The sequence below is a fragment of the Monodelphis domestica genome, chromosome 1, assembly GCF_027887165.1.
Source record: "Monodelphis domestica isolate mMonDom1 chromosome 1, mMonDom1.pri, whole genome shotgun sequence".
In the NCBI taxonomy this organism is placed as follows: domain Eukaryota; kingdom Metazoa; phylum Chordata; class Mammalia; order Didelphimorphia; family Didelphidae; genus Monodelphis; species Monodelphis domestica.
Genome location: NC_077227.1, coordinates 430610453 through 430732348, shown reverse-complemented (window position 1 = coordinate 430732348; position 121896 = coordinate 430610453). Strand labels below are relative to the sequence as shown.

Sequence of the window (121896 nt, the reverse complement as noted above, 5' to 3'; positions counted from 1 at the left end):
TAGAATTTTAGCAACCAGGAATGTATACACCCCTACTTATGGATTAAGTATGGGGGAGTATAGTCTGTGACCTGCATGTGCTAGCAAGTGACAAATCAGAAACAACTGACTGACCCCCTGTTGGGTTGCCCTAAGCCAAGTTTAAGCCACCATTGGTACATGTGAGACACAGGAAGTGATGTAAAGAACTGCCTTTATATTTTGCATACTTCCTGTGAGAGAACCTTTTATGGACTTTGATGGTAGAACTTGAGTTGGAGGAGCTGGAAACGTGGGTTCTGAGACTGCTTCCCTTAGGTGACCACATGGTGAGTGATAAGGTGGACTCCTCTTTCCCCTGACCCTTCTGAAGGCACCAGCCTCCAAGGAGGCCCTTGAAGCTGAACTAGATTTAATCTTCTGGGAAGGCCCCTGGGCTGAGAGGTCTCTGAACTCCCCCTGGCTCAGACCAGGCCGGAGTAGATCTTCTACCTCTTTCCCTCTTTCTCCCTCATTCTTAATTTCTTTCTTCTATTGTAAATAAACCACCATAAAATTTTATTCTGACTTGAGTATTTCTTTGGGATTTAGAACTAAATTCCTGGTGACTACTAAAATTATATTCAGTCTCAATCCTAAAATTTACCTTTAACAGTATTTAATAATTCTGCAACAATATTTGTAAATAAAAATCTCATAGTCAATCTCATAATCTCATTTAAGAAATAAAATTAGGAAAACAATTATTAGAGATTTTTTAATATCCCCTTATTTTTATGTGATAAATTCATCAGAAAGGAAAGGAAGGAATAAGATAAAATAGAATATTAAGCAAAAAAAAAAGCTATATGAAGAAATAAAGAATACAATTCCTTTTTCAGACTGTGGAACTTATATAAAAATTGTTTGTGTGCTTGGCCATAAAGGAGACATAATAAGTATAGAAAAGGAGGAATTCTAAATCCTGTATTTGTAGATCATAACACAATAAAATTAAAAATTATATGAATAAAAATATAGGCTTCTGTAGAAATTTTAAATTATATACATAAACAATGATAATTAAATGAAAGAGGAAAGTGTGAAAAATCAGACCCCATCAAAAGTTATGCCAAAATGACTACATATCAAAATTTATGAGTTGCAGCCAAAGTAGTGCTAAAAGGCATATTTATAATCCTGAGTATTTCCTGAGTTATGTAAAGATTAAAATTTAGGGGAGACAGGGAGACTGAGGCAGGTAGAAATTAGTTTCTCTCTGCAAGGAGTATTATATTTTTTTAGAGGTTTATTAAAGGTTAAAGATTAAAGAATATACAAGTAAGAAACATGTGCCTAGGCCAGAGGCCTAGACAAAATAATCTCACATCACGCAAGAAACCGCCTGCTCCAAAACGGAAGTCCAAAAAGAGCCAAGAGAGAGCCTCAAAAGCCTTTAAATCAGCTTAAATACCTTCTTGATCTCGGCCCTGGTGAGATTACAAGGCATTCTGGGGAAGTGGAGCAAAGGCTCGTCCCCACGAGTCCTGTATGTATATATGTATATGTGTATATATATATATATATATGTATATATGTATATATGTATATGTATGTATGTAGTCCTGTATTCGAGTCTATTTTTTACATTTCCCCGTATGATCATTTTTGGAAAAATTAATTTTTCCCCAAAAGGATCATAAAAACATAATAAACTTAAAAGACTACAATAGTGTGAGGATAAGAGAAAAAAGAATAAAACCAATAATTGCTGAACACATTGACAAAAAGCCGTTAGGGGGCAGTCCCCTTTGGCATAAAAGTATACATACAAATAAATGTTCAATCAACCACACCCAAAGTTCAATTTTGTGCAACTTGTGGTCTGGAGGCTTCTTCATGGTGGCTTCTCCAGCAGTTCAGTTCTGGATTCAGAGAGGTAGCATCTTCTTTACCTAAAATTCTTCTCAAAAGGGATTTAAACTTTGCAATTTAAATAATGATTTTTTTTTACATTCCCCCGTGTTGTGGGTGATTGAAAGATTCAGAATCAGTTAGGGATGCATGGCTGAGGTATGAGGTATATGAATCAATTGGCAAGAGATATTAAAAAGACATCAGAAAATCCAAAAGAAAAGAAAAATTTCTGGATGAACATATAGACTATCAAAGTCTTATGTGTAAAAATTCCAAGTAGAAGAAAAATAAATCTATAACAGGTCCTTCAATCAGGGCCCAATCAAAATGATCTAAGCAATGATGCATTTACCCAATCAGTGCCAGGACTACAGAAAGGTACCACACTATGAGAGGCAGACATAAAATGTGTTTTATGCATATGTGTATGTTACACAAGAAACGTATATTTACACATATATCAGAGTTTTGTCTGAGCTAGATGTTGTAAATATTTCTTTGCAGTTTCTCTTCTTATTCCAGCTACATTAATATTGCCATGAAAAAGCTTTTAAGTTTTATGTAACTAAAATTGTCTTCATCTTTTGTGATCATCTCTTTCATTAGGTTAAGGATTTCCACTCTAGTTATAAATGCAAAAGGTACATTCCTACTTTTTCTTTTGTGATATAATTTTGTTTGTACATCATATATCCATTTGAAGTTTATTATATTTGATGTAAGGTGCAGGTCTAGACCAAATTTCTTCCCAACTGCAAACCAGTCTTTCCAACATTCCTTATTATCTTTTCCCCAGTAGTTTGTGTCCTAGGGTTTATCAAACACTGGCTTAGTGTTTTGCTACAATCTGATACACACACATGCTCGATAATGTAAAACATGTTTCCATAGTAGTCATTTTGTGGAGACCTCAAATAGAAAAAAGGTAGAAAGTGAAATATAGTGTGTTTTAGCTTTCAGACTCCATCAGTTCTTCCTCAGAGGGCAGATTGCATTTTTAATTGTGAGTCTCTGGGACTGTCTTGGATCACTGCATTGCTGAGAAAAACTAGGTCATTCACAGTTCATCAAAAAATATTACTGTCACTGTGTACAATGTTCTTCTGATTCTGCTTATTTCACTTTGCATCAGTTCAAGTAAGTTTTTCCGGATTTTTTTCCAAAATCATCCTGCTTGTCATTTCTTATAGCACCATTCCATCACCATCATTTGCCACAATTTAACCATTCCCTAATTGATGGATATCCCCTCAATTTCCAATTCCAAAAGTGACAATATAAATGACATTGATGGGTATTTGTAAACTATATTAATTTCCCAGATTAATAGGAAATGTAACACTCAACTAGGGGGCAGGTGGGTGGCTCAGTGGTTTGAGAGCTAGGTCTAGAGATGGGAGGTCCTGGGTTCAAATGTGGCCTCAGACACTTCCTAGCTGTGTGACCCTGGACAAGTCCCTTAATTTTGCCTAGCCCTTACTGTCCTTCTGTCTTGGAATCAATATGGAAGGTAAGGGTTTAATAAATAAACAACACTCAACCAGAAAAAAGTTGAACAAGTTATAACTTAATTATCAATGATTTCCTCAATTAATTGCCTATTTCTATAAAGTGCTTTATAGTTGTATTTATGTAATTCTTATATGTGGATAGACTCCCAAGTATCTATCTATTCTGTGTGGTTATTTCAAATGGAATTTCTCTATCTCTTCTTGCTTTTTTTTGGTTGGAAATATACAGAAATGTTGATAATTTATTAATTTATTTTGTGCCATTTTGATAAAGTTAATTATTTCCACTAGTTTTTTTTTAGCTGGCTCTCTTGGGTTCTCTCTATAGGTTTAATTATCTCTAAATAGCAAGTGTTTACTTTTCTTTTTTTCCTATTATGTATTCTCTCAATTTTTTTCTTCTCATATTGATATAACTAGAATTTCTCATGGACAAATTTGTTTTTACCAATGATTTTATTGAAAAGGTCTCTTCACTTTCTTCATTACATATGTTAACTCTAGGTTTTAAATAAATACCAATTTCCTAGTGATTTTTTAAAAGTGATTTGTTGGGTTTTGCAAAGGTTTTCCATAATTTTTTATATAATTGTGTTATTAACATGGTTTATTATACATGTGATTTTCCACATATTGAACCAATTCTTCATTTCTGTTATAAATCCAATTTGGTAATAGTATATTAACTTAATATGTTGTTGAAGCCTCTGTTAATATATATTTTTTAAACCCTTACCTTCCGTCTTGGAGTCAATACTGTATATTGGCTCCAAGGCAGAAGAGTGGTAAGGGCTAGGCAATGGGGGTTAAGTGACTTGTCCAGGGTCACACAGCTGGGAAGTGTCTGAGGTCAAATTTGAACCTAGGACCTCCCATCTCTAGGCCTGGCTCTCAATCCACTGAGCCATCCAGCTGTCCCCTCTGTTAATATTTTCTTTACTATTTTGGGACACTTTTCATTAGATATATTGATCTATGATTTCTTTGCTTTTATTTTCCTTGGTTTAATTATCAAGACTATATTTGTCATAAAAAGTTTGGAAGAATCCTTTCTTTTCCTATTTTTACACTTTATGCAATATTAAAAATAATCACTTTTAGAATTTGATAGAATTCACTTGTAAATTCCTCAGGTCTGGTTTTTTCCCCTTAGGTTCATTTATGACTTCAATTATTTTTTCAATGGGTTATTTGAATAATCTATCAATCTGATTATTTCAACATTTCATGTTCATTTTTTTAAGTAGTTTTATTGGCATATGATTGGGCAAAATTATGCCTGATTATTTCTTTTACTTCATTTTCAACTGTCATGAGTTAATCTTTTTCATTTTTGTGTAATTTTCCTTTCTTCTTAAAAGTTCTTTTAATCTGATTTATTAGGTCATCCAAGTATTCCTACACTTTTAGGTATCTCATATTTATCATTAGAGAAATTGAATTTGTTCAGCCATTTCCCAACTGATGGGTACTTGTTGCTAGTTTCTTGCTACCACAAATATACCTATTTAAGTGCAGTCTATTAGTCACCTCCAACAGGCCAAGATCCTTTCGGATCTTCATCATCTTTCCTTCTCACCCTTTATCTGAAGATAAACACACTACAATTTCAAGAACATTCATTCAGTCTCTCATTCTACCAGTCAGATTGGTTCCTTTTATTATGTGTCTAGGTTCTCATGTTCCTCACAATACGGAGTTGGCTTCTAGTCTTTACTATTTCTTTTCTTGACACAACAGGTCTTTATGCTTCTGTCTTAGCTTCCCATTCACTGGAAGTACTGAGCTGATAAGAGAGTCAAATGTCCTTGGAAACTTTTTCTTATAAGAAATAAATACTTGAGTATTGCAACTATATCAATATATTATAAATGTAACAAGATAAACATAAGATAGTGAGGGACATAGAATAAACTTTTCAGTGCCAGCAAAAGCTGTTTCATGTATTTTTAAGGTAGGTTTGCTCCACAAAATATCAGGGAAGGTAGAACTGTTAGAGCTTAAATGAAAGTTCCAAAAGAATAAAATAATTATCAAATATAAGAAATACTAATAAACTGATATAAATTCCTATGGTTGATATTGTTGCAAGAAAATTTGTAATGAGGCAAAAGCAGCAAAACATGAAAGGTAACAAGGAGCACTTTCCAATTTCACAATCCTGAAAAAGATTTTCCTTTATTTTTACTTTTCCTATAGTACAAAATAAGGCAGTAATTATGAAAACAACAATGTTACATCATGATTTTTTTATTTGTTAATGTTTTCCTGCTAAATCAACTTCCATCTATACTTTAGAAGGTTTGAAATCACACAGATAAACCATTTAGAGTTAGTTTTTTAAAATTGTTTGCTGATATTTTTAAGAAAATTAGGCATTAGGCCCCAGATAAGGAATGTGACTCCTCTTACAAAATTGTTTCCATGTGAAAATCAGATGGGTATTATATTACTTCATTTTAAATTATATTTTTCAGTAATATAAACTTCATTAGCTTGGAAAGCTACCTGTATTTGTTCATTTCTTCTGTTCTGAAACTTTTCTTAAGTTTATTTTTTATTGCAAAGATTAAGAAAAATACTTCAAGGAAGTGAATAGTCATAAAAGAATATGGTATGTGTATTCCCTTCCCTAATGCTCCTTAAAACTCCTCCAATATTTCAATAGATGTTTTCATGAACTATTATGACAAAAAAAAAGGATTTCTATTTTAAAAATAAAGTTATTGGTAAGCTAGGTTGCTCAGTGGATAGAGCATCAGGCCTAGAGATCGGAGGTCCTGGGTTCAAATCTACCCTCAGATACTTCCAAGCTGTGTGGCTCTGGGCAAGTTAATTAACCCAAGTTGCCTTGCCCTTAACACTCTTCTGATTTGGAACGGATATTCCATATAGATTCTAAGACAGAAGGGTTTTTAAAAAAAGTTATTTCTCTTCTTTTGAAGACACTAGAATTTAGTAGTTATTGCCTGATAATCCACATAGGAAAACTTTCCAATTACATTTTCCCACAATTATATTGTAAAGGAAAGCTAGCCAATTCACTTAAGAACAATGGTCAACCTTCCTAACCCTATTAGGTTTATTGATGAATCACTTTTATTTCATTAATAAAAACAATTAATACAAATTTTAAAAACAATTAATACAAACTTTAAAATTTCCTTACAAAACAGGTAATTTTAAAAGAAAACATTAAAATGTTTATTCCTCTTGTAAAATTGGTATTGAGTGAATTAATCATTAGACAAATTACTCAAATGAATTGCTTTGGGGTGAACTGACCCCACTCCTTTGTAGGTGCTAGCCTTTATTATTGAGAAGGAAAAAATACAGCTGAAGAGAAAAGAAGCATATTTTTTCATTTCAAATATTCCAAGTAAAGTAATAATAACTGGCAACTTATGTGATATTGTGACTATACAGTATTTGAATAAGGGTAAGCCTAAAAAAAAAATAATAATCTTAAGATTATTCTCCACTATGAAGTCTCAGGTGTCTGGCCAGGGCTGAACTATGCCTAAAGGCATTCCCACATTGATTACATTTATAGGGTTTCTCTCCAGTATGGATTCTCTGATGTCGAGTAAGGTGTACATGTAGGCTGAAAGCTTTCCCACATGCATTACATTCATATGGTTTCTCCCCAGTGTGAGTTCTATGATGTTGAATAAGGTCTGAACTTCTAATAAAGGCTTTCCCACATTCAGTACATTCATAGGGTTTCTCTCCAGTGTGAATCCTTTGATGTTTAGTAAAAGATGACCTATCACAAAATGCTTTTCCACATTCACTACATTCATAGGGTTTTTCTCCAGTATGGATTCTCTGATGCTGAGTCAAGTGTGTACTCTGAATGAAGGTTTTCCCACATTCAATACATTTATAAGGTTTCTCTCCAGTATGAATTCTCTCATGTTGAGTACGATCTGTACTTTGACTGAAAGTTTTCCCACACTCACTACATTTATATGGTTTTTCTCCAGTATGAATTCTTTGATGCTGAGTAAGGTGTCCACGTAATCTAAAAGTCTTTCCACATTCATTACATTCATAGGGCTTTTCTCCAGTGTGAATCCTCTTATGGCGAGTAAGGCATATGCTCTGACTAAAGGCTTTCCCACATTCATTGCACATATAGGGTTTTTCTCCAGTATGAACTCTTTGATGTTGCATAAGGAGTGCAGCCTTACTGAAAGCTTTTTCACAGTCATTACATTTATAAGGTTTCTCTCCAGTATGGACTCTCTGATGCTGAATAAGGAGTGCACCTTTACTGAAAGCCTTCTCACATTCATTACATTTATAAGGTTTCTCTCCAGTATGTATTACTTGATGCTGCCGGAGGAGTGCATTTTTAGTGAAAGTTTTGCCACATTCATTACATTCAAAAGGTTTCTTTGCTGCAGAGATTTTCTGATGTTTAATTAAATATGAATTACATTTGAAGGTTTTTTCATATATATCACATTCAGGATATCTCTCTTTTCTAGAAACACTCTCTTCTTTAACAAGGACTGAACTCAGACTATACACATTATACTGAGGGTCCCTCATCACAGAGAGCATTTTCTTCTGGGGAATCATCATTTGTCTCAAATGTCTCTCTGGAATTCTTTGCTGTTTCCCATTTTGATCGTAAGATTCCCAGGCTTGTTCTTGATTAGAGTAACAGAAAAAATTCCTTGCAAATCTCTCCATTGTCACCTCCTGGGATGATTGCTGTTCAGAAAGAGTTTGCTTTGGAGTTGATGTGTTGATTTCAGGCATTGTCTCCCAATCTGAAAGAAACGATTGCAGTTATGCCCTTGTGCTTATGCTATAAGAATGAAAAATATGAAGAACATAATAGTGAAAATGATAAGTGCATAGGTAGTTGGCAAAATTTTGACAATTTTCAAATATTGTCTTGTACTCTAGAGAGTAGAAGGGGAAAGCAAAGTATAGTGAGAAGAGGACACAGATGGTTGGAAAGAGTTGATTCAGTGTGTATGATGAGCATAAAAATGGATACAAGACCACTGAGGAAGATTAAAAGGTAAAAAAGATAAGACTAGGCTAAATAGAAGGTATTTTAGAGTTAAATATCAGTATTATGAGAGGCAGGCTAGGGTATTGTAATGGAGCCCTAACTGGTTTCCTAGATCTCAATGCCACAAGCATTAAAGGAAAGTCACAAACAATATTTCCACGTCTGTGAGTAAAGACTCTTTTGCATTCTCAGCTTCCCTTCAATCTCCTTAACCATAATTAGAGTCTATTTGTAGCCAATGTTCTGCTCTTCATCTAAGTACAATAATTTTCCACATAGAGGTTTAGGATTGCCTACATTCATAAGAACTTATAACGGAGTCAGAAGCTAAACTGCTAGTGCCTTCCTATATCTAATCTTCATTCCTTATCTACTGGCTCCTTTCCTACCATCTACATATACACCCAAATCCTCATAAATCCTAATAGCTATCATTCTATAGATATCATTCTCTTCTCATTTAAACTCCTAGAATATGCTATGTTCACAGCCTCCATTTCTTCTCTGACTCTCTTCTACATCTTACTTACTGACTTATATCTCATCCAACTTTAACTGCTTTTAAAAAAAGTTATTAATCATTTAATTGCCAAATATAATGGTCCTTTTTCAGATTACATCCATTTAGATCTCTCTGTAGTACTTGACACTTTACTATTTTTTCCTCCTGGACACTTTTTCTTCTTTTGACTCTTATGACATTGCTCTCAATTTTCTTCCTACCTATGTGACCTCTTCTTAAGTCTCCTTTGCTGGTTCTCTGCCCATGTCACACCCACTAACTGGTGGTGTTAACTAAGGCTCTGCCCTGGAGCTTCTTCTCTTTTTCTGTCTACACTCTCTAAACTCAGTGAACATATCTTAACTACGTAAATGATCCCCAGATATATGTATCCATCCCCAGTTTCTCTCCTCAACTCTAGTCCATCATTGCCAACAACTACCTACTGCACATTTCAACCTAGGTGTTTTGTAGGCATCTCAAATTCATTATGTTCAAAACAAAATTCAGTATCTTCCTCCCAACCCTTAACTCATATTTATTTCAAACTTTTAATAACTGAAGATGCCACCATTATTCTAGTCATTTGGGTTCAACTTTGGTGTCTACTTCACCTTTTCATTCACCCCACACATCCATTCAGTTCTTAAATCTTGCTTCTATCTTTACATCTCTTGATTCCATTCCCTACTCTGCATACTCAGCTACCATCCTTATCAGTTTTTGCCTAGACTATTTGCAATAGTCTTCTATTCAGTATTTCTACCTCAAGCCTCTTCCCAACTTCAGTCTATCCTTAACATAACTGTCAAAGTGATTTTAATAAGGCATGCATCTGTCTGTGCCATATCCGATTCAATAAACCCCAGGGGTTACCTATTGCCTCTAAGATAAAATATAAGTTCCTTTGTCTTGGCATTTAAGGCTCTTTATAATCTGGCCCCTTACTATCTTTCCAGGATTCTTACATATTATTCCCTGAAAAGTAAAAGCAAATGTTGTTGATTCATTGGTTGATTCATATGTTCAAAATATTTAAGGGAGCTTATGCTAAGTAGCTCTAGACTTCTCCATCATTTGGAGGAATTTAAGGAGAATTTTGACTTTGTTACAATGACTCTATTCTGTGCCTAATTCTCTTTTTTTCCTTACCTGGGAAGGTATCCCTTGGAATTTCTCCCTTTACTAGCCAAGGCTCTTCTCCTTGCTCCAACTGGGAGATCACATCAGGTTTGGAAATTTGATGTCCTACTCATAAAGACAAAAGACTTAGGTGTTTGCTCAGAAAAAAAAAAAGTCATCCCAGAAAAATTCCAATCCCCACCTTCCTCAGAACCTCTGAAGGATAAAAATAATTGTACCATCAAAGAAAGCAGAGAGAAAGTGTCTATTTCATCCTCTACAAAGTATTACCTTTCACTTAGAAAGATAGAGTAGGAACATTTTGTTTCTGTGACTAAGATTAGAAATCTCTAATCATTGAACCAGAAGTCCCTATCTACAGAAATACATCAGAGCCCCTCACCCTCATCTTTTAATAACTAAGGATATATTACACACAACTACATATGATACAATAATGACTTTTGAATCATACAGGAAAACTACACTTACCCAAAGAGACCAGATTGCTATAGTTCTCCAGCATTACATCCCTGTACAAGTACCTCTGACCAGGGTCCAGTTGCCTCCACTCTTCCTGAGTAAAGTCCACAGCCACATCCTTGAATGTTAAAGATTCCTGAAAAGCCAAACAAATGCTGGGTCAAGTTTAGGGTCATTGTCTTCCCTTAAAGGCCAGCAGAGGCAATAAACAAGCATATTTGTTCTGGTGAAAATCAGGGATTCTTCTAACTTAAATCATTTAATTTACTTCCTACCATATAGGTAACACTTTCTAACTATATAAAAGGACATTTCAAGAAAGAGTAAGATAGTATCCTTCAAGAATATAGCTTTAACTAGGAGAAAAACATACATAATATAACTAGAGAATACTAGTAAAGAATATCTAGTAAAGTGCTAAGCTACATAGTACAGATAATAAGCAAATAATAGTTCAGAAAAAGAGATACTCCTGGAATTTGGTTGCAAGGGAAGACCTTCACAGAAAAATTACAGAACCTTAAAGTTGGAAGAGATCTTTCTTATAGGTTACCTAATGAATGGGTAATTATTAAATTTTTTAGGGTAAAGGAGCCATTAATTAGTATAATTGAAAGCAGAATAATTGCTAATGTGACTTCGTATGAAATTGTTTGAGCTACGGCTCGTAAGGCTCCAATGAGTGCATATTTAGAATTTGATGCTCATCCTGATCATAGAATTGAGTAAACTGATAGTCCTGATAAGGATAAAATAAATAAAAGTCCTAGGTTTAAGTCAATTAGGGTGTGGGGTATAGGTAGAGGGGTTCAGATTGTTAGAGCTAAGGTTAGGGCTAAAATAGGTGCAATAATAAATATTGAGATTGATGAAGTTAGAGGTCGGAGGGGTTCTTTTGTGAATAATTTTACAGCGTCTGCGAATGGCTGTAGGATGCCGTATGGTCCAATAACGTTTGGGCCTTTTCGGAGTTGTATATAACCTAGGACTTTTCGTTCGATTAATGTTAAAAAAGCTACTGCTAGTAGAATAGGAATAATATAAATTAGTAGATTAATTAGGAACATATATTAAGGAGAGGGGTTGAACCTCTGATAGTAAAGGCTTAAGTTAAGTGGATAAAATGCTTAAGGTTATTAGTACTTGTATATTAAGTGAGGGTGAAATTTGGTATATGATTGAGATGGGAGCAATTTTTTGTCATGTTAGGAGTATTATACCAGATAATAGTGGGATTCCTTGTGTAACTTCTGGTACTCAAAAGTGAAAGGGGGCTAGTCCTAGTTTTATTGCTAGGGCTAGGGTTATTAGTAAGGAGGCTCATTGGTTGGGTGAGTGGTTAATGGTCCATTGGTTAGTGAAGGATGCATTATAAATAATAGAGAATATGAGGAGTATTGAAGCTGTAGCTTGAGTTATGAAATATTTGATGGCTGATTCTGTGTTTCGTGTGTGGTGGGGGTAGGTTATTAGTGGAATAATGGCCAGTGTATTAATTTCTAGGCCTATTCAGGCAGTTAACCAATGGTTGCTAATTAGAGTTACTGAAGTTCCTGTTAATAAGCTGAGCGAAACAATGGTTAATACATAGGGGGACATTAGTATGGGAAGGGTGCAAACCAACATTTTCGGGGTATGGGCCCGATAGCTTATTTAGCTGACCTTACTAGAATGTGGTGTAAAGGAAACACGTGGAATTTTGAGTTCTTAAATGTGGGTTCAACTCCTACTGTTCTAGAAATAAGGGGGTTTGAACCCCTATTATTTATCCTATCAAGATAATTCTTTTGTCAGACATATTTCTTATATTTGTGGTGGGATACTTGATAGTGCAATTGGAATAGAGATAAATATTAGACATAGTGCTAGGGTAATTGGGAGGAAGCTTTTTCATAATAAGTACATTAATTGATCATATCGAAAGCGAGGGTATGATGCTCGTACTCATAGGAAGGCTGATGTTAGTAATATTGTTTTGAATATGAAGCTAATGGTGCAGGTATAAGTGTGGTTGTGGTTTAGGGGGGGGCCCAGGAAGAGAATTGTTGTTATGGCATTTATTGCTATAATGTTGGCGTACTCTGCTAAAAAGAATATAGCGAAGGGTCCAGCGGCATATTCCACATTAAAACCTGAGACTAATTCCGACTCTCCTTCTGTCAGGTCAAAAGGAGCTCGGTTTGTCTCGGCTAATGTAGAAATATATCATATTATAGTTAGAGGTCATGCGGTTATAATTAATCATATATTTTCTTGGGTAATTATTAAATTTTTTAGGGTAAAGGAGCCATTAATTAGTATAATTGAAAGCAGAATAATTGCTAATGTGACTTCGTATGAAATTGTTTGAGCTACGGCTCGTAAGGCTCCAATGAGTGCATATTTAGAATTTGATGCTCATCCTGATCATAGAATTGAGTAAACTGATAGTCCTGATAAGGATAAAATAAATAAAAGTCCTAGGTTTAAGTCAATTAGGGTGTGGGGTATAGGTAGAGGGGTTCAGATTGTTAGAGCTAAGGTTAGGGCTAAAATAGGTGCAATAATAAATATTGAGATTGATGAAGTTAGAGGTCGGAGGGGTTCTTTTGTGAATAATTTTACAGCGTCTGCGAATGGCTGTAGGATGCCGTATGGTCCAATAACGTTTGGGCCTTTTCGGAGTTGTATATAACCTAGGACTTTTCGTTCGATTAATGTTAAAAAAGCTACTGCTAGTAGAATAGGAATAATATAAATTAGTAGATTAATTAGGAACATATATTAAGGAGAGGGGTTGAACCTCTGATAGTAAAGGCTTAAGTTTTATGCAATTACCTGCTCTGCCACCTTAATAACTCTTCTCTAGAGTAATAAAATCTTGCATTAACTAATTGAGATAAGATCATTAGTTAGTTGTAAGGCTTGTTTGTAATGTTGGCCTTAATTCTCTTGTCCTTTCGTACTAGGAGAAATTATTATATAGATAGAAACCGACCTGGATTTCTCCGGTCTGAACTCAGATCACGTAGGACTTTAATCGTTGAACAAACGAACCTTTAATAGCGGCTGCACCATTGGGGTGTCCTGATCCAACATCGAGGTCGTAAACCCTAATTGTCGATATGGGCTCTTAAATAGGATTGCGCTGTTATCCCTGGGGTAACTTGTTCCGTTGATCAAGTTTTGGGTCAATTACTGGCTTAGGTTGCACTTAGATGTGTTAGTCTTAGTTATGTCATTCGGAGGGTTGCTTGTGCTCCGAGGTCACCCCAACCAAAAATTCAGCTTAAAAAGTTTTGTAAGATTAATCCCTTAGGGTATAGTATAAATTAATTTAAGTTGTAATTTTAAGCTCCACAGGGTCTTCTCGTCTTATAAAGTTATACCCGCCTCTGCACGGGTAGGTCAATTTCATTGATTGAGAAAAAGAGACAGTTAAACCCTCGTTTTGCCATTCATACAAGTCTCTATTTAGGAGACAAGTGATTATGCTACCTTTGCACGGTCAGGATACCGCGGCCGTTAAAATTAATTCACTGGGCAGGCAGTGCCTCTAATACTTGAAATGCTAGAGGTGATGTTTTTGGTAAACAGGCGGGGTTTTGGTTTGCCGAGTTCCTTTTATTCTTTTTAATCTGTCCTTTAGTAGTGCATGCCTGTGTTGGGTTAACAATTATTGGGGTAATTCACTGGTTGTTAATTAAAGATATTGTATTTGTTAGGTGTTAGTGGGTAATCCGTTGGCTAACTTAGGCTTATGCAAGGAGAATGAGTTCTTATTACTGATTTTAGCATTATGTCTTCTATAGTTTAATAGAATCATCCAATATTGTTATAGGGGTTTTGATAGTTTTACGGTATTAAATAAAATTCTATGTTTGAGCTTTAACGCTTTCTTAATTGGTGGCTGCTCTTAGGCCTACGATGGAGTTAAAATAAGTCATTACCCTCTTATGAAGTTTGTCCACTTTATCAAATGAGATGTCCCTCATTTGATTAACTATTAAGTCTAAGATATGCTTTGATATCGTATGCTTTGTGTTAAACTTAAGGTTGAACTAAAATTCGTATTTTGGATAACCAGCTATCATTAAGTTCGATAGGTTTTTCACTTCTACTATAAAATCTTCTCACTATTTTGCCACATAGAGGAGTAAGTTCATAAATAACTGTTCTATAGTAGCTCACTTAATTTCGGGGTTCTAGGCTTAAATTCTTTTTGCCTATGTTGACTGGCTAAATCATTATGCAAAAGGTACAAGGTTTAATCTTTGCTTTTTTATGCTATCAATCTATCTTTCATTTTTCCCTTACGGTACTATTGTTATTGCTTCATTATGTTTCTGTTCTATCTCCTATACTAGGGGAATTAAAATGTTTTAAATATAAGTGTATAAATAGTTTATTTGAAGATTGTTAGAGCTATAATTGGCTCAAAATGGTCAGAATTAACTGAAATCTTTTAGGTGTAAGCTAAATGCTTTAGTAGTTAAGCTACATTTTGATATTCCAAGTGCACTTTCCAGTACACTTACCGTGTTACGACTTTTCTCCTCTTTACTTAGATATATTATTAAGTATTTTTGTAGGTTGAGTTGAGGAGGGTGACGGGCGGTGTGTGCGCGCCCTATTGCCTAATTCAATTAAGCACTCTATTCTTAATTTACTACTAAATCCTCCTTCAGGCACATTAGATTTCATAATGTGATTCGTGTAATCTAAGCTAGATAATGTAGCCCATTTCTTTCCCTATCATATGCTACACCTTGACCTAACGTTTTTATGAAAAAATAATTTTGCTTACTTTGTATCTTTTTTAAGGTGGGCTGACGATGGCGGTATATAGGCTGTATTGGCAAGATGGGGTTGGGTATATCGGGGTTTATCGATTATAGAACAGGCTCCTCTAGGTGGGTTTAGGGCACCGCCAAGTCCTTTGAGTTTTAAGCAGTAGCTAGTAGTTCTCTGGCGAGTAGTTTTGTTATCTAACTACTTTGGTTTATGACTAAGCATAGTGGGGTATCTAATCCCAGTTTGTACCTTAGTTTTCGTGTATCAGCTTTATTAAAGTTATTTTAATAGTTTATCTTAGTATTAACTGGAGTGTGTTACAACTTAGTTAAGTATTAACTTTATTATTAGTCTTTTGTTTGGACACGCTTTACGCCGGAGGCTTGTTAATTTGGGTTAATCGTATGACCGCGGTGGCTGGCACGAAATTTACCAACCCTTAGATAACTATGATTTAGTCAAACTTTCGTTTATAGCTTAATTTTAATCACTGCTGTTTCCCGTGGGGGTGTGGTTGAGCAAGGTGTAGTTGGCTACTAGTAGTGTGTGCCTGATACCAGCTCCTCTTATCTTGGAGAATTGAGTAGTTTTGAGGGCATTCTCACAGGGCAGCGGAAACTTGCATGTGTAGGTCTAATTAAAATTAACAAGAAGGCTAGGACATTGACCATGTTTAGTTATCCAACCTCTGCTTTAATCCTACAGAAGTCATTCTCTTAAATTCTGCTTAATCCATTTTTTTCCTCTCTAAAGATTAGAAATTTTTCCTTCACTGAACTACTACTACTACTTGCCTCCCAGGCAATCAACATTTATCTTATTTTTATTAAACCCTTATCTCTGGTCTTAGAATCAATACTATGTATTGGCTCCAAGACAGAAGAGTGGTAAAGGCTAGGCAATAGGGTGTTGAGTGATTTGCCCAGGGTCACACAGAAGTGTCTTGAGGCCAGGACCTCTTCTCTCCAGGCTCTTCTCTCAATTCACTAAGCCACTTTGCTGCCCCCAATCAACAAGTATTTTTTAAAGCTATGTGGTAAGCACAGTGATAAGCAATGGGACTATTGTTCATCCAGGTGAGGTCTTGATCTGTGTATGAATTGGATTTAAGTTCGGTAAAACAGAATGAATTCATTAACCTCACTTTTCCCCAGTATCATTAAGGTTCAGTGGCAAGGCAATCAGAAGATAATGATGGCTAGAATACAGTGGATGACTTTTGTGTCTTTGATGATATCTAATCAAGCTCTAAGGGTTCCACAGCACCTGCATCAGCCACCTTCATGGCTATTGGAACAAACTGTTCTCATCTTCCCATTCCATTGGGAGAAATCTTCCCATGCTTGGGATAGATACCTCTCTAACTTACTGAATTTGAGACCTGTTGCTTACTTCAACCTGGTTTAGTCCATTTGCCAAGGTGGTTTTATAGGGTATGATCAATGAACATGCCACAGCTTATTGGAACTACAGGTGAATTGGGTGAAAGGTGGACACCAAAGTTGGATAAACAGCCCTGAAAAGATCTTGGCAAGCCCTCACTAGTCCCCTCTGAATATCCCATATAGCCCCAGTAAAACTCCTAAGAAAGTTCTTGGGAGAGAAGCCTCATTTTCAACCTTGGACATGTCTTCTTCCCTACCTTGCTTAGCCCTAAACCTCTTTACCAGTAGAGGACTTTGTCTGCTTCATTGAATCTGTAAGATTTTTAACTTCACATCATCCTAGCAGTATTCTAACAGCATCCCATATCAACTGATGGAAGTCTCTTTTGGGAAAGCCAGCCTATGTCCACATAGATTCACAACTCTATTAGGAGTATAGAAAAAGATTTCTAGCAATTAATAGAATGGGGGAACAGGGTTCCCTGGATACCCCAAGTCTCTACATGAATCTCAGGTCAAAAAGGGTACATAAGGAATTCCTTGATCCTGGACTTTAGGAATGCTGGTGGCAGAAGAAAGCTGGATGGTCCTCGTGCAACCAAAGAGTCAACTGAATAAACAAAGGAGTCTATGAGAAATATATTTGCTTCTATTTTGGATGCATTTTCCCTATTTTTATGATAAGGGTTTTAGCATGGATGTGTAACTTCTGTTTGCATATCTCATATGTCACTAGATTCTCTGGGATATGCAACTTATCCTCCTTTATGATCAGAGTCTAATATGTCAAACAATTTTTACCTGAGCTTCTACTCCAGTTACCAAGGCACCTTACACAGGAATGCTACCTAATCCTCCTTGATTGTCACCCTCCCCACCTTCCTTTGAGGTCATCTAATTTCTAATCCTGGACCTCTTCTTCCTGGGGAGGCAGACTTCACCTGCATCTGCCTCCTGGCCATTCACTCAATACATTCCTCTGTTTTTAAAGATTCCTTGGAGCCCGGTAATTCTTTAAGTGGGCACCCTCCGGAACTAAATAACATCAAGTTCTCCCACTAACCCTGAATTAAAAATAATTTGAGGGGACTTCCTGGTTATATGACCAATAAGACAAAAGACTGGACATTTCCTCTGATCCTCACTAATCTCTCAAAACTTTCAAGAATAAGAATTATATACAAGAGGTAAAACAACTGAAACTAAGAAACCCAGAAATTACAATTTGTTGAATAAACATCTCAAATAGGAATGTATTTAAGAGCAGGAGGTCAGCCTAGACAATTACCCCATCCCACTTCAAGTGCTAAATAGGCGAGGGGAAGACAGACTAACTAATGCAAACCCTTACCTTTTTAGTACCAGGTTTTTTTTAAACCCTTACTTCTGTCTTAGAATTGATACTAAATACTGATTCTAAGGCAGGAGACAGGCCAGGGCTAGGCAATCAGGTTTAAGTGACTTGCCCAGTCACATAGTTAGGAAGTATCTGAGGCTAGATTTGAAACCAGGTTCTCTAAGACAATGTTGAAATGTTTGTCTGTGTGGAGAAGGGTGTCTGTGTATTTGTAAAAAAAAAAAACAAACAAACCCAGAGTATATGTCTATGTACATATATGTGGGTGAAGAATCTGAAGTGTATGCCTGTATGGGAAGAAACCCCCCCACAGGGTGTCCCTGATGGGAAAAAGAAGAGATACTGTGGAATGTTACCAGGGGAACTATTCCCAGGTTCCTGTGTTGAAACACTGGGGAATCAGGTTCCTTGATAAAAAACTCTGTTGGGTAGAGAAGCTCCAAGATAGGAAAAGGCCCTACTTTCACCCTCTTACTAGAAAATGTAAGGGTAAAAAGTTGGTTTGACAAAATATTTTGAGAGTTAAAAAAGGATTGTAGTTGCCAATTATAAAACATTAGCCCTTAAGTCCAAATGACTGTTAGCAGCTTTATTTACAATAAGGTAGAGATATTAAAGTGAATGTAGGAAGAAGGTAGAGAATTGTCTAGCCTATCCCCTAAGTGCTGCTCCAGTGAAGTCCAGCTCAGTACCAGCAAGAGATCCCTCAAGTCCCAATCTCCACGTGGAAGTCCTGGTAGTCTTCAGTCAGAAGTCTACCAACACAAGCCTCCTCCTTCAGCTCCAGTCACTCATTCAGCAAGCCATTTCCAGTGCAGAATGCTCCAGTCAAGGACGAGTCTAGGATAACATGATTGATTCCAAGAGTTTTCCTCTAGGTCATCTCACCAACACAGAATGAATGAATCAGTTCTTGGGCTTGGCCTTTTATATCCCTTTTTCCACATTACTTCCTGTCTCTCCCCCTCTTCACAGGAACCAACTGTAGCCTTTTAATTTTGCCTAGCATTGTCCAGGGGCAGTGGCCTTTGGAGGTGTGAGTTTTCTCTAGTAAGTTACTTGTGAACTCTCTTACTTAATGGCTAGTTAAGTGCTAAGTAGGGGAACTTTAAATTCTTGGCTGATTAACTTAAAATAGACAAAGGGAGAGTTAAGTCTATTTTCACCCCCCCACCCCCATGATTCTACTGGGAGATGAGCATGTTGAAATCTCCCAGATTTATATGCCTAGTCTCCCCAGTGAATCATTTCAAATATCCAGCTTATTTATACCTCTAAAGATCTAGCTAGAGGTACATACAATATTGTACTATCTAAGAGGAAGTTACAATAGTTGGAGATAAGAGGGGAGTAGAAGAGAGAGAGCAAAACCAATGATTGGTATGTGCATTGACAAAAAGCCAATTGGGGGACAATTCCCTTTAGTATATGAGTTTACATTCAGAATAAATGTGTTCAACCCCCTTTAGTTCAATTAATTATATCCAAAGTTCATTCTAGATCTTCGATGTAGTGGTGGTTTCTGCAGGCTTCTTTATGGCACTTTCTCCAAACAGTTCACTTTCTTGATGTGAGGAGTTAAACAAGCTTCTTTTCTTGAAATTTCTCTCAAAAATTTAAATCTTGGATTTTTTGAAAATTATACAATCCCCCTGAGGAGGGTGTCAACCAACATCCAGATCAACTCAGGATACATGGTTGAGTTATGGGGTATATGAATCAATTGTCCAAATAAAAGCCAAAAATTAAAAAAAAAATAAAAAGAGAAAAATTAAATTTTGGGGAAAAATCTATGTATATAAAATTTTTGAGTAAGCAAAGATAAACCCATAATAGATTCTTAAATCAGGACCCAATTAAAGTGATTTATGTCCTATAAGTATGCAGGAAAATTGCAACAATATAGCACTTCCAATCAGCAGCCAGGACTACAGAAAATTGCCATTCTATAAAAAGAGAAAAGGGGCTAGATTTTGAAGTAAATGGGAAAATATGCTATTTCCTGGTCTGTTTTTATCTTCAATCTCAGGGATAGGGGAGCAAAAATGGCAGCCAAACTTAGGTACTTGTCTGAATCTGGTATGGGGGAGTCCAGCGTCTGACGTTGTCAAACAACCGCTTCCTTGAACCTCAAAACAATTCTTCTGTTTTGGCACAGATCTCATCAATCCCACAAGGACTGTTGGCCTCCTTGACCCTGTGTTTTTGTTTTGGCACTGTACAATGGCTCTTTTGTGATCCCTTCTTTTGGAATCAGACACAATTATTTAATCAATGTCCCATGATTTTTAACAATCAATGGCAGGTTTCTATAGTCTAAAGCTTTTGGATATGCATTGATATTAGAACTAATAGATATTGTAAACTTATCCTTCATAATAACAAATATTAATACTAATTATATGTACAAGTAAAAAATAAAGAAAAATTCAAATATCCTATTGAAAAAAGAAAAGCACTAATTAAAAAAAATTCAGGAATTCAATGTGTCTTCCAAAACAGTGTCCACTTGTCTATGGATTTTTATAATGGTATTATCTCTGATTCAGTCATGGAATGGGCAAAAATAAAAAACAATTTTAATTATAGAGACTTCTTCACTATAGGGAGGGGAACAGACTGAAATAGTTAACATCAATAAGGAAATGGAGCCTGAAAAGGTTTAAAATTCACCTCCAGATTCTTTGAGGTTCCTTCCCCTCCCAAGTACCATCATTCATTTAGATTTCTTTGGTCATGCCTCTGGGGTCCCTACATTGAGGGGGATTTCCACCCTAAGTATAGTGTGGATGAGCCCCATTTTGAGTATATGGTGTATTAGGGTATTTTGGTGTGGAACAGGATTTATCTCATTCGGATTATTATTTCTATATGAATTTCTATTATTTCTAAAGTTGTTATTATTGTTATAGTTGTTATTATTCCTAAAATTTACATTATTGTATACCTGATTCCACTTCCTAAAGTTCCTCATCATGTGACCTCTTTTTCCACAGAATTGAGACAATGGTGTTTGGTTTCTGGATTCCTGAAAAATTCCTGTGGATTCTTATGGATACTCGTTGATTTGCTTTTTCTTTTCGAATTTCCTCCTTTAAAATTTTATTTTTTTCCTTAATGTCTCCACTAAATCACTGTTATCTTCATCTTTCTTTCGTGACCATAAATTACTACTCTCCTCAATTCTTTGAGATCCTTATTAGCCCAGTTTGGGCAATTGGTCTTAAAATAATCTTTGACTACTTTACATCAGTTTTCTACAAACTGCCTTCTTATCTGCCTGACATCCCTTTCTCTGGAAAGATCTAGATCTATATATATATCTACCTCCCAGCTCAATAAGACTATCCATAAACTGGGAGGAATTTTCATCCTGCTTTTGTTTAAGATTTTTTGAATTTTGTCCAAGTACTAGGCCTATCAGAACAAACTTTATTGTTGCTAGTAATGCATCTCTAGCCTAGCATAGTTTTAAGTAGACTTGTTCATTGTTGAGGCTCAATTTTGGGTCTTCCTGGGGCCAATGAACTGCTCTCCTTCCCTGGGCCTAATTAACAAGAGAAACAATTTTATTTTTTTCTCTTTCTGTTAAAAAAGCTTAGACTAAATTTTCCACTTCAATCCACATGAGATCAAAAATACAGTAAATGCTTTCTAGCTTTTTTATAACTACAATAGGATCATAATCAAAGGAAGGGGTATTTTGCTTGAATCTCTCAATGTCTTGTGGAGAAAGATGTATGATGTCTAATGTTTACCAAGTCCTCCAGTTTATTATATGTGGGAATTTCCCTTAGGCCTTTAATTGAATTGTCTTAGATTACTTTTGTTTGGCTTAATGTTTGGGCTGCAATGGAGTAAGTGAGGGGGTGAAGAGGAGTTATAGGGGCAGAGGGAGAAATGGGTTGGGGAGGGGGAGGGGGAGAGGTAGGTTGGGTAGGGACACTTTGGGTGGAGCTAGAGATGAGGATGGGTTGAATAGGGAAAGGGATAGGTTGAGTGGGGGGAGGGATGGGCTGAGTAGGGGGAGGGATGCGTTGAACTGGACAGGAAATGTGCCAGACCAGACAGGAAATGCACTGGACCAGACAGGAAATGCGCTGGACCAGACAATAAATGCACTGAACTGGATGAGGCAGAGACTGAGTAGGCTTAGATGGTAAGGGAGTATAAGGAGATGAATCTCCTGAATTTTGAGGTCACTCAAGCTATTGACCAGTTTAGGAACAGTACTAAATAAAGCCAATATGAAATGTTCTCTGGAACCAGGAGCCATTTTAGATAAGAAGCAGCATTTTCACAATTTGGGTTATGCTGTTCAGTATCATACTAAGTCACCTATTTATTTTTCAATCTAATTATTAAATTGCTTACAATTCTACTTTGTTAGTAGGTAGTGCTACCCTACTATGTATTGGCAAGAAGTTAGAGCCTCAAAAGGCTAGCTGGCAGGGTCTTCTAAAGACTCTAGAGAAAAATAAATTGGTGTAAGTATAAGCATGCCCTAATTAACTAGCCTTATCTAAGAGGGTGTTAAGAGTTTTCTACTCTCTCCTTCCCCCAGGGGTAAAAATGCCAGCTTCTACCATGTGTTTCCACCATGTAGGAAGGAAGCTGCTTCTCTGAGCTGGCCTGGGGGAGGGGGCAAAAAAGGTTTTGATGGATTTCTGGGATTTTGCCCTTAGTGAGCTCTGAAAACCTTTCAGGATCAAATGAGCAGTTTAAGTTATTTTGCTGCTGCTTCCTCTGCCTGCTCTCCCTAATATTCCACCTCCCACTTAAGCTAATGTTAAGAGACATGTGGGGGTTCAGGAAAACTCTTAAAGAGCAGACTTTCAGGAGCAAGGTAAAGCTAAACTTTGTTAATTTTGTCCAATAATTAGCAACTTCTAATAACAAAACAGGCTACTCTGGAATTCTGGGCTGTGAGATGGTAGCTTGTGGGGGCAGGGTTGCTTCCCCTGGAGGCAAAGAATCAGAAGGGTGAAAATCTCTCCCTAGGTGGAAGCCCTAAAGAGGCTAGTTGTTGTTAACAAAAACATGGCTATTTAGCTGTTTTAACTTAAAAGAAAAGGGAAGAAGAGATGAAAATAAAATATTTAGAATTTACCCATGGAGCAGGAAACAGATAAACAGCTGTAGGTTATAGCTAACCTTGCTCTTGTCTATTTCAAAACTGCTCTTACCAACTTAGAGTGGAGTAAAATCTCTGAACTCCAGAATTTGCTACTAACTGACTGACTTAAGGATAGTTTAATTAGGAATATAAGGGTACTTTTCCAACTTCATGGTTAGCCAATTGTAAGGGCAAAAAGTTGGTTTGACAAAATATTTGAGAGTTAAAAAAGGATTGTGGTTGCCAATTATAAAATATTAACCCGTAAGTTCAAATAACTGTTAGCAGCTTTATTTACAATAAAGTAGAGATATTAAAATGAATGTAGGAAGAAGGTGGAGTAATTGTCTAGCTTACCACCCTAAGTGCTGCTCCAGTGAAGTCTAGCTTAGCACTGACAAGGACTAGCTAAGTACTAAGTAGGGGCACTTCAAATTCTTGTTTTATTAACTTAAAATAGACAAAGGGAGAGTTATTTCTATCTTCACAAAAAGGAATTTCAGGGTAACGAAAGGAAACCTCTGACTCACCTGGGATCTGGCTGCCAGAAGCACAGAAGTCATTTCTAGTTCATCAAGGCCCAGCAATTGGGCAACAGCAGATTTTTTAAAAGGAAGAACTGTGGAAGAGAAAGGAGCTCTCTGAGGGAGAGAAGCATGCTTTGTGTTTTTCAAGATTCTCCACTCTATGAATGCCTAAGTGGCAGGTAGACATTAACACCTCTCCCCCCTTTAGCCTTACAGAAGAATTAGGGGAAGTCAGAGGGATCCCATAAATGGCACCTTTCAAATCACAGATCAGAGCAAGGAAAATGATACTTTCTAGAACCAATACTCTAGCCCTATGGTTCAAGCTGGTTTTAGCAAGGTGTTTAGCTAATGCCTACAACCTCAACTAAAAACCATCTCTTCAACAATCAGACCCCAAAAGGTACAGTGCTGATAGTTTTTATTAAGGTGATCCTCACTCATTTTTAGAGCACCTATTAATGCCAAAATATTTTGCTTTGTTAAGATGGGATTAACTCTCCTCTGCCCATTTTTAGATTTAATCACCAGAAGCATATACATCCCACTTACACCTGAGTGGGGAAGGTCTGTGACCTACATGTGCAATAGTGGGTGATGAATCAGAATCGACTGACTGCCCCCTGGGCAATTCTAAGCAAAGTGTTAGCTGTAATTGGTACATATAAAATTGAAGTCACAGGAAGTGACGAAAAGGAATGGCCTTTAAAAATGCCAAGAACTTCCTGTGAAGGGGTCTTTGGCTTTGAACTTCATTTTGAAGGAGCTCCAGCATGGGACCTCAAACTGCTCTTGGATTTTTCCTTTGGAACTACCCCGTGGGTGAATGAAAAAAGGCTGACTCCTTTCCTGGATTTTCTGAAGGGACTAGCCTCAGAAGAGGCTTTGTGACTAAAGCCCTTGCTTTATTTATCCCCTGGTCCTCAGCTCAAGGCTGAGGCCCCTCCAGCTGAGGACTAATTAGCCTTGCCTGGGTTGAGCCAGGGGCCAGAGCAAAATACTTAGTGTGTTAGGTTAGATATCTTATCCTATCCTCTCTCTGATTTTCTTACTTTCACTCTTTCTATATTTTATAAATTGCTAAAAAACCACTTTGGAGAATTAATTAAATTCCTGGTGATCACACTCTGTTAAATTCAGCCCAACCATAATTTTATCCCTTACATTCTGGCCCTTACAGCTTCATGGTTCTTGCATAAGATTCAAAATCTTATAACCCTCCATTTCTCTCCATCCCACATTCTGAGGAGAGGATCACTATAATATATTGAAATACTCTACCTTTGACTCCTTCCCAAAACCATTCCTGGATGAATAAAGAATGGGAGTGTAAACATTAATGGCAATGTTTTGCATGATCATACATCAATAACCTATATCAAATTTCTTACTGCCTCAAGGAGAGGGGGAAGGGAGGGAAGGAAAGTGATTATTTGGAATTTATAAGTTTTTAAAAATTAATGTTAAAAATTATTTTTACATATGACTGGGGGGAGGGGGAAGAATGGGCATCTAGTGAAAGGTATTCTTTAGTACCCACCCCCTCCAGGAGCAAAATAACCTCTTAATTAAGCAATCATTCTAAAGGAAAGGCCAAATATTGGAAAAGTACTTTTCTGAAATATCGTAATTTACTCTGGCAACTCGTAGAAAATGCAATCTTCTCTCTAGTTAATCCACTCTTCCTTCCCCTCTCCTTTCTCACCTCTCTCCCCAGGCATTTGGGTCAAATCTGCCGAGGTCACTCACTCCTAGGGGATATCTGGATATCTAGTATCACTCTGATCCCATTTACTCAAGCAGAATGATCAGGAAATGTTCAAGCATCAGCTTCTCCAGGATCTTCTCCTTTCTGAATGTCTGGCTAGAGGTCTCCCATTTGCGTCTGCTTCAGGAATGCTTCTGGACTGAACAGATCCTATAAGCCAGGACCCTCAGAAGGAAAGTTACTTTATCTGGAAACTTCACTCTGGAGCTGAGATCTCCTAGCTCCTCTGTAGAGAATCCTCCTGCTGGTATTCCAGGCCAGACACCAGCAGTTATTTTGTGAGGCTGCTATGGGGGAAAAGATACAATCAAGAGACAGAATTCAATAGCCTCAGTCACAGTCTGAAGTCTGAAGAGCACTGGAAAGATAGCCAGAGGACCAGATATACAAATGAGCATATGATAAATTGCATTCATTAAACAAAGATCTAATTCAGTTCAACTCAGTAAACATTTAAGAACAGGATACAAAGACAAAGCAAAAAAAAAAAAAAGACCTTGCCCTCAAGGAACCTCTCCTGGACTCTACTGAGGTGATATAATATGTATAGCAATAAATAAATAAAAGGTAATTTGGGGAGGGAAAGATATTAACCATATTAGAGGATCTAATGAACACCCACTATATTCAAAGGAACACAAGGCAGCCACTGTGGAGGATACAGGGATGAAAAAAAATCAGGCATCTGACCTTGAGAAATAAAATGTCAGACAGCACTTAACTCTATGGTCACACAGCCCAAAAAGTCCTTCAGGGGACCCTGACAGTTGTACACATGCCACAGCCAGACATATACTATGGATTCTTCACATACATACACAAAGGAGAGCTCTCTCCACACAAACACATGCTTGCAAGCTTCTTTTCACACACAGACACAGACATATTTCAGGGTCTTCAAATGCTCAAATATGGGCTCTTCATTCACATAAAAACCCAGAGACACAGATGCTCTATGGATTCATATCACAGACACATATACTATGGGTTCTTCATACACATACACACACTTCATGTGGCATGGGTTCATTTCACAGATACACACTTTGAGTTCTTTGGATACTGTGGGTTTTTCACATAAACGGTACTTATTGTGGGTCCCTCACACATTATGTGTTCATTTCACAGACATGCACTTTGAGTCCTTCAGATATTGTGGGTTCTTCGCATATATACACACATACACAACTTTTGGGGCTCTTCCCACACAATAGGCATACAAACTGCAGGTTCTTCATGCACACCAAATACACACAAGGATAAGCTTTAGGTTTGTCAACTGGGTTTTTTGGGAGCCTCTAATTTGCCAGTCCCATGAGAACTCACTTCAAGGAAAATCCCAGACTCATTTCAGACTGAACTATAGACCTTAAAGTACTCGATTATCCCAGCTTAGGTGGAATTAGTAGGCCTAATCAAATGTTAAGTACCCTTTTAGTCTTAGAAGTTTCCCCCACTGTACAGAAGACTGGTTTCTAAGAAGACCAACACCTGTGCAGGAACCATCCTTTTAGTATCCATTGTAGTAGGCCACTCCCTGATACCCTAGCCCCTGGCTACAGCCTCTTTCCCAAGCCTGCTTACAACCTGTCAGTATAGGTTAGATGTCCTGAGTTCTCCAAAGGGTATATAAGATCTCTGTGTTCTATTATTCTTTGAAGAATCTTCTAGTGCCCTTGATCCTCCCAGAGATACAGTCCCCAGATACCTAGGGTTCTGACTCTAGTATTTGGCTCTTGGCTCTGTGTAGTAGCCAATTATTATGGACCTATCTCTCTTTTGATTAAAGACTTGGTTTTTCAGACTACTTTAGTAGATCTTTGTTTTTCCAAGTTCACAGGCTCCTCCAACAGACTACATAGAGATATACTACATAGAGAGGTTTTTCACATATACAGGTACACAAACACTGTGAATTATTCATACCAACCACACACATTTTTCCTAGACATGCAGAGATGCAGTGACCACACATAGAGACACATTCAGATTTTTTCACACATTGTAGGTTCTCATATATAAAAACCCACCTCAGGCTTTTCACAGAGACACACCATGAGTGCTTCCTTCAGAGACAGAAATTTAATGTGAATACTTCCCATACATACATATACATACATACAAATAACTATATACACATACACACACACATATATATAAATAACACCTTTGAATCTTCACATGCAGACACAATGAATCCTTTGCACATGTGGAGATACACTTTACCCAAACAGGCAACTGTGAACATGGGATGGGGTTGAGGAGAAAGGGGAACAGAATATTCCATTCAGACACAGGCCCATTACAGTTTCCTCATGCTAAAGGGTCTCAGCACATACACACACATGTACTGACACATGGTTTCAGCTCATATACACAACACACAAAACTTCAAGTTCAACCCATACACATACTGACTTATGGTTGCTACTCCACACTGTGCCTATATGTATCTGACACATACATGCATTACATACATATTTCAGGTCCCTTACACATAGATTCTTATATTCATATATATATAACATACTGATACATTGCAGGTTACACACATACACACACCACACACAGAAAGTAGGTTCTTCCCGTAGTCAGAGGCATACATAGACATACTTGGCATCTGTTTTACAGAGGCCCATGCATAGATACATTGAGAATTCTTCTTCCCCACACATACACACTTCCTACAAGTCCTTCAAACATAGGTACACAGGCGCACACATACACTGTGGATTTGTCTCACATACAAATATACACACAGATACACGGTAGTTTTTGCACACAGATACATGGAGGGCACTTATCTTACAAAGTACATGAAGACACACCATGAATTCTTGACATAAAGACAAACACCCCGACAAATGAGAGGGTTCTTCACACAGATACACATGCACAGATAACTATAGGTTTTTCATACACAGATATACTATAAGATCTTCACACACAGGTCCAAAGGAAGAAGAGTATCTTCCCACATGGATACATACACGCAAACTGTGGTTCTTCCAACAAACGTGTATACATGCTAATATACACCCACAAACTCTTGAGTCCTTCTACACACACACTTTGAATTTTTTCCCTACTCACAAAGATACAGACACTTGGGGTTCTTCCCATAGACAACATGAGGGTGGGTGTCTCTCACACACAGATAGATTCTAGGGATACCCCACATACACCGACAAAATGTAGGTTCTTAAACACACAGCTCATTCTTCACACACACACACACACACACACACACACACACACACACACACACACACACACAGACAAGTTCTTCTCACATAGTCACAATGCGAATTCTTCTTGCCTACATAGTATGGATTTTTTGCAGATTTTTTGCAGATACACAGTGCAAGTTCCCATACCCAGTTTACATTTTTTGCATACACCCAGATTAAGTTCCTCTGTTTGGCTTTTAAAGTCCTTCATAAGGAAAACATGTAACTTGGGAAAATTTTTTACAGTAAGTTTCTCTGACAAAGGTTTCAATTCTCAACTATGTAGGGAGTCAAGTCCAATTTCATGCACATAACCTTCTCCTGTCTTTATGCCTTAATGCCTTAGCAGTCCCCTTGGACCAGAATGCACTCCGTCCTCACCTCTTATCTCTCAGGATAAGAGATTTTACTTTATTTTACTTTGCTTTACTTTACTTCCTTCAAGACCTAGCCCAGCGATTCTCAACCTGTGGGTCGCAACCCCGACAACCAAAACACAGGGATCACCTAAAGCCATCAGAAAATACATATTTCCGATGGCTTTAGTCGCTGAGATATTGCGCTACTTTATAGTAAGAGCTTGGAAAGAACGGGGACCCTGCTGCCCGCACATTGTACTAATATTAGTTACCTATCAGCAGCCCTCTCCCTATGAGGGGCAATGGATTTACCCTGTTGCCTGGAGACGGGACTCAGAGACCCAGAGAGAGTACCCAGGCACTGGCTCCAGACGGGAGCGGATAACTCCTGGAGTGGATAACGGAGCCAAGTAACCCCAGCAAAGTGAAGCCTCAGCTTGAGCTGGAGGGAGACGACAGGAAGAAGGCAGAATCTGCGGACCCCCTCCCCAGGCGGGACTTACCTCCCGCCCCAGCGCTCAGGCTGTCTCCTGCTGGATTAATATCTCTCAACATATAATTAAATATTGTTTTTGTGATTAATCACTATGTTTAAATTATGTTTGATTTGTAGCAATGAGAATACATAAATGCATATCAGGTATTTATATTCTGAATCATAACTGTAGCAAAATTACAGTTTTGAAGTAGCCACCAAAATAATTTTTTGGTTTGGGGTCACTGCAACATGAGGAACTATATTGCGGGGTCATGGCTTTAGAAAGGTTGAGAACCATTGACCTAGCCCAAGTACCACTTTTTAAATGAAGTCTTTACTGATCCCCATCCCTGCTCCCAACCAGCTATCTTCCTTCCCCAAACTACCTTGTATTCATACACACGCACTACACATCCACAATACATATGCATATATACATGTTTATGTACACACATACTATTCCTATTATAGTGTAAGCTCCTTAAGGGCAAGGCTTGTTTCACTTTTGACTCTATAATTCTAGCACACAATGTGGTATCTAGCACATGGTGAACACTTCATAAATGCTTGTTAATGACATTACACACACTATACCATACTTGTAGTTATACTCCATAAACACACACACACACACACACACACACACAATAACATAGTATGGGTTCTTCACATACACAGTCCTAGTTCAGGTTCTTTGCATATAGGCACACTGTGGGTTAACAAACATTTGCAGAGCAAGTTCACATATAGTCACAGACACATTGAAAGTTCTCCACATATAAATACATAGACATTGCAGGCTCAAGACAGCCGACATGGCTTTTCATGCATAAAGACAAACACATATAAGACCCAGAGCCTGTATAGACACAGACACAGACATGCTATGGGTCCTTTTGCCACACAAAGAAACACAAACACAAGGCAAAGTGTGAGACGTCCTGCACACCCAGACTAAAGAGTTTGTTATAATGAATCATGAAGATATTGAAAATGTATTCAAAAAGCTGACTCTAATGAGCAAAGTACTCATAGACCAGACTTATGGATATATTTCTAATATTTCACAAGATTGACTTCTGAATCCTTCAGTTGGTTGGGTCTTAAATTTTGTGGAACTTAGAAATCAAGACTCTACAATTATCTGCAGTATGAAAGCTAGGAGACAAGTTTAAAAGGTCCTCTGTAATGTCGAAGACTTACATTTGCATTTGGATAAGGTGGTGCCAATGTCCTGGAAAGGAGAAGGTTTCACCTAAACCTCTTTCCTGGGTACCTGGCAGTGCTATTGTGTTACCATTTGTTCCTTTTGGTTGTCACTACTATGTTAAAACTTCTGTTGGTTTGTCTGTTTGATTGCCATCCTGCAACCCCCATTGCTATAATAAAATTGGTTCATCTCTCTCTCTCTCTCTGATCTGCTGAGGAGCTGACAGGCTGACATGATCTTTGTGCCTCTTTGTGTGTTTCTTATACTCATGCCCTTTCTCTCTTAATCTTTAACCCTTCCACCCATATTTCCCAGCTCATGGCTTCCCTTCTAGGTGCTTAGACCCATGCAAGAAGATCGTGAAGTGGCTGGTCCACTTCATAGACACCCACAGAAAAATGCATACAGACAAAGCTTGTTCTTTATATAGACACACACTGGATTCTTCACACTTGCAGAGATACTAAGTATTTTTCACAGAAAGAGACACATAATCTCAATGCAAGCTCTTCACACGTACACACGAAATGTTCTTCATACACACACCCATATGTAGATACACCAAGTTTTTGAGAGGAAACATTTGTGAAGATTAAATTTAGCTCTTCTGATTATAACAATGAAAATACTTAACTCTCCCCTGATTGTGACGATAAAATTTTAAGATCTGACTCTTTTTAGATTTTAATCACCAAAAGCGTAAATATCCTACTTAAAAGTTAAGTATGGAGAGCTACCTATTTTTAGATCTAATCACCAAAAGTGCAAACATCCCACTTAATCATGAAGTGGGAGGTCTGTGACCCATGTGTGTAATAGTGGGTGATAAATCAGAATCGCCTACCTCTTGGGCAGTACTAGAGCAGGACTTCAATGCTTTGGTAGACATGGAATTAGGGGAAGGCACAGGAAGTAATGCAAGAGAAAATGCCTTTAAAAGGGGCTGTCACTTCTTGTGAGAGATAGTTCTTCATTTTTTGGAAGTGGAGACTGGGGACAATTCTTCATTCTTTGATTTGCTGACTGGACCTGAGACCCTATTCCTTTGAACTGACAAGGGGTAAGTGAAAAGCTGACTCTTAACTGCTGGATTATCTTAAAAAACTATCCTCAGGAGAGACCTACTCTTTTCCTGCATCCCCAGGGCCTCAGCTACAATGGCTGAGGCCCCTCCAGCTAAGAACTAACTCTCCCTGCCCGGGGTGAGAGAAAGGCCAGAGATAAATTACTTAGTGCTCAGGCTAGATATCTTAACTTATCCTCTCTCTGATTTCTTGCTTTACTTTTTTTACATTTTGTAAATAAATTGAAAATAAAATCTCTTTGGAATTAATTAAATTCCTGGTGACCACACTCATAAAATATAAAGTCCAACCCTTTTAAAATTAAATCCCTTTTGAATCATGCGTCGGCTATGGGAGAGGGAAAGGCGGGGGGGGGGGGGGAGGGGAGGAAAAGAAAACGATCTTTGTTTCCAATGAACAATGTATGAAAACGACCAAATAAAATAATGTTTAAATAAAAAAATGGAAAAAAAAATTAAATCCCTTTTCCCCCTTATACACTGAAGATTCTTCACAGAGTGTAAAGAATGGGTATATCTACTTGTGAAGAACTGTGTATATATGTATGTATGTATGTGCGTGTGTGTGTCTTTGATCTTCCCCTATCTACTGGTTCTATTCCTGCTAACTTCAAACATTTCCAAGTCTCCGCCACCCCTTAAGAAATTTTCACTGAGATCGTTCATCCCCACAAGCTATCATTTCCTCTTTCTCTCTTTCCCTTCACAGCCAAATTCCCAGGAGTTATATATGCTATACTATGCTATGTTTTCCTTCCTTCCTTCCTTCCTTCCTTCCTTCCTTCCTTCCTTCCTTCCTTCCTTCCTTCCTTCCTTCCATTATTTCTTTCTTTAAAAAAAACAACCCTTATTTTCCATCTTAGAATAAGTACTATATATTGGTTCCAAGGCAGAAGAGAGGTAAGGGCTAGGCAATGGGATAATCCCAAGTGGCTTGCCCAAGGTCACATAGCTAGGAAGTATCTGAGGTCAAATTTGAAACTAGGACCTCCCATTTCTAGACCACTGAGCCACCTAGCTCTCCCTATGCATGCCTTTTTGAAGAGTGTTCACATGTGTTAAGAATGTCTGGAGTGTGTCAGTGTGTATGAAGAAACTCAAGTGTCTTTATGTGAAGAGCCTCCAGATAGTTGGCCAGAGTGACTGTATACACAGAATTGGTTCTAATATGGTTTAAAAAGAAGATATACACAGACCCACGTGAGGTTCTTTAAAGCTCACAGACATACTGTGGGCTCTTCCCACATAGAGACACAGATACCTGTGGCTTCTTCATTCACACAAAAACTCAGACACATACAAGTTGTTCTTGCGCGAAGTTACGTAACACATGCTGTTCATATGTATAAACAGTTCTTCATACATTGTATATTACACTGACACAAACATACAATGAGTTCTTCAGATATTGTGGTGACATCCTATGAGTTATCTTGCCACAAACAGTGGTTTTATTTTTTTCACATAAACTGACTTGCAATGGTTTCTTAACAGATGTACACACATCACATACTATCTTTTTTTTTAACTCTTACCTTCTGTCTTAGAAGCAATATTAAGTATCAGTTCCAAGGGAAAAGAGCCATAAAAACTAGACAATTGAGATTAAATGATTTCCCTAGAGTCACACAACTAGGAAGTTATCTGAGGTCAGATTTGAACCCTGGACCTCCCAACTTTCAGGTCTGGACATCCATCTACCGAACCATTTAGCTGCCTCCATACACTGTTCTTAAGAACACATACATGCACTCTGAGAATGAGAACTCTTCACATGTATACATACTAAGCTCTTCACAAACTTTCATAGATATTTTATGAACAAGACACATAATGGGTTCTTCAAAGAGACAAAGAAACAGACATTAGCACAAACATATACCCAGCAGATTCGGGCAGGCACACAAAGGTCTCATCATACACAAAAACACCTAAAGTCATATACCATAGGATCTTCACTCTTACAGACACAAGCTACTGGTTCTTCACAAAGACTCCCAGAGACAGATTTCTGGTTCTTCCCAGAGACAACATGTAGTTTTTACACACACACAGAGTTCTTTACATAGACAAATAGCATTTATGGTTCTTCAGAAACATATTAAGCTTCTTCACACAAACATAAAATTAATTTAAGTTTTTTTTTTCCCTCCATGCCCTACACACCAACAAACTAACTTTGTTACACATACAAATGCTGTGAGTTCTTTAGAAACACCCCCTACATACATGCATTCACAAACACATTGTGGGTTCTTCAGAACCGACTGATTCACAATGGGTTCTTCACAGACACACTGCAGGTTCTTCAATGACACACAGTATATATTCTTCTGAACATATATAGAAATATAAGTTTATTAGAACACAAATTCATGATGTTTTCTTCACAAAATGAAGGTTTTTCCCCTCTCTCTCCCTCTCTGTTTGTCTCTTTGTGTCTGTCTCTGTATCTGTCTGTCTGTTTCTGTCTCTCTATCTTTCTCTCTGTCTCTTTCCTCCTTACATACACAGACACACCGAGGGCTCTTCTCATACTTGTATACTATGGATTCTTCATAGACATTCAAGTTATTTGCCCATAGACACACAGTGAATGGCTTCTTCACACATATACTGACACACAACCACACAATTGGCTCTTCAGAATACACTGATTCAGTAGGTCTTTCACAGACATAGATATGGGCACACAGCGGGTTCTTTGTGCAAAGACAAAGAAAATGGCACAACCATGTGTTCTTCACAAAGAAAAACAAAGACACACACAGATATAATATGGATTTCGCAAATACACATCCCTTGCACTGGATTCCTCAGAACACACAGGGACAGACATACTGTAGGTTCTTTGCATACACAGCAGATTCTATAAAACACAAAGGTCCTTTACAAAACAACAAGGGTTCTTAGATATAACAGGCGCTTAACAAAAAACATACATGACATTCTTCAAAACACACACACTGCAGGTTCTTTACATATGAACACACAATAGGTTCTTCAAAGAACAAATATTGCTCTTTTTCTGCTGGAATCATGGAGAGCAGGGCAGAGAAAAGATGGGTAACTGCCCTTTGTCCCAGAATTTCTTCTAAAAAGCCTAACTGAAGACCAAACACCTAGAGAAGGTAGCTATAAAAAAGCTTCAACGATTTTTTAAAAAGTGCTAAAGTGTACATAATACAGAAATTAAGTTCACTTGGCTAGAATGGCACAAAAAGTTAGTAATTACTATGTACCTGATGAGCCCAAATGAGCTTCTATGATCTGAACTAGAGATCCATAAACTACCACAGCTTCTGCACTCTTCACCATAACTTTTAACTGCACATTTGTTAAACTCAACAAGGTTTGAGGATGCTAAGGACTATGAACCATCTATTCTATGAGGTTACCCAAACCTCAAGTCTGCAAATGGCCTGATTTACAAATGTGGTTGTGGCAAGATCAGGAAACAGTGAATTACTTTGATTAAAAAGAATTGCAATAAAATCTTCTGGTAAATGTAGAATTAATATTTCTGGAGGATTTGATCCATGAGATGTAAACTGTTGACAAGTGCTTCAAAGTTGTCAATGACTTCCTGTAGTCCTTCACATGAGCTCACCATTGGGTGGAATGGAAAAAAGAGACAACACATTTTGTGGAAAGTAGAAATATTAGTAATGAGGAACAGAAAAACAGGCATATTTGAAAAATGAACTAAATGTGTCTCTAACCTGATTATTTTTCTGATTTATTAAAACATTTTAATAAATTGAGGGAGCTTTTTGCCACATATCTGATTATTGCTCTGACTCCATCCTTAGATCTGAAGTTAAGAGCTATAGACTAAGTTAAGTTAAGGGCTACAGAAAATATCTGAGAGAATGGATTATAAGGATATTTGGTGGCAAGTGGATATAAAAGCTACTAAGACTGCATAGGAATGATGATGTAGACATTGATGGGGGCTGTATCCCACAAAAAGAACATTTATGTTACTGGGTAGAAGTTGCTGTTTCTCTACCTGCATTGCATAGTATGTATAGGTAAAAAACATATTTTTTTAGTTTTAGGGAATTTTTTGACAAAATGACTTAAATATTCTTGTTATTTAAAAATTGTGATTTGAATAATAGAGTTTTAGATGTATAAAAATCACTAAAACATGGCTTGGATTTTTTACAGAAACACAGCACATTCTTTAGGGAGATACAAACAAGATCTGCACACACACACACAGAGTAAATCAATCAACAAGAATTTATGACATACTATGTGCCAGATACTGTGTTCAGCCCTAGGGATCCAAAGAAAAGCAAAAATAATGCCTGTCCTTACTACATTCTCATGAAAACAACATATAAATCATTAGTTACAGATGAGATACTGTGTAGTTGAAAGGTAACATAGAGGGGAATGTTCTGGAAAGGAGCCTGATGATAAAGAACTTTAAGTCCCAAAGAAAGGATTTTATATTTGATCCTGAAGTTCATAGGGAGCCAATGGAGCTTACTGAGAAGGACATGATTAGACCTACAGTTTATCAAAATCACTTTAGCAGCTGTGTAAAGGATGGGTTGGAGTGGGGAGAAACGAAGAAGGAAGACCAACTAAGAAGGCTATTGGCAATAGTTTAGGTGAAAGATGATAAGGGTTGGAATCAGGGTGGTGATTTTAAGTGGAGAGAAAAGATTGCACATACCTAAAAGATGTGAAGGTAGAAACAACAAGATTTAGTATCTGACTGGTTATGTGAGCAAGAGTGAGAAGTCAAACATGACCCCAAAGCTACAAACCTGGGTGACTAGGATAGTAGCAGTTCCATTAAGAGTAAAAGAAGAGGGCAGCTGGGTGGCTCAGGGGATTGAGAGCCAGGCCTAGAGATGGAAGGTCCTAGGTTCAAATCTGGCCTCAGACACTTCCTAGCTGTGTGACCCTGGGCAAGTCACTTAACTCCCATTGCCTAGCCTTTACCACTCTTCTGCCTTGGAACCAATATTGGTTCCAAGACAGAAGGTAATGGTTAAAAAAAAAAAAAGAGATTGACAATCACATAGGAGAGAACAGTTTTAGTTGAACTATGGGGTTGGAATCTAGTTTGCAGAGAGAAAATGGAGGCATCAAGTACAGACAACCTTTACAAGTATTTTAATTAGGGAAGGGAGAGATGTAGGACAATAGCTATCAGGGAAGGTAGGATCAACTGATGTGTGTTTTTTTTTAAGGATAGGGGAAATTGTGTGTGTGTGTGTGTGTTTGTGGGGTATGCATGGGTGTTTGTGGAGTGTGTGGCAGTAAGGAAGGGGTTAATAGATGAGGAAAGATTAAAGATAAGTGAGGTGAGGAGTGATAATAAAAGAAATGTGTGACAGGCATAGGAGCTTCCTTGGAATACAGTCATACTATGGATTCTTCAAAACTCAAAAAAACACACAAACCCAGACAGTGTGGTTACTTCACCATCATAGATAAACTTTGGGCCCTTGAGAACACAAAGACATAAGCTGAGTTCTTCACACAGACTAGGTTCTTGGGAGCAAGAAATGCAGGTTCTTCAAAAAGACATAAAATAATTACATCAAAACCGAAGACAAATATACACTGAGGGCTCTTCAGAACACACAAATACACTGTGGAGTCTCTAAATAAAGAAGGATATCTACCCAATGAGGTTATTTTAAAAACAGATACTCTGCAGATTCTTCAGAACACAAAGAGAGTGCAGGTTCCTAATGCAGATACAGACTCAGTGGGTTCTTCCAAATATATAGACATAGTATGGGTTTTTCACACACAGAGGAACAGAGAAAAGGTTACACACCATAAAGTTACACAAGTTCTTCAGGAAAGAAAAAGAAATGATCTTCAGAAGACACACCAGGTACTTCACAAACACCAATATTAGTCTGCATGTTCTTCACAGACACAAAGATTTTTGTAAAACTGCAGTTCCTTCCCTCATCCACACACAACAAAGGGTTCTTTACACAGACAAAAACAGGTTCTTCACAAAGACACAAGTAAGTTATTCACGGATGCATTTTTCACAGAGAAAGACTATAGTTTATTTGGACTTAGACTCATTGTAGGTACTTCATTAACAAAAACAGTCACACTGGGAGATTTACATTCACATGTACTGAATATTTTTTATACACAGATGAGTGTAGATTCCATATACAGGCAGGCACACTGTGGTTCTTTTCATGAATAAAAAATGGGTTCTTCAGAACAGAAACAGGACAGACTCTTTAAAACACAGTGACACAAACACAAATACACACACACATAATTATTCTTCAAAACACATACAATGTGGTCTTCAGAGACAGAGACACACAAGAAACATGCAACACGACTATTCCTCAAGCCATACCTTAGGTTACTTACAGATACACAAAACACATATACATCTATTCTTCAGAATACTCAGAGAGAGAGAGTGTGGTCTTCACAGACATTCATACAGCTGCATGTTCTTTACATAGGCACACAGGAATTGACCCCCTTAAGGCTCTATAAATATGCATATATTGTACATTCGTTACTCAAAAAAAAAAAGACGCAATGTCAATTATTTACACTTATTCATAAAGCTTCTTCTTTACACAAAAACAAAACATAAATTGGGCTCTTCACACACCCATGCACACACACATACACACATGCACACACACGACACAACACAAAAGGAGGCCATCAGAATTTTGAGAAAATTTTTGGTTTTTCACACACAAATAAAGACATTCAAAAAATACAGGCACAGAAGACACACATCAGGTTCTTTGGAGACAGAAGGACACAAGACAAACCTATAGCTATTCTTCAAAATACAAAGACACATAGCACTCTCTTCAGAGACAGACAGACATACAAAAGAGCCTGAGAGCCACACAAGTGTTCTTGAGAACACACAGACCCAGTGGGTTCTTCAGAAGCAGTAAGGTACAACACGAAGACAGGCACACTTGTTTTTCAGAGTATACAGCAAGTTCTTCACAAACATAAAACAAACATCTGTTTTTTAAAACACATAAATCCAGCAGGTTCTTCATAGAGAGACACATAGATGTCACAACCAGTCACGCTGTTGTTCTTTGGAATGCACAGACTCAGTAGACTCTTCAGAGGTGCACATGCACACATAAACACAAATACAACACACAGTTGTTTTTCAGAAAACAGACATAAAAGATGGATGTATAATTGTTCTTCAGAGCAGAGACATACAACAAAGGTCTCAGACATTCAAAAATACAGACTAGTTGCTCTTCATGTTATATCTTGTTCTCTAAAACACATAGACTCTGTGGGTTCTGGATAGACACTGTTATTCAGAACACGCAATATGTTAATCTTCAAAGATAGACAAGCCACATGCACGCAATTATTCTTCTGAATACACAGACACACAGCTGATTTTCTAGAACACAAACACAGTGCCTTCCTCACAGATGGAAAGACATATAAAATACAGACATAAAGCTGCTTTTCCAGAACACAGACATACAACATCATCTTCATAATACATACAGACACACAGACACAGACACAGACACAGACACACACACACACACACACCCCCCACAAAATATCCTCCCAATACAAATTTTCTGATATTCAGAAAAGAGAAATGCATAAGACACAGTCACACTGTTGGTTCTACATAGCACAAATACATAGAGGATTTTTCACAGAAACACAAGACATGAACATTGTGTATTACAATCACAGGAATAAATTAATCTCTCCTAAAATGGTAACTAGTATCTATCTAAAACCAAGAATTAATATTATATATAATAGGTATAAACCAGAATCCTTTTCAATTAAATTAGGGAGGATACAAGAATGTCCACTGCCACTACTACTATTTGACATAGTACTAGAAATGCTGGCTATAGCAATAAGACAAGGAAAAAAATTGAGAGAATAAGCATTGGTAAAGAAGAAATCAAGTTATTGATTTTTGTAAATGATAGTGGACATTAAGAACTCTAAAGAGCCAACAAAAATTAATTTAAACAATTAAAAATTTCAGGATATAAAATATACAAACATGAATCATCAGAATTTTCTGTATAATGACAATAAAATCCAACAGGAAGAGAAAGAAAAAAATTCCATTTAAAATAATAAGAGAATGGATAAAATATCTGGGAGTTTATCACCAAGATATGAAAGAACTATGTGAATATAACCATAAAACTTTGTTCACAGAATCAAAGGCAGACCTCAACAACTTGAGGAAAATGCGTTTTGCATAAGTAGGGCAAGTCAATATAATAAAAATAATAATACTACCTAAAGTAATTTAACTTATTCAATGCTACACCAATCAAATTATAAGACTATTTTATGGGACTAGAAAAAATAAAATTTATATGAATGCAAAAAAGTCAATAAAAAAAGTAAAAATGAAAAGGGCCTACCAGTACCAGATCTAAAACTATATTACAGAGCAGTAATATTCAAAACAATTTGGTAGTAGTTAAAAAATAGAACACTCAAGAGGAATAGATTAGATGCACAGAAACAAACAAACCTAGTAGCCAAGTGTTGTATGAAGAGGTCTAGCCTCTTCAAAGATCCTGCATGGAGTTCCAATCACCTAGGAGGGAAGCCAAGGACTGGGAAAACAATGGGAAAGAACAGGCTTAAGATAGGGGAAGGAGACACAGAGGACACATCAAAGACAAAAGACACAGAGAAATATCCAGCGGGAGTGTCAGTCAGGGAGAAAAGTCAGGGAAAGAGGGAGCTTGTCTCTAACTGGTTATTATAAGGTTAACACATCATTGGTGGTTGTAGGGTACCCTCAAACAAAGGAAGCCCCAAAAGATTTTACATAGGATTACAACTCCAATTACAAAGATAATGAAACAGGTGTTACAATTGTTCAGCCAGGTGGCAAGGAAGAAGTCCTTTATAAATCCTTCCAGAATAAAGTAAAGCTTCTCTCTTCCCGGAACCCTGGTTAAAACTTATTCAGATGGAAAGGTAGGCCTTTGAGTTTCCAAAAGAACTTGTCAGTTTTCAGACTGCAGATAATAATAAAGGCTTACTTTTTAAGTTCAACAATTTTTTACCCCAATTGAAATTAAGGATTCAGCATAGATTAACCATGTAAAATGTTAAAAATATATATTCATAAGTCTGACCTAAGAACACCTTGCTCATTAGAATCAGCTTTTGAATACATATATAATATCTTCATGATTTATCATTTACTAAAATCCTTCATTGTATAAATACAAATACTGTAAGATTCATTATTTGATTAAAGATTCTAGGAAAATTGGAAAATAATATGGAAGAAATTAGATTTGGACATTGTCCTGCCTTGGAAAAAATACCTAATAACAATTCTAAGACAGAAGGTAAGGGGAAGGAAAGCAGGAATGAAGGGAGGGAGGGAGGGAGGGAAGCAAAGAAAGGATTGGAGGGAGTGTGGGGAAACAGGCATATTGAGACACTGTTGCTGGTCCTCTGAATAGGCCCAACAATTCTGGAACGTAATTTAGAATCATACACAAAAAGTTATTAAACAGTATATGCTTTTGACCCATCTACAATACAATAGGTGACCAAAGAAATTCAAGAAAGAGGAAAAAGTCCTATATGTACTAAGATATTTATAGCAGAATTTTTTTGTGATGGCAAAAATCCAGAAATTAATGGGGATGTCCATCAACTGGGAAATGGCTGAGCGAACTACATGAAATATGAATTTCATGTGATACTGTAAGAAATGAGGAAAATTATGATTTCAAAGAGACATATAAATTGAAGCAGAGTGGGGTGAGAAGAATCATACAAGTTCATATAACATCAATATTATAAAAATAAACAATTTTGAAGATTTATATAAACTGATAAAAAATCAGTTCAGAAGAGTACCAGGAGAACTACACACTAACAACAATGTAAAAACAAATCAGTTTGAAATCTAAAAGAATTATGATGAATTCAATGACCATTCATGACTTCAGAAGACTGATGATGAAGCATGTTATCCATCTCCTAATGGAGAGGTGATGAACTCAGGGTTGGGGGCCAGGAGAGGAAGACAGAGAGAGAATTTGTTTTGCTTATGTATAGATTTTGGTTTGGTTTTTTTCTTCCCAATGGTCTGGAGAGTAGGAGAGAAAAATATTTGCCATTAAAATTTTTTTAATTTTAAAAAAGGGGTGTTGAACTTATAAACAAAAAGCAGATATTTGCTTTGGGGTATCTCTAAAGTGGAAATTTGTTTTGCCAGACTATGTAGTATTATTCAGGGCTTTATTTCTCTGTCTTGTTCAATTTGAGAAGGGTAAATTAACCTAAAAATATTTGTTAAATGAAAAAATGCTATTTTTTTTTACAAAAGATAAATACATGGCTGGTTCTTCAGAGCACATGTGCACGCACACACACACAGCTGGTTCTCTAGAACATTGCTGATTTTTTAGAGCATAGACACACAAAATAGCTTCATTGTAGCATGGTCACATAGTTGGTTCTCCAGAATATATATACCCATACACACACATAAAGACACAGATGACACACAGAACTCGTTCTACAAAACATACATACACACATCCAGAGCTTGTCCCCACACACCCCTCAGACACACAGTGGCTTCTTTATAGACAGATGCACACAACAAAGATATAATTGGTTCTATAGAACATACATAAATCTAGTTCTTCGGAAGAGAGACACAACATATTTAGAGACACACTGTTCTTTATAGCATACACACAGTGTGGTCTTTCACAGACATGCACTTTGTTCACCAGACTGCAGAGACACAGCAGCTTTTTCACAGACAGGAATATAGATAAGATGCAGACACACAACTAATTCTTGAGAACATACACACATACCCAGAGCACAGATTTCACAAAAAGATACACGAGACACAGACATATAGCTGATTTTCTCCAGTGCACCAGATAGATACACAATGGTTTCTTCACACACACAAACAGGCATGGCTATTTTTTCAGAACACATACATGTTCCTATACATGGTTATTATATACTTATTTATGAGGGAAAGACCCATGCTGTGTCTTTGTGACCTCAGCTATATGAATATGTGAATGTCCACATTGTCTGTGTTCTAGAGTACCTCTGTATATGTCTGTGACTATAAAGAGCATGAAATGTATATGAAGAACTTGTGCCATACCACACCTATCTTTAAGATGCTTCTGTTTTGTGCATATATAGATGAAGAGCTCACTGTGTCTCTGTATTCTGAAACCCCATGTTTGTGTACACATATGTCTGGATACAGATTGTTCATATGTACGCAGATTCACAATGAATTCTAAAACACACAAAGTGCCAATGAAGGACAACTGAATTTTTCATATGTAAAAAGAGATGCAGACATACTGCATCCACAGGCCCACAAGAGGTCCTTCAGAACATACAAACACAAAGCATGTTCTTCACACACAGATATAAAGAGGTCTCTTAACATCCTCCCACAGATACACAGCAGGATCTGTGGAATATAAAGATATAATAATAATAAAGGTAAAATATAATAAAAATATATAATAAAATATACTATAGACACAGGTTCTTCAAGACACAGAGATTTCTTTACACACAAAGACAACAACATTGGTATACTTAAGACTTTCAGATCAAAAAGTCCCACTGCAGGTTTTTCCAAATATAAAAAGACATATGGCAAGTCTTTCAAAATTTACAGACATGCAAAAAATTCTTCATAGACACATTATGGGTTCTTAAAAACACATGGTCATGCTTCAACAACAGAGTTTTTCAAATACACACAAACACATACACTCTCAACTCACCACATGGGCTCTTCAGTACACTCAGTCATGGTGCAGATTTTTCATCCACTGGACCTCAAGCATACATACTATGGGTTAATTCATCACAAACACAAAGTAGAGGTCACATATAGAAGTGGGGCCCACAGAGTACACAAAAGCTCTTCAGAACAAACACAAGGACACAGTGTGGGTCATCATGCATATGCAAATATGCAACAGGTTTTTCAGAACAGGCAGATATACAACAGATTTTCCTGACACCCTATGGATGTTTCACTGACAGACATAGAAACAAAGACACAGGATTCCTCACCATCAGAGATACCCTATGGTTCTTGAGAACACAAAGACATATGCTTAGGCTCTCAATACATACACAGATACATATTCTTCAGTGTAGACATCTAACAGTACATTCAGACACATTGTAGGTTCTGGTACACAGTCACATTTTGAGTTCTTTATAGAAACAAAAGAAATATCAATATCATGAGCTATTTTGAATGCAGAGACACACATTGATTCATAGTCTGGAATTTTTAACCTGAGTCCATGGATTCCAGAAAGAATAAATTTTAAGGGATCTATGAACTTGGATAGAAAAAAAAGTTACAACTTTATTTTCACTAACTTCGAAGTGAAATTTAATATTTCCTTCATTTAAAAATGTTATTTGAGAAAGGTATGGTCCATAGGTTTCACCAGACTACCAAAGAGAATCATGACACAAAACAAGTTAATAACATCTGTCATAAACAGACATATGCCAATACAAACAACTGGTAGATTCCTCCCAGAAAGGCATACCTAGTTATGCATACACTGTGGACTTTCCAAGAACACATAAACATAAAATACAATGAGGGTTGTCTAAAGCACAGAAACTCAGTTCAGGTTTTCCATATACAAAAAGAAACCAACATAGGCACACTGACTTTTTTTTTTTTACACAATGACACAAACATATTGTTCTTCAGAACACAAAGACAGCATAGGTTCTTCACAATACACATGACACAAATAAACAACAGGCTTCTTAGAACAGGCAGAAACATTATACTTATCAGACACACTCTAAGTTCTTCATGAACACAACAGATATAACACGAGTTCTCCATGGACAAACAGACACAATATGGATTCTTCACCAATACAGACACATAAGCAGGTTCTTGAGAAGAAAATTGTGATTTGGGTTCTTCACACAGAGAAAAATTTAATGTTCTCAGAGACTTAACAGAGCATCATAGATTCTTCAGAACACACAATGTGAATTCTTCGCCAAAACATTCACACATCAGATTCATAACAAAGACAGATATGGTACAAGTTCTTCACACACATTTCAAGCCCTTTATAGTCAGAAGAAATAGACTTCATAGACAGACACACAGCAGGCTATTTATTTTTTCATAAGCATAGACACACAAAAGGTTTAACACACATATCCCCAGTATAAAAACACATAGATCTTTTTTTACCCACAGCCACAAAAAAACATTGAGTACTTCAAAATACAAAGATATAGTAGGGTTCTTGACATACAGAAATACAAAACAATCAATCAAAAAACACTAATTAGTCCTCACTATGTGCAGAATGGGAATACAAAAAAGATAAAAACGGTCCCTTGCCCTTAAGAAGCTCAAATTCTAATGGAGAAGATAACATGTAAATAATCAAGAAAAACAGAAGATAAATACAGAGTATTTGGGACATAATTTCAGAGCAGAAAGAATTAATATCTGAAGGAACTGGAAAAGGCCCAGGGCACAAGGTAGGATTTGGATCTTGACTTGAAAGAAGTCTGGGAAACTAAGAGGTAGAAGTGAAGAGGGAAGGCAATCTAAGAATGAAGAACTGTCAGTTCAAAGGCACTGAGGAGATGGTGGAGATCATGAAAGTAAAAATGAATAAGCTCGTGTTGCTGGATCGAGTGTATGAAAGGGAGTAAAGTATAAGAAACTAAAAATATGAAGGGACAAGGTGAGGAAGAATTTTTAATGTCAGTTGATTTTATTGATATTGAAATAACAGGGAGCCCCAACTATAGGGACTTGTGACATGATCAGGCCCACACTTAAGGAAAATCACTTTGGTATTTGAGTGAAGGTCAGATTGGAGTGAGGGAAAGACTTGAGGCAGGGAGGCCAATTCAAAAGCTATGACAGGCAGTAGCCAGGTGGCTCAGGAGAGAGCATCAGGCTTAGATAATGGAAGGCCCTGGGTTCAAATTTGGCCTCTGTCATTTCCTAAGTGTATGACCCTGGGCAAGTCATTTAATCCTGTTTGTGTAGTCCTTACTAATCTTCTGCCTTGGAACCAATACTTAGTATTTATTCTAAGATTGAAGGTAAGGGAGAAAGAAGGAAAGAAAGAAAGAAAAGGAAGGAAGGAAGGAAGGAAGGAAAGAAGAAAACTACTGCAGGGGTAGCTAGCAAGCACAGTGGATAGAGCACTAGACCTAGAGTCAAAAAGACCTAGGTTCAAATCTAGCCTCAGATACTTCCTAGCTTTGTGACTTAAGCAAGTCACTTAATCCTAACTGGCTGGCCCTTGTTACTCTTCTATCTTAGAACTGATACTAAGACAAAAGATAAAAATTTAAAAAGGAAAAGAAAGCTATTGTGATAGCTAGGACCTCCCATCTCTAGGTCTGGCTCTCAATCCACTGAGCTACCCAGCTGCCCCCTAAGTCTTTTTTCTTGATAATAACAGGGTAGCGGGCAAGAGGTGACCATTTAGGGAAATAAGTTCTATTTTGGACATACTGAGTTTGAAATATCTATAGAATATCCAGTTTGAAATGTCTAGAAGGCAGGTAATGTGGGACTTGAGCTCAGGAGAGAGATTATGGTTAGATATTGAACCCATGAGAGTTTATGAAATCACCATGACAGTATATAGAAAAAAGAGAAGTAGCTCAGGCCAGAAACTTGGATAACACCCACATGACATAGGTAAAGAACCAGCAAGGAGACTGAGAAGGTTCAATTGTTTGGACAGGTAGGAGAGCCAGGAGAGACAAATATGACAAAAAACATTTAAAGAGAGAATATACAAGGGGGAGAGGGTGATCAATAGTATCAAATATTGCAGAAGTCAAAAAGGATGATTCTTCACAGACACTATAGTTACAAGCAAGCACAAAAAGAGACGCTGCAAATTCCTTATAGATACACACATATACACATACACACAGAATCTGTGTAGCAGATTCTTCAGCTACACAGTGACACCCTATGGGTTCTTTACAAATGAGCTTACAAAAGACACATTGCAGGTTCTTCACAGGCACAAAGACGTACTGCGGGTTCATGGGTTCTTCACCATAGGAGAGACATAGTCATTTATGACAGGGTCTTTTCAGACACACACAACTAGAAACGAGAGTTCTTCATAAACAGAGATACAGAGACACACTCTATGTTCTTCATCTGTACATGTACACAATGAATTCTTTATATATGTACATATATATATATATACATATACAGAGAAATACTATAGGTTCTCTGCATGCACAGACACACTAGAGGTTCTTCATTCTGACACTCAGACACACTTGAAACACTTCATTCAGCATACTGAAGGTTCTTTACCTCACATAAATTGTGACTTCTTCATCCACACCCTTACAACACTCACAATGCGAATTCTTTACACACAGTCACACAATGGGCTTTTCACATGGATCTTAAGCAGAGTCCTCTTACACCCTTATACAGATACACTATTAGTTACTTACACACACACATTCACACAGTGAATTCTTCACTCACATGAAACAGACACACAGACAGACACACATATAGACATATACATAGTGGCTTCTTTCAAAGAAAGGCTCTTCACATGTTTATACATATAAGATGATTTCTTCAGGACATAGGCACACAACAGATTTTTCACAACACATATGTTCTTCACACACAAACATGCTATGAGTTCTTTACAGACCCACAAACCGGAAGAGATATAGTTATTCTGTGGGGCTTTCCACACAGATACATTGTGAGGTTTCCCCAAAATAAGCATGGACACACATCAGGCTCTTCTAAGAGTGCCAGACATACAGAGACAAAGACAAAGGCATTCTGCAGGCTCTTCACATATGTATACAGCTTCAAAAGACACATTACAGGTTCTTCACACACTGGTAAACACCACACACTGTTCTTTATACAAACACACCTATTGACACACTTTCGGACATACTATGGCTTCTCACACACAGGTTCTTCACAAACTATAGAGGGTCCTCAAATATATACATACACAGTTCTTCGCTCTGTAGATCACACTTTGTGGATGTTTGGTACACACACACACACACACACACACACACAACACACTATGGATCTCACATACACAGACATTCAATCACTGTCAGTGCTTTGCACACACACGGACCTAGTGGGCACCTCCCCCCAGTTCCCCAGTGGCTTCTCTGAGGATAAGCCCGCCCCTCGTCCTGCCCCTGACAGGGGGTGGTATTAGCCTTGTTCACAAGCCCGGCCCCCAACCCCCTCCCGGATTCCCCGAGCTCGGTTTCGGCAGCTGAGAACAGGCCTGGTCACTAAATACCTGGAACTCCGTCCTGGGTCTGGCCTGATCTCCGATAAGTAGCTGGTTCTGGGCCAAAGAATCAATGATGGCGTTGATACTGCGCACGCATCTTCAGGCCCGGCTTGGGAGTGCGCCTGCGCCCAGACAGCCTCAGTACTACAATTCCCAGAAGGACACGGGGAACACCCTCTCTTTTTTGCCAAGGATTCTAAGGGCTGGTCACCCAAAGGTGTATCCAGTTAACAAGCCCCGCCAAGTTCAATTCTTCCCCAGGACCAAGAAGACTAACCGTATCTCTTTACCCACAGCACGGCTGTAACAAGAGTTAGGGTATCAGAAAAAAGAGCAGTGCCTAGCTATTCTTCTTCAGTGTGACCGCTTTAAGGCGCGGCTCAAATACTTCTTGGAAAGCCTTGAACTTGCCCCACTAGGTCTCACCAATTTTCCAGGTTCAAGTTCACTCCTATATTTGCTGGTCCTCTCCACGGAATGCAAATTCCTTGAAGGCGGGAACTTGTTTCTTTGTATCCTCAGCGCTTTGCATAGGTGTTTAATAAATGCTGAATTGAATTGATTCATTTGGACTTTAAAAAAATTTCAGTTTCCTCGTCAGAGATTAGTTTCAAAAATATAAAGGATTACTAATTCGAAGGATAAAATATGTTGGGGTGGAGAGGGAACTGGTTTAAAAATATAGGAAAAAGTTGAAATATTGGACTCTTTTGAATGAAAAAATGTTAATGCTGCAGTACCCACGGATAGGATTTGACATTTAACATTGTTATAAATGGCCGGAAAGTGAGGCGTGAAATACATAATGAAAAGTCCAAACCGGCAGCATCCATTTCTTCTAGCGCCCTAGATACGGGGGGGAGGGGGGGGGGCGGGGGAATAAAGTGCAGGAGAATCTTTGGACATTCTGTAAGTAGACAAAGAAAGAAGTAGTAGATGAGTTTCATTGTGGGTAATTTAACCAGACGAAAATAATTATAACTGTATGGATAGGATGATAGAGATCCATAGGATCTCGCTCTGCCATGAACCAGGGGAAAAAGCCAAGCTATTTGTAGATTGCTTTCTGAAGTCTCCATATATTGCCATAATCAAAAGGATCCAAAAATCCCTGGGCATCTTTGACTTAAAAAAAAAAAAAAGAGGCGGGCGGGGGAGCAAAACAAAACATTTTTCTACCTTTGCAAAAATTCATGGTTCACCTGCACCCAGACAACCCTGTGAAATTCTGTTCAATCATAACTCATGTATCAGAGCTGGAGAAGTTTCAGAAAATAGGAATTACAGTAATCAAGAGAATGAGCACTGGAGCTGCATAAACTGATAAACAAATGATTAGAACCTTCACCTGGAAAGATACACGGTAGGGAAGGGGTCATACTAACTCCTACAAAATCATGAAGGGCATGAGAGGTTTAATATGAACTTGTTCACCAAGGCTTAGAACTAGCTAGCTGGTGAATTCTCTACCAGACTTAAAGTCAAGAAGACCTGCCTTGAACTCTGGCCTCAGGCACTTAGTAGCTATGTAACTGAGAAAAATCACTTAACTTTTGTATGCTTCAGTTCCTTCATCTGTAAAAGGAGGATAATCAAAGTGCCTGGTCCATAGTAAGTGCTGTATAAATGTTAACTATTATTATTATTATTAACATTTCTTTGCAGATGGAGAGAGGTAATTTTTGGACAAACAAAAGTATATAGCACCTATTCCCCCCCCTCTTAAGCGAATGAAAATATCTGTATGTTCAAGAATGGCTTAAATAAATGTATGGAGGATAGATCCATAATAGATCATTTTAGAAAACTAGATTATTAGAGTCTTAACCTTTCTAACATTAAGGACATGCTGTGCTGCTCCTACATTGGATCTTACCCCATTTCCCAGTTCTTACATTTTTACTAAAACCACCCCTGAATAGATCCCTTAAGGTTATGAGGGGGGAAAATCTATCTTCAATAACTCCAATCTTTAGGTTTACTAAAACCTGATTTAATTCTGGTAGAAGAAATGGAGTTTATGAAGAACATCCATCTGTCTACATAAAGGTGGTGATCCCCCTAGTATGAATATAATTACTTAATGTTTTTAAATGTCTTTCATTTGTTGTTCTACTGTTTCATAGGAGTTTGTATTTTAATTGAAAATATTAACAGTTTTTTGAGAACTATCAGCACCATAGCCAGGGATAGCGGCACAGTAGATAGCAACTAGCTAGGTCATCACTGAGGTAAAGAACTACAAACTACCACAGCTGGGCTGCATTGCATCACCATGCAGAACATACCCGAGTTGACACTGCAGAGCACACTTAAGGCAGAGGAAGGACATGTTTGGGTTGCAGTTATCAGAATTAGTAGCTTTGGCATCTTTATGCATTTTGGAAAGTTTGCAGAAAAACATTCAAAGCAGATAAACCTTGACAATAATTATAGTAGCATTAATAGAACACTAAGATTTATAATGTGTTTTATATTTGGCATCTCCTTTTATCCTCATAACAACTCTGTTAGATAGGTTTTTTATAGGTGGCAAAACTCAGGCTGAAAAAAGTTAAGTGACTTCCTCAGGATAATACAGCTAGTATGTGTTTGAGGAAGGATTATGAATCAGGTCTTGATTGAAAGGCCAGCACTATATCCACCATGCCACATGCTACATTCCTCATGTAGATGTTTTCTTTTATCACTTCCTTAGTATGCAAACTAGAAAAGACCCACCAGAGGGTGACTTTACATATATACATATTCCTTCCTCTATATACCTGGTGTCTATTAATTAGTAGCAGAGCCAGGACAAGAACCAAAGGTTCCTAAGTCATAGTACACTGTTCTTAAAACAAAAAAACAAATGAAAAACCCCATCCTTACCTTCACTGGATCCACTAGGCTAATATGTCTGATAAACAAAACAAAACAAAAAAGATATTTTTTTAAAGTCTAACAAAATCATAAAAAATAAATTAATCTGATTACAAAGAAAGCCAAATTTCACCCTCAATGAATTCATAGTGAATAGAAAGGAAATAAAGAGAATAAACAGAAAGTATTATAAAATTATTATGACAGCAAAATGGAAATTTAAAAGACTAATATTGATGACTGTCTTAAAAAATATAAAATACCTAAGTTAATCATAAAGGAAACAGAGATCTTAACCTAATCTCAGAAGGGGAAATCAAGCAAGTTATAAACTACCAAAGGAAAAAAAAACATAGTTCAGATGGACTTAAAAAGTAAATTCTATCAAAATATTTTAAAAACTATTAATACTTACACTATATTACTTGTTTTCAGTGATGGAGAAAGAATGGATTCTATCAAGCTCCTTTTATGAGACAAATAGGACTCAATACCCAGACTAATGAGAGATAAAACAGAGAGAGAGAATTTTAGCGTAATCCCACTAATTAATGCAAAATTTAAACTTTTTGCAAAAAGACTATAGAGTAAGATTTAAAAAAAAAACCCTCATAATCAAAGTGAATTTGTTTCAGGCATATAGGGATGGTTCAGCATTTATAAAAATAATTAATACACTCAAATGAATTTCTAACCTCATTAACTTATGAGTTCCCTTAAATGATAGAGTGCAATCCATATATGACTGCCCATTCTGTGCAACTCTTGTCCACATTCTAAAAGTTTGTCGTTGGTCATTGGACAAGATTTCACATTTAGAATACCAGCAGCCAGATTGGAGTTTGTTGATGGTCTGAAAAATGTGGAATTCTTAGCACCATCTGTCTCCTTTCTCAGGGTTATAATCACTGGGGGTGGGGGGTGGGGAGGGGGGAACTGCATAAAAGAGGGCCATATAAAACTTTTGTTTCAAGGGGGCAGCTGGGTGGCTCAGTGGATTGAGAACCAGAGATGGGAGGTCCTGGTTTCAAATCTGGCCTCAGACACTTCCTAGCTGCGTGACCCTGGGCAAGTCACTTAACTCCCATTGCCTTGCCCTTACCACTCTTCTGCCTTGGAACCAATACACAGTATTGATTCTAAGACAGACGATAAGGGTTTAAAAATAAAAATTTGTGTCATGGGTTGCCATGGCCAAAAACACTTCCTTCACAAGGTTATCTGTCCTACTAGTAATGTGTTTCTCCATAAATAGGTTCAGTGTTTAGAGCTGGGCCTACAGACAGGAGGTACTGGCCTCAGTCACTTCCTGTGACACCCGGGACAAGTTACCTGACCCTAATTACCTATCCCTTATTGCTCTCCTGTCTTGGAACCAATACTTAGTATCAATTTTTTCCCTTTTATTAAAACCCTTACCTTCCTTCTTGGAATCAATACTGGGGGTTAAGTGACTTGCTTAAGGTCACACAGCTGGGAAGTGTCTGAGGCCAGATTTGAACCTGGGCCCTTCCTTCTCTGGGCCTGTCTCTCAATCAATCCACTGAGCCACCCAGCTTCCCCCCTTATTATCAATTCTAAGACAGAAGGTAAGAGTTGTTTTTTTTTTTAATAGGTTGGTCCTTGGAAAATAGATTCAGGCTTTTATTAAGGCCATACTCAAAATCTTTGCAGAGTGGTAGGACTTAACAGGCCTTACTCTAAGCCATCGTTGCTTTCAGGAATCCAGGGTCACCTCCACTCTATAATTCATGCCACAGTAAGACATCAAAATTGGATGTTGTGTATGTAGCATAGATAATTATATAAACAACAAACCAACTAATTACATGATTATTAACAGATACAGAAAAAGTTTGTGATAAAATATGTATTTATTGGTTATGTTAAAAACCCATAGAGAGCATAGGCATAGACGGACCCTTCTAAGTATTACATGCATGTGTATGTATATATATGTAAAATATATATTCCCCTATATATGGATAATCATATAAGTAACAAAATATAACATGATTGTATCAATATATACCAAAAAGGTCTGTGGCAAGATATAGTATTCATTTGTCATGCTATAAAACCTCAGAAAGCATAATGAGCATGAAAGGGTCCTTCTAAGTATTACACATATATAAATGTGCATATATGTATATAAGTTTTATATATAAGTATTATTTGCTATGGAGAAATACTAAAAGCTTTCCCAGTAGGTTCTATTGTAAAGCAAGCATATGCCTCTTTCTCCATTATTACTCACAGATCTATTTGAGTACCTATGTTAATTTTGTTCCTAAATTTGAACCATGTTTATAGACTCAGTATTAAATCAATTTGATTATATTTTTAATCTATTAATTTTGCTAAAATTTATTTTTAATTTTGCATTAATTAGCGAGATTGCTTTACTACTCATTATTACTGATACAGAGACAGTATGGTGCCATGGAAAGAGCAATGGATTTAGAGTGAGAGAAGTTAAGTTTAAGTTTTGGCTCTGCATCCTTAAAGACAAGTTAGTTAACCTCTCTGGGCCTTGGTTTCCTCATCTATAAAATGAAGGAATTGGATGAAATGACCTCTAAGTTCTTTTCTCTCTATATATCTATGATTCCAAATAACAAGACAGGAGAAAGAAATTAAAAGGAAAAACATTAGGAAAGAGAATGCAATTTTTTTCCAATTTGAACACAATATGGTGATTTATATAGAAATAATCCCTGATAATTAGAGGGGGGGAAAGGTATCAAGTTGTTTAGCAATGTAGCAAAAACAAATAAAAAATACTAGACGTTACTGTATGTTACTAATACAAACCAGGAGAAAATGATAGAGAAAGTCCATTAAAAATAACTACAAAAATGCAAACAGTAAATAGCTGGACTTGGCACATACCAAAACACATACAGGGCTTACTTGAATACAGCTATAAAACACTCTCTATAGAAATAAAGGAATACTTTATTATAGATGATATTCATTGATTTATGGTAAGGGCATATCAATTATGATAAAAATGATTTTTAAAATTACATTTCAAGAAGAAATATATCAACAGTAAAGCCATTTCTGAGAGTATAAAACTGGCTCAGCTGTTCAAAGCTAAGCCAACTCGATTCCACTAGACATCAGCTTGGACCTACTAATGAAAGCTCCACATCAACATCTCAACCAAAAAAATTAATGGAGGCAATAAAAGTGAGTTCACATATTTTCAAGATAGAACTCTGACTCTCAAAAAGTTTACATTTTTTAATGAATGCTGGAGGGGATGTGGCAAAGTAGGGACACTAATTCATTGCTGGTGGAGTTGTGAATTGATCCAACCATTCTGGAGGACAATTTGGAACTATGCCCAAAGGGCGCTAAAAGACTGTCTGCCCTTTGATCCAGGCATAGCACTGCTGGGTTTGTACCCCAAAGAGATAATAAGGAAAAAGACTTGTACAAGAATATTCATAGCTGCGCTCTTTGTGGTGGCCAAAAACTGGAAAACGAGGGGATGCCCATCAATTGGGGAATGGCTGAGCAAATTGTGGTATATGTTGGTGATGGAATACTATTGTGCTAAAAGGAATAATAAAGTGGAGGAATTCCATGGAGACTGGAACAACCTCCAGGAAGTGATGCAGAGCGAAAGGAGCAGAACCAGGAGAACATTGTACACAGAGACTGATACATTGTGGCACAATCGAAGGTGATGGACTTCTCCATTGGTGTCAATGCAGTGTCCCTGAACAACCTGCAGGGATCTAAAAAACACTATCCACAAGCAAAGGATAAACTGTGGGAGTAAAAACACGGAGGAAAAGCAACTGCTTGACTACAGGGGTTGAGGGGACATGACTGAGGAGAGACTCTAAATGAACACTCTAATGCAAATACTAACAACATGGAAAAGGGTTTGAATCAAGAACACATGTGATACCCAGTGGAATCGCATGTCGGCTATGGGAGAGGTGAGGGAGGGGGAGGGAAGAAAAGAAAATGATCTTTGTTTCCAATGAATAATGTTTGGAAATGACCAAATAAAATAATGTAAAAAAAAAAGGGAAGACATTATGTACAACAAGGGGGAATAAATACAAAATATATACAAAAAACTTTACATTTTTATTTAACAAGAAAACATCATAAGAAATTTCATTCATAAAGAGAGAAAATCAGGTATTGAAAAATTGCTTCTGCTAGAAATACATAGGACCTATATAATAACTACTATGAAACTATAATGGATGGAATAAGAGGAAGACCTAAATAATTACAGGATTAGTCACTTTTCATGAGTGGGTCAGATTAATATAATAAAAATGATGGTACTTATCCAAATTAATTTTCTGATTTAATACAATGCTTATAAAAATACTAAAGGGCTTCTTTACAGAAGTAGATAATATGACATTCACATTCTATGGAAAAACAAATGGATCAGAATTTCAAGAAGAATATTGAAAAAAAGCTGATAAAAAAAGTGGCCTTGCATTCTTAACCTTCAAAAGTTAACCTGAGGATTTTCAGAGCAGCATTATATGGAATTGACACTTTTAAAAAATGGAAGCAACCTAAAATTCCAACAAGGAAGGGAAATGTAATGTAAATTGTGATACATTAATGTAATGGAATACCATAATACAAGGAAGTTCAATAAATATAAGGATTATAAAGAAATCTGGAAGCATCTTTATTAAATAATGCAAAAGGGGAAAAGCATACAGAAAAACCATCAAATGTCACATATGAGGAAAAGCAAATAAAAACATGAGTGGACAAAGAATCTAGATAGAAATAGAGGGAGAATGAATAATTATCACATTTATGCCCTGAAAAATAAATTAAATATAGTTACTAAGCAAGATTAATTGCATTGCTGTTCCATTTGAATTTTTAACAAAGCATCTTAAATATTTGCTCATTAGATTATGAGCTTCTTGAGAGGAGGTACTATCTTTTGCCTTTTTTTTATATCCCAAGTGTTTAGTACATAGTAGGCACTTTAAAAAATGCTTATCGAATGGCTAGCTTGCACTATCTACTTCAAAGGAGATATACATGAAATTATACATTTAAGGCAGAAGTGTCAAACACATTGTAGCACATCACACTCCCCATGGTGGCTGGAACCAGATTAAAATGAAACTGAGAAGCATTTAACAAAATATCTAAAAATACAATATAGATATTAACATGTAGTTTTCTAACTTAATATGTGTTTACAGGGGCTCCTGTGCAATTTAGTGGCCGCCATTTCTTTTTGAGTTTGACACTACTTATTTAAGATATTAGAACTGAAAAGCAGTATAGTATACCAAAAAAAGAGAATTCATAACTGAGCAAACTTTACTGAGTTCCACAATAAATTAGCTACACCGTGTAGGCAAGTTGCATTACCCTCTCCACCCCAGTTTTATTACCTGTTAAATGAGAAAAACACATGTACTTACTTGCAGCATCAGTGGACAATGAACATGTCACTGTACCCAGCTGCTGGTGTCCCTTCCCTTCTTAGATAGGCATCAATTTCTTTTTATATGTAGTTTATATGTAATTAGTTATTCTCATGTTGTTTCTTCCATTAGAATATATGTCCCTTGGGAGCAACGACTGTTTTTGCCTCTCTTTGTGCATCTGGTACATAATAAGCCTCAATGAATACTTTTTGACTAATTTACTGACTCCAGATATTTAGTTGTTCTTGCTGAATAAAGCTCTGGCATAAGATGGTCTTGTATTCAACTCCATCCAAGTAAATTGCACCAGACTACATATGGCACAGGAAAGCCCAGGTCTGGAATATATGGGTCCAATATTGCCATTCCTCAAGTCTAATGTCACATGTAAGTTTTCCAAACCCACGAACCCATTTGTTGCTATTCTCATCTGCTGAAGTCTTTCTGGTTCTTGGGTTTCTGGTTCCCAGGTCATCATGGGAAAGGGCCTGGAGGCTTCTTCCAAACTCAATAGATTCTTCTAACTTTTCACCTGTTTCCCCAAATACAGCCCATCATGCTCAGAGTTTTAAAAAGAGGTTTACATAAACCATTACTAGAGACTATATAAGATGCCACAATAAAAGGCAAAGGGGAGAGTTTACAAATTGCAAGCTTCCAGTGATTTAATCCTAGTTCTCTGTCCCACCTATAGGAATTTGGTCTACTTTTCTTAAATCTCCTCTCCTGCATAATTTCTTTCCAACAGGTTGTATACTCAACATTAGCTCTTTTCTAACTCCTTTGTCATGAAACTGAACGAACAAACTCAGTGATAGTCCTCTTGAATCTGTTTAACTCAACCTTCTGTCATGGGAATAGAAGCCTAACATTTTAAAAATATACCTTTCTCTTAGAAACTTTCATTTAATCAATCACAAGATATTTCAGCCCAGACTATTAACTGTGAACATGGAAAACTCTTCCTCTTGGTTACTGAGCAAGAAAGAATCTTTATCTATGCCACTGAGTCATTTTAACCCCACAAATTTCAGGCCTTGTGCTTTCTCCATAATCTGCAGGACTCCTGTAATTAAAACACTATGGTCTCTTGAAAATTCACTCATTCACTCATCATCTCTTCTCAATTCTTGACTGAATCAGATTCTATGATCTCAGTTTTCCTAGATGAATTAAACATCATTGATTGGTTCAATAATTATCTTTGGCCTTGTCTTTCCATGCTGTTTAAAGCATGAGCTCAAGTTCCAGATTATATTTCTCTCTCTTTAACTTTGTCCTAGCTCCATACTCATTAGCAGAGCTGAAAGATATAACTTTGAGTCCAAGCTCAATAAAAATCTTTTCATAACTAGGCATTAATTTTCAAAAACATAGTTTAATAGTAACAGGCACAGATATATAAACACAAATATGTGGGACATAGAGATAATATCAACACATCCTTGTTTTCCCCTTTATTCCCATAGTGTATAGTCTTATCACCCACCACCCTTCCAAACAGCTGATAAAAAAGGATTGAGGAAAAATTGTTCTAATCATAATCCAGTGTTCTGGGACAGCATGCAGGATTATGAATAAAATATATTGACTTTTATGGATTTATTTCATGATGGTAGCCTTTGAGTTTTAGTTCCCAACAAAACTAATGTTTTGATGTTTTTATATTTGAATTTGCAACATAGTAATGAATTAAAAAAATGAAAAATATTAGTGTTAGTCAATGTTGTTCAATGCATTTTCAAGGCAGTTCTGTCCTAACAGTGTAAAAGATGAAGTTTTTTTTTGGTGCTGCTGAGATGGAAGTTCAAAAAAACAGGAAGCCATTCTGCTTCCAAAAACAACAGAATGACCAAGAAAAGACCCCTTTATTCCTGCGCTTGCTAAATGCATCCCTAAATCAGTTTCTCCAAAAGTCACTAAATGGCTTTGTCTTTTTTCAGCAGTACCAAATAAGGAATTACAGAGGTCCATTAGGAAACTACTGATATACAATTGAAACTATCAATACTGAAAGACATTTGAATTTGTTATTGTGTTGTCTGTTGAATTACAAACACTTTAAATGCTTGATATGTACAGATATTTCACTCAAGCTAATTATACTATCTGCAGTCATTTCTACAAAATGTTAGGTATCAGGATCTTGGTAGAGAAGATTGAAGAGTATTTCAATTTAAAGCACTTTCCAGCAATATCATGAGGTTTCACTATTGTTTCTTTGTTCAGTTCTTTTGCTCTCAGTGATTATTTTTCCTAAATTACAATATTTTATTTCAAAGGTTTGTGCATTTAAATTTTTTTTTTTGTTTTGAAGTCTGAGTACTTCATTTATCTAACACATTCTTCAGAAGATTATTTCATGAATTGCTATGATTAAAAGTGATTTATTTTATTATTATAAACTTAACTAACAACAACAACAAAAGTAAATAAACATATAAGGGGCAATATATTGTTCCAAAAAAAGTTTAACGAAGGAGAACCAACCATAGATGAGGAAAATGCTTTTCTTTATCTCTTTCTAGGACCATCTAGAGTTCTTGCTACTTTTAGGCTCATTTTACTTCTCTTTGTTTTTATTTTGTAGTTTTAGTCACTGTATATATAATTCTACTTCTGATTTGATTCTAAATCACTTAATGTTTTTTTCACATTTCTTCATATCCTTCATATTTAACATTTATAGCACCATAATGTCACTTTATATTAATAACAATTTATTTAACTATTCTCTAATTGTTGATTTAGATTGTTTAAAAAATTTCCCATTATGTAGAGAATCGCTAGAATATTTTTATATCAAATTTTTTCATTTCTATGATGTCTTTAGAGTCCTAGTGATGAAATCATATACAGAACACATTTTTTGACTCTTACTACATACATGTTGTCAAAACATTTTCTCAAATTATGACATCATCTGCATTCCCAATAATGTTTAGTTTTTTTATTTTTCTTCCTGATACAGGTTTTTCAGGGATATGGATTTTTCTGAACACTATTTTTACCTGCATACCATAGGTTTTAATATACAATTCCACATCTTTGATGTAACCTATATTATTTCTAGAATTTCTTCATTTAATTAGTCTTTAAAGATTATGCTTATTTTCCATAGGGACCTTTCTCATAGAATCATTACTTACTGTTATTGCATTATGGAATGTAAAACAGTGCATAGTTTCTGGTTTCCTTTATTTGCTTGGCACATGACCCACTTTTATAGAAGTTCAATGAATAAAAAAAGGAATATTCTTTGTTTAACCCAGTTTCTCTTTATATATCTATTATAAATACTTAAATACTTTAAAAACTCAATAATCTCTTTATCTTTTTGATAGATTTGTCATATACTGAAAAAGAAGTTTTGAAATCTCCAAACAATCATTTTAGTCCATTCCTTCTTGTAAGGCTATTGCGTTTTCTTTTGTGAATTGTGTAGCAGAATTATTAGATGGATATATATATATATGTATTTACATTTAAGATTGTTATAGCACAATCTATCTTTTATGAGAACTTTTGGGATAATGTGTTACATTAACTTTTTTATTGCTTTCTGGTTCAAATTTAATTTTGATTAATATCATGATTTGGAAGCAAGGTGAATTTTAAACTAGTCTTCCATACCAAAATCTACTGATATTTCTGAATTAACTTTTTCCTATAAGCATGTTGTTGGACTGGGATTTTTCTTAATACTGTCTGTGACTATTTTGTACTTTATTTGAGGAGTTTGGCCAATTTGTATTCAGTTATAGTTCTTAGGTTTGTTTTCGTAAAGAGAAGCAGTGTGAAATAGTGGATGTTTTTGGCCTTGACACCTGGGAAAATTTGGGCTTAAATCTTGCCTCTGATTCTTAGCTCTACCTCTGTGACCATGGACAAGCTACTTTATTCAGAAAACATTTATTTACTTCATAATAAGCACTTTACTTGTCTGAGACTTAGGCAATTCTCTATTACTATTTTTCAAGTCACAAATAGCTTATAAGCTGGATATGAACTTGTAAATCTTGCATACATGTCTTTTCTTGACCCACTCAGAAGGAAATATAAAATTTCTTAGTTTCTTTCCTATTAATTCAAACTGAAAAGAACTTTAAACAAAGTGGCTGATGTTGTTTGGACATACAGTAGTAATTATGATGGTTTACTTTAACTTGGATTTCCTTTTATCAAAGATAGTTGTGATTTACCTTGCTCCTTTCCACTTTAATAGTAAGGCTTTTTAAAAAAAAAAAAATAAAAAAAAATAGTAAGGCTTTTTCACTGTTTATTTGACATATCCTTTTAATACCTTCAGTGATTTAATCAATGTTTTAAGAGGTTTCATATTTTATCACTTTTTAGATCTTGTTTGTTTTAAAGTACTTCTCTTAAGAGTGACATGTTGGTTTTTTGAAGAATTGCAGAGACAGAGTTCTATAAATTTTTTAAATTGTATTTACTTCTCAACTATCTATATACTTTCTTCATCTAAAAAAACATGGTTAATTTTCTTGGGTCAATTAACATTGGATTCATGACTTATGCATCTTAATTTTGTAAATGTAGGTTCTACTTTCTTCATTGTTAGATTTTTCTTCTTGAAAAGTTTACTTTGATGCTAATTATTTCCTGATGAGTTATATATTCAATTCTTATAACAATAGATTGTTCCCTATCATTGTTGTACTTTAGATGTTGCAAATTAAAAATAATGTTGGAAGTTAAATGTATGTTAAAAATAATGCTGTGGTTTAAATATGATATATCTAGATTTGATTTTTCTTTGGAAGTGTTTTTTATTCAATTTATATTTAGCTAGTTGTTTTCACCAATTCTGAAAATATTGACAATTTTGATTTATCAATAAGCATTTATTCAATGCCTACTATGTGCCAGGTACATTAGTAGATAATAGAGATACAAAAATAAAAATGAAACATTCCCTGCCTTCAGAGAGTTTATATTCTGTTGGGGTAGACATGTATACATAGAAATAAATAAAAAATAAATACAAGATAACTTGAAGGGGAGATATTAGCAATTGAGGAGAACATAAAGGCCTCACATAGGTGGTGGTGTTTAAGCTCAGCTTTGAAATAATCTAGGAATTCTATGACATGGAAGTGGGAGGGAAGTACATTGTAGGTTTGAGGGCTATCTATGAAAAGGCACAGAGACAGGAGAGGGAAGAATGTATATAAGGAACAGCATGAAGGTCAGTTTAACTGGACCATGTAGCAGTATATAATAAAGATGGAAAGTTAAGTTGAAATGAGCTGTGAAGGACTTTGCCAAACAGAGTAGTTTTATATGTGCTCTGAAAAGTAATAGGGAATCATAGGAATTTACCAAATAGGGAACTAACATAATTAGACTTGTGCTTTAGACACATCATTTTGGTAGCTGAATAAAGGATGTCTTAGAGAGAGACTAGAAGCAAGGGACCAATTAGGAGAATATTGCAATAGTTCACATGAGGTATACTCTTCAGATGGTGATCCTATAAATGAAGAGGAGATAGTTGTGAGAGATGTCATGGAGGTAGAAACAACCAAGTCTTGGCAAATGTTTGGATGTATAAGGTGAGAAAGAGTAAGTAGTAGAGAATGACTCTAAAGTTGTGAACCTGCTTAACTGGCAGGATGATGGTGCCTTTGGCAGAAATGGTTGTTAGGAATAAGTGTGCATTTAGGGTGGGGTGGAATTGAGTAATAATAAATTCTGTTTTGGACATGTTGAGTTTGACATGCCTACATTATTTAGGAAACAGAAAATTTTCTGAAATGCCGTTTCTAGAGTCTTTTGTTTTTCTAAATGGTCTGAGTATCGACAATGCTTGGACTACTGAATTGTTACATAACATTCAGGTCTCTCACTTAGATGTGTTTTCTAGTAGTCTGGGTAATTCCATGAGCCTGGATTTCCAGTTGCTGTATTCAATGTAATTCCATTTTCCACTGAAATGAGTCTATAGTTGCTATGGATTTCTGAGGTTTCTTACTGTATTTTCCATTTACTCTTATTTTTTATGCCTCTTAATTCTCACTTAATTTCTTACTTCCTTCAAATTCTTCTTTTATTTGATCAGGTAATTCTGTTAGCATTGTCAATTTTTACTCAATTTCTTTGAAAATGTGATTTCTTTACCTCATGACATCTCATGAAACATCTTTGTGCAGTTTCTTTTCCTATCTTCATTGCTCCTGGCATTTTGGTCAATTCACATGAGTGACTATTTTTTAATTGTATTAAAACTCTTTTTATTTTGTTCATTTTAAATTTTGGTTGCTTTCAAATCTTTTGTATGAATTTTTTAGTGAATTTGCATGATGATTAGGTGGTAGTAGAGGAACCTGGCTTCCTTCAGTCTTTTCTGTTCAACATCTTGCACTAACATCCCATGATTTCTATTTTTAAAATGAAATCATTTTTGTCCTTTTAAAGAAAACTAGGTCACTAAACAATTTACATAAGCAAACTTCCCCATAAGTCTTGAATAATGTTGATTCTAAGAAAAACAGACCAATTCACTTAAAGTAAAAAAAAAAAAGTTAATTTCTATTGGTATCAACTCATGTTAGGTATTCATACATCACTAGTGTTTTATTATGAAAAGTGATGCAAAAATATTTAGTAGGAGTTTCACAAAAACATAAAATTGGTAATTTAATAAAACTCAAATACAAAAGTGGTTATCAGCCAATAAATTTGTTGGTTGAGTTAATTAGACAAATTGATCATAATTTTTTGGGGGGATGAGTATGAGCTCCCTTATAGGCAATAGTATGTATATATATAGTAGAAGAGAAAGTACATAGGTGAGGGAGGGTGGGTAAATGTGAAAAGTATATTTTTCATTAAACTACACCAAACACAATCACACATGATAACAAATGTGATAACATGATCATAGGGAATGAAAACTATATCTAAAAGGTGGCTACAACATTTACTAAATTCCCAGGATTACTTTCCATTGTGAACTCTTTGATGCCTGATCAGGGCTGAACTATGCCTAAATGCATTTCCACAATGATTACATTTATATGGTTTTTCTCCAGTATGAATTCTCTGATGTCGAGTAAGATTTGCATGCAGGCTGAAGGCTTTCCCACATTCATTACATTCAAAGGGTTTCTCTCCAGTATGAGTTATATGGTGTTGAATAAGATATGAGCTTCGAATGAATGCTTTTCCACATTCATTGCATTCATAAGGTTTTTCTCCAGTGTGAATCTTCTGATGTTTAGTCAAAGATGACCTGTCACAAAATGCTTTCCCACATTCACTACATGCATAAGGTCTCTCTCCAGTATGGATTCTCTGATGTTGAGTACAGTCTGTGCTTTGGCGGAAGGTTTTCCCACATTCACTACATTCATAAGGTTTCTCTCCAGTATGAATTCTTTTATGTTGAGTAAGGTGTCCACGAAGTCTGAAGGCTTTTCCACATTCATTACACTTATATGGTTTCTCACCAGTATGGACTCTCTGATGTTGCCTAAGGAGTGCCCCCTTACTAAATGCTTTCCCACAATCATTACATTTATAGGGTTTCTCGCCAGTATGGACTCTTTGATGTTGAGTAAGGAGTGCACCCCTACTGAAAGCTTTTCCACATTCATTACATTCATAAGGTTTCTCTCCAGTATGAATCCTCTGATGTTTAGTCAAGGATGATCTATCACAAAATGCCTTCCCACATTCATTACATTCATAGGGTTTCTCTCCAGTATGAATTCTCTGATGTTGAGTTAGGTGTTTACTCTGACTAAAGGTTTTCCCACAATTATTACATTTATAGGGTTTTTCTCCAGTATGAATTCTCTTATGTTGTGTAAGATTTCCACGAAGTCTGAAGGCTTTTCCACACTCATGACATTCATAAGGTTTCTCTCCAGTATGAACTCTCTGATGCTGAATAAGTAGTGTCCCCTTACTGAAAGCTTTCCCACAATTATTACATTGATAGGGTTTTTCTCCAGTATGGATTCTTTTATGTTGAGTAAGGTTTCCTCTAAGTCTGAAGGCTTTTCCACATTCATTACATTCATAGGGTTTCTCTCCAGTATGTATTCTCTGATGTTGCATGAGGAGGGCACTATTACTGAAAACCTTTTCACAGTCATTACATTTATAGGGTTTCTCTCCAGTATGGATTCTCTTGTGTTGCAATAAAAGTGCAGCCCTATGGAAAGCTTTTCCACATTCATTACATTCAAATATTTTTTCTCCAGGATGAATTCTTTTATGTTGAGTAAGGTGCCCATGCAGTCTGAAGGCTTTCCCACATTCATTACATTTATAGGGTTTCTCTCCAGTATGAATCCTTCTGTGTTGAGTAAGGTTTCCACGAAGTCTGAAAGCTTTCCCACAGTCATTACATTTATAAGGTTTCTCTCCGGTATGAATCCTCTGATGCTGCTTAAGCAGGGCACCCTTATTAAAAACTTTTCCACATTCATTACACTCATATATTTTCTTCCCTATATAGTTTTTCTGGTGTTCCATTAGATGTAAATTACATTCAGAGGGTTTTTCTCCAGTATGAGTTATATGGTGTTGAAAAAGATATGAGCTTCTGAAAGTTTTCCCAAATACATCACATTCAAGGTCTTTCTCTCTTGTAGGAACTCTCTGTTCTGAAACAAGGATTGAGTTCAGACTAAATTCATAACACTCAGCGTCTATCTTACCAAGGGAAAAATTTTTAGGGGAAACTGTAATTTGCCTCGGATATTTTTCCTTGTTATTTGGTTGCTTCCTAAACTGATCATCAGACTTCCAGGCTTTACCTAATTTAGAGTACCAGATACCATCCTTTGTGAATCTTTCCAGTGTTGCCTTCTGGGATGTTTTCTTTTCAGAAATGTCTTGTATGGGAATTGGATCCTTGGGTTCAGGCCTGGTCCCCCAGTCTGGAAGAAAGAAAGAAAAAATGCAACTGTGCTCTATTGTGGAAGCTTGAAGATATCAAACTACCATGCTCAAAGAAATGAAACTACTAACATGAAAATAGGAAAGTGAAATAAGTATAAAAGATAAGTGGCTTTGTATATTTTCAAATGTGACCTTGTAATCTGGAGAGAAAAAAGAAAAGGAGTTAAGAATAAATAAGAACAGAACATTAGTGGTTGGCGAGATATCTATTTGTGTGCAAGGAGAGCACAGGCAATTAGACAAATCAAAGAAGATTAGATTTTGAAGAAGGTCTATTGCAACAGCCTACACAGATAGGATGTAGACAAGAATGAAAAGCAGGATGCTGGGAGGCAGGCAATTTGGGAAGTTCACAGCTTTTCATCACCCCATACAATTATTATAATGGCTCCCTTCCAATAGATCATACACATTGCTACAAAAGAAATTCTTTTAAGCAACAATTTCATGCCTGCAATAACACCCCTGTAGTACAAGCTCTCCTGACCTCCCTAAATTATAATTAGGGACCATCTATAGCAACAATGATTCCATTTCTCCCTGTCTTTACCTCTATGTCCCTCATTTCCTACACACTGCAATAGGTTCCTGGTTGTCCTCATTCGATAGGAAGTTAAAAGAATTTAGAGAACACAATATTGGTACCCCATTATCTGCATCACTTCTATATTCTATTCATTTGTGCTCTGCTTTATTCTCCTAAAATTGTTTGATTTTATGCATTTATATTTTTTCCCATTTGAATTAGTTTATTTAGTCAATTTAGAACATTATTCCTTGGTTACATCTTTTTTGACTGAGACCATTTTTAACCATTCAAATCTGACTCCTATTTTACTTCTAATTTCCCAAATCCCGACCTTTGGCCACTCTTAAACCTTCAACAAATGTGGAGCTACAAAAGTGGCTTCCTATTGTGGTGGCAAAAAATTGGAAAATTAGGGGATGCCCTCCAATTGGGGAATGACTGAACAAATTGCGGTATAGGTTGATGATGGAATACTATTGTGCCCAAAGGAATAATGAACTGGAGGAATTCCATGGGAACTGGAACAACCCCCAGGAATTGATGCAGAGTGAAAGGAGTAGAACCAGGAGAACAATGTACACAGAGACTGATACACTGTGGTAAAATCAAATGTAATGGACTTCTCTACTAGCAGCAATGCAATGATCCAGAACTATTTGGAGGGACATATGAGAAAGAACACTATCCACATCCAGAGGAAGAACTGTGGGAAAAGAAACACAGAAGAAAAACAGCTGCTTGATCACATGGGTCGGTGGGGCTATGACTGGGAAAGTAGACTAAAAGATCACCCTAATGCAAATATTAATAATAAGGAAATAGGTCTGATCAATGGCACATGTTAAATCCAGTGGAATTGCACGTCAGAAATGGGAGGGAGTGGGGGTAGGGGAGGGAAGGAACATGAGTCTTGTAACCATGGAAAATTATTCTAAATCATCTAGTTAAATAAAATTTTTAAAAAACTAAAAATTAAAAAAAATTTAAGTGGCTTCCTGTTATCAGAGGAGATTTTAGAGGGTGAAGAGGAAATGTAGAGAGGATTCTATTGACTAAAATTCAATATTTTATTGAATTTTACATTTTTTAGTGAGATGTTTCACAGGAGAAGCTCTGAAAAATGAAATGCTAAAAGACATGAAGGAATTCCAATAAGGCAAAAACAAACAAACAAACATTATTTAAGGTGATATGGATACACAAAGAATTCAACAACTGACAGAATTTTTTTTAAAGCTATGAACAGAAGATAGAAGCAAGAATAGGTAACAATGCAAATACAAAAATGAAGCAGGGTACTATAAAGTAAAATTCTAAAGCCAAAAATGAATTCAAGCTAGCAAAGAGAACTGACAATAAAAAAGATTGTCTGTTTTATGCTTTATTGGGGAAAAGAGATCAAAGAGAAGAGGACCTTGGAGTATAGTAGTAGTCTCTCGGAAGCCGAGAATGACGATTGTCTTTGTGCATGATCATCTATTGATGTACCCTCATGTGGCTTTGAAGTCCAAAGACTGAGATGCAAAGTTTGTGGCATATGGGGCATGGGATGCCAGTTGTTACGGGAGGTGCGGCTGTGGCCTGGTGTCGGGGTTCACGCACAGTGGCAAAGGAGTGAAATGATCAAAAAGGCTACTCTGAAAGGGACAGGAAAGATTGTTTGAAGAGGTAAAGAATGGAAATAGAAGACCTGGGGAGACCTTTGAAATAGGTGGAAATGAGGACCTATACAAAGATACATACATATATAATACAAATACTATTGTATTAGGAACAGGGATGAGGGAGGGGAAGCAAGAGATTTTGTGAAGACTAATTGTAGCACCTTATAATTAGATATGAGAAATAAGTGAGAAGAGACAAAGGCTCCCTACAACAAACAAAACAGTGAAGTCAGAAAGAGAAGCAGATTTGGGGAGAAAGATAGTAAATCTTGTTTTTGAAAGGGTAATGGAATAGAAAATGAGGATTCTAAGGGATGTTAAGTCTAGGAGAAAAAATTCTGACTTCCTCAAGTAGAAAACATTCAAGTAGAAAAGAGCTGGTAGGAAGGTAGAAGGTAAGCTTATGGGACACAGTCTAGAGACTGAGGATGGTAGTTATCACTAACTATACAGAGTGCCACTGAAATTATTGGAAGGAATGAGCTTTCAGAAGGAGGGATTGTAGAGAGAAAAACATTAGTGCTGAGGATAGTCTTTAATAATACTTGTAATTAGGGGGCAGTTCTACAAGAAAGGAGATGAGGCAGAAAAATTGTGCAAAAGAAAAATTAGTATACTGCAGCATCACCTAAGGGAAAGGAATGAGATCAAGAAAAGATGATGAATATCCTCAAAGAGTAAGGAAGGTTAAAAAAGGGAAGGGTTATAAGGCTGAGTCAGAAAAAAGGCAAAGGTGACATCCAAAGAATTATTTTTGTACAGTGTTAAGAGGCAAGGTTGGCAGGGTGGGGGGATAGAGAATAGAAATCACAGTGCAATGAAAAAATTACAGCAATAAGTACGAAATACAAATTTGAGAAATTTGGCAATGAAAGGAATAAGAGAAAAAAAAGGAGGGACTACAAACACAGAAAGACACAAACTACAGTCACTTGTACACATTAAGTGTTTAATGAATTTTTATTAATTGAATCAAATGCTAGCAACAAAGGGAATAATCAAAAGATTCAGGTTTAGGAAGAGGACACAGGGAATTGGATCCAAAGTAAGAAAATAGCTTTTGGGATCACAGAAACAAAGAATCACAGAATCCCAATGTGTTCACTGATACTGAATAGACATGGCCTGTGAAGTACTCTACTCAACACCAGAAAAATAATCCCCTCTACAGTATTCTAAACAAGCGGTTGTGAAATCTTTACTTGAAGACTTCTTGTGAGAGGAAACCTACTACACCTGTTGGGTCCACCCATTCCACTTTAGGACAATTTTGTTGGGAAGTTTCTTCCTTACATAAAGTATAAATCTACCTCCCCACACCCTCTATCCACTGCTCTCCTCTGCCCTCTGTGATCCACCAAACAAATTTAATCGCTTTTCCCTTTCTCACTGCCTTTCCCAGGCAGCCCTTCAATTACTTAAAAACAGCTATCATGTACTGCCTGACTTCTCAGATTTTCTGGTCTAAAAATCCACAGTCTCTTTTACCAATCTTGAAACTTTCTACCCACAGTCTTTATTGCCTTCCTATGGTTGTTTCTCAGTGCAGTTCCTTAAATGTAGTATGCTGAACTAAACTGCAATACTCCAAATCTGGTCTGACAGGGTAGAAAGTCCTTTCCTAGTCTTCTTGGTTATTATACCACTCTTAATATTAGGTGTTTTGGCTGCAACATCACATTGTTGACTCAAGTGGAGGTTATGATGTACTAAAACATACAGATCTCTTTTACATGACTGTTGAGTAACCATATTTCCCCCATCTTGAACTTATGAAGTTGATTTTTTTTAAGTATAGAGACCTTACTCTGATCCCTATTAAATTTTGCCACAATTTGAAATTTCAGGAAAATGTTCTAGCCTGTCAAGCAAGGTTCTTTCAGACTCTGAACCTGTAATATAACTTCTGTTTTATTTTCCGTCTTTGTGTCACTTTTGTTCATGGTTCTTTAATCAAGATGAGGGACACCTATCCCCTTCAAACTGGAGATATGTGTACAAAAGGAAGAAAATGTAATAAACATCATATTCAAATACATAAATGAGTATCATGTGGAACAAAGAGTACACCTTCTGTTTCTTCCCATCAAAGGACAGAGCTACGATCAATGACTAGCAAGAAGTTAACAAAAGGCAAATTTCAGATCAACAAAAAAAGACGTCATTAAACATTACAGGTGGTAGATTGGGCACTGGCTTTGGAGTTGAAGAAGCTAAGTTTCAAATCCCACAACTGATTATTCTGTCTGAGTGGCCCTGGACAAATCATTAAATCTGCCTGAACCTCATCCTTCTATTTGTAAAATGAGAGACTTGATTAGATGACACTTTCATCCCCCCTCTAGTTTTATGATCTATGATCCTTCTAAAATGCAGCAGGCTATCTCAGAAAGTCAAGAAATTCCTGTCCCTAGAAAAGTTCAAGTATAGGTTACACATCTTCAAAACAGGGACAAACTACCACTTCTCCCCATACATCTTAGCCTAAAATATCCAACATTATACCTCAGATAGAAGATGGGTTTAGAAATTTGTTTGAATCTTCATAGACCAAAACAGACTATTTCATATTTGGTTGTGATATTCTTTGGTTTTTAAGATTTCTGCATTTGATGAGAATTTGGGTTAAAACACATGTCTAATTCAACTCTAAGATTACAAAGATTTATGACATATTGAAGTAAAGATACTTGAGGGGGTTCATGCCAAAAGACTTCAGTTTTCTTCATAGGTCAGGAAGGCTTAGAGGTAAATTATTACATAAATAATTTGAATATTACAAACCATCATAATTGCTTGTTTGTATACTTAAAATCCTTACTGGGGCAGCTATGTGGCTCAAGTATTTGAGAGCCAGGCTTAGAGATGGGTGGTCCTGGGTTCGAATTTGACCCCAGATACTTCCTGGCTGTGTGACCCTGGTCAAGTCATTTAATTCCCATTGTCTCTTCTGCCTTAGAGGGTTTTGTAAATTGATGCCAAGTATCAGTTCCAAGGCAGAAGAGCAGTAAGGGCTAGGAAATGAGAATTAAGTGACTTTCCCAGGGTCATACAACCAAGAAGTGTCTGAGGTCACATTTGAACCCAGTTACTCCCTTATTCAAGACCTGGCTCTCTATCCACTGAACTACCTAACTGCCCCTTTAACCCATTTAATTGTTACTTACAGTGACTCCAATGTAGTTTGTTCCATTACTCACCTTTATGGTCATTTCTTGAGATTTCTCTCTCTACTATCCAAGGCTCTTGTCCTTGTTCCAACTGGGAAATCACATATGGTTTGGAACCTTGATGCCCTGATCATATGGAAAAACAAAGGATTTGGGTATTAGTGTGTGTGAATCTTAAAACTGCTCAGACTCTACTTCAGGAGATTTGATTAAGCTATTCCCCATTTTCTACAATGGAGGTACTTAGTTAGGAATGTGTTGAGAACTTTAAAATTACTCCACCCAATTCAGACAGTGCCTTAGGGGAATATAAAGTTGTAAAATTCCTGATTGAACAATGAAAAGTCCACAACTCATACTTATAGTGAAGCAAAAATCCTAAACTAGGTGGTCTATTTTTAGATCTAATACAAAAGGATGCTAAGTACCTATAAAGGTCAAATTAATCACTAAAAGGGCAAGCAACTTACAAAGGGCAAGCTTAGCAAAGAGATGTGAAATACTCAGAAGATATAATCTAATCAAAGAAGATGATAACAAAAGAAGATGTGAACTAGTAATGGACAGTCCTGGGGAAAAGCTTCTACTGTCATTGATAGATGTGAAAATTTAGGGGAGGTGACATAAGAGAAAAGTCTCTTTAAAAGGAGGTCAGGAGTTCAGAGGAGTCTCTCTGAACTTAGTGGGAGTTTGGGGTTAGTTTGGAGGATCTGGCTCTCTGAACCTAGTTGGAGTTTGGAGTTAGTTTGGAGGAGCTGGGTCTCTGAACTGAGTTCAGGAGTTGAGAATTTCAGTGAAGGACTGGAGTTTGCTTTAGGACAATCTTGTGGTGAGTGATAAAAGACTGACTAGTCTCTCTTAAGGCTCAGGCCTAGGCCTTTCCTACTATTTTCTCTTTCTCTCTCTCTCTCCCTTCCCTTAAATTCCTTCATTTGTATTAATTAAAATCTCCATAAAACCCAGCTGACTTGGGTATTTTCATATTTGGGAATTTTTCCCATGGCGACCACTTATTTTTTATTTAAATCAAGACACTAAAAATTATCTTTACAGTTTTGGCAATTCACAGTCTTGAAACCCACATTTCCTCTGGCTTACATGTGAGAGGCAAAGAACAGTAATAGAATAATTCAAATCTCTTCTTCATAGACTCTGAAGGATGAGATCATGACAACATCAAATCCATTTCATACTTTATAAAGTGTATACCCCTCAAAAGGATAGATGAAGCAAGAATACCCTGTTCCTGTACCCAAAAGAACTTAGGATTTTTTGATCATTTAATTCCAAGTCCCAAAACATATAAACACTTCAGAGTGCTTCATGCCTCCCTGCTCCCATAACACATATAAGTATATTTTATTATCTGAGAAAACAAAGATATTCTAATAGACAGTCTGATCCTAAATCACAAAGAAAACCAACTCTTACCCAGTGAGACCAGGTTCCTGTAGTTCTCCAGCATCACATCCCTATACAGGTATTTCTGACCAGAGTCTAATTTCCCCCACTCCTCCTGGGTGAAGTCCACAGCTACATCCTTGAATGTCAATGACTCCTAAAATGTCAAACACATTTTAGCACAACATGGGGACAACTGTTAATAATACTGAGAAAAGTTAGCACCAGAGAGAACAGACCAGGTTATATATTCTGATAAAGTTTAGGGGTCTGAGAGTTCCAAGTCAATCAGATAATTTAATTGTTCTCTATTATGTCCTTTGTACGTTACTGACCTTAAAAAAAAAAAAAGGACAGTGAACATGTAAAAGACATGGTCAATGTCCTTAAAGAGCAGAGTGTTTTGCTTGGGAGAGAATTCATGTAAAATAAAATTAGAGAATACAACCTTGTACACACAGTAAGCTGCTAAACTGTTTGAATGAATTCAGAGAGGAAAGAGATTCACCTGGGTTTCAGGGACAAGGGAAGCCTTCACAGAAAAATGATAGAACCTTAAAGGTGAAAGATTTTGGAAGTCATGGAGCTTTGCCGTAGTTTTCAGGAATGCTTCCAATGAATTATTCCCCCATAAAGCAGTCTAATGCATTTTTGTGAACCTCTAAATGTTAGCAAATTCTTCCTTCTCTATTGAACTGCAAATTACTTCCCTTTAACATCACCTATTTTTCCTAGTTTTCCCCAGTGGAACATTACAATTGAAACTATTCCTGAAAACTACAGCAAAGCTTAGAATACAGACCAAATGAAACCTATATGGGAGTAGGAAGGTCATAGCTGTGTGTGTTATGAGGAAGGGAGGGAAGATGGTATGTATAAATAAACCTAAGGTATCAGTCACTGCCTTGGGACCAAAGTACACCCTCTTTAAAGGCCCTTTTCTAAGATTTGGGGGAGGGGGTTTGGGTGGAGATGGGGAGAGAACAGAGGGAGGTCTAGAAGTGACTTAGTAGAATGGGCTAGGTCTGGGATAGTGACTCTTTTGGAGATGGAGTGCATTGCCCCTTCTCCACACCAAGTGCCAGGTGTGCCTAGCCCCCACCCCCTTTACCCCACACAGGGGAGGGAGGAAGTGCTCCTATTGGGTTGCTGGGTATGGGGTGGTGGTAAAGTAAGAAATGTCCCCAGTGAGTGTGGAGAGGGGGAGGGGAGTGACCCAAGCACTCTGCTCCCCTCAAGCTCTGTTACCTGTGAGCTGCCCACCTTACCCCGTGTATTCCCAATGGCTGTTGGGCAGAGGGGCGGAGCATGTGAAAAAATGTCATCAGCCATGGTGGAGAGGGAGAGGGGGGGCAGCTCTGCCCAAGTCCCTCTGCTTTTCTAGTAAGGAAATGGGGCAGGGGGTGGTGCATGCCCCCAGAGAGCACTTTGTGTGCCATTGGAGACCAAGCAGCTCTGGTACCAGTGTGGTGAGTGTATGCAACCACAACCCCTTTTCTTCTGGGAAAGATTCATGGTCAAGGGCTTCCTTGGAGCCTTGTATTCAACTATAGCCCTGGGGTAGAGATTCTGGTCCTGTGGTGGGAGGGGCAGATGATGGGGGAATCCCAGCTACTGGGGTTGATCAGTGACATTCCTAGGATGCTGGAGGAGCCCTCTGTTAGAGCATGACTCCTTTTTAAAAAAAATGTTCATAATTATTGAATAGTTATTCTGGAAAGCAATTTAAAACCATGTGTAAGAGTTTCTTGACTGGATGGTTCAATATTAGGAAAATCATCCACATAATTAACCATATTAACAAGCAAACTGACAAAAATCACATGATTATCTCAATACATGCAGAAAAAGCCTTTGATAAAATAAAACACTCATTCCTATTGAAAACACTAGAAAGTATAGGAATAGAAGGGCCTTTCCTAAAAATAATAAACAGCATATATCTCAAACCATCAGCAAATATCATCTGCAATGGGAATAAACTAGAAAGAAGCCTTCCCAATAAAATCAGGAGTGAAACAAGGATGCCCATTATTACCTCTATTATTTAACATTGTACTAGAAACACTAGCAGAAGCAATTAGGGAAGAAAAAGAAATTGAAAGTATTAAAATTGGCAATGAGGAGACCAAGCTATCACTCTTTGAGGATGACGTGATGGTTTACTTAAAGAATACTAGAGAATCAACCAAAAAACTAGTTGAAACAATCAACAATTTTAGCAAAGTTGCAGGATACAAAATAAACCCACCTAAGTCATCAGCATTTCTATATATCTCCAACCCATTTCAGCAGCAAGAATTAAAAAGAAATTCCATTTAAAATCACCCTAGACAATATAAAATACTTAGGAATCTATCTGCCAAGACAAACACAGGAACTATATGAACACAACTACAAAACACTCTCCACACAATTAAAACTAGATCTAAACAATTGGAAAAAACATTGATTGCTTATGGGTGGGATGAGCTAACATAATAAAAATGACAATCCTACCCAAATTAATTTACTTATTTAGTGACATACCCATTGAACTACCAAAAAACTTCTTTACTGAATTAGAAAAAAAATAACAAAGTTCATTTGGAAAAACAAAAGATCAAGGAAATCCAGGGAAATCATGAAAAAAATGCAAAGGAAGGAGGACTTGCAGTACCAGATCTCAAACTATACTATAAAGTAGTGGTCATCAAAACAATTTGGTACTGACTAAGAGACAGAAAGGAAGATCAGTGGAATAGACTTGGAGTAAATGATGTCAGCAAGACAGTCTATGATAAACCCAAAGATCCTAGTTTGGGGGACTAAAACCCACTATTTAATAAAAACTGCTGGGAAAATTGGAAGACAGTATGGGAAAGATAAGGTTTGGATCAACATCTCACACCCTACACCAAGATAAACTCAGAATGGGTGAATGACCTGAATATAAAGAAGAAAACTATAAGCAAATTAGGCAAACACAGAATAGTATACTTGTCAGAACTTTGGGAAAGGAAAGTCTTTAAAACCACGCAAGAGCTAGAAAAAAATCACAAAATGTAAAATCAGTAATTTTGATTACATCAAATTAAAAAGGTTTTGTACAAATAAAACTAATGCATCCAAAATTAGAAAGGAAGCAACAAATTGGGAAACAATCTTCATTACAAAAACCTCTGACAAAGGTTTAATTACTCAAATTTATAAAGAACTAAACCAGTTGTACAAAAAATTAAGCCATTCTCCAATTGATAAATGGGCAAGGGACACGAATAGGCAATTTTCAGTTAAAGAAATCAAAACTATTAATAAACACATGAAAAAGTGTTCTAAATCTCTTATAATTGGAGAAATGCAAATCAAAACAACTCTGAGGTATCACCTCACACTTAGCAGATTGGCTAACATGACAGCAAAGGAAAGTAATGAATGCTGGAGGGGATGTGGCAAGGTAGGGACACTAATTCATTGCTGGTGAAGTTGTGAATTGATCCAACCATTCTGGAGGGCAATTTGGAACTATGCCCAAAGGGCGCTAAAAGACTGTCTGTCCTTTGATCCAGCACTGCTGGGTTTGTCCCCCAAAGAGATAATAAGGAAAAAGACATGTGCAAAAATATTCATAGCTGTGCTCTTTGTGGTGGCAAAAAATTGGAAAACGAGGGGATGCCCTTCAATTGGGGAATGACTGAATAAATTGTGGCATATGTTGGTGATGGAATACTATTGTGCTCAAAGGAATAATAAAATGGAGGAATTCCATGGGGACTGGAACAACCTCCAGGAATTGATGCAGAGTGAGAGGAGCAGAACCAGGAAAACATTGTACAGAGAGACTGATACACTGGTACAATCGAATGTAATGGACTTCTCCATTAGTGTCAATGCAATGACCCTGAACAACTCAGAGGAACCTACAAGAAAAACCACTATCCACATCCAGAGGAAACACTGTGGAAGTAAAAACACCAAAGAAAAACAACTGCTTGAATACATGAATTGAAGGCATATTGTTGGGGATGTAGACTCTAAATGAACCTCCTAGTGCAAACAACAACATGGAAATAGGTTCTGATCAAGGACACAAGTAATACCCAATGAAATTGCATGCTGGTTGCAGGAAGAGTGGGTGGAGGGGAGGGAGGGAAATAATGTGATTATTGTAACCAAGGAATAATGTTCTAAATTGACTAAATAAATTCAAATGGAAAAAAAAAGTTTCTTGACTATACCCTTTGACTCAGCAATACCACTATTAGGTCTTTACCTTTAAAAACAATCAATGAAAGAAGAAAAATTCTAACGTGTATAAATATATTTATAGCAGGCAAAGAACTGGAAAAGGAGGATTACAAACTGGGAATTGCTGAACCAATTATGATATATGGATGTAATAGAATATTAATGTGTTGTCAGAAATGATGAAAGAGATAGTTGCAGAGAAGACTCAGAAGACTTTATGAACTGATGCCAAGTGAAGTTAGCAAAGGACAACTATAACAATAACATTGTAAAAATGACCAGTTTCCAAAGATTTAAGAACTAAACTCAACACAATACCAAACTTGACTCAAGAGGACTAATGAAAAAATGACATCAACTTCCTGTTAGAGAGGATATGTAAAATAAGACACATTTTTGGACAGGGCCAATATGGTAATATTAAAAAAAAAAAGCATCCCAAAACATTCACAATTCTAATATAAACTTCTTGTTCTACTATTTTAATTGTCTTGCTCCTCTATGTCAGTTTCCTAAGGCTAATATCATCACAGAGCTCTTTCTGAACTAATATATATTGATGGAATAAACATCTTAGTCCAGGGGTCTATAGGCAGAGAATATTCCCAAGAAAAATTGGAAGAGTATTTGGAGAAATTTGGCCAAAAATATAAAACATTAAGTCTGCTTTTCAAGTTTCAAAAAACCATCACACATCTTAAGAATTTGTGGTACATATATTTCCTATTTCAAAATTCAAATTCTTTCCACCAAACATATTTACATTCTAGTAGAACTGAATTTTCTTAAGGACAAAGACTATATAATTTTTTAATTTTATGTTATGAGCACCTATAACAGGATATGACATAGAGAAGATTCTAATAAATTCTTCTTGAACTGAATTGAATATAAGTATTTATATATTTGCATGAATTTTAAAGGATAATACTTCATTATGTAAATTTTAAATTCTTAAAATATCTAGTAACTTCTAGTTAGCAAACAAGAAGCTTAGAAGATGTCTAAGTTTTTTCTTCTAACTCTAAATTATAATATACTATAGCCCAGGTCAATAGTGGAAATTCCCAGTGAACTGTTGTGTTTTAAATCCAGTGCAACTGAATATGAAGGTTTCTATTGATAAAATTATGATTATCACTGACCTTTGAGACTTGATACTGATCCATTAAGGATAAAACAAGCAAAAAATAGATGTAGATTCACAGATAATGAAATGAACTGTGAAGCTTGTTTTTTTCCCAAAACTATGAAAAAAAAGTGTTTAATTTAGAAATTGTGATATGTAAATATAAAATTTGGCTCATGATAAATCTAAATAGCTAAGTAATATAAAATTTGGTTTGTTATGGACCACAAAACTGCAAAACTTCAGATTATATAATTTCTTCTGGGAGAAGCTACCTAGGGATTTAACTTTTTTCTCAATGAAAATATAATATTAATAATCTCCATACTCAGGTTTCTAGGATAGATCTCAGCAGGTCTTCCCAAACCACTGCAAGAATCTTCAGAACAAGAGATAATATTTGAATTTTTTAGGTATAAAAACTATATCATATAGGACATGTTTCAGTGATTATTACTGATTACATTAGGACTTGGCCACAAATAGATAGAGGGTCATGGAATTTCAGAGTTGTAAGGGACCCTCAATAACCATCTAGTTTCCAAAAAGAATCCTTACCACTCAGTCAAAAACTATTGAATAGTTACTATCATGTATTTTTTTCTTGAAGACCTCAAGTGAAGAAGAACTTATTTACTTCTGAGGCTGGCCATCCCATTAGTGCTATGTTGGCAAAGCCATGGCATGAATGCTAGGGCAGCCCAGAGAGGATTGCTCCATTCCCCCTCTCTACCGCACCAGAGGACATTTTTGCATGCCCTACCCACCTCTGTCCAACACTTACTGAGACCCAAGCCTCAGAGTCAAGAAGTGTTCCATTTCTGATACATATTGTATGTGTGTATAAGAGATAGTGAGGGAGGGACTAAATTTTTTGGCTATTATATATATAGCTTACAATCTATTAAAATCCCCACATCTTTTTCAGATGACCTGCTATCTCACCATACCAACTTTTTGTCATTTTGAAGTCAATTTCTTAAATACAAGTATATAACTTTATATGTATTCCTAATAAAAATGACCTTAGATCAAGGATTCTTTTAAGTTCTATCATCAGATGTTAGCTACTGCTCTTACCTTTGTATAATCTATAAGTTTTATTAGTATGACATCTATACCTTATCCAGTTTATTAATACAAATGTTAAACAGTACATAGCCAAGTGTGGATCCCTGGGGTACTCCACTGGAGACATCTTGTCACATTAATGTGGGACCATTCACTTTTTAGTCATGTTATCCCACCATATTGCTCCAGATTTTCCACAAGATCACCAGATAACTTAATTAGATCTTTTCATGGATATTACCTACATCATCATTCTGTCTAATCTTGTCTAACCTTGAAATCATCCCCAACTCTTTCATCCTTCTACTAAACCAGTCACTACTTCTTCAAACATCACTTTCCATTTTTTTTCTACCTCAACTCCCCTCTTTCCAAAAATCACTCAAGTTGTCTCAGCTAACCTCAAGATAAATTTATATCTCTTCACATTGCCATTCAAAATTCTCTTCAATATGGCCCCTACTAGATTACAAACCTATTTCCCACTGCTTACTAAAATGTACCCTCCTTTCTCCAGTCAGGCTAGTATCCTCACTGGTTTTCTGTTGAGGACATATTCACTCTAGTTCCAAACTCTGAACTCTGATGTTCTCTTTGTCTAGAATACCCTCTGCCATCCTCTAACAACATAAATTCTATCCTCAAGGCCAACTGAAATCTCATCTCTTTCAAAAAGCCTTCTGTGCCTATTCTAGCCACATTGACCTTTCCCTTTTCTCAGCTTTTATGACATTGTCTATACCATTATTCACTTTCATCTGGCCCTCATGTACTTCCTTATGTTATTAATTTTTTTACTTCTGTTAAAATTATAGTCATCATTTTGTATACATTATGTTGTTGTCTCCTCAGGGAAAATCATATGATCTTTGAGGACAAAATCATAGCCCCAAACACAGTACATTAGAATATCCTGCTAGGCAGATTGAATGAATATTGGGCAGGGGAAACAGGGACCCTTAGAATAGTCCTAGTCTCCTATATGAGACCATTTGGGGCTTAGGTATATGGACCTGACTTTTTAGAAAAAGAAGCTCTAGGAAGAAGAAAGGAAATGTTCCCACTCTGAAACCAAAATGATGAGTTTTTTGCCCTAAAATGTCAACTCACCTGGAATCTGGTAGTCAAGAGCCAAGAGGTCATGCTCTTCCTCTCAGTGCTGCCTTCTTGTGAAGGGCAGATTCTTAAAAAGGCAAAGCTGCAAAATAGAAAAGAATCATTAGATCCTGTCTTGTTTCCCACATTCAACAGGCAGCAAAAGATGTGCTCCCCTATCTCCAACTTGAGGAAAGTCAAAGAGAACCTAGAAGAAACCCCATCCCAGACAATCTCAACTGATAACACTAGCATCTAACATTTACATAGCACTTACTATATGTGCTAGGACCTGTTTTAAGGGATTTATAATTATTTTATTTCATCCTTATAATAACTTTGGGAGGTGGGTTCTATTATTATCCCGATTTTTTAGATGAAGAAACTGAAGCAACCAGAAGTTACTTGCCTTACCCTGGGTCACACACCTACCAAGAGTCTGAAGTCAATTTGAACTCGGGTCTTCCTGATTCCAGGTCCATCCCTCTATTGCAACACCTTAATTGCCCCAGATCACAGTGAAGGTCTATAGATCTATAAGTACTGTTCCAGGTCTGTATCACATTTCTGTGTTAACAATCACAGTTTCTAGTCCCAACCAAAAACCACTTCCTAAGACAACCAGTCCACCTGAAGTGTCATTCAGATTGCTTTTTGATGTTCCTTATTTGCAAAATGCCAAGCATTTTGAAATATGACCAAATATTTTTATATGTTCCCCAATTCACAATCTCAGAAAGTGTTTTTCTTCCCACCCTAAATCGTGATAATTATATTATTTTAGAATACCTCTTGCTTTTGACTCTTTCCCAGAATCATCCCAAAATGAAGTGCAATCAGCCCCACCAAAGGACACAATACCCACCTTATTAAGCAAATGATCTAGGAGAAAAAGTCAAATATTGCACTTTTCTGTACTTATAAGACAACTAGTCTAGTGCACAAACTTCTCTCTAGACAAGTGACCCCTTGTCCCCACCTTCAGTAATTCTTACCTGTCTCCTGAGGCATCCTGGTCAGCTTTTCCAAGGCCGGTTTTTGGACATTCTACTTTTATCTCAGTCCTGTTTACCCAGGCAGATTGGTCAGGATTCGTTTCTGTCACTTCTGCGACCTTATTTAGCATTTTCAGAAGCTCTGGCCAAAGTTCTCAGATGTCAGGTGTGCATGCTCCTGGCATGTATTTCTGATTCCCGGAGTCTGGGAGGTTCAGGGGCTATCCAGGACCTTCACTATGCAGCTGAGATCTCTGCCTCTTCATTAGGAAACTCTTCCTCTGGCACTCACTACTGGAAACCTGTAGACTCTATGTATCACTGCTGTGGACTAAGAGTAAATGATAATCAACATTCAAAACCTAGCAACCGCAATCAGTGTGGGTCCAGCAGGGTACTTTAGAAATAAGCCAGAAAGTCGGGCATCCAAAAGGATAACTGATGAGTTTCATTCATTCAACAAACACTTAGATTCAATTCAATAAACAATAAGTATAAAGTATATAGTATACAGGCATGGAACTCTGCTAGGAGACAAGGAAACCTTACCCTGATGGTATTTATTCTGTTGAAATGTGAATATATAGTGACTGGCAGTGTCTCTGTACGCACACACACACACATACACATTACACACAGAGCAGTTGTCTGACACTCACACATTCTCTTTTTCCCAGGAGAGAGAACGGATGGGACAACAAGCCCCATCCCCGTCCCATCCGCCTAGCTCCAGTTCACAGCAAGACAGGAGTTAGAGGCTGGATACTAGAGAAGTACCTGAGACTAAGTCCAGGGACTGGCCTAACCTCCAATAAGAGGGGGTTTGGCCGAAGAACCAATTATGGCGTCAGGCCTGCGCGCGCATTACCAGACAAAGCTCGAAAGTGCGCTTGCGTCTAGAGGATCTCCTGCGACTACAAATCCCAGAATAATGCGGGCTAGGCCGCTTCTGCTTTCGCTGATTACTTCCTATATAGGTCTCGGTCCTTTGGTAATACTTTTCCCGTGCCTGCTCGATCTCCCAAGCTCTGGGTGCAGACGAAGAGCTATCTTTTCGTCAATCGGAGTCGGTTTAGCTTCAATCACCTCCCTCTGCTCCAAGCAGTCCTAGTTTTTCTCCATGACAACAGTGTTTCAGCCCTTCTTTGTGCTTTTCACTTCTCCCGAGTTCGGTTCCAATTAGGGCTAGAAAATCGCCTCTCCAAAAATGTGAACATCAAAGCGCGCAGGGAACTCAAACTGCAGACTAAGGGCAAAATGTAGTTAGACCTTCCCGGGGCGGGGCCAGCGAGGGCGGGGAGCCAAGCTTTGGGACAGGCTCAAAGACTATAGAGACTATAGATATGGAGAAATCGACGCCTGAGTAACCCGCTGGTGATTTTGAGGGACAATAAGCTATGAAATATAAAAACTTTAACGGACAAAATAATCTTTCTTAAGCAGAAGTCTAACTGCCACTTTCCATGAAAAACTGAATAAAAGACAGTCCTTAGCAATCCACGTTCAGTTAAATAACACTTTATAAGCGCCTTCTATGTGGCAAGCAGCCTGCTAAAAGCTGAGGATACCCCCCCCCAAAAAAAAAGGTGGCTGAAAAATAGTTCCTATTCTCAAGGCGCTCCCTTTCTTGATTTTTTTTCTCATATTGCTCCATGTGCTTCACATTCCAACCAAACCGGATTCCAGCTGTTTCTCCAAACTCAGTACATCACATTTCCCACACCATATGAGTGCATTTTGCCACCCATATGCAGTCGTGTTGCCAGGAATGCCTTCTCATCATTGCTCAAACTCTCAGAATCCTTGTCTAGTGCCAAAACTTAGCTCAGGATCCCCAAAATCTTGTTACTTCTAAGCTGCTTCAGACTTGGAGATATCACTGTGCAGTCTTTCCTCCAGATAATTTTTAAAAATATTAAAAAGTTTTTGCCCTGAGTTCTTATTACCTCAGAATCTCCACCTTTAAAAGGGGATATCTCCTTTCCCCCTAATCCTTGGTTTTCTCTCTCTGAACTAATTCACCCATCACCATTATTTTTTAAAAACCTGGCCTGTGATTTCATTGGTGTAGAAAATTCTATTAATACAAATTAGCCTCTCAGATGCCATTATTTCTGTAGATACAGAAACAAATATAAAGTAAAAGGAGAGAGCACTAAAGAGGGAAAAACTACTGATCTGGAAACTAGATCCAGGAGAGACAATTTAAGAGTTATTGGACTACCTGAAATCCATGAATAATGATTTTTTTTAAAAAGACCTGGACATTATAATACAAGAAATCATCAAAGAAAACTGCCCAGATATTCTTGAACAAGACAGTAAAATAGAAATTGAAATAATCTACAAATCACCTCCAGAAAGAAATTCTTAAATGACAGCTCCCAGGAATATAATAGCTAAATTCAAGAGCCCCCAAGCCAAGGAAAAAATACTATAAGCAGTTAAAAAGAAACAATTCAAATACCATGTAGTTACAGTCAGGATTACATAGGACTTAGCAACCTTAACATTAAAGGATCAAAAGGCAGTGATGAAGTAGAAGGTTGGTTCCAGGTATGGGGGACAGATATCCAGTGAAAATTCATAAATGCATGTAGTTGGGAGATGGAGTGTCTTGTTTAAGGAACAGCAAGAATCCCAATGTCATAGAGTAGAAGAAGACTGGGAAGGTAGGAAGGGCTTTAAAGGCCTTTTAAAACAAAATGGAGTTGGGGGGAGGTTATATATGATCCTAGAGGCAATAAGGGGCCACTAGAGTTCTTTGAGTAGAGAGTGAGAGTAGAGCAACATAGTCAGAACTATGTATAAGGAAGATTAATTTGTCAGATAAGTGGAGAATGAACTGGAGTGGAAAGATACATAAAGTTGTAATACCAACCAGCAGGCTATTGTAATAGTTCGGGTATTAGATAATGAAAGCCTGAACCAGGATGAAGGCAGTGTTAAATGAGAGAAGGAAATGAATATAAGATCTCTTCTTTTGGGGATGGAAGAGGGAGAGTATCAGTAGGGTTGACCAAAAATAAATAAATGAAAAGGAAAGGAAATAGGATTACTGAAATAATTTTTGTAATGGACAGAAGAAAACACAAAAGAATTGCTTTATAAGTGATATACTTAATTTATTACATACCTGAAAGGAAAAGGAAACTGTACATAAGAGAGACTTTCAGTTTTGTGTATAATTCTCTTGTTCTACTTTACTTTGAATAAGGAAATGCTCATTTTATTTGGTGTTGGTTAAATTCTGAATAAAAAATAAAAGTTAAGCTGTATTAGAGGAAAGAAAAAGAACTTCTTTATTAAGCCTTAGTGAGCTAAGAGCTCTTTGAAAGAGAGAGGAAAGTCTTTTTTGAGCAAATAAAAAGTCCTAATTCACAGAACTTCTATTACTCTTAAAAGACTGAAAATATCTGTCAGGTCAAGATAGATATGGATAAAATGACTTATTTTACATAATAACATGTACCTGATTTTTATATTTTTATAAACCAAAGCTTGGGTTTGTTGTTTTAAAAGCCTGGCTAAATTCTGGTAGAAGAAAAAGGATGAATACATGTTCTCTTTGTAGCAATACACGTGTTTTAAAAACATTTTTAATGTTTGATGCTCCATAGTTTCAGAGGATTTGAAATTATTTGGGGAAGATACCAAGGTGTTACTTCAGTTATTAGAAAAACTTTCAACACCATGGTCAGCGGCAGTGACAACCACATTATAGCAACTAGCCAAGTGAAACCTTAAGGCTTAGAAAAAAGCATTGTAACGGTCACAGCTGCACTTAATTGAACTATCATTTCTTCAACATACAAAAGAGACATTATCAATGATATTTTTAAAGAAGGAAGAGCAATTACTGGTTGCCAAGTATACTAATGTAAGGATAATTTTAGGGTTGTGACCTAACTAAATTAATTTTTGGTCACTAGGGGATATCCTAAATAAAATACCCAAGTCAGCTGGAAATTTATGGTGATTTTAATTAATATATAGGAAAGAAATTAAGGATAACGGAGAGGAAAAGGGTGTAGGATTTCTCCCACCTGGCCTGTGCCAGGGGGAAGATTAGAGGCTTTTAAGAGGATAGTGTTGGAAGGTAAAGGAGAAAGGAATCAGCCTAACCTCCAAGAGGGCTCAGCTAAGATGCCTGAACCTGAACTAGTTGCTCAGCTTCTCCCAGTATAGTATCAAGGGAAAACTCACTGCCAAACTGGACAATAGCTGCCACCATGCCAAGATGTCTGAACGCTTAGCATGCTGCCAGCCAGAGCCACCTCTCTAGGGAAAGAGGCAAAGAGTCCTGGAGAGAGCAAGTGAGCCAAATATATAGACCTTTTACTCTTGTGTCCCCTCATCTAAATGCCCATTCTTTAGTTCTCATCTTCTTTGATTAGATTATATCTTTAAAGTTACTTAATACTTCTTTGTTAAGTTCACCTTTTGTGAGTTACTTAACTTTTTTTGTGATTAATTTAACCTTTATAGTTACTTAACACCTTTTTGTATTAAGATCTAAAAATAGACTTAGCTTAAAATTCTAGCTTCATTATAAAGTAAGAACTAAGTAGCTTCATTGTTCAATCAGGAGATTAAAACTTTATCTTCACCATAAAGTAAGATCTAAGTAGGGTGGAGTAATTTAAAGTTCACAAGACATTCCTGATTTTGTTAGACTAAGTAGGGTGGAGTGATTTAAAGTTCATACTAACAGGATTCACTGATTATGGTGGTTTTAGGCATTTGAGATTATCTGAATGGAGATTCAGAACCAGACAAGACTATGGAACTCACAAGGGTGTGGTTCCATCACTTGCATTTACTGAGAAGAAAATTCTCAGATGTGGTCATTTTTCTTCTTCATTCCCAAAGTATACTGACTGACAATGAAGTAACAGGGAAAGGAGTGCATCTATATTTTACTTCTGCTTGTGTCTGGTGTCAATGTTTGGCCCACTTTTTAAAAATTCTTTGGATAGCAAGAGTTTAGTTTTTATGTAAGTTTAGATTATAAGATGAGATGGCTTTTCAGGGACAAATTCAAGTGCATTTTTGATATGACACTTTTTTTTTAATCTCTGTTAAGATTGTGTTTCTAAAGCACAGTGATATACAAGTTCAGGACATAATGGTGGAATGGACCAGGGAATGTTATGCCATGGCAAGCAAAGGACCTAACCAAGAAAAATGTCAACATAAAATCAGAAAAAAAGCTTAATAGACATCTAATTAGTTGGAGGGATAGAACCAGAACCCAAAGTTTCTAAGTTATATAGTAATTTTCTTTAAAACCTTACCTTCCATCTTAGAATCAAATCAATACTAGGTATTGGTTCTAAGGAAGAAAAATGGTAAGGGCTAGGTAATGGGGGTTAAATGACTTGCCCAGGGTCACACAGCTAGGAAGTGTCTGAGGTCAGATTTAAACCTTCTGTCTCTAGGCCTGGTTTTCAATCCACTGAGCTACCTAGCTGCCCCCATACAAAGTAATTAAAAAAAAATTATGCACAATCAAATGTAATGGACTTTTTTACTAGCAGCAATGCAGTGACCCAGAACAATTCAGAAGAACTTGTGAGAAAAAATGCTGTCCACATCCAGAGGAAGAACTGTGGAAACAGAAGTGCATTAGAAAAATATATGATCGATCACATAGTGTGATAGGGATGTGACTAGGGTTTTGATGTTAAAGGATTATGCTACTACAGATATGAATAACATAGAAATAGGTTTTGAACAATGATACATGTATAACCCAGAGGAACTGCTTGTTGGATTCAGGAGTGGGGAGGAAAAGGGGGGGGGATCATGAATCATGTAACTAAGGAAAAATATTCTAAATAAAAAAAGGGGAAAAATTTTTTAAGTTATATCAGGCATCTTTGTCCCTATCAATATCATCACAGCATGTGTACTCTTCAACACCATCTAATTCACCTCCATGTTCAATGATGTTATATAACCTACCTTGTTTCAAATCCCTTCTATTTCAAAACCCACCTTTAAGAGTTAATATAAAGTAACAAAATTTATCTGAAGGGAATTTTATAAAAAACCCTTATTCCGTTTTACAATCTGTGCCTTCCAAAGCAGAAGAGCTGTAAGGGCTAGGCAACTGGGGTTAAGTTACTTGCTCAGGGTCACACAGCTGGGAAGTGTCTGAGGTCAAATTTGAACCCAGGAGCTCAGATCTCCAGGCCTCCAGATTGGTTCACTGAGCCACCCAACTGCCCCTGAACTGAAATTTTCATTTCTGTTTTACCTAGAGACCTACAGTTCTATCATGGAATCTTTATTTCAACATTTTCTTCTGAGTCACCAAAGCTCCTTTACCTTTAAGTTAATTTTTCATTCTTCCTGACCCCAGGATGCACTCTACTGTATTCATATTTCTCTTTTTATTCTGCCCCCACCTCCATCCCCAACACACACATAGTGTATCACTTGAGGAATCTTTCTGAGGCTGGAGATAAACCAATCTCATCTGCTCTTTCCTTTACTGTTTTACCCTTCCTCGTGTCCTTAGCAGCCCAGGAGCCTGTAGGTAAGACCCTACAAACAAGCGTTAGCAAGCTCCACTCCATCAAAGTCCCTAACAGGGGCCCCGCCCTCCACTGGCTCCTCTCTGTGGAGTGTTTCCCTAGCTGCTCCATTCTTCCTCTTCCCAGTTACCGAGAACATTTTTTGCATGCCCCGCTCCTCTGTCCAGCCACCCAAAGCGATTACTTTCCTCTTTGGATTGGTGGGTTCATAGGCAGTTTGAAGTTGCGATTTGGGAATGTGAACTTGAAACCGTTAGCCGACGAAGCCGTAGGGCAAGAAGATGGAAGGTCATTTCTCTGAAAAGGACCCCTCAGCTTTAAGAGAGCATCCCCCCCCCCCAAAAAAAAAAAGTCTTTCAAGGTCCTGGGATAGGTGAGGGGCAGGGGAGGACGGGACGGGGAAAAAAAAAAGGAATAGTTTCTATGGAAACAGACTATGATGATGGCCTTTTGAATGGCAGATAAATCGCTCTATTTCCCCTCTTCTCTAACCTAACTAGGGGAGACCAGAGCCTAGATGCTGGGCAGGGATTAAAACGTCAGTTCAAGAACTAACAGAACTTTTGGAAAATGAGAACCACTATAAAAATAAAACCTTGGGGAATGGGGCGAGTGGAGCGGTGGAGTGGGGTTGGCCTAAGGGGTAGACGAAGGGAAAAACACTCAGCCAATAGCGTCTTGGAAATTGTAGTCTCTCTCCTCTCTCCTCTCTCTCTCCCCCCCAACCCCACCCCCCCCCGGCCCCTCTGCGCAAGCGCATTATATAGGCTTGAGCATAGAGCTACATGCGCATGCTCGCCGCCATGATTGAACAAGATGATTGTCTCGGAGTCGCTTCTCTGTCAATCCAGGCCCTGCATCTGGTGACCAGGTATTTAGTGAACGAGCGTCCCGACCCCGAAACCCACTCGCACTCTAACCTTAATAGGAGCGGGTCTGGGAGGGGATGAAAATCAGTTGTACTTCCTGGGCGTGAACGTGTGTGTGTGTGTGTGTGTGTGTGTGTGTGTGTGTTGTGTGTATGTGTGTGTGTTAGTGTGTGAAGGTATGAGTCCTTGCCCTAGTGTGGCCGGGTAACTGATCACTGAGGCCGCTTCCAGCAGCTTTCCTTACCCTATCTCACCACAGCACCACGTACTGCCAGTACAGTGTGAGCTCCTTGAGGGCAGGGACTGCTTTGGTTTTTAACCTAGGAACTTAATAAATGCTAGTTGACCGAATGACTTATGACTTAAACTCACTTTCTGTCCATTTTTTATATCCAGGGTTTCTGGCCGTCTCTGCAGGTCTCTGAGGGCCTACTCTTGACTGTGGCTGCCGGGTCCCTCATGCTGACTCCTTCCCGACTGCCTAATCGGTCGTGGGTAGTTAACAGGGGTAACAGAGGGAGGATTCTACCCTGAGGAGACAGATCAGAGTGCCCCAGAGGGAAGGAAGGTCCAAGCTCTTCAAGAAGGTGAATGTGGAGGAAGATACCACAACTGACTTGAGATCTTTGACTAGGCTTTGGGGCAGAAAGGAGCAGGTTCTGGAGCTTTAGCAATTTTCTGATCCTTTCTGCCTTGTTAGGTAGCAATTGAGTGACAGCAAAACTTCCAGAGACCATTGAGAAGTGGGTGACCATGGAAGATCTGACCCATATGCTTGGGGAGAGAGGTGAGAATTACAAAGGGGAGGGAAGGTGGCAAGTACCCCAGGATGGGAAGAGGAGAACATCTCAAAGGAAAGTGTTTATGAGTGAAGAAATGGACCTGGAGGGAAGTAATCAACATTTAAGGATTATCCCAGCTTTGTTTCTCTTTTCTACTGTGTCACTTTGTGCCTTTCCCATACACACATAGAGATTTTATTTGAGAAAATCTAAAGATACTGAACTTGTTTGGTCCCACAACTATCATCATCTTGATCTCTGAGGTCATTTTCCTATTCCCAAATACAGAACAATTCCATTTCTTCAGAGTTCAGTTTGCAGTTTTCCCATAAAGATCTTTTATTGAGAAACTAAGAGAAAACAAGTTAAAAATCTGACTCATATACCAGGTTTCTAGAATGCAGATCTCTGAATATCAAGTCCATACCAGATTCTTTGGTAAGCAGAAGCTATTATGTTTGGCATGCTCTTGCAGGACCTCTGACCCTGGTTCCTCTTTTATTTTAAAATTCTGTATGGGAACCTTGTTGCAAATCCCCCCTACTAAACTTTAAGTGCTATCTCCCTTCATTTCCTTTTGTGTTTCTTCCTTTACTCCAGGGAGGGGCTGAGCTTGGTGCTTGGATCTTAAGGAATGGGTGTATACATGTATAATAAATTCACATACATAATTTATTTTTATTCTCAATGTATTCTTTCCCCTTCCCATTCCCTGAGTCACAAAAAACAAAATTAATTATGATATTGAAAAAAGTCTGACACAATGTTTCATACCTTTAGTCCTCTTTCACTTTTGCAAAGAGGTAAGGAGGGGTGCTCTCTTTGGAGCTAGGCTTGGTCATTAGGGACAATATATTTTTAATTAGTTCATGGGTCAGGTTTCATAAGAAAGAAAACTCATTCTATGTCAGTGATATGGATTGTATTAAAATCATGACCAATTTTGTCAGTTGATATTGCCATGATATGACATGTACTGTTTTCTAAAGAATTAAGAGATTATTTTAATTTTTTTCTTTATGAACTAACTAAATATCCACAAACATGAATATTTCAGTATGCAGAGACCACTTTCCCATTGGGTATCCTTGAATGAGAAAGTGAGGGAGAGGTAAATCTCTCTGACCTTGTGGTATGGTGAGCTCAGTGATTAATAATGTTTGGAATCTCAGTATGGGAACCCCAATGTAATCCTCTTGTCGTCTTCTGCTAATAACATCCTCTCAAGCCAAAATTCTTCCCAACATTCAGTATTAGCTGTTCTTGGTGGTGTCTGGTGTGTTAGGTGGAACAGAGGGAGGGAAAGACTAGCCATACCTGCTTTTAAGGCATTTTCTCCAAAGGCTTCTGCTATCTTGGCCTTGTATCAAATCAGTACATTTAGTTTTTGCTTCTCAGAAAGCTTTCTCACCAGTTATCTCATTTGGTCTTCCCAAAGACCCTATGAGTCAGGTAAGATAAATAAGATATTATCATCTTTCATGTTTTACAAGTGTGGAAACTCAGACTTAGAAAGGTCAAGTAAATTACTTGCAATTTCATAGTTAGTGGGAGAACCAGGACTTGAATCCAGGTCTTCTGACTTTGGTCCTGTGTTTATTTCATTAACTGATATTTCTCCCTGATTGAAAATTGCGTGTTTTAATCTATGAAGCTGGAAGATTGTGAATTGGGGGAGAGACACAGCAGTGTGTTTTGATGGGCTTCACATTAATAAAAGCTTTCAGAACTACACCTTGATTTGTCTGGCTGTCTTTGAAAGTGTACTTTCACTGGGGCTGTAGACAGTGATCATTACACTTTGAAACTTTTAGAACACAAAGATAGACTCTGGATCCTAGATATCAATGGCTATGGTTCATTAGGAATGAGGCTACTCATGTTCTCCCTTGGTCCTTCTTCCTTCATAAAGAGTGTGGGAAATAACACCCAACTGGCATGTAAAGTCTAGCATGTAATCAAATGAGTCTGGGAACCACAAAGCAGGAGGGTTTCCCTCATGGCTCCTTTCTCTTCCTCAGCTCTGCTTTCTCAGGATTCTACCTTTCCCCAAGAGGGGAGTATGGAGGAAGAGAGAATTAACTCTGGTCTCCTGACAGCCAAATCCCAGGTGAGTTGGGGTTGCTTCTCTTTTGAAATGCTGTCATAGGGTAAAGTTTACTCTCTCATCCTTTTGCTTCTCTGTCCAAGGACATTAACCCCCCACATCTCTCTCAGAGGAATTTTTGGTATTTGAAAAACTAGTAGATAATGTAATATTCCCAACTTACCTTTCTTAATGTCCTTAGTCGTCTTATCCTCTTTGCTCAGCATCCACTCAACTACTAAAATAGGTGATTCAGATATTCATGTGAGCCCAGCACTATTTTTAGGAGCTTATGAATATATTAGATATATAAGACAACTTTCACTCTCAAGAAGCTTACTACTTTCTCATAGACTCTTGAGTTTCCTTATCTGTAAAAATAAAGGAGTTAAACCAGATGATTTAAGGCCTTTTTTGAGACACCAAGGGAATTTATGTGGCTCACCCAATACTAGACTGAAAGGTAATTAGTGAACTTGATCTAGAATCCTTTTCTAGTACTCTTTCAACTGGCTGCAACTTATTAGGGAAAAAAGACATATATCCAAAATAATTTTTATTTTACTTTAAAATACAAAAATACTAGTATCAAAATAAATGGCATAAACAACAAAGGAATTCAGATAAATATTGGCTAGAATAGCCAAAGAAGGCTTCCTATCAGAGTAGTTATTGACTAGTTGGTATTTGAGCTAACCCTGAGGTTGGGTAGATTTTTGTATTATTGGAAAGGACCAAAAAGGGCATTTCCATAAGGGAGACCATCATGAACAAAAAGTTGGAGGCAGAATGGAAACCTTTTACACTTCCCTGGTCAAAGTAGAGGGATCATGTTGGGGAGTATTGAAAGATGGATTGAATATAGAAGGTGGAGTTGGATTTGGAGGGTCTTGAACACCAGTATCCTGAACAATTTATAATTTGAGATTGCTTGATTTTGAGACAGGAAAGTAACACAGACATGATGAGAACAATATTTTAAAAAAGAAATTATAGAGAGATGGGAGATAACCTAAAGGTTTATATGATGAGAAGCTCTGTTGATAGTAAATATGGATGTGATTGGCAATTTTAGGCCATATTCTTGAAACATTTTCCATTGGAAAACATTTTTACTCCAAGAGATCCAAATTCTTGAAGATTTTTCTCTGAGGAGTATTCCAGTTATTAGGAATGTGGTAGCAGAGCAACCTGTCCTAGCTGTTTTCCTAGAAGCTAGGTGTTTACACATTTTGAATAAGAAAACAAAATAGAAGGGATAACCAGTGGGAATTAAGTACCTAATATACTTTTTATGTCTTATATTGTCCACAATAAAGTAGACAAAAATTTGCCCAATTTAAAATTTCATAAGTTAACTCACACATATGTGACACCACTGTAATCAGTCTTTTCAGTTATCTAATTTATGGGGGCTTTGGGAGAAAAAAAGGTGGTAAAATTCATATTTTTTCTCAAGCAATTTAGTAAATCTTAACTGTTGTGTTCTGGTGATTAGTTTGTATTCAGTTCAAAGAACACTCGTTTGGTAAAGTAGAAAACACTGCACTTGGCAGTCAGAAGACCACCATTTGACATAGATTATCTGTTGGGCCATGGGCAAGTCATAACTTCTCTGAACCTTAGGTTTCTTCTCTATTAAATGGAGATGTTAGCATTTATAGTTTACCTCAGAGTGTTATTGTGGGAAAAGTTTTCATATGTAATCTGAATGGATCCAAATTGGATATAGATTATATTGCTGAAGAGAAATACAAAGGGAGAGGACAGTAAATTCAACCCTACCACCTCACAACTATATAGACCTTCAACTCATTAAACATTGTATATAACGCTAAAGGTTACACAGCACATTCCTTTCAACCCTGTAAAATAGTGTATTATTCCCATTTTACAAATGAGGAAACTAAGCCTTAGAGGGGGAAACTTGTCCTTAGCCAGGATGAGTCAGAATTTAAATCCAGGTCTTCTGACTCCAGGAGAATCTTGGAGTTAAATTACCATATTAATGCAGCAAAATTATAATTCCATTTGCCCTTTTCCTAATTGCCAGTTCCTTTACATTCCACCCCAGAGCAATACTTATGGGTAAGTTTCTGTGTTATCCTTGACTCTAGACAGGATGTCTTCCTCACTGCTTCCCCTTCCACCCCCCCACCCCCATCCAATCAGTTACCAAGTCTTCAATTCTTCCTGCACATGCCTCCTATGCTTCCCCATCTCTTCACTCATACTATGTACTATTCTAATTAAGGCCCTTATCTCTTCTTACCTGGACTATTGCACTAGCCTCTTTTAATATTCCTAAATCATAGAATTGATGATGTCATTCCTTTGGTTCTTTATTGGCTGGAGGTTAAGAATACCACAACTGTGCAGCTCCAGGGGCTGGCATTTACCCTCCACAATCCAACTCCAATTTATTTTTCCACACTTACATTGTTCTCTTTCACATATTTGTGTTCCTGCTAAATTAGCCTATGAACTAAAAACATTCCATCTCTTTTCTCTGGGCCTTTGCAAGACTGTCCTCCATTCATGGAATGTCCTCCTTCCTCACCTTTGCCTCTTAACATCTTTAGCTTCACTCCCAGCTCAGGTGCCACCTCTTTTGCAAAGGCTTTGCTGACCACAACCTCATTCTCCTTCAGTCCACTCCCCCCTCACTTCTTTCACTTAATGTTCTCTTCCTCCCTGCATTATCATGTATTACTTAATTGTATACTGTTGGATTCCAAAGGTAAAATGTAAGCTTCTTGAGAGCAGAGTCTTGTGTGAGAGAATATTTGTTAAATAGTCAAATGAGTAAAAAAATCTACATTGCCAATCCAAATCTCTTGGCCATTTTTATAAATTACAGTGAATTTCAGTTTCACTTTGTTATTATTGGCTTAGATTTTGAAGCTAGAATAGACATTAGGTCACTTAACCCAAACCACTTATTTTTCAAAGATCAAAATTGGGGCATATGGAAGTGACTTGTTTTGATTGTATGTATGACCAATTGATGGAAGATCAAGGTAAGAACCAAGATCACATGACTTACAGTTCTTTATGCCATAAGCACTTAATTATTGGAAAGAATGGTCTTTCCTCCAATTCAAATATTAAAATTACCTTAAGTTGTAGTTACTGGTGTCGAGAAGCCATGGAAACCTGTGATGATAATGTCTAGAATTTTTTTTAAAATAGTTCAGAAATTATGGCACATTTGTACATTGTTACAGGAGATCTTATTTTTGAAAATCATTTTAAATTATCTGGATCATAACTCTTGAAAGGCATGAGCCATGCTTTTGGTATTTCCCTTATCAACTAATAGTATTTTCCCAAGTAGATACTCAACAATAGAATAAGAGGATTTTGAAGCAATAAGAGACCTAAAATCTAATGCATTACTTGTTGAAAAAATGAAATCATGAGATGTCACTTTTTTAAAAAGGAAAAAAAAAGTTGTGAACCCTCATAATGTTGTTCTAAGCATGAATCTTAGAAGTGTGTTTCAACCCGAGTGTAATGAACATCTGAAATTTCAATCTATATGATTTTATTATTCTTTTTTTTTTAATATATTTTATTTGATCATTTCCAAGCATTATTCGTTAAAGACATAGATCATTTTCTTTTCCTCCCCCCCAACCCCCATAGCCGACGCGTAAGTCCACTGGGCATTAGATGTTTTCTTGATTTGAACCCATTGCTTTGTTGATAGTATTTGCATTAGAGTGTTCATTTAGAGTCTCTCCTCTGTCATGTCCCCTCAACCTCTGTATTCAGGCAGTTGCTTTTTCTCGGTGTTTCCACTCCCATAGTTTATCCTTTGCTTATGAATGGTGTTTTTTTCTCCTGGATCCCTGCAAGTTGTTCAGGAACATTACACCACCACTAATGGAGAAGTCCATTACGTTCGATTATACCACAGTGTATTAGTCTCTGTGTACAATGTTCTCCTGGTTCTGCTCCTCTCGCTCTGCATCACTTCCTGGAGGTTGTTCCAGTCTCCATGGAACTTCTCCACTTTATTATTCCTTTTAGCACAATAGTACTCCATCACCAACATATACCACAGTTTGTTCAGCCATTCCCCAATTGATGGGCATCCCCTCGTTTTCCAGTTTTTGGCCACCACAAAGAGCGCAGCTATGAATATTTTTGTACAAGTCTTTGTGTCCATTATCTCTTTGGGGTACAGACCCAGCAGTGCTATGGCTGGGTCAAAGGGTAGATATTCTTTTGTCGCCCTTTGGGCATAGTTCCAAATTGCCCTCCAGAATGGTTGGATCAGTTCACAGCTCCACCAGCAATGAATTAATGTCCCTACTTTGCCACATCCCCTCCAGCATTCATTACTTTCCTTTGCTGTTATGTTAGCCAATCTGCTAGGTGTGAGGTGATACCTCAGAGTTGTTTTGATTTGCATCTCTCTGATTATAAGAGATGTAGAACACTTCTTCATGTGCTTGTTAATAGTTTTGATTTCTTTATCTGAGAACTGCCTATCCATTTCCCTTGCCCATTTATCAATTGGAGAATGGCTTGATTTTTTGTACAATTGATTTAGCTCATTATAAATATGAGTAATTAAACCTTTGTCAGAGGTTTCTATGAAGATGATTTTATTATTATTAAAGCAAGACTAAAATGTTGAGGAAAACTTCAAATTTTTTGACCTGTTTTATAAAATTTTGCTTTCGAGACCACATTTCCCATATTAGAATTTTTCTTTTCCTTTAAAATTCCTCAACTTTTCTATGGCTAAATATTGGGGATTTTCCTATTATTACTATTAATGTTCAAGTCAGTTTTTGTTTGTTTTTTACTTTAAAAACTATTCTTCTGTTTCTTCCAAGTTCATTGAATGCATGCCATTATCCTGGTGGAGATGGGTATCCTTATATCTCTGGATTTCGAATCATAGTTCATTTTTTGTTATATTTCAGAAACTTATAAAATGCATAGCTGTCACATGTAAGGTAATAGCAAGATTTATTGAGAGACACATCCAGTGATACCTTTGTACAATAATCTCTCAATATTGAGACATAAAACAACAATATTACTATTACTATCTTGGAGGATATCTTTACAAAATTCTTATGGAAGACTTATAGATTGGTTAGATACTCTTGTTTGTGGGTAATGCTGATTGCAGCAAGCTCTAAAACACTTCAGAGTTTCTTTAGAGAAATTCTTATCCATTTATAGGACTTTAATAATACTATACCAAGTTAATAATAATACATCAAGTTGATAAAGAATGCATATTATTCAGATTATTACATGGATGGACAGCCCATTCAGTTATTGTATCAATGCATATATTTTACAGAGACACTGCAAATAGACATGAAGTGGGCCCAGAACTGAACATGAATAAGAGTATTAAATTGCATTTAGGAAATTACACATGCTTTCATCAACCTTAAGCTCACCATTACCTGTCTTTTCAATGCTAATATTTTTTCATTGAGGCTTCATGACTATGAATCATTAAACACCATCATCTTCAAAAAATCAAATTTGTGGGGGCAGCTGAGTGGCTCAGTGGATTGAGAGTTGGTCCTAGAGATGGGAGGTCCTAAATTCAAATCTGACCTCAGACACTTCCCAACTGTGTGACCCTGGGCAAGTCACTTGACCCCCATTGCCTAGCTTCTGCCTTAGGACCAATACACAGCATTGACTCCAAGATGGAAGGTAAGGGTTTAAAAAAAAATCAAATTTGTTGGTGACTCAAAGGAAAATGGAGAAATGTGGTATTACATTATATAGAGGCCCTTTTCTAATGACTTACATGCAAGATGTTTCATAAAAGACAAAATGCTCACGATTGAAGGCAATGGACTGGCCATGTAACAAGAGCAAGGGAAATAATAATAGACTAGAAGTACTGTAGTACATTGGGTAAATCTTTCAGGGAGGATTTATGACAGGACCTATATTGTATAGATTGAGAAGGCATATTATTTAGGTTGTATATTACACCAGAAGAAGGGACATTAACATTACAAATCCATCAAAGTTTCAAAACATTAGATTAAAAAAAGCCAGGTTATGTTCAGTAAAACATTTTAAATAGCCTCTCACATTCTCCTTAAGGACAGGATGGAGGAATGTGGGCTAGATGTAGGGTAGATTATAGCCCAGGTAGATGTGGATTTGGTCAATTGATCCAAATTGATCGATGTCATCTTGGAAGGAGGTGTTGAGTGTCCTAGGGATCTCTCTTTGGCCATATGCTGTTCAACATTTTTATCAGTTGCTTACCTAACTAGATATAGAAGGTGTATTGGTAATAAACAATTGAAAAGTTGATTAAAAACTGTTTGATATTGTTTTCTTATGTCACATGTGCTTATATTCTAAGCAAAAAAAAAATTAATCCTTAAATGCAAAGCCCATGTTTCATACATTTATTTGTTTTAAATCTTTACTTATGTATTAGAATCTATACTATGTCACTTTCAAGGCAGTTTAAATGACTTTACTCAGGTCACAGCCAGGTTTCATACTTTTTAGAATATTAGTTACTTAGTGGGAAAAAAAGAAAAAAATAATTTTTGAGTTGATTTGGGATGCATCCTATAGAATCCTTATAGAATTTTGGAGTTTGAAGATAAATCCTAACTGAAACATTAATCTACTATTCATCATTCCTACCAGGTAGGCATATAGCTTCTAAAAGTCCCCTATTATAATGATAAGGAACTCTCTTCTCCTCATAGCCCATTCTATTTTTGGACGGCTCTAATTATTAGGAAGTTTTTCTTTATATTGAGAAGAAGTCCACCCATTGATGATCTTCTAGGACAAGTAGAACAAATCCAATGCCTCTTCCACAAGGACCCTTCAGATATTTCTGTGCTATAAGCATTTACTAAATGCCTACCATTCCAGGCACTGGACTAGGGGCTAGAGATACATTCATAAAAATAAATCCCTGTTTTCCAGGAGTTTAATGTTCTTATAGGAAGATATAACATTCACAAGCTAAATGAATACAGAATATTTTTAAATGAGTAATTAGTGATTGGGGAGTACTAATAATTAGTGGAATTAGGAGAGCCCTTTTCAATGAGGTAACACTTTAACTGAACCTTGAAGGGAGCTAGAGTTTTCAAGAAGTGGAGGTGAGGAGACAGCATTCTAGACATGTGGAACTGTTTGTGCAAAATCACAGCGGTGAGGTGGGATAGAAACATCGTGTATGGACAATAGCAAGTAGGCCAATGTGGCTGAAGCATCAGATGTGCAAAAGATAGTAACATATAATCAGCCTGTAAAAATAGTTTGGAGCCAGACTGCAAAGGGCAAAGGGCCAAACAGAAGAATTTGTATTTTATTCTCAAGGATATCCAGTGAAGTTTTTCCATTTCTATGTTAGGGGAGCTGACATAGTCACATCTGTACTTTAGAAATGTCAATTTAGCAGTTGAGTGGAGGATGGATTGCAAAAAGAGAGACTGGGTGTAGGGATACCTGTTAAGACAGATTCTGTTGCAAAGGGCATCTAAGTGGTTCAGTGGATAAAGCACCAGGCCAGGGTTTAAATGTGGCCTCAAGATACTTCCTAGTTGTGTGACCTGGCCAAGTCACTTAACTCCCATCACTTAGCCCTTCCTATTCTGCCTTTGAACTAATGCATAATAATGATTCTAAAATGGAAGGTAAGAGTTAAAAGTTTTTTTGATTGCAGCAATTAAAGCAACAGTTGATACACAAAACTAGGGTGGCTGTGGGGAATAGAGACAAAGATGAATATAAGAGATGTTGAGGAGATGAAATTGATAACTTGGCAATTGATTAATATTAAATATTCCCATATCCTTTTACAGATCCTGATTCCCCTTCCCTAAATATACTCCACTATGTTGTTATCCTTCAGAATGTGACACACCTGGATCAGAATACACCACTCCAAGTGTATATGACCAGAGTATCATCACCTTTGTCTTGTGCACATTATCATTTTCATTAATGCAGCACTGGGTTTTTTTCACTTTTTTGTTGTACTGTTGACTTGCAATCCAATAAAATCCCAAGGTCTTTTTAAGATGAACTATTAGCAGGCCATATTCTCATCCTTATACATATAGTTGACTTTTGAAAGCCATTACAGGGCTATTATTCATCTCTATTTGGCCCCATCTGTTCAATCCGTCAAAATCTTTTGAATCCTGATTTTGACTATATTAGCTGCTTTTCCCAAATTCATGTCTTCTGCAGATATAAAAACATTCCATCTCTGCTTCATTTAAGTTACTGGTAAGAATGTTAAACAGAACAGTGCCAAGAAAGGGTGCTAAAGTACTCTCCAAGAGTTTTCCTTCCAGTGTGATATCAACTCATTAACTACTGCTTTTAAGATTTCAAATTCAACTAGTTTTGAATGCACCTAACTGTACTATCATCCAATCTGTATCTTTCTAGCTTGTCTGTAATAATATAGTGAAAGACTGAGAAAGGCCTTCCTGAAGTTGAGATATATAGTATGCCTATGGCATTCACCTAATCTATCATTCTAGTAATCCTATTTTTTAAAGAAACTAATTTAGTATAGCATGATTTGATGAATTTATGCTCATTCATATTTCCTTATTAAGACTACTAACTATAAAGCTTACCTACATCCTCTGATGTGCTAAACTTTCAAAGCCACATTGCTGATGGTTCTAGGTTTAGCAGGAAATGTCTTTGGAATTTCAGGAGTCATTGACGTTCAAGGATGTGGCGGTGGACTTCACCCCGGAAGAATGGGGGCAACTATACCCTGCTCAGAGGGACCTGTACAGGGAAGTAATGCTGGAAAACTATAGGAACCTGGTTTCATTGGGTAAGGGTGGCTTCCCTGTGTGATTCAGAATCTGCCCTTTAGGGTATCATTGTTTCTTAATTATTAAATGCTATGGGCCCTCTGAAGTGTTAGCAGAATTGGGGCATGGTTTTCAGGGTTCAGAGAAACAGGGTGTCCTGGCTTCCTCTTTTCAGGTGAAAGATCTTTACTTCATAGCATTAGAAATGGGCAGCTTCAATGTACTGCTAATTATGCTGCTGCATCTTTCTCACCCTTCAGAGGTCTTGAAGAACAAGTCACTGGGACTAAATTCTAGGATTGTTCTTTGTCCCTAGCACAAACACCCAAGCCCTTTGTCTTTACCTATGAGCAGGGCATCAAGTTTCCAAACCACATTTGATCTCCCAGTTGGAGCAAAGAAAAGAACCTTGGATGATGGAGAGAAAAATCCCAAGAGGGAACTCCCCAGGTGAGTGACGAGAGTGAGGCAAATAAGAGTCACTGTAAGTAAGAGTCATCTTGGGGTGGAATTTGGGGAATATTGTTTGGGTGACCCTTCTCAAAAATCCCAACAGCTGTGAAGAAGACTGGAGCCATTTGATAAGTTATCTTGGATACTTTGACTTCACCTTGCTGTCTTACAGAAAGATTTAGATGCCATTTAATATCCCACTCCACACAGGATTTTTTCCTGTAATATCTTTGAAAGATAGCTAGCTAGCCTCTACTTGAACATTTCCAGTGACATGATAACTGGTTCTATTAGGGGATAGTTCTAATTTTTAGAAAGATATTTTAAAAAGAGCTAGATTAGGGGGCAGCTGGGTAGCTCAGTGGATTGAGAGCCAGGTCTAGAGACAGGAGGTCTTAGGTTTAAATCTGGCCTCAGACACTTCCCAGCCGTGTGACCCTGAGCAAGTAACTTAACTCCCATTGCCTAGCTCTTACCACTCTTCTGCCTTGGGACCAATATAAAGTATTGATTCCAAGATGGAAGGGAAGGATTAAAAAAAAAAAGAGCTAGGTTGCTTAATGGATAGAGTGGCAGACTTGGAATGGGGGAACTTGGATTCATATCTGGCCTCACACTTGTGACTTTGTCCTGTGACCTTGGGCAAGTCACTTAACCCTGTTTGCCTAACCCTTGCTTTTTTGTCTTAGAGTTGCTAAGGGTTTAAAAAAAAAGGAAAGGAAAAAAGAAAGATCTTCCATATATTGAGTGAATTTCCTCCAACTTCTTGATTGCCTGCAACTTCCACTTATTGGTTCTAGCCTTTGTAGTAAAATAGAATAATCTTACTCAATCTTCTGTATTCCAGCCCTTCAAATATTTGAAATCTTTTCCCATACATCTAAATTTTCTCTAAATATGCTTCAATCTCAGAAGAAGAGTTGTGCTTGTTATATAAAAGTTAAACTATCCCCCAACTCTGGATTTTATGACTTCTAGTTTCTTCTAGGACATAGATCCTGCAATTCTCTTCCTAACCTTCATCATTTCCTTTACATAGGCTTCCTATCTTTTTGGTTTCCAAATTTGTAATCCATATCCATTGCCTCAATTGCCATTCTGATAATACTGATAATAGTTTGAGAATTTAACATTTTGAAACTTACAGAGCACTTAACCCCTGTTGTCCAATATCTATTCTTCCTCCACTGTTAGCCTCGTTTCTCCCCACTCCATTCCATTCACATCTTATATACTTTCCTAATAGCCTTTTCTTAGTTTCCATCTTCAACTCATTTTTGTATTTGATAGTGATGACTTATATTTGATATTGATTATTGAATTTCCTTCATTGGTTTATATGATGCTCTACTGTGTTGATCTTTTTCAATGGCTTTTTCTCCTTCCTCCCATTTATTGTAGGACTTTAGTATCTTCACCTCTTATTCTTCCTTTTCTATAATTGGTCTTTTAGAGAACTTAATCATTTTGTTTAAACTATTCTTTCTATGCTGATGACTTTCAAATCTATATCTCCAAACTGGGTATTTTATATTATATTTCACCTTCCTCTGTATCTCTATTTGGATATTCCTCTGTTTACTTCCAACTCAGCATACTTACACTGATTTTAACCCAAATATCTCATCAGATCCTGTATTTTTGCCCATAGTAGTATGACTACTCTCTGAAGATAGAATTTATAGTCATATTAAATAACCCATTTCCTTTATGTCTAATATTTTTCCAAGTCCTATTCATCTAAAACCTCTTAGGACTCAGCACTTATTCTCCATCATTCTAGGTCAGGTCTATGTTACCCTATAGCTCTATTTGTGGTGTGATGCAAAAGAGTACTGAATCTGAAATCAGAAGATCTAGGTTCAAATCATAGAAGATCTTAGGCAATTTACTTCCCTTCCCTCCTTAGGGTTTTAATAAAAGGACTGAATTTTCTAGTTCTCTTCTATTTCTAATTTGATTAATATTATTTGTACCCAGCCATACTAATGGTAGACTTATTCTTCTTTCTAATCCATCTTGCATATGACTGTCAGATTAATCTACAATGATCAGTACACTGAAGCTTCCCACTGTTGACTCTACACAGAAAAAGAGAAGTTTAGTTTGGTAGAATGGGTAGGGCACTGGACTTGGAGTCATAAAAACTTAGATTCAAATCTCATATTCAAACATTTATTATCTGTACAGTCTAGGCATGTCCCTTAAGTTCTCTGTGCCCAGTTTCCTCAACTGTCAAATGTAGGGATTGTAGTTAGTGGTCCCTAATATTCATTCTATCTCTAATCTAATCTAAATCTCTGATTGTCTGAATTCTGAAAGGGTGGAAAAAATACCTTGTCTGTGTCCTAAAGAGATTAGAAATATTGGGCAACAATCATACCTGAGTGTCTTTGAAGTTCCATGGTTTTTAATCTTTAAGGAAACAGTCCCTCAAATGGACAAAATTAATACAAGAAAGTCATTACCTTGACAGGATGCTGCTCAGAACTCTGTGACTACTTGTTGCCTCCTAAGTCATATCTAAATATTACTTCATCTATTTCTCAACAAATAGCCTCTACTTCATAGCTCTTATAGATGATGCTCTTTTTTCTAGCTGTGGCTTTGAATATTCTGCCCCATCTTGAACATCCTCCTCTTTTCTTTATGTCTATTAAATTCTAACTACAGACCTTTTAATGTCCATTGAAGTTCCCTTCCTCCATTAAATCTTCCTTGAATCACTACATATTATGTTGATTTTCCTTTCTTATAACATTCTAGAACACATACAGTCTATGCCACATAGACCCACCACTTGTTCATATGGTCTTTTATGTTCAATTTTTCACATGTATTAGTCTTCTTATCTAGTTACTAAGATATTTGAAGGGAAAGACCTTTATCCCACCCTTCCCTTGTATCTCTAGAACTGCTTAAATGTTAAATGCTTGGTAATTGATTGTTGATTACTATGGAGCTATGTGATGGTTTCCCAAGATTGTTGACTACTGGATTTCTGTGACCTCTGATATAGGCAGACTTAAGATAATTGGAAAGAGGTTCACTTGGTGTTATAAGAAATGCAGCTATTGATGTACTTGTGATACAAAGTCATTATTGCTCCTCCTTTTGGTATAGTTTGGGCCTTATACTTTAAGCAACTTGTAATACTTAGTCCTGTGGATAAGTTTTTCCCAGGGAAATACAGACACAAGGAAAGCCACCCAAGTAACCAGCCTGTCTAGAGCTACACTTTGCCATGAGTGTAGCTTTTTTGGTTTTTGCTAATCTTTTTTCCAAAATAATCAACTCTATGGTTTAAAAAAAGAAAATATGATCAATTTGGAAAGACTAGATTAGAGGCTAGTTTCTCCTTTCTTTTATGTTACCTTTAGGCATTTTCAGAAAGGAAATAGACCCTTAGGAAATAGACTATACTAAGTCAAGTTTCGTATAGTAGATAGCATAATCCTGCTCTTGTTACTCAGTATCTATGTGGCCATGAGTAAAATCCCTTAAACTTTCTGGACCTCAGTTCCCTAATGTGTAAACTGGGAATAACAGTGTCTATGATATTTACTTTATTGAATGGTAAAGAAGCTACATGAGATAATATGTGAAGTCTATCACAAATTTTAAAGTGCTATATAAATGCCAGTTATGATGATGACAATGATTATGTGAGTGCTGTTGGCTGCTTTTGCTGCCTTCCTGTTCCCACATCTCTACCACCCTGCCTCCATGATTATGATAACAACACAAGGGAGTAATTTTTCTATTTATTCTTTCATTCAAATGCTTTTGGTGAATATCTGTGGAGGAAGATAAGAACTAAGTGATGCATTTACCTGCAGCCAGGACCTTTGAATGTGGTTGAAAAGACAAAATAAATTCCACCTGAAATATTACCTATTTGTATTTAAAACATAAGTAATCATGCAATATGACATAGTTAGTATAAGGGTATTGGCATACTTTAGTAATGAAATTCAAGAAATATTGATTATAGCCCTACTGTGTACAAAGCCCATACTATAATATGTGTAAGCAATGTATAGGAGATATAAAAAGAATAAATATGCCATGAAGCTTACAGTTTAGAAGTGGGGATGAGACAATTATATAAAAGTAACCTAATATTAGGTGTAAAATACATAAAAGGAAAATATCAATATGAACCAAATGGCCTCGGAATCTTTTTTAAGGAGTGGAACATAAACTGGTCCCCAAAGGATATTTAAAATTTGGTTCCAGAAGGGCTTTTGAGGTGGATTGAACAACAAAATGAGCTAGGCTTGAAATTTTGAATGAGTATGGCATATGTGGGGGACAGGAGTTTGGGTGGACTGAAGTAGAGGGTACTTGTTAGTGAGAAGTGGAGTACAAGTTTGAATAGGTAGGACCATTGCTAAATTATGGTAATATCTGATGAACTGGCCAAGGAGCTCAGCTTTTATCCTATAGGGATGGGTGATATATTGGAAATTTTTTTCAACAAAAGAATAACATTGTCAGATTGAATTTATGGAGGCAGTCTTTTTTTTTTTAAACCCTTACCCTCCGTCTTGGAGTCAATACTGTGTATTGGCTCCAAGGCAGAAGAGTGGTAAGGGCTAGGCAATGGGGGTCAAGTGACTTGCCCAGGGTCACACAGCTAGGAAGTGGCTGAGGCCGGATTTGAACCTAGGACCTCCCGTCTCTAGGCCTGGTTCTCTGGAGGCAGTCTTACAGAGAGACTGATGCTTTTGTGAAGACTGATAATAGCTGCAACCATATTGCATTAGAGTACTGATGGTCAGATAAAGGACTAGGAGATCCTTGGGCAGGAGCTCAGCACTAGGAACACAAGGCTGAAAGCCTCCCATACTTGACACAGAGCATCCTAAGGCCTGGGAACCAGAAAATTAAAGTGGTAACTAAGAAGTCTGGTATCAGTAATCAGAGAAAGTAGTGCTTGATCCTCACACAAGATGAAGATTTACAATCAAAGAAGTTCAGGAGAATAAGACAACAAATAAGCCCTAGTGATTAGAACCTAGAAGTGCTCCTATTCCTAGGGATAATTAATAATGATTTTTCCTCTTGTTCTTTTTATTCTTTATGTTGAATATTGTTCTTGGGTTTTTGCAAGTTGGTTCAAGAAGTGATTGGAGCTATATGATAATAGGAGACTATATAATTCCTTTATTCATGATTCCCAAAGATGTAGAAGACCTAGACTTCAAGAATATTCTTAAAGATGTGAAATTGTTAGTGAAAATTTTCCTTAGTAATAGTATACTAGGAGGATTAAAATAGAAAAATTATAAGCTGTTGGATAGTTAATAGTTATAATATTACAGTAATTCAGGCATGAAATGATAAAAACCAATGATCTATTATCAGACTGAATCCCTAGTCCTAACTCCTATATTTCCTTTGCTTGGACTTTTCTCCCCTTTTACCCTTCTTACTTTGTTTTGATAAACTCTAGTTGTTCTCTTTGTTCAACTCTCATGCTAGATTAGGTCTCCTACAGACATTTATGCTCCTTCCTCACTATTTACTCTTTCTGTTTTCCATTCTCCCCAGATTGGAAGGCCATTTTTGAGAGCTTTCAGAATCATATCTTCAGTTCCTCAGTTTCATGGGGAGTATGCTATAGCAATTTCCTTGCTCTCAGCACAGGAGACTTTTTCATGTTTTATTTCTTACAGACTGGGAAACTAGACCTGAAACCAAGGAATCAACTCCAACAAAGGATGTTGCTGAAGAAGAATCATTCCAGGAGGTGATAAGGGAAAGATTCCCAAAGGATGGCCTTTGGTGTTCTACATTTAGGGAGGCCTTGGAATGTAATGGCCAGTTAGGGAGGCAACAAAGAATCAAGGAGAGAATGTTAAAGCAAATGACAGTCACCCATGAGAAAAACTTCAGTAGTAAGAACCATTCTGATTGTAATGAACTTGGAATAAGCCTCAGTCTGAGATCAATACCTGATCCCAAAAAGAGAAGTTCTCTAGGAAGGAGAGGCAATAAATGTGATACATGTGGAAAGACCTTCAAACATAATTTAGAACTAATTAAGCATCAGCAAATCTGTGCAGGGAAGAAACCCTATGAATGTGATGATTGTGGGAAAACCTTCAGCCAGATTTCATACCTTACCCAACATCGGAGAATACATACAGGAGAAAAACCTTATGAATGTAGTGAATGTGAGAAAGCCTTCAGCCAGATTTCATACCTTACCCAACATCGGAGAATCCATACTGGAGAAAAGCCCTATGAGTGCAATGAATGTGGGAAAACTTTCAGCCAGCGTACACACCTTACTTGGCACCAGAGAATTCATACTGGTGAGAAACCTTATAAATGTAATGAATGTGGGAAGGCCTTCAGTATCACTTCATCACTTAACAAACATTGGAGAATTCATACTGGAGAAAAGCCATATGAATGTATTGAATGTGGAAAAGCCTTTAGCCGAAGTACAGCCCTCACTCAACATCAGAGAATTCATACTGGAGAAAAACCCTGTCATTGTAATGAATGTGGAAAAGCCTTTAGCAGGAGAACAGCCCTTACTCAACATCAGAGAGTTCATTCAGGAGAGAAACCTTATCACTGTAATGAGTGTGGAAAAGCCTTCAGACAGCACAGAGCCCTTACTCAACATCAGAGAATTCATACTGGAGAGAAACCTTATCAGTGTAGTGAATGTGGAAAAGCCTTCAGCAATAGGTCATCTCTTATTCAACATCAGAGAATTCATAGTGGAGAGAAACCCTATGAATGTAATGAATGTGGGAAAGCCTTTAGTTGGAGGACTCACCTTACTCAGCATCTGAGAATTCATACAGGAGAGAAACCTTATCAATGTAATGAATGTGGGAAAGCTTTCAGTGACAGGTCTTCCCTTACTCAACACCAGAGAATTCATACAGGAGAGAAACCTTATCAATGTAATGAATGTGGGAGAGCCTTCAGTCGCAACTCATCTCTTACTAAACATCAGAGGGTTCATGTTGGAGAAGATCCCTTTGAATTAAATTAATTTAGGAAGTTATTGAGATAAAGTAGAAATCTCATTAATTCATACTGGAAAGGAACTTGATGTATGGGGGAGTCTTTTCTTATACAAACTCAGACCTCAGTGGACATCACTACAAAATCTCTGAAGAATAACCCTGACAATGCAGTGAACTTAGAGTTTTGGACTCATAAATCCTTGAATTATAGTCATATAATGGATTTAAAGGGAACTCAGAAATAATTTAGACCAACTCATTCCTAAGCAGAAATTTCTCTACCAAAACATATCTACCAAGTGGTTACCCATCCTCAGTTTGGAAGTCCCGAATGTGGAGGAAATTCACTAGCTTTCCCCACAAGACAGTCTATTTCACTTTTGAACAGTTTCAGTTATTAGGAACTTTTCCCTTAAATCAAACTGAAATCCACTTTTACCCATATTTCTAACTCTTATATGTTGTCTTCTACCATTAGAATGTAAGCTCCTTGAGGGTAGAGACTATCTTTTTGCTTGTATTTTTACCTCCAGTGCTTAGCACAGTGCCTGGCACATAGTAAGCACTTAATAAATATTTTGTCTATCTACTCCATTTTTGGTCTTAATTTTGTCTTCTAATTGAAGACAACTATCATGTGTTTTCTAGGCTAAATATTCCAAGTTTCTTTAACTAATTGTTATATGATAGGCTCTCCAGTTACTCTCACCATCTTGATGTACCATCTCTGGGCAAACTCTGTTTTGCAAATATCCTTAACTAAGATATGGTTCCTAGAAGGAAGCACTATCCTCCAAATGTGGTCTAAGCCAACCAGGGATAAATTCACATGCAGTAGTTTGTCACTAGTTTGTTTGGAATGTCTCTAATGAAAATGCTATTTTCTACTTTATTTCTCTCTTATATCTGCTGGCTCCTTTCAGGATTCTTTCCACAATTGAAGTTTGAATGTAAAGTGTGCTGGTTTCAAGTTTTCATATGGCATCCAGTTGGCTTCCAGGTTTTCCAAGTATGTTTCCAAGTATACATCCAAATGTATACACACATATAAATATATGTATATATTTTAAATCTGATACCTATGTGCATATACATAAAACTTTTAAAAATAAAATATTTTAGAGCAATTGAACTAAACCAATGTAAATAATAGATTACATTACTAGAGCTGAAGTTGAGATAATGAAAATTGGATCTAATTTTCCAATTGAAATGATCTAAAGATTCCTAACCAAAGACTAATGCCTTATTTACTTTAATATAAAAAAGACAACACACAACACTATGTTTAATTCATTTTCTTTTTTAAACCCTTACCTCTTACCTTCTTAGAATTGATACTACGGCAAAGGAGAAGTAAGGGCTGGGCAATTGGGGTTAGGGGACTGCTCATACAGGTAGTTACTGTCTCAGACCAGATTTGAACCCAAGCCATCTCATCTCCAGGCCTGGCTCTCTATCCACTGAGCCACCTAGCTGCTCCTATTTAATCTACTTCAATAAGCTTTGTAGTACATGTAAATCAGTCAATTAGGGGAAAAGTAACAAGTCACTTAAATTGCCTTTAAAGCCAAATGGAGGTTTTTGTCTTTTATCCTAGAAACGAGGCAGTTCACTGAGACTTCCTGAGCAGAGGGGCATGAAAATATAATGTATACTTAGAAATATCAATTTGATAACTTGAAGAGATAAATTAGAGTCTAAGGAGATTGGAAATAGGACTAATTAGTAGGCTATTGTAGTAGTCCAAGTGAAAGGTGATGACTTAAATTGGAGTGGTTGGGTAAATGGAGAGAAGAGGACTGATTCAAAACATTGTGGTAGAATTGACAGAACAGGGCAACTGTTTGCATATGAGGGATGAGCTTTGTGGTTATCAGCCTGAGTGACTAGGAGAAGAATACTCAGCATTATTAGGGAAGTTGGTAAAGTGAAAGGGTTTGGGGGAAAAGTTAATGAGTTTTGATTTTGGAAATGTTGAAATTGAAAGGCCCTTGTAATGTCCATTTGGAGATGTTCAATAAGGAGTTGGTAATGCAGAGCTGAGGTTCAGGACAGAGAATGGAGTAAGGCATATAAATCTAGGAGTCATCTGCATAAAGTCAATTTCACAATCATTTGGGTACAAATAAAGGCAAAAATAGTCCCTGACTTCATGGAGTTTATATAGTCTAATGAAAAAGGTAGTGTACAAACAAGGTTTTTACAGAATAAATTAGATAATCTCAGAGGATAATTGGGGAAAGTTTCTTGCAAAGGTTGGGTCTTTGCTTAGTCTTGAAGGAGGTTAGGAGGTAGATGGAAGGACAGAATTCTAGGCTTAGGGAAGAGCCAGTGAAAAGGCACAGAGGAGATGGTGTTTTATGTCCCAGGAACAGCGAGGAGGGCCATGTCACTGATCATAGAGTACTTGGAAGGTGGGTGTAAGGTGTGAGAAGACTGGAAAGACAGGAAGAAGTCAGGTCATGAAAGGATTTAAAAGCTCAAGGAACTTTATATTTGATCCTGGAGGTAATAGAGAACCATTATAATTTATTGACATGGGATTGGGGGCATAAAGGATTTTACAGTCACGCTTGTGCTTTAAGACCACTTTGATAGCTGAATGAATGGTGAACTAGAATGGAGGAGAGACTTGAGGCCAGAAAACCAACCAGAAGGTTACTGTAGAAGTTCAGGAATAGGATACTAAGGGCTGACAACAGGGTGGTAACAATGACAGAAGAGAGAACTGGTGTATACAAGAGTTGCTGCAAATTAAAACCAACAGGACTTGGTAAAAAATTAGATGGAGGGGTAGAGGGGTATTGAGTGAAAGTGAGACATAAAAGGATGCTTATATTGCCAGCATGAGTAATTGGGAGGATGGGAGTATCAGTAGTAGGGAAGTTAAAAATAAGAGAGGCTGGGGAAAAATCTGGCCTCAGCTACTTCCTAGCTGTGTGACCCTGGGCAAGTCACTTGACCCCCATTGCCTAGCCCTTACCACTCTTCTGCCTTGGAGCCAATACACAGTATTGACTCTAAGACGGAAGGTAAGGGTTTAAAAAAAAATAAAATAAGAGAGGCTGGGGAAAGAAGGAGAAAATAATGAATTCACTTTGGGACATAGTGAGTTTAAGATGTCTACGGGACACCTATTTTGAGATGTTAAATAAGAAATGGGAGATGTGAAAAATGGAGATCAGTAGAAGTGTGAAGGCTAGATAAATAGATCCAAGAACCATCTGTATAGGGATGATAGTTGTATCTGTGGGCATTGATAAAATCAAGCCAAAAGTGACAGAGGAAGAAAGGAAGGTTCTTCAGACAGAGCATTTGGGGAAGGACACTCAGGTCCAAGGAGTATAATCTGGATGAAACTCCAGCAAAGGAGACCAAAAAAATTATAGAAAAGTAAGAGGAGAACCAGGAGAGATCAGGAAAATTGTCAGAGAAGAAAGTATCAAGAGAAGAGAGTAATCAACAGTTTCAAAGGCTTCAGAGTGGTCAAGGATGAGGATTGAGAGAAGGCCATTGGATTTATCAATTAAGAGGTCATTGGTAACTAGAGAGCTATTTCAGCTGGATGATGAGGTCAGAAACTAGATTGCAGAGTTAAGGTGAAAGTGAGAAGATGGAATGTCTGCTACAGATCATTTTGACATCAAAGGGAGGGAAAATATAAAGTGATATAGCTATAAGGGATAAATAAATCAAGTTACAGTTTTAAGAATGGGGAGACATGGATATATGTCTTCTGGTAGGGAAATAGCCAGTAGAAAGGGAGAGATTAAGAATTAGAGAATGAGTAGGGATGGTAGATGAGCCAATCGAGTGAAATGCAATCAGTAATGGAAAGGGTAACCATGGAAGCTGTGACCAGAGGAGGCCAGGTTTCAGTAAGTACAAGAAATTAGAAAGACTAAGGATAGCTAGGTTGCTCAGTGGTTGGAGCCAGGCCTGGAGATGGGAGATCCTGAGCTCATCTGGTCTCAGACACTTCCTAGCTGTATGACCCTGGCCCTATGACACTTAACCCCAATTACCTAGCCCTTACCACTCTTCTGCCTTGGAAAAGAAATTCAGTATCAATTCTAAGACAATAGATAGGGGTTTAAAAAAAAAGTAGATGAAAGATAGATAGTAGATGAGATAGAAAAATGGTTAAATCAAGTTTGTTACCTATGGAGTAATCATTCCAGAGGGCACAGTGAAAGAGAGGGGTAAAGGTATGAATTTTAAAGGAACAAATGTGAACTAGAAGAGATACCTAAAAGAAAAACAGTCTCCAAGCCAAAAAGAAATAGGTTTATTGAGAGAGGGCCAATCTCACAAAGCCGTACTCTGGTCAAGACCAAAGACCCCAAGTCTTGTGAGTAGCCTCCTTATATACCCAAAAACTTGTTGCTAAAAATACTTTTTCATGTTGCTCCAAGTGCAAAGTTAATAAAAATCAAGTAACATCAGAACAAGCACCCCTACATCCAAACCCTACCAAGACTTCTGGCAGCAAAGAATAACTTAAACTGCATTAGGAAGTATAAATTTTATGTGTGTGCTCTTTTATCCTTTTTGATATAATGACCAACTTAACACACAATAACTCATAAAAAGATCATTCACTGCTAAGCAACAAGGGAAAATAGGATTACTTAAACACATTTTCTCATTTATCCTCTATGAGCCCAAAATAACATTAATTTATATTGGTGCAGTGGATAGAGCTCTTAGCCTGGAATTAGGAAGACCTAGGCTTAAATCTAACCTCAGATACCAGCCCTGGGATCTCGGGGAACTCACAACTTCTGCCTCAGTTTCCTCATATGTTAAATGGGAATAATAGTATCTACCTCCCAGGATTGTTGCAAGGATCAAATGTCAAGTGCTTAGCACAGTTTCTGGCACATTGTATGCTCTGTATAAATGCTAACTATTATGATATGCAATTGCAAGCATTGACTGTAAGGATTGTATTTTAACAGAAACATTCTGAGCAGATTATGCTCAAAACCACTTCCATATGTGACTGTTGCCATATGAGACTATGATTGTAGGTCCTGCCTATTTTCCAAGGGTAGTGTAGTTCAGTAGAAAGAGCCCTAGATTTGTAGTCAGAACCAGTTCTGCCTCAAATGCTTATTATCTAAGTAAAATTGGGTGACTTAACCTTAATGGTCCTTGATTTCCTCATCTGCAAAATGGAGAGGGTTGTATGAAAAGATTAAAAAAAAAAAGAAAATGCAAGACAGCTGATATTAAAAACAGATGACCTAGCAAACAGATTAAGGAAAAGTAATTTAGGAATCATAAGAGTCTGAAAACAATAAGAAAAGGCCTGGGGGCACATATTTCAAGACTTTATAAATGAAAACTACCTAGATCTATGAGAACCAGAGGGCAAAAGTAAAGATAGAAAACAAACAAACAAACCACCATCACCTGCTGGGAGAAACTCCCAGAGGAAAAGAACCAATATTGTCACATCCAAAATCCAGAGCTCCCACATCTAAAGAAAAACATCATAAGCTTCCAGAAAAAGGAAGCTCATTCAGGATCACACAAGAGCTAATAGCTTCTATTTATAAATGAGAAGAGATCTTGGAATACAATGTTCTAAAAGGCATAAGAGATAAGATCATGACCAAGAAAAATGTCCTCAGGGCACAATATAATCCTGTTTAGGAGGGTAATATTTAATGGAATAGAGGACTTTCAAACATTTCCAATGAAAATGACCAGAGCCAAGTAGAAACTTTGAAACACAATTGTAAGAGTCCAGAGATATCTAGAAAGGCAATTTATTTGAGAATGACACATGTAAAACCCAGTGGAATTGCTTGTTGACTACAGGAGGGGGAGGGAGGAGGGGAGGGAAAGAACATGGTCCATGTAACCATGGAAAAATATTTCTAAATTAACTAAATAAACTTTAAAAAATAAAAAGTAAAAATAAAAAACAAAGGCAAGCAACAACAACAATAACAACAAATTGCCTTAAGAGGAGTGTTATGAAATGGGACTGAGATGATGGTGCAAAACCTAATGAGGATTTTAATTGCCAAAATCAAGTGTTTTTTCATTTAGGAAGCTAAACTTATATAGCATATATAACATATATAATATATAACTAAAATTATATTATAATCATATAATTGCTTATTATTATAGCTATCATTAAAAGTAAGTATAATATAATTTAGAGTGAGAAGTGCATTTAGGGTTGGGTTTTTTCATTTTTGGAAGCTGTTAATGGAATGCCTTAAGGATCTGTCTTTGGACCCCTGCAGCTCAACATTTTTTATCAAGGTTGATGAAGGCCAACCTCTCAGATCTGGAGATAACCAAGCTTAGGAGGTCATAAAGATCCCAGTGGGCTAGAACAATGAATCTGATCTAATAAGATGAAATTAGGGAAACATCTCAAGTATTATAATAGGGATCCAAAAATGATCTGTATAAAGGCAGAATGGAAGAAAATATATGATACGGCAATAGTTTGTGCAAAAAGAGCTAGGGGACTTAGAAGTTGTTATAATTATAATTATAAATATATATATAAAAGACTATAAGAAAAATAAGAAATTATAATATATCAACATTGTGATATGACAAACAAAAACAATTGGATCTTAGGTTGCATTCATATGATATATTAATAATATATATTATATAATAATATACAACACATTATAATGTACCGAACAAAGGGTTAGGGTTAGGGTTAGTTCAGATCCTACTTACTGGTCAGACCAAATGGCTACATGGGGCTACATGCCCACAGCACAGCAGGTAGTACCGAGAAAGATGAAAACATGTGGAAATGTGGAAGGGCACAACAGTGACAACTTGGGATGGGGCATGCAGGCCACTGGAATAAGAAGACTGAAGCTTTGGGGTGTCAATTTTGTCAATAATTGGCTTCTTGCACCTCAGTTTCCTGGTCTGTGGATTTATTTGCCTCAGGATTCTCTGGTTTGTACTCATGTTCCCCTTCATCAGTAGAATGGAAGCTTTTTGAAAGGAGGGATTTTTTTTTCTGTCTAAGAACCTGAGACAGTGCTTTGCTGCTCAATAAATAGGTCCTTAATTAATGTTTGCCCAACTAAATTGAATTGTCTTAGACTCTTAGATCTTGGCCCTCCACAGACACCCAGGCAAATCAACCTGGTTGACCTTTCAGTATTCTTGCTCTTTTTCCATCTCTTCTGCCCCAAGCCATTACAGCCGTTCCCAGAGCTGCTTGCTGTCCTGCCAGGCTCCAGAAGAGGGCCCCAGAGACTGTGTCTCAGGCATCAGAAAACCCAGACCTACCACAGTGTGGAGGCGAGGGCCCTGATAATTACCCAAACATCTTTTACAGAGGACCTTAGAAGGTTCCAAGCCTAGGAAAATTGCTTATGAATATCCACTCCTAGGATTCGCCATGAATAAAGCCAAGACACCCTTCTATCCAGCCTGCCTGGACCCTCTGATGTACCAGATTCCTACTCATAGGAAATGTGGAAGAGATTCTCTGGGAGATCCAGGAGATTTTGACAAACCTTCCTCAGCTGATGTCGCTAAATCAGTTGATTGTTAACTGCCATAGGGAAAAGAGGCTATGATAGAGTATAAAAATTCTAAATTAGAGTTTAGCATGTAATAACTATTTGGGTCACTCTTTTGTCTGTTTTCATTAGGAATAAATTAGCCCAATAAAACAAAGCTACTGGCAAACCTGCACTTTTGTATGCACCTAAATAAATACAACGCATGCTCCTAGAGTCCTCTTGCTTCAGTTACAGCCAATCTTGTGATAGTCACTCTAGAACTCTCTAGGGCTATTTCCTGGGACTTGGTAGACCTCGGAGGAAAGCCAGCAAAGCACCACTCAGCAATGTTAATGTATATTGTCCAGCCCACCCACAATGCTTGGGCAAGCATTTCCACTGAAAGGAACTACCCAAGGACTCCCTTGCCTTTTGGGAAGGAGTTTGTAAGATTTCCACTTATTTCTCATTTCCAAGCTTACACCTGACAGTCTATCTCTTGATGACACTTCACTTGAACTCAGGTTTTATGGTAAATATGTGAGAGCAAATGGTCCAGAGATTCCCCCTGGCCCACTAGCATTTGAAGTGTAAAGGTCAGTACCCACATGGGGTATAGGGACAGCTACTTCCCATCAGCCCAGAGGGGCAATAGTTTAGCAGGCAATCTAAGAGCAGAATCTACAAAGACTGATGTGTTCAAACCTAACATGTTCAGTACCACACAGCATGCACAAACTACTTCCTATTTTCTTAGCCCAGGTTTTCTTCTACCTAATCTAGATGTTGGATTAATTCTCAAAAACAATTCATAACAAGAATCACTTTTTGAATGATAATATGATCTGAGATGTGATGGCTGGCTTAGGATGATCATGGAAGGTGGACCTCATGGGAACTGAGAAGGCAAGCATACCTGAAGGGCCAACAACCTGAAGTCATATCATGGATGAGATGAGAACTGCATTTGGGGTGAAGAAGGAAATGGAGGCACGCATTCAACTCATTGAGAAAGGAGGGAAGAGTGATGTGGAAGACAGTCAGCAGCAGCAATAAGGCTCTAGATAGGGTAATAGAGGCAGATGGAATGGACCTCAAAGGAAGAGAGATTGCTGAGAAGAGCAAATGGAAGAGAATCCTGATTGAGCCAGTTTAGTGGGCAGAGAAGAAGCAGGTAGCCCATGAGAAAGTGACAAAGGATAAGGCATCTTCCATAGAAAGTCTCTATTTTTAATAACCATTCTGGCAAGGTTGGGTTGCCTCAAAGGAGGCCCTAAAGGGAGTTGTATTTCTTATAAGCTAGAAAAGAAAAGATCCTTACAGAAGAATCAGAATAGTAGGTTGGAGTTTCAGATACAAGAGTTTGAAAATTTTCTCTGGAAAGGGAAAGGAGTGGAGAAAGAAAAATAGCACAGTGACAGGTAGACAACTCTCCTCGGACATTGACTTTAAACCTTGTAATGAATGCCTGACACCTTTTCCTCTCCCTTTCATAAAACTTGGCGTATTAATAGAATCCACCAAATAATAGTGAATCTATTGCACTTCTTTTTTGTTGTTGTTTTATTGCCCTAGCAAAGGGCAGCAAGGTTTATTGCTAAATGTTTATTGGCTATTTAAATATTTTGCCTACTGCTTATATATATATACATATATGTGTTAAAATGGTTTAATAAAATTAAAATTTTAGCAGCATACTGAGTTAAGTGATTTTTGCTATCCTGTCAATAGGAAACCTGTGGATATTTGGGCTAAATTTCAACTGGGAGATCACCATCCCAGCTTGGCAATCAGTAGCTTGCCTGCAGGCTCAAAACATTTTATGAATCATATTTGCAATATGTATACTAAGAGGTTTTCTTCCTTTTCTTTTTTAGCTCTACAGGGAAGGAAGGAAACAAGCATTTATTAAGCACCTACGCACGTTGTACTAGGCACTGTGCTAAGTGATGACAACTATTTCATTTGGTCCTCCCCAAAACTCTAGAGAGTAGTGTAAGTGACTCATTTAGACAAAGTCACACAACCTTAAGGGCCTGAGTTAGGATTTGAATTTAGATCTTCCTAACTTTAGGTCCAGCACTCTCCACTGTGCCAACTAGCAGCCTAGCCATGTAGAACCAAGACCTTTGCCACAGACATATCTCATCATTTTTGCTTTGCACCAATTAGCCTTTGGATTTTTTTTTCCAACTAGAGAGAGGAGAGGAGTAAAGACTTCTAAAGAAAGGCACCTTCTGAGCCAAGTACAGGAACCTTTGCTGGGCAACAATATTACTATTTAAAAATAGAAAGAATATGAGAGAGCAATATCTAGAATGGAGGGTGGGTTGTTAATAAGAGAACAGGCTTCCAGAGTGTACAATGGAAGGGAAGGGCAGAGGTGAAAAGGGACAGAGGTGGGGAAGTGCTAGATTTTTAACTGTGTCTCCAAATCAGGGATTGGGGGAGCAGGAAGCAACTATCTGCAGGTTGTCAGATCTTCCACCCCATCTGCCAATTGGAACACTTACAGCAAGGAGTCACACAGGGCCAGAGCTGAATCCCCAGAGCTGAAGAATGATGATGAAGAATGCTACTCACCTCCCGAAAGACCAGTGAGGGGGCATAAATATGCAGAATAAGATACATCTATTTTTGGACATGGCCAAAATAGAAATTGTTTTGATTGACTATGAATACTTCTTAACAAGAGTTTTGTTTTAAATAAGAGAAAAAATAAAAGCTTGATAATTTTTTTTAAAAACTAAAATTTAATTTTAACCACAGGGCCTTTAAAGAGGTCTTTTATTATTATTTTTTTGTCACCATTTTCCTGGGTGGGGAGTTTGTATTTAGATGTGATATAGGCTTATGTCACAAATCCCTGTCACCAGTGGTCACCATGGGAGACTAGAGAGATCACAACCTATTCCCTGAACATGGGAACACTATAGTCCAAGAACCAGTAAAAACAAAGGGCAATATAAAGTAAATCTCCCAACCCACCTGGTGCTCAAACACTAGATGAAGGTGTTGGGAGGAGAGGATGGATTCTTCTTTCAGTTTGAGTAGCATCACTGACTCTTGAAGTCCTGTAAACCTTAAAATTTCTTAGACTTGTGAATGTTGGAAATTTCACCATTGGAATGTGAACCCCATTGGCAAGGGAGGGAGCAGGGCAAAGCAACAAACTTTCCACAGTCCCTAAGCCAATCCTTCTGAGCCTCAGCTTCTTCATCTGTTCAATGGGGATAATAATGTTTTAGTACCTCCCTCTCGGTACAGTTGTGAGGAAAACTAACCTAGAAGCACTATCTAAATGTAAGCCTGCATTATTGGTAAAGCTGGTTAAAAAAAAACAATATTTATAATATCGAGAGCAATATATAATGGGAAAAAATTATTTTCCATTGATTGGCGCTTGACAGAGCCCCTAGGCTGCATTTTGCAAACTGCTTGCCAGGGCAATGCACCTGGGATCTGTCCAGAGTGAGAGCTTCCAGGTGAGGGAGATCTAGCCTCAGTGGGCAGGCACCCCCTCTGCCCCCCTAAGAGAAAAAGAAGTTGGAAATGAGGGAGATCAAAATTGAAAGTTGCCCTGAGAAATTCAGCTAGGGAAAATGCCAAGGCCCCACAGACAGATAAGCTCCGGGCTTGTGCTGGGGCCATCCAAGGTCCCTGATAAACTCCAGCACTGAGACCCCAGGTGCAAAAAGTAACTTTCCAACAAAGGTTATTCATGAAAAAGTATTTAAACCCCAGCCTGTCAGAAGCAACTGGGAACTCTGATGGTAGAGGTTCCCACTGATGCGCGTATCAGTTTTCCCAATAAAGGCTTTCTCCTTGCTTGATTACATTGTCTGTGGACTTCCTTGGTGGTGGGTGAAAACCCGGACCTTAACACAGGGAGTCTCGCAGAGAGGGCGCAGCTGCGCCAGAAAGACGGGAAGTTTGAGGCTCAGTCTACACAGGACTGGGCATAAATTGGTCACGAGCTCCAGCCCCTTCTGTACAACTGCTCCACGTGGCAGTAAATGTGCTCGGGGACTCGGGGGTGCTCAACCCACTCCACACATCGTCCGTCCCCGGGTTCCTTTTCCCTTCCCCTGTACCACATTCTTCTTTGACATCCCTTTAGTGATCCTCTCCCCAGAATGCACAGCTCCCTTCCGTATCCCTGCACCTCTGTCCCTAACACTTCCAAACGTCTTCCTGCTTTCCACCTCTCCTCCCTCCCCCCGCCCCCCCCCCCCCCCCCCCGTCTCTGTCTCTGTCTCTCCCTGTCTCTGTCTCTCTGTCTGTCTCTGTCTCTCTCCTCTTCCTCCTCTTTCTCCTCCTTCTCCTCCTCTTCCTCTTCCTCTTCCTCCTCCTCCTCCTCCTCCTCCTTCTCCTTCTCCTTCTCCTCCTCCTCCTCCTCCTCTCCTCTCTTCTCCACCCCCCCCCCACCCTAACCCTTGGCCTCTCTCCTCTCTCTCCACAAGCTCTTCCATCTCTATTACCTCCAACTTTCCAAATCCCCTTGCTCTCCAGCCCCCTGCTTCCCCCCAAAATTGGAACTGTGGCTTCCATTCTGTGGGTGGGAAGAAAACAGAGCCAAGGAATTCCAGGGAAGTCTGATTGAGAGGGTCAAGAGAAGGAAACGATGGAAAAAGTTACATGCTCACACCACACACACTGTCAGAAAAAGCACTAAAGCCACATTTGCATCAACTTGTGGGTGGCTCTCGATCTGGGGGGGCCTAGGTTTCCCATTCCTACTCTCCATGTGGGTGGCTTTGGCCACTGAATTTATATTTCCAGTCCATATTCAAGCCTGTGTGGAGGGGCTAACTCCTGCTGAGCTCAGAGGCTCCGTGTGTGTGTGTGTGTGTGTGTGTGTGTGTGTGTGTGTGTGTGTGTTCTGAAGTTAGTCCAAGGAACTGGATGTTGGATTCTCTGTACTTCTGAGTGCCAGAGAAAAACCTGTGTGGTGGGTGACGGTGTGTTTGTTGTAGTTGTTTTGATCAGAAGATCCTTGCATATGTGTCTAGATGTACCCAGAAGACCCCCAGCATATGTCTGTGTGTCAGAAAAGAGTCACCCTCCTTGGATGAGGAGAAAATGTAGGAAAAAGAACTCTATCAGAAAACATCATGTAGGTAGGTGTCTTTATGCAGCAGAGCTCTCTATATCTGTGACTTATTCTAACACTAATCCATGTCAGTGCCCTAATCTTTGAGTTCAACCACCCAACCAATTCTGAATCCATCTGATTGTGTCACATTATCATCTAATTCAGATGTCCCCATCTTCTCAACAAGAATAGTATGAAATGCTTTATCAGAAGATTTGCTGAATCTAAGAAAACTATACCATAGCCTTCCCTTCATCTACTGCTCTAGATATCCTGTCAACAAAGGGCATACAGTTAGTCTGGCACTTTTTTTTAAACCCTTACCTTCCATCTTGGAATCAATTCTGTGCATTGGCTCCAAGGCAGAAGAGTGGTAAGGGCTAGGCAATGGGGGTCAAGTGACTTGCAGTTGGGAAGTGTCTGAGGTCAAATTTGAACCTCCTGTCTCTAGGCCTGACTCTCAATCCAGGGAGCTACCCAGCTGCCCCCTAGTCTTGCACTTTCTTGATGAAATCACACTAGCGTTTAATAAATCATTGCTTTCCTTTCTAGATATTCAAATCCTTTCAAGAATTCTCCCAGGAATTGAAATCAAACTCACTAGCCTATATTTCTCATATTTTTGTTCTCTCTTCCCTTTTGGGGGAATTGAGAACAATATTTACCTTTCTCTAATCTTTTGGTCTCTTTGATTCATTTTTCTTCTGTCATTTACAATGTAAAAGTTATTTTTCTTTGATGAGAAAATAGAAACAAAATCAAAATTGAGCAGCTCTGTCTTTTCTTATTAGTTATCATAAATGTCTTATCCCTTCTTTCATCCTCCCTCCCCTCAACTCACATAACATTTAAAAAAAAAAAACCTACCTACCCTCTTTGAATCATTATTAAATATTGATTCTAAGGCAGAAGAGCAGTAAGGGCTAGGCAATGGGGTCATACAGCTGGGAAGTGTCTGAGGCCACATTTGAACTCAGCACCTCCTGTCTCTAGGCCTGACTCTCAATCCACTGAGACACTTAGCTGCCCCTAATATTTCTTTTAAATAAGACTAGTGCTTCACTCTGAAAGAAAGCAAAAATACAAATGTCATTTGTTCCTTCTTCCAGTAGAAAGGAAAATTCTATAGTGTGTGAAGATCGGATCTGGCTCTCATTTAGAAAAGACAACCATAAAAGTAATTGCAGCTTACATACCATTTGTGGTAGAGGATGAGGTAGGTGGTAAAGGAATTCTATGAAGGTCTCAATAAGACCCTCAAAGTAAATCAGCATACATTTTAATAACAACTCCAGTGCAAAGGTGGAAATAGGAAAGAATAACAAGAAATATTTTGGGAAACATAATTGAAAAGCTAGAAACAAGACAAAGGACTTAGAGATTATACTGAAGTTTCAAGCAAACTTCCATAGGGAGGATAAATATATAAAGATATATAAAGATAAATGGGAGCTAATCTGTAACAAGAGTTGAGTTTTGGATATGTTGAGTTTGAGATGCTAACTGAACATCTCAATGGAAATATCTGGTAGGTAATTGCAAATGTGAGATTGAAACTCAAGGGGAGAGAATGTGTTTGAATATATAGATTTGGGATTCAACTTTATAATACTGAATTAAAACTTCAAGAGTAGATGAGCCTACGAAGAGAGAAAGTAAGAAGGAAGAAAAGGTTCAATGGCAGGATCACGAAAGACATCTCTCTTTAGAGAGGAGAATGAAAATGTATCCATGATGGCAGAGATTTTGTAAGGCTCAAATTTGCAAACCTTAAAGCACTATATAAATGCCCATTGTTATTATTATTGTTATTAATCCAGAGCCACAAAGACTCCAATCTTGCTGTATCTTCAGTTTCTGAGCCTTCTGCTATACTCCTGCCGAATTTAAAGTGTGTTTTTAGGGCAGTATCGGAATATATTGGTAAATATTTAACAATAACAATATTGAATAACATGTGGTCGTGTTCTGTTTAACAACTGGACTCAAAAGGGGATTTTAATATTTAATCTGAATTATTAACATTTTCTCAAATCTAGAA

The 121896-nt window shown here is 37.3% G+C and overlaps 3 protein-coding genes across 15 annotated transcripts; 1 reads left to right on the top strand and 2 right to left on the bottom strand.

Annotated features, from left to right (window-relative positions):
- Positions 1–5530: 5530 nt before the first annotated feature.
- On the bottom strand, positions 5531–65405 carry LOC130453492 (zinc finger protein 501-like). Of its 8 annotated transcripts, XM_056822303.1 has the most exons (11): positions 65284–65405; positions 51466–51549; positions 51060–51087; positions 48195–49095; positions 25389–25738; positions 24965–24989; positions 23687–23775; positions 18733–18880; positions 10535–10661; positions 10073–10168; positions 5531–8167 (listed from the first exon to the last, which is right to left on the bottom strand). In XM_056822303.1, the coding sequence occupies exons 9-11, from the start codon at positions 10566–10568 to the stop codon at positions 6858–6860; spliced, it is 1440 nt and encodes a 479-aa protein (XP_056678281.1). In that variant the 5' UTR covers positions 10569–10661; positions 18733–18880; positions 23687–23775; positions 24965–24989; positions 25389–25738; positions 48195–49095; positions 51060–51087; positions 51466–51549; positions 65284–65405; the 3' UTR covers positions 5531–6857. The 8 variants fall into 8 exon arrangements, with proteins under 8 accessions (XP_056678281.1, XP_056678267.1, XP_056678287.1 ...); XM_056822289.1 differs by lacking the exon at positions 18733–18880; XM_056822309.1 differs by lacking the exon at positions 24965–24989.
- On the bottom strand, positions 55142–87966 carry LOC103099491 (zinc finger protein 420-like). 4 transcript variants are annotated; one of them, XM_016430304.2, is made up of 6 exons: positions 81259–87966; positions 80710–81040; positions 79730–79817; positions 72223–72349; positions 70822–70917; positions 55142–65406 (listed from the first exon to the last, which is right to left on the bottom strand). In XM_016430304.2, exons 2-6 carry the CDS (start codon positions 80838–80840, stop codon positions 63455–63457), a joined length of 2394 nt encoding a protein of 797 aa, XP_016285790.1. In that variant the 5' UTR covers positions 80841–81040; positions 81259–87966; the 3' UTR covers positions 55142–63454. The 4 variants fall into 4 exon arrangements, with proteins under 4 accessions (XP_016285790.1, XP_016285807.2, XP_016285791.1 ...); XM_016430321.2 differs by having other exon boundaries at positions 81369–87966; XM_016430305.2 differs by having other exon boundaries at positions 81487–87966.
- A 69-nt stretch (positions 87967–88035) lies between these two features.
- On the top strand, positions 88036–107838 carry LOC103100693 (zinc finger protein OZF-like). Of its 3 annotated transcripts, XM_007474688.3 has the most exons (7): positions 88036–88122; positions 88517–88707; positions 88821–88907; positions 90924–91012; positions 99695–99821; positions 100156–100251; positions 105936–107838. In XM_007474688.3, the coding sequence occupies exons 3-7, from the start codon at positions 88874–88876 to the stop codon at positions 107273–107275; spliced, it is 1686 nt and encodes a 561-aa protein (XP_007474750.1). In that variant the 5' UTR covers positions 88036–88122; positions 88517–88707; positions 88821–88873; the 3' UTR covers positions 107276–107838. The 3 variants fall into 3 exon arrangements, with proteins under 3 accessions (XP_007474750.1, XP_007474751.1, XP_056678259.1); XM_007474689.3 differs by lacking the exon at positions 88821–88907; XM_056822281.1 differs by lacking the exon at positions 90924–91012.
- Positions 107839–121896: the final 14058 nt, after the last annotated feature.

Coding starts and splice junctions, on each gene's coding strand:
- LOC130453492 (XM_016430313.2), bottom strand. Junction 10,662..23,686: donor TTCTGGCAGCCAGATCCCAG/GTGAGTCAGAGG, acceptor TTGGCTTTTCAG/GAATCTTTAACATTCAAGGA. Junction 8,168..10,072: donor TCCAAGGGATACCTTCCCAG/GTAAGGAAAAAA, acceptor CGTTTCTTTCAG/ATTGGGAGACAATGCCTGAA.
- LOC103099491 (XM_056822264.1), bottom strand. CDS start 80,840: ATGCTAAATAAGGTCGCAGAAGTGACAGAAACGAATCCTGACCAATCT. Junction 72,350..79,729: donor TCTTGACTACCAGATTCCAG/GTGAGTTGACAT, acceptor TTGACATTTTAG/GAGTCATTGACATTCAAGGA. Junction 70,918..72,222: donor CAGGAACCTGGTCTCACTGG/GTAAGAGTTGGT, acceptor CCATATGATCAG/GGCATCAAGGTTCCAAACCA.
- LOC103100693 (XM_007474688.3), top strand. CDS start 88,874: ATGGAAGATCTGACCCATATGCTTGGGGAGAGAG. Junction 88,908..90,923: donor CCATATGCTTGGGGAGAGAG/GTGAGAATTACA, acceptor TCTCTTCCTCAG/CTCTGCTTTCTCAGGATTCT. Junction 91,013..99,694: donor TCCTGACAGCCAAATCCCAG/GTGAGTTGGGGT, acceptor TTGGAATTTCAG/GAGTCATTGACGTTCAAGGA.